The sequence below is a fragment of the Mobula birostris genome, chromosome 3, assembly GCF_030028105.1.
Source record: "Mobula birostris isolate sMobBir1 chromosome 3, sMobBir1.hap1, whole genome shotgun sequence".
NCBI lineage: Eukaryota > Metazoa > Chordata > Chondrichthyes > Myliobatiformes > Myliobatidae > Mobula > Mobula birostris.
In genome coordinates this window covers 151,580,529-151,724,707 of record NC_092372.1, presented here as the reverse complement: position 1 = coordinate 151,724,707, position 144,179 = coordinate 151,580,529, and the positions used below count along the sequence as shown (strand labels likewise).

The 144,179-nt window shown below is 40.4% G+C and overlaps 2 protein-coding genes across 5 annotated transcripts; both read left to right on the top strand.

The window, feature by feature from the left end:
* Window positions 1–955: 955 nt before the first annotated feature.
* poc1bl (POC1 centriolar protein homolog B (Chlamydomonas), like) lies at window positions 956–50,683 on the top strand. 4 transcript variants are annotated; one of them, XM_072253446.1, is made up of 12 exons: window positions 956–1,023; window positions 18,177–18,253; window positions 19,724–20,157; window positions 21,578–21,747; window positions 23,965–24,154; window positions 24,611–24,796; window positions 25,681–25,798; window positions 36,806–36,982; window positions 37,398–37,529; window positions 41,901–42,011; window positions 46,067–46,219; window positions 49,881–50,683. In XM_072253446.1, exons 3-12 carry the CDS (start codon window positions 19,781–19,783, stop codon window positions 50,007–50,009), a joined length of 1,743 nt encoding a protein of 580 aa, XP_072109547.1. In that variant the 5' UTR covers window positions 956–1,023; window positions 18,177–18,253; window positions 19,724–19,780; the 3' UTR covers window positions 50,010–50,683. The 4 variants fall into 4 exon arrangements, with proteins under 4 accessions (XP_072109547.1, XP_072109548.1, XP_072109545.1 ...); XM_072253444.1 differs by lacking the exon at window positions 956–1,023 and adding an exon at window positions 1,932–2,167; XM_072253445.1 differs by lacking the exon at window positions 956–1,023 and adding an exon at window positions 1,932–2,175.
* Window positions 50,684–85,036: 34,353 nt separating this feature from the next.
* On the top strand, window positions 85,037–141,151 carry galnt12 (UDP-N-acetyl-alpha-D-galactosamine:polypeptide N-acetylgalactosaminyltransferase 12). The gene is made up of 10 exons (XM_072253443.1): window positions 85,037–85,708; window positions 109,281–109,450; window positions 112,038–112,227; window positions 119,249–119,434; window positions 129,679–129,796; window positions 130,267–130,443; window positions 131,134–131,265; window positions 134,387–134,500; window positions 137,207–137,362; window positions 137,773–141,151. The coding sequence occupies exons 1-10, from the start codon at window positions 85,329–85,331 to the stop codon at window positions 137,911–137,913; spliced, it is 1,764 nt and encodes a 587-aa protein (XP_072109544.1). The 5' UTR covers window positions 85,037–85,328; the 3' UTR covers window positions 137,914–141,151.
* Window positions 141,152–144,179: the final 3,028 nt, after the last annotated feature.

The window sequence follows — 144,179 nt, the reverse complement described above, 5'->3', positions numbered from 1 at the left end:
ATCTCATGGGTTTTATTTTCATGGTGTTATGAAAATAATAGAGGATGGATATGAGTTGCTATGACTCCAAATGTTGTTGTTCGCTTCAATTGTTTGCATGATTTGTATTTTTTTTCCTTTCTCTTGTGCATTGGATGTTGGTCTTTAATCTTTTCTTTAATTTGGTTCTCGGGGGTTTCTTGCTTTGTGGCTGCCCGTAAGCAAACACATCTCAAGATTGTATAATTTATACATTCTGAGATAATCAATGTACTTTGAATCTTTTGAAATGTTGAACAATATGGTATGTGGTGGGAACCCAGGATGGAGAGGGTGGCTTGATCACTATTTTAGGGAAAAAATTTTTTAAATCGACCGAGTTTTTATCTTAAATAAAGTATCACTATTTTCCAGAAAAAAAACATAATGGTTCTGTAATCATTAAATTTGCTGATTCTTCTCGCATCTTTAACTCCAACCCAAATTATCTCTGATGCTGTACATAATTCATTATATTATTATATTAGTCTTTTAGAGATCTGATAATTTACTAACCTCTGTTGCAATATTTCTTTGGGTGTCAGTTCAGATCCAGTCTGCATATTCAAATAAGTTGATCACAATCTATTTTAAAGTGCATTTATATTCTTCTCAGTGGACAATAACATATGACACACACCAGTTATAATTGAGTTGCCCAGCGACTCCCTGGCGTGGGCCATGAAGAAACAGAGGGATCTGAAGTGTTGGTTTGAGTTGCCACGATACAGATTAAGAGACGGCAGTTTGTCTAAACCACTTCATGTTCATGACATGGTTCAGGAGTTTGGGGGAAATACCGGGAAAATAAAGCAGATTATAAAACGTTGCACTAATCAAAGTCTATTAACACCTGATACAAATTTAAAAGTAATTTGAGTGTCTGCGATTGAATACAGTATTCGATTCACTAAGATGATAGGATGGGGGAGGGGAACAGAGTGCTGAGATGTCCGGTTTCCATGTTGAAACAAGATAGGTACCGGGGTAATGACCACAACTGAGGTAAGCCGATTATTATTGCCTTTTGCCTGAGCTGCTCCAGAAACCTCTTCGAACCCTATATCTTCTGATGCATGTCATTCAGTGTCGGGGGTCGGAAAAAAAAACAATCTGCTGAATGAACTCATCGGGTCAGACGCTACTTGTGCAAGGAAATGGGCAATCAACGTTTCGGGGCGAGACCCTTGATTTGGACCAGACGCAGGGCCTTGATTCGAAATCTTGATAGTCCATTTCCCTCCCTAGATGCTGCCTGACCGGCTGAGTTCCTCGAGCAACTTTAGCTCCAGATTGCAGCACCTGCAGCGAAGTCAGGGATCGGGCTGCCCACCTTGTGTAATACACACAACGCTGGAGGATTTCCCCGGGTCTACGTCCACTTTCCTTCATTGATGCTGCCTGACCTGCTGAGTTCCTTTAGCGTTTTAGGTGTTGCTTCAGATTCCAGCATTTGCGGTCTCTTAAGTCTCCGCACCCGGCCAGCCCATGAAGCTTTTACAACGACAACGCTGAGTGGAGAATCACACGCCATCCTTTCTCGGGCAGATAATCCCATTCCCGCACTAAATTCCCTGCCTAACACAATCGCTGCGGGACTGATGCGCGACAATTTAAGACCAGCACTTTCGAATGACAACTCAGATGGCCAACAAACATCCTTACTCCTCACTCAGGATCATTCCTGTTAAAAAAAAACTTATAAAGGCTGTGGCAGAAAAGATGAAGGGCAAAGTTAAAGGCGAGAACATGAACCAGGGAGTTTGGCGGGAGAGGATTAGGAGATTTATTTAGTCAACAAAAAGGTGAGGATGTACAACCCCATGAAGGAGGCGATGATAACTGGGGAGCATCATGTTCGCCCGCTTCCACCAGTCGCCTGTCCCACAATGCGCTGTGCTGCTGCTCGGGCTCCGAGTGTGAGGGACAGGGACTTCCTGGCACAGACACAGTACACAACAGAACGAATCCGGAGCCTCCTATTTATGACTACTAGTTGGGTCTGGGCCGAAAGATAACGCCGTTGACAGGCAGCAAGAGCTGAGGCCACCGCCCTCCCGCTGCACTCTCCTTGCTCTGCTCCAGTCAGCCGGAGTCGCTTGGACCTTTGGCCGGAATGGGGTGGCTCGGCGCCCCGAGCGCGGCCGCGGTGAGTGAGTGAGTGAGCTGCAGCTATCATCCCCGCCCCCTTCTCTCTCTCTCTCTCTCTCTCGCGCACACACACACACACACACACACACACACACACACACACACACACACACACACACACACACACACACACACACACACACACACACACACTCTCGACCTCCCGCAACTTTCTCCCCTGCGGCAGTCACACTTTAAGAAAAGTTTGCAAGTTGCTGGAGCCCAGGCCGCGTTTGCAACACGTAGTTGACGAACCCCTTTCACGGTGGTTCGGCGCTGCTCGTTCACAGCCAGTACCCATTCCTGGCGGTTGTGGGGCCGAAGGCGTGGCAGGTTCCGCCGGCCAGCCTCTCGAAACAAGTTTGAGTTGTACTGCTCAGCCGACGACACGCGGCGAACGGGTTAACGGGCGCTTGTTGCTTCCGACTGCCTCTTTGCGCTTCTCCCGTTTATGCTTCTGGTGTTGGGGGGTCTGGACTTCGCCCTCAATAGTGTGTTTTCGGGGTTGACAGTCACACTGTAAGAGCTTGGAAAAACTACTGCCAGCAATTCGATGTCATTTTTGAGGCAGTTGTAGTTCCTCAAAGGGTAGATAATGTTTTGGTTCTGTTGCAGCAATTCCCCTGGGAAGAGTGAGGATTTGGATTTACAACTGAACATTTGTCAGCTAAATTCTGTGATTCCTGCTGGGTCCGAATTAACCGCGGCCCTCGTACGCATACGCCTATATAGTTCTACCAACTCGCTGGGAAGTTTGTTCTGCGTGTTACAGAATGAAAACGAAACGTTCTGTCCTAGGGTTTGCAGATTTCTCGATTTTTTTCAATCACAAATTAATTACAGATTCCCTAAAAGCGAATAGTTAAAGTGTTAAAGAATTGAGCTGATACTCCGGGTAATGGGTAAACATTGAATTCTACATATTATTGCAGACTCAGCGACCAGTGGAAGTTTAGAGTTAATAAACCACATTGCTGGTTTTGTGCCCTTGTTCCTTCATTGTTGGTATAAAATTGTTCATAGTCTGCCTTTTTATAATTACTTTGCGCCCATTATCAGTAAATCAACACCAAACAAGAGAAAATCTGGAGATGCTGGAAATCGAGCAACACACACAAAATTCTGGAAGAACTCAGCAGGCCAGGCAGCATCTGTGGAAAAAAAGTACAGTCGATGTTTTGTGCATCCTCACCTTAAAACCACTTTGCCCTTTAAATCGGTCTCCCCCTCCCCCCCCTTCCAATCCATGTACCTGTTCAAATGATTCTTAAACAAAAACAGGAAGTGCTAGAAACTTCAGGAAAGAGAAGTGCTGTTAATGTTCCTGGTCATGAACCCTTTCTCAGAATTGGGAAAGAGAAAAAAAATGTTAGTTTTACGTAGTAGAGTAGTCTCTTTTTTTTCCTGCAGCATTTTCAAGTTTTGTTTTTCAAGTGTTTTCTGAGGTTGGATTCTTCTTGGAGTTTGGTGTCAGAGAGCTAAGTGGTCTCAGTTCCCTAGAATTCAACATCACCTTTTAATTTGAGAGAAAGGGACCAAAGTATTTAATATTTTAAAATTTACTTAAATAATATCAGTCATTTCATTATATTAGGAATTTCATTTTGACAAGTTTGACAGTCAACTAAGTTAGTAATATTAATTTATCTGGCTGTCAAAACTATAATTTTACCTTGTTTTGTAGTTGGGCTGATTCTGCCCACTGATATAAAATGAATTATGATTGCAGGGCTTGATGGCTGCACATCCAATGCAGTGGGATTTCTGCTTACAAAGCTCTCCTGCATAGAGATCTACTGAGAAGAACTGGGATGAGTTCAGCTGCATAAATCACAGTTGGAGTATTGAGTTCAGTTTTGGACATCCTACTCTAGAAAATATGCTGTTAAGTTGAAAAGAGTACGGGGGAGATTGATGAGGATATTGCTGGGACTGAAATATAAATATATGTATGAGATTGAGCAGGTTGGGACCTTTTTCATTGTAGCATAATCTAATGGAGGTGTAAAAAAATCAAAAGCAGCATAGGCAGGGTGGATGCACACAATCTTGTAAGCTTGGGGAATCAAGAGTTGGAGAGGTTAGGTTTAAGGTGAGAGGGCAGAGATTTAATAGGAACCTGAGGGACAACTTTCTCCAAAGGGTGGTTCGTGTATGGAATGAGCTGCCAGTGGAAGTGGTTGAGGCAGCTACATTAACAATATTTCAAGGGTGTATAGATTGGGAAGGTTTCGAAGGATATGGACCAAATGCAGGCAATTGGGCCTAGCTTGGATGACCTGGACTGGTTGGACTAAATGGCTGTATGACTTTATAACACTATAACTATAAGTCAATAGTGAACATTTGTGTACCATGTTGGTCAGCAAGTTATGGGGCATTCAGGCATCTTGATTAGCATTTGAGGTCAAAGGCAGAATCAACACACAGAGACAAGTGAAAATCTGGAGATGGTGGAAATCTGAGCAACGCACACAAAATCCTGGAGGAACTCAGCAGACCAGGCAGCATCTATGGAAAAAAGGCACAGTTGACGCTTTGGGCTGAGACCCTTCGCAGGACTGGACAGAAAAAGCTGAGGAGTAGATTTGAAATGGGGGTAGGGGGGTGGGAGAGAAACACTAGGCGATAGGTGAAACTTGGAGGAGGAGGGGTGAAGCAAAGAGCGAAGAAGTTGATTGGTGAAAGAGACAAGGCCATGGAAGAAAGAGAAATGGAGGGGTGGTGAAGGAGGTACCAGAGGGAGGTGATGGGTGGGCAAGGAGATAACATGAGAGAGGGAAAAGGGGATGCGAAGTAGTGAAGGGGGGGAAGGCATTACTGAAAGTTTGAGGTATTGAGGTTCATGCCATCAGGTTGGAGGCTACCCAAACAGAAAATAAGTTTCCTCCAACCTAAGTGTGGGCTGATCATGACAGTGGAGGAGGTCATGGATGGACATATCGGAATGGGAAGTGGAATTAAAATGGGTGGCCGCTGGGAGATCATGCTTGTTCTGGCGGGCGGAGCGTAGATGCTCGGCAAAGCGGTTATAATAACACACAGTATGCTTTCACGTGTTTGGGATGTAACAAGCATGTTAGAGCCAATGAATATGTTTTGAGTCAATATCACAGATACATAATAAACCACTGTAGCAGATGGTTAGTGTTTTGTAGGGTTTGTTACACACCAATGCATGATTTTCTTTTTATTAGTTGAAGGATGAATGTTATATAGATACCTACTGAATTGAATCGTGTAGGATCTTTCCTGTTGATATGACAAGCTTATAATGTTTCAGCCAAAAGATGGTATCTCTGAGAATGTCACATTTAGTTCATGTCGCACTGTACCATCAGCTGAGAATATACAGTTGGGATCTGAAGTAAGATTTTAATCATTGGTGGCTAACTCTTGAAATAATAGTTCAACTGCTGAGTCAAACTGATTTAATCATAAATATTTAATATTTGCTTTTAATTTTTCATTAAATGCATACACTCAGTGCCCACTTTATTAGGTACCTAATAAAGTGGCCACAGAGTGCGTGTTTGTGGCCTTCTGTTGTAGCCCATCCACTTCAAGGTTCGACACGTGTGTTTGGAGATGCTGTTCTGTACACAACTGTTGAAACACATGGTTATTTGAGTTGCTGTGACCTTCCTGTCTACTTGAGTTAGTCTGGCCATTCTCCTCTGATCTGTCTCATTAAGAAGGTGTTTTTGCCCACAGAACTGCAGCTCACTGGATGATTTTTGGTTTTAGCACCATTTTCTGTAAACTCTTGAGACTGTTGTGTCAGTAGATCATCAGTTTCTGTGATGCTCAAACTACCCTGTCTTGCGCCAACAATCATTCCACGTCACTTGGATTACTTTTCTTCCCCATTCTGATGTTTCATCTGAACAACAACTGAGCTTCCTGATCATGTCTGGATGCTTTTATGCATTGAGTTTCAACCACATGATTGGTTGATTAGATGTTTGCATTAATGAGCTGGTGTACAGATGTACCTAATTGGATGGGACTGGGACTGTTAAAATTGGTTAAAATAAGGTACCGGTCTGCTCTTCGCTTCAGGGATGTGGTTGGCCAAGTCCAACATGGGAGAGCTGGGCTTGGGCTTATCCCAAAGGCTCCTCAATGGCACAAGGCAACATCAGTGCAGAAGAGACGACTGGTGGTAGAGGAGTTGAGAAGACAGGAGGAGGCAGAGTGAAATGCCAGGGCGGTCTCAATGACCAAGCAGGGCCACTGGACTAATTGGGAGAGCCTGGAAAAGAGAAAACTTAGCTGGCGTGACATCTGGGAGATGGAGTGATCTCGGCTAAGTTTTGTCATCAGAGCCACTTATGACTTCCTACCCACGCCCCAGAACCTGAACCAGTGGTGGGGAGAAGACCCCACTTGCTCTCTTTGTCAAGCACCTGGATCACTAAGGCACATTGTAACAGGATACACCACGAACCTCACCCAGGGGCGGTACACTTGGCGGCATAACCAAGTTCTCAGACAGCTGGCATCAATCTTGGAACAGAGGCGAATCACCACAAATGCTCTCCCACAAACATCAGCGGGAAATGTCCACATCACATGATTTGTACCAGCAGGCCAACCTCCAGAGCACCATACAACATCAAAAGATGTAAGCATTCTGCAGGTTGCTCAGGATTGGAAAATGGGTGTGGACTTGGGGGAAAAAAAGCTTGTGTTTCCCCCAGACATTGCGGCTACAACACTCCGGCCAGACGTGGTCCTGTGGTCCACAACAGCCAAGCTGGCATATGTTGTGGAATTGACAGTACCGTGGGAAGATGGTGTCGAAGAAGCTTATGAGAGGAAAAAGACCAAGTACTCTGAACTGGCAACTGAGGCTGCCCAGAATGGCTGGAAGACCAAGATTTTCCCTGTAGAAGTGGGATGCAGGGGATTCGTTGCTACATCTACGACCAGTCTATTGCAGAAGATGAGGGTGAAGGGTCACTCCCTCCAACAAGCAATCAAGTCCTTGTCAAATGCAGCAGAAGAAAGCAGCAATTGGATTTGGATTAAAAGGAAAGACAACAACTGGGCTGCAAGATGAAGACAGGAAGGTATGGAACTGAGGGGGGTGTATCTAGGACGCCAGGTAGCACCGTTGAGCCCTCTGGAGACAACGTGGGCTTATCAATGAAATGTCAAAGAAGGAGGGTGCCCACTTGATGACTCCGATGACGTAGCTACCCTCCCTCCTTGTCACCACTCCAAACCCACTGCCAACATCGAGAGTGCCAACTTACCACAGGGATTGAAACATCAAGTCTTAGTAGCTCGATTACTGTTGGGATTATTCAAATATGTCAACTTCTGTCAACTAATGCAGTTTTCCACACAGTTGTGTCCAGTGGTTTCTTCAAATTCTTCAGTGAATATTAATGTCAGTTGGGTGGCAGGGTGGAGATATGTCTCTACCAAAGGAAGTGTAAGGTGCTCCTTCCCTCTGCTAGCCTGCAGCTCACCCTTGGGCAAAGTGTAGCATCTGCTTAGTGCCCCCCCTCCCCCCAGGGATCAGGGTCACATGAAGCCATGGGAGCAGGTAGTGGATAGTCTGATACCAGGCGGACAGTTCCTGAAGAGTATTGATAATGGCTGGGGTCACCCGTCTTGTAAAGGTTCTGCCCAGAAGAAGGCAATGGCAAACCACTTCTGTAGAAAAAATTGCCAAGAATGGTCATGGATAGAGGAAAGAATAAGAACTACAGCGTGAAAGGGGTCTTCCCCACAGGAAGAGCAGGTTAAAGACAGATGGAAGACCATGACTACCTATGTCATACTGCACATGATGATGATGATGATACCTTTCAAACATTCCAATTTTAATGACCTGTGTAAGTTCTATTCTTGTAATGCAAAATGTTCTTGAGGAAAGTATCTTGATTTAACTGCTTACAAAAATTAATAACATGCAGGAAATTACCTCCTGGAGCAGACAGACAGAAAAGTCATCACTTGTGCTTCCATCCACACGGGTGGTGAACCAATGGCACGTGTGCCCAAGATGACACAGGCATAAAAAATTTGTTACCACCTTCAATTCTTTAAACCCCCACACATAATAAAAAGATACATAATGAATGTCTTCACTGCCAAATGAAGCAGTGAATGATTTTTTTAAATTACCTAAGAGCAGTGAGATGTTTTTACAGGAAATATGCTGGTTTGACACCTGCTAGACAGTTGTGAGAAGAGTTGATGTTGAAGAGTACATTTTGAAATCCTCCCAGACCTGATGTGCACATCACTATTTGGATAATAAATGGTTGGGCCAGTTGGTCTTGGTTTTGATCTGTTGATATTTTTCCTCCTTTCGATTGTGAGTAAACACTGGATATTCAGTCATAATAACAATAAGTACTGTTTGTAGTTTAGCACCTCTGAGTATTTTTTTCACAATAAACATCATATTAGTAAAACAATGTTATTTGTCCATGTTGGCAAAACAATGTTATTTAAATATATTTGTGAACAATTTTTAAATGGTCTTTATCCTTTTCAGTTTGTTGGGAATGTCAGATGCAAAGAAATAAAATCCTTCAAATGATGGGAGAAGCAGCAGAGCCTATCAAGGATGATAGATTGAAAGATTTGGCATGATTTAAAAAGGATAATAAAGCATTATGCAACGTATGTTCCTAAATAGTGGGGTACAGGACTTCCACCATAAAGTGGCATTGTGAAACACGGCTTTGTGATAAAAATGAACAAGAATGAAAAGAGCAGGCCAGGCAGCATCTCTTCCTACAGATGCTGCCTGGCCTGCTGCGTTCACCAGCAACTTTGATGTGTGTTGCTTGAATTTCCAGCATCTGCAGAATTCCTGTTGTTTGCGTGAAAAAAAAAAGAATGAAAAGAACACAGTTCTCAAGAAATCAGCAAAAAAAATTCAAATTTTTTGACTTACTTCATGTAGTTCCAACGTAGTTGCTGCGAGCTTTGTGGTTGCAAAGATTATTGCTTAAGGTGGAGGACCACTCAGTGATGGAGGAAATGTTAAAGAATTATGGCTAGAATGTGCTCCTTACCTTTATGATAGTTTTCTAGAAAAGGAAAAGATTATTCCACACATGAAGGATTTACAGTGAACCAAAGTAGAATATTAATGATGGAAGCAAACATAGCAGAACAACTAAAACTTTCATGTGAATTTCTTTCTATTTATCTTGATGAGATCACTGATGTTACATCATCAACTAGACACACCATTGTTCCTCGATTTTGTAAGGGTGATGAAATCTACAAAGAATTCGTTAAATTGGCAACATTAACTGATTACACCACAGGAGTAAAATAATTGTCTGATTGCCAAGTTAACCTTTCAAAAATAGTTTCCATGACAACTGATGTCACACGCAGCATGATTGGTAAACAGGCAGGTTTCGTCAATCTATTTGCAGCAATGATAATACAGGTTTCCCCTGCCATCCGAAGGTAGAGCGTTCCTATGAAACGGTTCATAAGCCGGAATGTCGTAAAGTGAAGAAGCAATTACCATTAATTTATATGTGAAAAATTTGTGAGCATTTGCAGACCCAAAAATAACCTACCAAATCATGCCAAATAACACACAAAACCTAAAATAACAGCAACATATAGTAAAAGCAGGAATGATATGATGAATACACAGCCTATGTAAAGTACAAATACTTTTCCACAATTATTGCTTCACTGTTCTCCGTAGCGAAAATCTCACACATGCGCTCTCGGCAAAACCACGGCGCAAGCGCTCTCCAGTAACCTTTAGGCTATGAAGCTGCCAAATCATACCAAATAACACGTAAAAATACACAGCCGATATAAAGTAGAAATAATGTGTGTACAGTGTGGTATCACTTACTGGAATTGGGAAGATAGCGCCGAGCACACTGATGATGGTGTGTAAGGCTGAGTCGTTGGAGGTTGGGGTGGTGCAGTGGACCCCAGCCTCTGGGTTGCCGACCGATACCGATTCACGGAGAATGCAGGGGTACAGCGGTAGCCAGGACGAACCCAGCACATCTTTAAGAAAAAAGCTGAAACAAACAAACAAGCTAATTAATTAGGTGCCGCCCAGTACGTAAATGTCGGCCCAGATCAGAGGTGACGCAATTGGCAATTGCCTCTGATCTGGGCTGACATTTACGTGCCGGGTGCACCTAATTAATTAGCTTGTTTATTTCGGCTTTTGTCTTGAAGATGTGCTGGGTGCCTCCTGGCTACCGCTGCATTCTCTGCGAATCGGAATCTGTCCGCGGCCCGGGGGTTGGGGTGGTGGGACACTGGGGTGTTGTCTGTTTCCATCAGGGAGGCAAGTCATCTTCTATGCTTGCCTTGATGTCGAAGGTCGAGGTTCATTGTTTGCTGTGACTGATGTGGAAGGCTTGAAAAGCGACAGCATGCATGACTGCTTAGCCTCGTGCATTTTTCTATCATACAGTTCTTTGTAAGCACTCAAACCATTCTGCAAATATGCCCTAAACCGATGTACCCTTTCAAAATTAAAGTCGTACTTTATCATTGCAGTGAAAATCTCACGCTGTTGCTTCACGTTCAGTTCCTGGACGACTTCACTTTCGGTCCGTTTGCTACTGCATTCGGTTTCGGTTGTTATCCTTTCCTCTTCCAATTGTATCAGCTCTTCATCTATCAGTTCTTGGTCATGAGATGCCAAAACCTCTTCAACACCATCTTCGTCAACTTCCACAAGCCGAACTCACTTTGTCCTTACTTTGTTCACCACAATCGAAACGCTTAATTATGACTAGTTTTATACTCAGTGTAACACCGTTACGAGCTCTTTCAGGCTTTTCCGATAGCTTAGAGCTCATCTTGCAAACGGCTGCTCACAGGCAGGTGTTTAAGCAATGCCGTTCCGAATCCAGGGGAGGAGCGGCTGCTCAGGGCGCGTGCTGATTGTTTTTTCGCGCGCTGCCTTTTTTTGTAACAGTGAAGACACCTTCTGTTAGCGAAAACAGGTAACTAATGTAGGTCTTTCATAACAGTGGGGTTTCGTAAAGTGAACATTCGAAAAGCGGGGGACACTTGTATTTGTTCAAAATTCCTATGGTACGTGAGATAAATTTTTTTAGAAGTTTATCAGCAATTTGGGTGCATGTTCTCAAAAAGGTTTGCCACAGCTGACCTAGGACAATGCAGTATTGCATCTAAAAGCTTAGCTAGTCGTTAAGAAAATCTATATTCTTTTCTTGGGCACCACCTTGGACTTGAGGTTAACCTGTTTCCACTTTGATTTTCCAGGTTCTGAGGTGACTAATAAGGCCATTGTGGGAGCTAGAACCACAGCTGGGGCGAACATTTAGTGTATAAAGTGGGTGCTGCTTCTACCTTCGTCATCAAGTTTCTGAGTCATAGTGAATGAGCTCGAAGTCTCAGCGCCAATCTGAGCACTCTAGTTGACTGTGAATGGTCATGAGCTAGTGATTACCACATCAGTGGGGGTGTTGCTTCTTTTAAGAGAGTTTGAGAATGTTCCTTGAACTTTTTCTCTGATCAGCTGGTAATTAATTGGAATTCAGAAGGTTAGTGCCAGACACGTGAATGATGCACCCTGTTCAACAGAGCTAAGTGTAATTCGAACTTCAGTGATTGGGATTTTGGTCTGGGAGAGGATGTTAATGTTTCAGTGGATTTCGAAGATTTTGCTTGCCTCTATTTCCTTGACATGTCCGGTGTAGTGTGCAGGAAAGCAAGGATCACTGTTGCCTTGTGTACCATGGGTTTTGTTTTATACTTCAAGGATTTAGGCTTCTTCAGCAAAACTCGCATTTCGTGCCAATGGTGGTGGTGAGGTTTAAGGTCTTAATCCTCAAACACGTTTCCATTATTGGCCAAAGGCTTCGAAGATGGTATTGAAACATTGGGTCAATATTTGACAGGAGATGCGTTGTTTCAGGGCTGTTGTTGCACTGGCATGTAGGGCAACAATGAAGGTCCTCCATCTCTGTCTGTCTGTCTTTGGTCATATACGTCGCACACAGATATAGAAGGATTTCTGATTGCTGTTTCCGTAACAGTTTTTGTTTGACCAGTCAGGGCTGTTAGCCTTGAGCTGAACACCTGAACCTGGAGGAGCAGTGGACCACTTTTAGTCTGGCCTCTGCCCTTTGACCTCTTTGGCATGGGTGACTACAAAGAGCCAAAGCAGAAAGCCCTGACTCCAGCCAACATAGCTCTTCGGGTCACTGAGACATACAAGCCTCCAAGCCCTATGACAAGATTGTGGTCCTCTTGGAGGCAGGGCTATTGAGTGAATGCTTTTATTGGATGAGTAGTTTTAATATTTCATATCAAGCTTTGATAGTGTAAGTGGTTTACTGACATTGTTGCTCTTTTGGCCCATTGTTAACATGAGATACAGCGAAGCGGCAGGAATACTAATGCTGTAACAATGTTACTTTTTTTTCAAAACAGTAGCCCTAATTTCACAATTTTGCTTCTGCATTTTTACTGAAATGGTGAAGGTGATTCGAGGGCTAGCAATATTTTAATGGATATTTGCAAAATGGGTTAGAAATTAGTTTCCCCACAATGGAAGAGCTGGCGAATTATTGGGGCAGATCTGTAAAATCCCTGAGCAACTCAAAGCTGAATGGCTTGCTAGTGTTTAAAAAAAGTTTCTGAGGGAGTTGGGATACTTAAAATGTGAAGAAAGGATAAGAGAACTGAATCCGTTTTCATTACTGAAGAAAACACTTAAGCAGGATGTGGAATTAAAAAATGTCCAGTTGACATTGAAGAAGAAAGGAGATGAAAGTAATGCATAAGGACCTTAATGGTTTTACAATGGTTGGTACAAAATTCTGTTCTCTTTCCTCTTGTTTTGGAGTCAGCTGGACTTGATGATTGTGAACTTAAGTTGATCTTCAGGATAGCATAACCTTGGCTTAGATTTCATGCTGGTCCTGGGGAGGTGCTCCACTGCTATAAGCCGTATATGCACAGTAGAGAACTTGTGAGCAATCACTACATACTATTTGAATGTGAGGAAACTCCCTTTTATCTCTTTGCTGCTTGAGTGCAGAACATCTGCTGCCTATGTCTACATCACAAGATCAATAACATTTCAGAATTACTCAGATATAATAACCAACTTTATTAATGAAAGAGCCTCTTACCTCGAAATAAAACCATCTGCTTTCTCATCTTTCGGATTTCACTGAATAGCCATGGAGAAGAATCAAGCAGTTTTATGTACATGGTTGTGCATCTTTCTGCTTTGAGCTAATGATATATTTTAAATTCTCTTGATTAGTGCTCACAGGTTGAATTTTATTGAAAAATGCAACGTAGCACGGCTAATTTTGAAGTGATTCCATTGCAAGTTGCACACTGAACTTTGAACCCCTTATCTCTGTGTGTTTCCTCTTAAGGTTACTGCAAGGTGAGGCAGAAGTATTGGGTGTTTCAGGCTGACGTTGTCACACCACACAGGACTAAACTAAACATTAACTATTCACGCCATGTTCTCTAATTTGCCATTTATAATTCTGTTTGAATAGTAGGTACTATGTAAACATTGATATGAGCAGTTCTGTAATATCTTTAGTATTAGCAGCCATTTACACACCAAAATGTACTGAGATTAACAGTAATTGGCACAAGGATTCATATTTATAAATTAGAAAATGCTAGAGACAGTCAGCAATCAGATAGTATCTGTGAGAAGAGAGACAGTTAATGTCTCAGTTTGAAGATCCTTTATGTTCTGTTCTGGTGAAAGGTCTTCAGCCTGAAATATTAATTCATTTTTCACAGATGCTGCCTGACCTGCTGAGTTTTTCCAGTACTTTCTGCTTTTAGTTCAGCTTTCCGGGGTCTGCAGTCATTTAATTTTCATCCATGTTTATATAAAGATGGCTGTAAAGAGTTGTCCTCTGCAATGATTGTTTGGCTACAACTAGAGAGCCGAAACTTGAGGACGGCATGTGAGTGTTTTTTCTTGCTAACATGATCAGGAGCCACACTGACACTGTTAACATCACCAAGCAGGTGAACCTATGGTGTCAATGGGTGCGCTGTGTCACTTGAGCCCACTGCCCTGGAACACCTGTCTGAAATGTGGCTGCCTGGAGAAATTTATCTCCAGGCTATCACGTGCCTGTTACATGTGAGAACATGAAATCCATGATCTTAACCAAGTCTCAGTGTGGATTGCCATGAAGCAAGTTTAAGTCATCACCCCAACACTTTACTCAACCCTGCCTGCTGCAGTGTTGCACCTCAGCCCCCAATAATGGGAACTAATGAACTGGACATATGTAAAGCTGTTTAACCTGGATCACCTACATCATAGTCTCTTGTGTCTCTGTGTACTGTGGCCTCTATCACCTCAATTCCAGATTCATGGTCACCTCAACTTCAGCCACTGAGGTGCAGTACAGTGACGATGCCTGCATACTCGTGTTCAGAGGCTAAGCTCTGTTCACAGAGGCACACAAGAGAATTGGCATTATGCTTAATACTGGCAAACTGATGGTTGAAAGCCAACTACACTTGTAGTACAGCAGCATGCCGTGATGAAAGTTTATGATGAAATCCTGAAAAACCTGGACAAACTTACCTTCTCAGAGAGCCATCTTTCAGTGAAGGCAGATGTTGGTGATGAAATGGGCAATGCACTGGTACCGGAAACAAACTACTCTTGGCATCCTCTGCGTGGCTGACGTCCCAGCGTTGATGTTTTGATTACACTTAGTTGGCCCTGTTGGGCAGACAACATTAATTGCTTCTTTGACACCAGACTCCCAAGACAGATACTTGGTGGTCAAGATTGGACTCATAAGCCACTTGAGAGCCCATAGATAGATCAACGGAACGAAGACCATCATCCTCAACCTCGAGGGATAGCCACAATGACGATGACGGTTAGTTCTGGCATGTAAGGAGATTGCCAGGCAGACTGAGAGAAAAAAGATATAAAGCCCTTCTATCCTCTTTGGGAGAAAGACTGTAACATCTCCATTGACTCATGGATGTTCCTGGCCCATCTCCATCAATGGAAAATCTGATAGCATTGAGAGTCTGAAGTCAATTTGCTGGGTGAACGCAGAAGACCTGCAATAACGGAAGAAAGAGTGCACCATCTGAAACTACCAACCACTCTGTCTGATCTGTGGCAAAGTTTGCAGATTCTATCAACTACCTCTAAGCTCATTAAAGTGGAAAGGAGGTAAATCTTTGTTGATCCTGGGGCTGTCCAGGAAGACATGATCAGACTATGTTTTGCTGCTGTTCTGGGACATTGTCTCTTGTTTGGCTTGGCTAAAATCTACAAGAAGTCTGGCAAGTCCTGGAGTGCTATTTGCTGACTTAAAAGCTCTGCACAAACCACTTGCTGCCAGACACGAGTGTATTCATCTGTATTTTCTTCAGATGACTGAGAACAAGCCGAGCCAGGCAAACTCCCAGAGAGAGAGAGAGGAAGAGAAGAGCTCTCAGCACAAAGCCACATCAGAATTGTTGGAAGCAGTACTCGTAGATGAAATTCATGAAGGAAAATTTATGACATGACTGCACTTAGAAAAGTTGCCTTACTGAAATGTACCTTCTGCTGTAGCCACAACTGGTGAGAGCAAAGACCATTTTCAGTGGGCGTTCAAGTGATCATGGCAAGGAACAGTTGTGTGGAGGCCACCTTACATGCGGGATAACTTTGTGGCATCTTGCAGTTGCACGAGAGTGATCATGGACATATTCATTTCAAAGAGGGAACCACATTTCTTTCTTTCCTGTTGAGCTCAACTGGTAAAGAGTGCAATCAGGCTTGTGTGGTTGTTGGTTTATCCATGGTCTATGCAGATTGTCAGTTGACTGCATGTGCAGTAGTTTGTCATTTCTTCTGTGTATGGAACCAAAAGAGTCCGGCAGATGGTTTCACAGTGATTCAGGCAGACCAGTTGTGATATAGGTCTATTCTGAGGTAATTACCTGGCCGATCAAAAGCACATTGTCTGCAGACTGATAACAATGGGAATTACTGGAAACGCTCCTCAAGGCAGGCGACACCTGTGGGGGGGGGGGGGGGTGCGGAATACAGAGCTAACATTTCAGGCTGAGGGCCTTTAATCAGTGTTTTGAGAAAGGACCTTTGGCCTGAAATATTAACTGTTTCTATGACGGAGAGCACTTGGTAAATGGACTCCTTACACATGCCAATCATTCTCACACAAGCATTGCCTTGTCATTCTGCTCTTGTTGCACAGAGTACGCGCACTTCAATGTCTACCCCGGAATATTCTCCTAATGGGTCCTAAGCCAAGCTGATGCACTCGGGTTGGCTTTATGGTACCTTTCCCGCCATACATGGTGGAATATTCCACTTAAGTAGTAATGGGGATGTGTAAGTATGCACTGTAAATATTGTTTGTATGCTGTAATTAAGGTATACATGCATGCACTTGAGCATTTTTCATTTTGTCATAATCCATGTATCTAACCGTTTCTTTTTCCAAAAATGCCAAATGCTCCTAATAATTTTGGTTTGAGCAGTTGGAGGAAGGTTACAGAAGATTATTAAGAAGGAAGGAAGTGCCTAAACAGCCCTTCTGAATATTTTCTCACAATTAACTCATTTGTGTACAATGTACCATTTCACTAGTAGTCCCACAGCTTACTTTCATTTTCACTGGGATATACTACCTTTGCAAGAATTGGCAACAGTACAAACATTTTTTTTAAAAACCTTGACGAAATAAGTATTACAAACAAAATTTCAAAATGAAATCATGCCATATTACGTACAGACAGAAATTGGTGCAATCCAATATGGGTCACATTACGATCGAGGAACGTGTTTGTAGACTGGATATTGAACTTTTTACTGTTGGACTTCGGCCACATTCCACCGAGGTACAACACTGAGTGGCACGGGAGGTCGTTCCTGCCTGTGGCCATCGAACTTGCAGCTCCTCCCATGGAGGGTCAGACACCCTGAGCCAATAGGCTAGTCCTGGACTTATTTCCATCTGGCATAGTTTGCATATTGTTGTTTGATTGTTCGTGTTTTTTGTATTGCTACATTTATGCTCTATTCTTGGTTGGTGCGGCTGTAACGAAACCAATTTCCCTCGGGATCAATAAAGTATATCTGTCTATCTATCTAAATTTACTTCCCTTAGTTTCAGTGGTGTACAATGCAGAGCCTGCAGGATGTTTTAGTCTGGGCCTCCCCAGTAAATGACGGCAAGTTGTTATACTCGCCACTTCCTTTGCCACACATAATGGCATTGACAGTCTGGTACCAAAGCTGATTCCTGATCAGCAAAGCCCTATGGAGCATATGACCTTTCTTTCTGTAATGTTTCTTTCTTTCTTGCTTCCTAGAAATGCTTTCACAGCTGATTAAAAAGATTAAAATTTAATTATGCAAAATTATTGTAATAATTGACATATTAAAACACTGAAGCAAGAGAAAACAAGTTATTAAGTACACACAAGTTAATTCAAGTTGTATGCAACTTGCATATTCAAAATATGCAAGTTATCCTTGGAGGCATTCTTCTTAATTTAAACTAATGGAGTTATTCATTCTGTGGCTCATCTACTCTGATGTAGTTTCTGAAATCAGATTTCCTGATTAAATTTTGGAGGACTTCAGGAAGCTGGTGTTTCATTGTATTTGTGTGATTTGGATCAACTGCAAAGTTACCCTGCCAAGATGTAGTGCATTACTCTTGGTGCCTGTCTTTCAGGCAACTTTCCCTGTCCTGTTATTCCTTTGTCATTTAGTTCAATGGTTATGGCATATAGTGAGTCCTGGAGTCAGATGTAGTCACCTTAATTGCTGGCAACATTTCCAAGCTTCTTTAAAATTTGCAGGCTTTGAAATTTTACCCATGGTGATTGTAAATCTGCGACTTGAACGGTATCTTTTTCCAATCTGATAAACGACCATGTACCATTGCATTTTCTCTGCCCCTCCCCCTCCCCCGCCACAGCTGTATCCATGTCTTTTAATTTTGCTGACTAATCAATTTGTGGTACTTTGTCAGATACCTGCCCACTGGACTAAGGACAATGCTGCTTCATGAAACTGATCATCATTCAATAAGCCTTTGTTTAATAGAAGGTACTTTTCCAAATTTCAATTAATTTAGCTTTAGATATTTAAAAAAAACACCACTTGCATTGAGTTGATTTTTCTGGACTTGCCAAGGTTTACTACTTTTTTAATATATACTGGTGTCAGAGACTTAACAAGCTTCCTCTTTGTACAAATATGTTTGAAATCATCTTTATAAATTTACCTTGCACAAATCTATTATCATTGGTGCTTGTGGATATATAGTTTCTTGTTGGAATACCTTAGTTTGCCTTCATTGCCAGAGTGTGTGGCATTAATGTAGCTGAAGACATGGGGAACTTTTCATGTAAAGGGAAGTCACAATACCGTAGTCCAATTGCCACTAACATTTCCTGTCTGAGAAACCCGAAGTCTGAGGAGGATGAGCTGTTTTGTTACGTAATTCTTGTTGTAATAGCACTATCCTTCGTGACTGTGCAGAAGCTGGTTCATTTTTGAAGTTAATGCTGCATCATTTTAATTCTTGTGACCTTGTGAAGCAGAACAGCATCATTTGTGGTGGTGTCGTGCTTTCCAAAATCAAATCGTAAACTGAAATGAAGGAAATTAGATTTGGAACTGGATGAAAGCTGAAGAAAGGTAATATAAAGCTGAGTTGAAAAACCGTACAATGAGGCAGGTTGGGACAAACCCAACAAAGTGATGTGGAGGCAATAAATAAGTTATGTGAGATAAATTGAGGTACAGTAGGTCAAAGTTAAAAACATTGAGTGTGCAAGCTGGTATAATGCAGAGAAAAATGAAGTAACTGATAGGAGTAATTTTATAAGGAAAAATAATTTGGAAATCAATCTATTGGGATTAAAGCATGAGAAGTTTGGAGAACAGAGGCAATGAATCAGACATAGTATGTGAGGGTGCAAATGCAAGATCATTTGAAGTGTAGCAAGCTGGTTTGACAGAATAGACAAAAACATTGGAAAAGCTGTACCTCAAGAAACGTGTAGGTGAGGATCAAGTAGAGACTGCTAATGCAACAGAGTGGAAAGCATTGCTGGGCATGGACTAAATGAAAATGTTTTAGCCAAAACAAAGAAAATTCTGTATTTAATTTGAAGATTAATATCATTTGTTGCCTTCAGTCATCGTAACTTAATTAAGCTGAAGGCAATTATATTGATAAGAATGGATCATTGTGGTCACAAGATTTTCCAAGTAGGCTAGTGATCCTTGCTGATTGCAAATATATGGCACATATATGCTACTATGAAGGGCAAGCCAGCTGCTAATTATTAAAATTGTTCTTCAACTTGATGAACATCAGCAGTGACAACAGTTTTGAAGTGAATAGGTTGCTTCATTATATCAGAATACATAAATTATGGGCATCTTCTGTATTTGGAAATTCTAAGGTTGTTAAGTATTTTGTTCAATTTTAAAGTTCCAATTCCATTTTAAAAAAAAAGACCTGTCAGGAGCCCACTAACCTGAGTTCTGTGAATGTCTCCCTTACAGAAATTCCGTCTATATTCTATACCCAGATGTCCACAAGAACAACATTATTGAAGCATCATGAAGATCTCAGTGAAACTAAAATGGTCCTGGCTAGGGAAGAGTTGTGTTCTGATCAGTTTACTGTGGATTACTTATGTTATCATTGAACTGTCAGTCTCCACTCTACTTGACTCTGCTGGACAGAGCAATAGAAAGGAAAGGGCGAATGCAGCCTATTTTAGTGACGAGCAAAGTGAGGACCTTTCACGCCCAGTGTATGAAAAACCTGCTGTTGATATGAGCAGACCCGGGGAACTGGGTAAAGCAACACATCTGAATTTGAATGCCGAAGAGAAGTTACAAGAAGAGGAGAGTATTGAGAGATATGCAATTAATGTTTATTTAAGTGACAAAATATCACTACATCGTCATATCCAGGATGACCGAATGTATGAGTAAGTTTGCATTTAAACTCGTGGCGCTGAGTGATTCACTTGCCAAAGGAAATTTTGGGATTGGTTTTAAATCTATTACATGTAGCTCTGCTGGTGTGATGTTTTCTTTGTCCTCCTACTGTGAATGGAATGCATGTTTGCAAATATGGATGGAATTGTAAAAAACACATATTGCCAATACGATTCTTCACTGACACAGAAACCAGTGGATGTGTTTTGGTTTTATCAGACTTTGTTTACTTTGGGTGCCACCTTAATTGTTTTTTTTTCCTTCTTCTTTCAAGCTGTGTATAAGTATTCAGGAGAAGAGTCACCTGTTCAATGTATCAGAAAATTGTGAAGTAAATTTATGACACTGCTTATGTAACTGTAGCACAGCAAATGAAAAGGCAAACCCTGAAAATATAACTATAACTTCAAATGCAGGAGATGTCAAATAATAGTCAACTAGCATTCAAGAGTAACAAGTTTTGAAATTTTGGACATCTACTCTATACTTTGCATGGTACATTCCTGAGGGAGAACGTTGCAAACAATGGCCTTCGCAGAGAAGAATTTTTCAGCTCCCAGTTGTCTTTGATGCTATAATAAATAAAATACTTTATGCCATCAGAACAGTTTTGTACATTTTGCCAATAAGATCTGTTTCCTTTGATTAACTGGAATAAAGAACTTGCTGCCCTTCTGAAGCACCTTCAATTACTCCAAAAGACTGAGGTTTGGTAAAATACTGAAAGGCTTTTATTCGCTGTACAATACGACCTCCACAGTGAGTGTCTGCCTCCGGACTGAGGGGGAGGGGCAAGGCGAACACCTTTATACAGGACTCTGTGGGAGAAGCCACAGGGGCAGTCAGCAGAGGGGTGTGTCCAGACAGGTAACCGAGTTACAACATATATACATGGTTTACCACACCTTATAGTAGAAATGTAAACATAAAAAGTGATGTGTTGTATATCAGAGAATGCAAGCTGGTCCCAAAATGTGTGCTGTGATTCAATCTGTTGTGCTATTGTTTATTTCTTTGTGAACACTTTGGTCTACTGAGTAATGGTGTGATGGACACCCACGTTTCATTCCGAGAATTGTAGAGTTTGATTGGAGGGATCAGCCAATTCCAGAGATTGATCAGTCCTTTTGTGTTATATCCACTGTTTCCATATCTTGGCCGTCAAAGAAGGATATCTCTGCACTCGTCCCTTCTTATTGACAGTTCAAATGTGGATTCATTAACAGTTTCATTATAGCACAGTTAATTGCTATTTACAAACTAGGAATTTTTCGACTTCTTGCAAAATATGGTAGTTTTCAAGCTGTGCCCTTGTTCAGTTGTATATTTCATAAATTAAAACTAGAAACTGAACCTCCCTTAAGAATATACACTGCTCTTGATCATCTTTATAATCTTGTTTCATTTCAGGTGCAAAGCCAAAAAATTTGATTATAGGAAGCTTCCTACGACTTCTGTAATTATTGCGTTTTATAATGAGGCTTGGTCCACTCTACTGCGCACAATTCATAGTGTACTGGAAACATCTCCTTCTGTTCTCCTGAAAGAACTCATACTGGTAGATGACTACAGCGATCGAGGTAAGGAACTTGATCATTTTTTCTATATTTTTCATAATATTTTCAAACCAAGAAATACCACCAGGAAGTATCCCATTACAGTTCAAACTGCAATTTATTGCCTCTTTGCCATTTTGAGGAACTCATTTCTATTTCTTTCAAAATATGTTTTCCTAATAAATCGTGAAATTCTACTCCATACATCAGTACTGAAGAGTTTTAGCTAGGGAGGCCTGTGCTGATGTAAATATTTACAGTAAGTGAAACAATAGCCAGCCTTGGTTAGGCCCAAAGAGACCAAGTTTTGAATGTTGTATGATGTAGAACGACTCATGATTGAAAAGTATCTGACTAGGTGAGGGTAGCTTGATATCTCCACGCCCAAGGTTCCTAATTCACTTGGTTTGGATGATATTTGCTAAAATGCCAGGATCTTTGTGTCACCGTGCCGTGGTAGCGTAGTGGTCAACGCAACGCTGTTACAGCTTGTGGCATTCTGGAGTCTAGCGTTCAATTCCGACGTCATTCTGTAAGGAGTCTCTGTACATCCTCCCCATGGAACGCATGGTTTTCTCCAGGTCCTCTGGTTTCCTCCCACAGTCCAAAGATGTACGAGGTAGGTAAATTGGTCATTGTAAGCAACACACACCAAAGTTGCTGGTGAATGCAGCAGGCCAGGCAGCATCTCTAGGAAGAGGTACAGTCGATGTTTTGGGCTGAGACCCTTCGTCAGGAGTCCTGACAAAGTGTCTTGGCCCAAAATGTCGACTGTACCTCTTCCTAGAGATGCTGCCTGGCCTGCTGCGTTCACCAGCAACTTTGATGTGTGTTGCTTGAATTTCCAGCATCTGCAGAATTCCTGTTGTTTGGTCATTGTAAATTGTCCTGTGATTAGGTTAGGCTTGTTGGGAGTTGCTGGGGCACCGTGGCTTGAAGGGGCTGACAGTCTGCTCCACGCTAAAACACTATATAAGTAAATGCTCAGGATAAGTAAGTTGACTTAAACTGTTTTATATGCTGATTAATACTTCGATTGGTAGAGTAGACCATCCAGTGTCAATGCCTTCAGGTGAGAAGGTTAAAACATTAAGTGATGGTTCCCTACAGGATGTCTCAAGGAGAAAAAGGAATGTTGTCAAGTAGGTAGGTGGTGGTGGTGGTGGAGGAATGGAATGGAGTTTTGGCGGTGGTGGAGGCATGGGGCCTTGGAGGAAAATTTCAAAATGGAAGAAACAATATTTATTTAAAAATATAATAACCAATTTGAGGGAGAACATGGTTAAAAAATTGGACGATGCATAATAATAACTCCCTCCCCCTTTTATGTGCACTCATTCTTAATTTTCAAGTTCCAAGTCCCTTATTTTGCCACCTGATGATTTTTCCCCCAAAATAATGACTCTCCATCGGACCTTGTGATTCACAGATTAGCTGTTGATATGCAAGTTTAACTAGCTATGTTACTGTAATGTTGGTGATTATTGATTCTAACCCAGCTCTCACATGCTGTGAAAATAGTATTTCCAGCATTATTAATCAGTGTGGGTGGGCATCCCAGACGTAAAGTGTAGTCTGCAGCAATGCATTAGCCTTGTTTACATGGATTATATCTCTCTTTCTGTATTTAACTATCATAAATCCCTATTCCTTTTTAAATGCATCTCTGCTATTAATCAGCAAATGTCTCAACTTTTTTTGCCACTCCGGACAAATGAAATCTGAATTCTATATTTGATTTTCAGTTGGCCATCTTGAACCCGCTACCCCATGGTTTGGAAATCCCAAACTTTCAACATCAGTCTGCTTGGGATCCCATTTCCCATGCTTCCTTTTAAACTCACTAGGATTTCGTTTCTCCACCACCACCTACCTATGTTTACTGGAAAATATTTTGTACTATGAGAATTTATTTGAAAAAATAGTGAATTAAAAATGTATTGGAATGTAAACCAAAATAACATTGAATGATCTAGAAAATCTATTAGCCCAGCATCATCGAAGTTGAGAGAATGTTGAATTATCAGAGATTCATTGATTGACTTTGATTTTGCTCATCTTTGTTAACAACAATCTGCATTGAAGTTGATAGCTTCATGCACAAATATCCCACGAGGTCATTAAATCAATGCCTCTGATTGTACATAGACAAATCACTGTATTCCTATACCCTCATATGAAATTATACTGACCTGAACAAAAAATATTCATGTTAAATTAATTAATTGTTGAATATTTTAGTTTATCTGAAGTCCCAGCTGGAGCAGTATATCAGTAATCTTGAGCGAGTGCGCCTCATTCGAACAAATAAGAGGGAGGGACTGGTGCGTGCTCGTTTGATTGGTGCTACTTTCTCTACGGGAGATGTGCTCACATTTCTGGATTGCCACTGTGAGTGTGTCACTGGCTGGTTGGAGCCATTGCTGGAGAGGTATGTTTGTGCATTCTTGCATATGTATATTGTACATTTGAGATTGTTACCTATTGATTAAGGCTGAGTGAAACACAAGCACAGTCAGCAGGAGTTACAGAAGCTTGAAGTCCCACATCACCATGTCCAGGAATAGTTACTTCCGCCATTGTGTTCTTGATTCTGCTTGCAGGATCTTAACATATGTCAGCAATGGAGAACTACAGACCACCCTTGCACCTCCATTTGTACTATGGTCTTGCTCTTTCAATGATGTATGATTTAACTTCATGTCTAATTTGTATTTTGTGTGTTGTATACCTGTATGCCAGTGATGCTCCTTGAAGGATGTTTTTCATTGTACCTGCAGCTCATAATACTTGTGCACATGACAATAAATTAGATTTGACTTGACTCACATTATAGGATTGCGTTGATGGATTTAAATCTTATTTCTGTAAATCTTTTTATTTTTAGGATTAGAGAGAATGAGACTGCAGTTATATGTCCAGTTATCGATACCATCGATTGGAACACTTTTGCATTTTACATGCAGACAGGTGAACCGATGATTGGTGGGTTTGACTGGCGCCTTACTTTCCAATGGCATGCTGTTCCTGGACGTGAAAGAAATCGAAGAAAGTCAAGAATAGACCCAATTAGGTCAGAGCTATAATATAACATTTTCTTAAAACATTTTAAATAAAAAGTGGATTGAAGCAAATGAAATATAAACTGTTTGAATTTAGAAAGTGGCAGTTTGGAGTTTTATAATACAAAAGTCAATTATAACTGGAATAAAATCGTTAACTTAAATCATTGTTAATCTGGCTTTTTTTTGGAAAAGAAATGAAGTAATTAACAACATATAATTTAAAACTGTAGATGTTGCATGTGAAATGGGATGGAAATAAAGAGCTTATTTATATCCGACTCCCAACAGCTGCCTGTGGACATTGTCATCAGTGATGCAGGGGAGCAAATGGAACTTGAGAGAACATGTTAAAGGAATGAACTTCATTTAGTATTTTATTTTGGTATAAAATCTTATGACCTGATTTAATATATGAATGCATACCCTATGATGTGTACTCTTTGTTATTGAGACATATTGGTTACTTTTCCATAGCCATTATTCACACTCCAATACGTTGTTCAACTGACGGCTGCTGCTGTTGGGTGAGATTAAATGGTGAATGTTAACAAGCTTTTTGGCTATGAGTAATGTCACTGAGCAAAGTCCATCTCCATCACCATCAGAATAGCTAGATTAGGAGCAGAGTGATGAATTTCACTCAGTGAATTTGAAATGATTTATGGTGCCCCAGATGCTGCTCTAGTTAACCTCAGCTAATTTAGCACACACTGAGTGATTCGGTCAGAGCTCTTTTGGTCTCTTGTGTTGTAGGTACAGGTGAATATTGAGTGACACTGAATTGTATAATTTCAGAATAGTTAAAATCAAAATGCTTCCTCTTCTTCTCAGCTGTTCCATTAAAAGAAAAACAAAGATAAGTATGCACTCTCTAAAAATTCACGTCTTTCAGGTCTCCAACTATGGCTGGGGGTCTGTTTGCAGTTAGTAAAAAGTACTTTGAATACCTGGGCACCTATGACACAGGAATGGAAGTATGGGGAGGTGAGAACTTAGAACTATCTTTTAGGGTAAGTATTAAGCCTTACAATTTAATTAAAGTTGTACTTATTTGATCCAACATTTACATTCTGGGCCTTTTTTTGTTACCTTAGATATAGAGGTGCACCTGAAGGTGCATTGTTGGTTTCCTGTAAGCAGCAAACTAATTACTGACAGAGTCATAGCATGCAAACTGGCCCTTACACCCACATCATCCTTGTTGACCAAGGTACTCATGAAAGTTCGTCCTGTTTGCCTGCTTTTGGCCCATAATCCCTCTAAACCTTTCTAATTACTTGCTGAATCATCTTTTAAATGATGTCATTGTACCTGTCTCAACCACTTCATTTGCGACTCATTCTATGAGTTCTTTCCTCTGTGTGAAGAAGATCACCTTCGGGTCCTTTTAAAATTTTCACCCTTTCTTCTTAAACCTATGCCCTCTAGTTTTTGATTTCCCTTCCCTGTGAAAACAATGAAGTGCATTCATTCTATCTATGCCCCAAGTGGCCTTGTACACCTCTGTAAGATCACCTCTTAGCCTCCTACGACTTGGGCAGTCTAGTCCTTGTAATATTTTTACATAAGAACATAAGAAATAGGAGCAGGAGTAGACCATCCGGCCCATCAAGCCTACCCTGCCATTCCATAAGATCATGGCTGATCTGTCCGTAAACTCACCTCCATCTACCTGCCTTTTCCCCATAACCCTTAATTCCCCTACTATGTAAAAATTTATCTAGCTGTTTCTTAAATATATTTAGTGAAGAAGTCTCAACTGCTTCCTTGGGCAGAGAATTCCACAGATTCCCCACTCTCTGGTAAAAACAGTTTCTCCTCATCTCTTTCCTAAATCTTCTCCCTTGAAACTTGAGGCAATGTCCCCTAGTCCTAGTCTCACCCACCGATGGAAACAACTTTCCTACTTCTATCTTATCTATCCCTTTCAAAATTTTGTATGTTTCTATAAGATCTCCTCTCAGTCTTCTGAATTCCAGAGAGTACAGGTTTCCCCCGCCATCGGAAGGTAGAGTGTTCCTATGAAATGGTTCGTAAGCCGGAATGTGGTAAAGTGAAGAAGCAATTACCATTTATTTATATGGGAAAATTTTGTGAGTGTTTGCAGACCCAAAAATAACCTACCAAATCATGCCAAATAACACATAAAACCTAAAATAACAGTAACATGTAGTAAAAGCACGAATGATATGATAAATACACAGCTTATATAAAGTAGAAATACTTTTCCACAATCATTGCCTGAACTGCTCTCCGTAGCGAAAATCTCACGCAAGCGCCGTTGGCAAAAACACGGCGTAAGCGCTGTCCAGTAACCTTTAAGCTATGAAGCTGCCAAATCATACCAAATAACAAGTAAAAATACACAGCCGATATAAAGTAGAAATAATGTATGTACAGTGTAGTATCACTTACCGGAATTGGGAAAGCACAGAGCACACTGATGATGGTGTGTTAGACTGAGCCGTCAGAGTTTGGGTGGTGCAGTGGCCCCTACCCTCTGGGCAGCGACCTGATACCGATCTGTGAAACATGCAGCGGTAGCCGGGAGGCGCACAGCACATCTTTAAGAAAAAAGCTGAAATAAACATGCTAATTAATTAGGTGCTGCCCGGCACGTAATTGTCGGCCCAGATCAGTGCCAATTGCATCGCCTCTGATCTGGGCCGACAATTACGTGTCGGGCGGCACCTAATTAATTAGCATGTTTATTTCGGCTTATTTCTTAAAGATGTGCTGTGTGTCTCCCGGCTACTGCTGCATTCTCCGCAAATCGGTATCTGTCTGCGGCTTGGGTGTTGGGGTGGTGGGACACTGGAGTGTCATCTCATCATCTGTTTCCATTAGAGCAGGCAGCTCATCTTCTCCTATGACTGCCTGCCTCGATGTCAAAGGTCAAGGCTCATCGTCTGCTGTGGCTGATGTGGAAGGCTTGCTTGACTGCTGAGCCTCGCGCATTTTTCTATCATACAGTTCTTTGTAAGCACTCAAACCATCCTGCAAATATCCCCTAAACTGATGTACCCTTTCAAAATTAGAGTCGTACTTGATCATTACTCATTCGGTTTCGATTGTTATCCTTTCCTCTTCCAATTGCATCAGCTTTTCATCTATCAGTTCTTGGTCATGGGATGACAAAACCTCTTCAACATCATCTTCGTCATCTTCCACAAGCCAAACTCACTTTGTCCTTACTTCGTTCACCACGATCAAAAAGCTTAATTATGTCTAGTTTTATGCTAAATGTAACACCCTTATGAGCTCTTTCAGGCTTTTCCGATACCATGGAACTCATCTTGCTAACAACTGCTCACAGGCATGAGTTTAAGCAATGCCGGCGAGAATGCAGTTCCAAATCTGGGGGAGAGCGGCTGCTCGGGGCGCGTGCTGATTTTTTTCGCACGCTGCTTTTTCCGTAATGGTGAAAACACCTTCTGTTAGCAAAAACAGGGAACTAATGTAGGTCTTTCGTAACAGTGAGGTTTCGTAAAGCGAACCTTCGAAAAGCGGGGGACACCTGTATAGTCCCAGGTGACTCAATCTCTCCTCATAGGTTAATCCTTTCATCTCTGGAATCAACCTGGTGAACCTTCTGTGCACTGCCTCCAAAGCCAGTATATCCTTCCTCAAGTATGGAGACTAGAATTGCACACAATACTCCAGGTGCGGCCTCACCAGTACCCTGTATATTTGCAGCATGACCTCCCTGCTCTTGAATTCAATCCCTCCAGCAATGAAGGCCAACATTCCGTTTGCCTTCTTAATAACCTGTTGTACCTGCTAGCCAACTTTTGGTGATTCATGAACAAGCACTCCCAAGTCCTTCTGCACAACGGCATGCTGCAATCTTTCACAATTTAAATATTAATCTGCTCTTCTATTATTCCTTCCAAAGTGGAATATCTCGCATTTACTGACGTGTATTCCATCTACCAGACCTTGGCACACTCACCTAACCTATCTATATCCCTCTGCAGACCCTCTACATCCTCTGTACAATTTTCTTTTCCACTCAGTTTAGTGTTATTGGCAAATTTTGCTACGCTACACTCAGTCCCCTCTTCCAAATCATCAACGTAAATGGTAAACAGCCGCGGGCCCAGCACCGACCCCTGCGGCACCCCACTGACCACTGACTGCCAACCAGAGAAACATACATTTATACCAACTCTCTGCCTTCTATTGGTTAACCAATCCGCTATCCATGCCAATACACTTCCTCTGACTCCATGCATCCGTATCTTATTTATAAGTCTCTTGTGTGGCACCTTATCAAACGCCTTCTGGAAATCCAAGTATACAACGTCCACCTGTTCCCCTCTATCCACTGCACTCATTATGTCCTCAAAGAACTCCAGTAAGTTTATCAAACAGGACCTGCCCTTTCTGAATCCGTGCTGCGTCTGTCTAATGGAACCACTCCTTTCTAAGTGTTTCGCTATTTCTTCCTTAATGACAGCTTCAAGCATTTTCCCGACTACAGGTGTTAAGCTAACTGGCCTATAGTTGCCTGTCTTTTGCCTGTATCCTTTTTTAAAAAGTGGCATGACATTTGCTGTCTTCCAGTCTGCCGGGACCTGCCCAGAGTCTAGAGAATTTTGATAAATGATTACCAACGCGTTTACTATAACCTCCGCCAATTTCCTCAGCACCCTGCGATGCATCCCATCAGGACCAGGGGACTTATCTACCTTCAGGCCCTCTAACTTGCTCATCACTATCTCTTTAGTGACAGTAATTTTATTGAGGCCCTCACCTCCCATTTCGTCCATAACATCCTTCTTTGGTACATTAGATGTGTCCTCCACTGTGAAGACTGACACAAAATAGTTGTTCAATGCCTCAGCCATTTCCTTATCACCCAATATCAATTTCCCTTTCTCGTCTTCCAAGGGACCTACGTTGACCTTAGCCATCCTCTTCTGCTTTATATATTTATAAAAACTTTTGCTGTTTTCACATTTTGTACTAATTTACTTTCATACTCTATCTTCCTTTTCCTTTTTTCTTGTTTAGTTGTTCTTTGTTGCCTTTTAAAGTATTTCCAATCCTCCAGTCTCCCACTACTCTTTGCGACTTTGTACATATGAGCTTTTAATTTGATACTATCTTTTATTTCCTTAGTTAGCCAAGGTTGGCTGTCCCCACACTTATTGTCCTTACTTTTGATTGGAATATACTTTTGTTGAGCACTGTGAAAAATTTCTTTGAAAGTATTCCACTGTTCCTCAACTGTCCTACCAAATATAGTAGCCTGTGCTCCCAATTCACATTAGCCAACTCCTCCTTCATCCTGTTGTAGTCTCCCTTGTTCAAGCATAATGCACTAGTTTTAGATCTAACTAGTTCATCCTCCATCTGTATAAGAAATTCAGTCATACTGTGATCACTCTTTTGAAGAGGATCCCTGACTACAAGATTGTTAATCTTACCTGTCTCATTGCACTGGACTAGATCTAATATAGCATTTTCCTTTGTAGGTTCACTGACATGCTGCACAGGAAAGCCATCACGAATGCATTCTATGAAGTCCTCCTCAAGACTTCCTTGATTCACCCAATCTATGTGGAAGTTAAAATCCCCCATGACAACTGCTGTTCCGTTCTTACAAGCCTTAGTTATTTCTTGGTTAATTGCCTCTGCTCTGCAGTGTTTTTATTTAGTGGCCTAAAGACAACTCCCACCAGTAATTTTTTCCCTTTACTATTCTTAATGTCTACCCATTCTTGTACACCTTTTCATTCTTTCCAGTTTAGTGACATTTTTCCTACAGAAATCTGTACTCAGTACTTGAAGTGAAGCCTCACCAATGTCTCATACATCTGCAACGTAACATCCCAAGTCCTATACTCAGTGCCCAGACTGATGACGGCCACCATAAGATATAGGAGCAGTATTAGGCCATATGGCTGATCGAGTCTGCTCCACCTTTCCATCACAGCTGGCTCATTGTCCCTTTCAACCCCATAATCCTGCTTTCTCCTTGTAATCTTTGACATCCTGTCTAATCAAGAACTTATCAACCTCCACTTTAAATATACCCAAAGACTTGGCCTCCACAGCTGTCTGTGGCAATCAGTTCCACAGATTCACCACCCTGTGGCTAAAGAAATTCCTCCTCATCTCTGTTCTAGATGGACATCCCTCTAATCTGAGGCTGTGCCCTCTGGTCCTAGACTCCTTCACTGCAGGAAACATCCTCTTCATATCCACCCTATCGAGGCCTTTAAATATCTGATAGGTTTCAATGAGATCTCCCTCTCCCCCCCCCCCCATTCTTCTAAACTCCAGTGAGTACAGCCTCAAAGCCATCAAATGTTCTCATAATGTTAACCCTTTCATTTCAGGAATCATTCTCATGAACCCCTCTGATAACTCCCCAATATCAGCACATCTTTTTTTAGATAAGGGGCCCAAAACTGCTCACAGTACTCCAAATGCTGTTTGACCAATACTTTAAGAAGCCTCAGCATTACTTCCTTCCTTTTGTGTTCTAGTCCTTCCGAAATGAATGCTAACGTTGCATTTGTCTTCCTTACCGCTGACTCAACCTGCAAGTTAACCCTTAGGGAATCCTGCACAAGGTCTCCCAAGTCTCTTTGCACCTCTGATTTTTGAATTTTCTCCTTCCTTAGAAAATAGCTTACACCTTTATTCCTTCTACCAAAGTGCATGACCATACACTTCTTTGCCTATTCTTCTAATGAGCCTAAATCCTCTGCGGACTTTCTGCTTTTTCAATACTACCTGCCCCTTCATCTTGTCCATAAACTTAGTCACAAGCCATTAATTCCATCATTAATCATTGACATATAGCGTGAAAAGAAGCAGAGCAGTCCTGACATCGACCCCTGTGGAGCACCACGAGTCACCGGCAGCCAATCAAAAAATGCCCCCTGTATTTCCACTCTCTGCTTCTTGCCTGTCAAGCAATCTTCTATCTATGCTAATATCTTTCCTGGGCTCCTACCTTGTTAAGCAACTTCATGTACAGCTCCTTGTCAAAGGTCTTCTGAAAGTACGAGTAAACAACATGCACTGATTTTCCTTTGTCCACCCTGTCAGTTATTTCCTCAAAGAATCCCAATGGATTTGGCAGGCAAGATGTTCCCTTCAGGAAACTGTACTGACTTTCTATTTTATCATGTGCTATCAAGTTTCTGAAACCTCATCCTTAATAATGAACTCCAATATCTTCCCAACCGCTGAAGTTAGACTAACTGTCCTAAAATTTCCTTTCTTCTGCCTCCATCATTTCTTAAAGACTGGAGTGCTATTTACAATTTTCCAGTCTTCTGGAACCATTCCAGAATCTTGGGATTCTTGAAAGGTCATCACTAAAACCTCCACAATCTTTTCAGCCACCTCTTGCAGAACACTGGGGTGTAGTTGATCTGGTCCAGGTGACATCTATCTTCAGGGTTTTCAGCTTCCCAAGCACCTTCTCCAATGAGGCTCACTTCTACCCCTTGACGCTCTCAAATTTCTGGCATAATGCTAGGGTATACCACAATGAAGACTGACTGAAAATACTGACTAAGTTTGTCTGCCTCTTCTATGTCCCCCATTACCAACTCTCCAGTGTCAATTTCTAGTACAATATTCACTCTCACCTCTCTCTTACTTTAATATTTGAAAATATTTTTTGTATCCTCTTTTATATTAGCTTACCTTCGCATTTGGTAGCTTTTCTCTGCTTATGTTTTTTTATTTGCCTTCTGTTCATTTTTAGAAGCTTCCTAATCTAATGTCCAATTGATTTTTGCTACATTGTATGTCTTTTGTTTTTATTCTATTTTTGACTCCCTTGTCAGCCACAGTTGCCTTATCCTCCCTTTAGAGTACTTCTTCATCTTTCGGATTTACGTTATCTATCCTGTGCCTTCTGAGTTGCTCTCAGAAACTCCAGCCATTGCTGTCCCGATGTCATCCTTGCTTTTATTTCCTTCAATTCAACTTTGGCCAGCTCCTCTTGTGCATGTCTCTGCAATTCCCTTTACTTCACTATAATACTGATACATCTGACTTTAGCTTCTCCTTCTCAAACTGCAGGGTGAACTCTATCATATTATGATCACTGCCTCCCTAAATGATTTCTTTACCTTAAGCTTCCCAATCAAATCTGTTCATTACAGAACACCCAATCCAGTATTGTCTTTCCTCTACTTGGTTCAAACACAAGTTTTCCTTAGAAAGCCATTTCATAGGCATTCTACAAATTCCCTCTCTTAGGAGCCAGCACCAACCTGATTTTCCAAATCTACCTGCATGTTTAAATTCCCATGATTATTGCAACATTGCCCTCTTGACATGCATTTTCTACCACCCATTGTAATTTATATTCCACGTCTTGGCTACTATTTGGAAGCCTGTATATAACTGCCATCAGGGTCTTTTTACCCTTGTAGTTTCTTAACTCTACCGACAAGGATTCTAGGTCTTCTGATCCGATATTACCTCCTTCTAAGAATTTGATTTCAATTTTTCCCAACAGTTACCTCACCCCATCTGCCTACCTGTTTGTCCTTTCAGTACAATGTGTATCCTTGGACATTAAGTTCCCAGCTGTGATCTTTTATCTGCCACTGTTCAGTGTTGTCCACAACATCATACTTTCCAATCTCTATCTTTGTTACAAGATCATCTGTCTTATTCCGTCTACTGTGTGCACTCAAGTATAACATGTTCAGACCTGTGTTTAGCATCCCTTTCGATATTGCCTCCATGTTATGCTTCAGTCCATCCCACAGACTGCAGTTTTTCCCTCATCTGTCTCTCCTTCCTCACTACACACTCCATCTGCTTACATACCAACTGCCCCATCCTCAGCCCTATCATTCTGGTTCTGATCTCCTGCCAAATTAATGTAAACCCTCCCCAAAAGCACTAGGAAACCTGCCTCCAAGGATGTTGATCCCCCTCGAGTTCAATGTAATCTATCCTTTTTTTTTTCCCCTTCCTGTTTTTTTAGCTTTCCATCTAACTTCCTATATTCTCTCTTCAGGACTTCATTTTTTTTCTTACTTATGGCGTTGGTACCCATATGTACCATAACCTCTGGCTGTTCAGCCCCTCCCTTTAGAATGCTGTGAATCTGATTCTAGAAATCCCTGACCCTCCCCAGTTCTCTGCAATCACCCCTCAACAGACAAGTCCTGACAAGCCTGTTTGGCTTTCAAAACTGGCATGCAAACTCCACAGAGAGTTGTCTCCAACTTATGCCAAATTCCTCCTTCTGCATACTGTCTGCCTATGATTCAATTAGAGTGAAATTTAAGTTTATGTAGCGCACATGAGTATATCAATATCTTGTCTTATTGATTGTTCTCATGCTGTAGAAACATAAGGCAAGGAAACAGGCCTTTAGGCCCACCTTAAATATTCTGTTCACTCATTATACCTCCATCCCATTGAGCGCTATTAGCAGATTTGCAATGCAATTATATTTCCCTACAGAATTATGTTTGCTTGTGATCCACAACTTTTGTAGATGAGTAACAATGAGGACTGAAACTTATTGCTGTTGTGTTTGACTGAAGCTTTCCGCCTTAAATGTAATTTTCCACTGCTAGTATAATGCAAATCTTTACTGTAACAATATAAAATGTCTTCAATTTGAAATGTCAACTCTGATTATCATCTCATCTGTGCGGTATAACTCTCTGACTCAGTGAAATAAATGGTATTTGCTGAATATCAGTATTTTCTGTTTTTGTCTCAAGTTCCTACCATCTGCAGTTTGTTTTATTTTTCACTGTTACGGTTTACCCTGTTGCTGTGCTGGAGCCTTCTGCTGTTATTGCCAATAACTGATCTTGTTCCATCAAAAATACTTCTTTCTTGTCCCTATGGTATCCCAACAGGATATAATACCCATGTTTCTAAGTACAGTCGGCCCTCCTTATCCGCGAGTTCCGCATGCACGAATTCAACCAACCGCGAATGGAGAAAACCCGGAAGTGCTCTTCCAGCACTTGTTGTTTGAACATGAATAGACTTTTTTTTCTTGTCATTATTCCCTAAACAATGCAGTATAACAACTATTTTACATAGCATTTACATTGTATTAGGTATTGTAAGTGATCTAGAGGTGATTTAAAGTATACGGGAAGATGTGCGTAGGTTATCGTGGATCGGGACCAAAAAAACCGGAAGTTCTCTTACTAAGTAAGTCGGAACAGGTACATCCGGAACAGAAGTTCCCAAGTTCGATCCAGTAACAGAGCGCTCCCGAGCACACTCTCCATCCGTGCCGGGTTGATGTGGAGGATCAAAAACCCAAAACCCCAAAACCCAATAATTAAACCACTGTGTTGCTTAGTAATAATTGTAGCTTTCATCAGGGCAGGGCCTTTCTCACTTTATCCTTTAAAATTTTTCCAATTGTTGACTGACTGTAGCCTAACACTTTTCCAATGACCGATGGCGTTTCACCTCTTTCTGATCACTTTATTATTTCCACTTTATTCTAAATCATGATTGTGATTAATTTTGTGAACAGAAACGCTGCGAATTCAGAGCTCCACCGCCTAATGTCCACCGCACTGAGACAGGTTAAATAAGGTCCAGGGTTCCGCTGGGTCCTAAGGTCCACCACATTTAGACGGGTTGAACAAGGGACTTGAGCATCTGTGTTTTTTGGTATCCGTGAGGGGTCCCAGAACCAATCCCTCACGGATAAGGAGGGCGGACTGTACTTTCTTAGTGATTTTGCAGTTCCTTGAACTAACTCTCTTCTGATCTCCTTGTACTTTACCCTCATAACCTGTGGGAATGGGACAGATCAGAGTGCTATATTAGGATCTTACATAATGGCCTCATTTGATGCAACAAAGATTAAATTCTATCCAGATATGTGGACGCCCTTTATTCTATCCTCCTGTGGCCTTCTGTCTTCTATTTGTGTGTGTTTTACCATTCACGCCTTTTAGTCACTTACAGTTCCACTTATTTCTGCGTCTTCCTCTGGAAGAAGTTCTTTCCCCAGCATATTACAAACTCCACGTCTATTCTTTGGCCCATTGTTTGTTGCTGCAACTGTTTCTGCAGTTTTGATCTGGTGAAACTTTAACTTCCACTCCAGATACCTTTAGATTTATTGCATGTACTTTGGACTGGCTACACCCAGATCATCAGTGAGTTATGGTATGGAGGGGATCAATATAGTTATTGATTCAGTTTTATTGTGTTATCATTTGGATCCATGTGTATGCTTCAGTTTTCCCTCTTCTCATTCTCGGCTTCCTTTCATCGCCTACCCGGATATGGTAATCTCCGAATTCTTGTATTGCTGCCATTGTAAAACTACAATCCAAGATGATCAATTATAAAGCAGGATGAAATACAATAACATACTAAGACATCAAGTAGTTATACTAGTGCAAATTCAGGGAATTTGTATTTTGCACTTTGGCATGGGGTTTTAACAAAGAGCTAGTACTTTGCTAAATTGATTTTTTAGCAAAATTAACATCACGGACTTGGCAGGATGAAGGGCCTGTTTTCTGCTCTGACTGTATAGAAGTCACAAGGAAATTCTAGACATAGAGAGAATTAAACCTTGTAACTGTTTTGAGCATCCTAGGATTCAGAGAAGTCAAGAAATTTGTGTGTTGTCCATAACTGGTTGCTTGGGTTTAACGGGGCGCTCTGATAACCAAGGCTTGATGCCTAAGCTGAGTGTTAATGGAACAGTTTTCACAACATGACGTAATTCAACTCCACCGTTTCTGGCTCTGAATTTTGGAACATCCCCGCTTGCTTAAACTTGTTTTACCCTTGGCTGCCTAGCTCAGGAATTTTCACTGAAACATTCCTTTATCCCTGACAGCTTTTTAAAAATTATATTTTAAGGCCCTAAAATGGCCTTAAGATGGTGTTATCATTTTTTAATAACTATAAATATTATCAAAAGACTGACAAGCACAATGGGTTGAATGGTCTTCATTCCATAGTTTGATTGTGAGTACCTTGCTAATGATAAATTCTGTGTTAATTTGTTTTAAATTGTTTCAAAGGTGTGGCAATGTAAAGGCTCCTTGGAAATCCATCCCTGCTCCCATGTCGGGCATGTTTTTCCAAAGCGTGCTCCATACGCACGACCAAATTTCCTCCAGAATACTGTTCGAGCAGCTGAGGTGTGGATGGATGAATACAAAGTACATTTTTATTACCGAAATCCTCCTGCAAGAAAGGTAATGAACTGTGAGGTGCCAGTATTTGTGATCACCTACTTATTTCACAATGGATCTTCATTATCTGACAAAGTGGAGTTATTCCCCACAGTGGATCATGGAGCCATTAATGATAATTGGTGCAATCGATAGGGGAACGGAGACCTATAATGAAACCAAGGTCAAGGAAACTGGAAAAACAAGTAACTAAGGCACTATAGTATTCAAAAAGGTTGTTCTATATAAGCAAAATGCCAGATAATTTGGATGGAAAATGAAGATTAAATTTCTGTTTAAATTATATTTAGTTTGTCGTTTATAGATTATCATGTCAGACTCCAGCTTTAGCACTGGATGTTTTAAAGAATGAAGCAGGATAAGTTAATCTGTATGAGATTTAGAACTGTTCGCTACAAAAGTTTTTCTTTCATTGCAGGAAAAATATGGGGATATTTCTGAAAGAAAACTCCTCCGAGATCGTTTGCAGTGCAACAGTTTCAACTGGTATTTGAAGACAGTATACCCAGAATTACATGTACCAGAGGATCGTCCCAACTGGCATGGAGCGGTAAACAGAAGCATAATTATTATTTCTCTTCAATCCATTTCTGTTGGTTAAGGCTCCTGTGTTTTAGGTGGAAGGTTTTTTAAAAGCTGTTTAGAAAAGCAAGGAGCTAGAAATAATGGTTAACTTATTCAGAGATTTGAGGACAAACTGAAAAGCCTCTTCTGCTATAAAAAGAGGATGCATTTGTGAAATGATTGAGACTTGGACCTTAAGACACAGTGCTTGAGTTGGTCCATTCAGCTCATTAAATCTACTCTGCCATTTGGTCATGGCTGATTTATTTTCTCTCTCATCCCTATTCTGCCTTACCCATGCAACCTTTAAACACACTTAGGAACAAGAACTGATCAACCTCCACTTTTAATATACTCAATGACTTAGCCTCTACAGATTCATCACCCTCTGACTTAAAAAAAAAAAAAAAAGTCCTCTTCATCTCTGTTCTAAAGGGATGGCCTTTTATTCAGAGGCGCTATCCTCTGGTCCTAGACTCATTATTGCAAAGATTCTCTCCACGTCCAACCACTCAAAGCCTTTCAATATTCAGTAAGTTTCAATGAGATTACCCCTCACTCTTTTAAAGTCCAGCGAGTACAAGCCCAGAACCATCAAATGCTCCTCATAAGTTAACCCTTACATTCCCAGGATCATTCTCATAAGCTTCCTTTGGACCCTCTCCAATGCCAAACATTGTTTCTTTGATATGGGGCTCATAACTGCTCACGATACACCAAATGGCAGACCAATGGCAGGTAAAGCCTCAGTACTACATCCTTGTTTTTATATTCTAGTCCTCTTGCAATAAGTGCTAACACTGTATTTGCCTTCCTTACTACCAACTCAACCTGCAAGATAACCTTTAAGAAATCTTGCACTAAGACTCCCAGGTCCCTTTGCACCTCAGTTTCTGAATTTTCTCCGGATTTAGACAATAATCTAAGCCTTTAACCCCTGTACCAAAGTGCATGACAATACACTTCCCTACGCTATGTTCCACCTACCACTTCTTTGCCCATTCTCCACACTTGTCTGAGCCCTTCTACAGACACCCTGCTTCCTCGACACTACCTGCCCCTCCACGTATCATCGTATTGTCAGCAAGATGATGAGAAAACCATCAATTCCATCATCCAGATCACTAACATACAACGTGAAAAGTAGCAGACCCAATTCCATACCTGTGGCACACCGCTAGTCATCAGCAGCGATTCAAAAAAGGCCCCCTTTACTCCCACTCTTCGCCTTCTGCTTGTCAGTCAATCTTCTGTCTATGCTAGTACCGTTCCTGTAATACCAGGAGCTCTTGTTTATCAGCCTCATGTATGGCACCTTGTCAACGGCCTTCTGTAAGTCCAAGTAAACAATATTCATTGACTCCCCTTTGTCGATCTTGCCTTTTACTTTCTGGAAGAATGCCACAGACTTATCAAGCTAGTTTTCCCCTTAAGGAAACTAAGCTGACTTCAGCCTATTTTGTTATGTGCCTACAAGTACCTCCGAAACCTCTTCCTTTGTAATAGACTCTAACATCTTGCCAACCACTGAAGTCAAGCTATAATTTCCTGACTTTTGCCTCCTCTCTTCTTTAAGAGTGGAGTGTCATTTGTGATTTTTTTTCAGTCATCCAGAATCTAGTGATTCTTGGAAGGTCACCACTAAAGTCTCCACAATATATTCAGCTACCTCTTTCAGAACCCTGTTGTGTTGTCCATCTGATGCAGGTGATTTAGAACTTTCAGCTTCTCCTCCTTAGTAATAGTGACTACACTCACTTCTGTCCCCTGACACTTTGAATTTCCGGTGTGTTGCAGATGCCTTCCCCAGAACTCTGATGCGAAGCACAAACACCTTTGCTTTGACCCCAGTTACTATCCCACTGGCGTCGTGTTCCAGTGATCCAATATTCACTCTCGCCTCTCTTTTACGCTTTATATATCTGAATAAACATTTGGTAATCTCTTTTATATTATCAATTAGCTTACCTTCATATATCATTGTTCCTCTCCTTATTGCTTGTTTGGTTGTCTGTTATTGTTTTTTAAAAGCTCTAGCTTCTCATTAATTTTTGCTGTATTATTATACCTTTTTGCTTTTATGCAGTATTTGATTTCCCTTGACTTGGAAGAATTATTTAATCTGCAAGTATAACAACACACAACACAGTTTCCATTGGCGCAAAACTAGAACATTCTAACATATTTTATGCTATTGTTTGTCTCCTATGAGTCACCAAATCTAATCTTACTTTCTCATTCTCTTCCCACAGTCTTTTTAATGTTCCCCCTACTATGTTAAGCTCCAGCAGGCTGCTCAGTAATGAAATATTTGAGCCCAGCTGAAGTTCTGATTCAAACTGTCTCCATAAGAAAGTATTCCTCTGTGTCCATAATGTTGCCCAACTCACTCTGTCTCAGCTCCTATGTTGCAGAAATCGTTATTAGTGACTCTAGTGTTTGCTCCCTTTATTAAGCTTATGCAGATACTGGAAATATTTAAGTCATAGAGCATAGCATCACAGAAAGAGGCCCTTCAGTCCATCTAGTCATGCTGACCTAATCTTTTGCTTAGTCCCGACATACTGCACACAGATCATATCTTTCAAACCCTCCCATTCTTGTACCTATCCAAACTTCTTTTAAATGTTACAATTGAACTTGCATGTATGACTTCCACTGGCATCCTGTTCCACACTCGCACCACCCTCTGATTGAAGAAGTTTCCTTGAAATTAATTATTAAATCTCTGATACCTTTAAAGTATTCTCGTCCTAAATATTTAAAAATACAGTTCAAATTCAGGGAATTTGTCTTCTGGGCATGTGTTTCAGTGTCTGTAACTCAGGAGTGGTGCAATTTTAGGGAAAAATATTTTCAGAGTGTGTTTGCTACAAGTATTATTCTCCCTTACAATGGGTTGATGGAGTTGTTTGACGGGCCAGATGGTCTCTTCCTGTGTCGTAAGGAGATCCGAAAATGAAATATTATTCTGTACTCAAGGTCACAGACGAGAAATCGGCTGGGTATTCATTTTCAGAATCTGAAATTTCAGAGGAACAAAGCAATTGAGTGGCATCCAATCCAATTGCATAGATTTTAAGTGCAAAGTAACATTTGATAACCACCAGTGAAGTAGAAGTGAAAATACCACAACAGTTTTATTTTTAGCATAAGGACAGGCTACTTAATTTGATCCTTTAGTGTTTACTTCAATAACGGATGGAAATATAAAACATGCCATTTTGGGAATAGATATGATGCCCTCCTTCTTCAAAAAATAGGCCTTCCTTTCCTCCACATTTGCTGCCCTCATCCACATCTCCTCCATTTCCTGTCCTCGCTCCACCTTCCCGGTAGAATTCTTGTCCTTACCTACTCCTACGTGAACCTCCGCATCCAGCACATCGTTCTCTGCAACTTGTGTCATCTTCAACCAAACACATCTTTAGCTCACCACCACTCTCTGCTTTCCACAGGATCACTCTTTCCAAGATTCACTTGTACTTTCATTCTTCCCCACTGATTTCCCTTCTGGCACTTTATTCATGCACCTGCCCATTCACCTCCTCCCTCAATACTAATGAGGGCTCCAAACAAATCTTCCAGGTGAGGCAGTACTTCATCTGTGAGTCCTTCAGGGTCAACTACTGTATCCGGCGCTCCTGGCATGGACTTCTCTACATTAGTGAGACCCGACGCAGATTGGGGGACCGCTTTTGTCGAGCACCTTCACTCCATCTGCAACAAGCAGTGTGGCCAACTATTTTAATTCCAAACTCTAATTCCACACTAACATGTCAGTCCATGGCCTCCTCTACTGCCACGTGAAAACTACTCTCAGACTGGAGGAACAACACCTCATTCTGACTAGTTAGCCTCCAATCTGATGGCAAGAGCATTGATTCTTCTGACCTCTGGTAATTTTTACCTTCCCTCCCTCCCCTTGAATTCCCCACCCTGACTCTCCTCTTACCTATTCTCTACTCCTTACCTGCCTGTCACCTCCCCCTAATGCCCCTCCTCTTTCCTTTTCTCCCATGGTGCATTCTATCCAATTGGATGCTGCCTTCTTCAGCCCTTTACCTTTTCCACCTGTCACCTCCCAGCTTCTCACTTCAATCCCCTCTCCCACTTGCCTACCTGGCTTCACCTGTCACCTTCTGGCTTGTACTCCTTCCCCTCCCTCCACCTTCTTATTCTGCCACCTTCTCCCTTTCTTTCCAGTCCCGATGAAGGGTCATAGCCCAAAATGTCAAGTGTTTATTCCCCTCCGTAGATATTTCCTGACCTGCTGAGTTCCTCCAGCATGGATTGTGTGTTGCTTACAATATCTTTCTTTATCTGACAGTTTTTAATAATGTGGCACTATTCTCAGATCCGCTCAGAAGGGGTTCGTTCTGAATGCCTGGATTACAATGCGCCAGACCATAGTCCTACAGGAGCTCACCTGTCTTTGTTTGGATGCCATGGTCAAGGAGGTAATCAGGTAGTTATTCAGATCTTGGTTCTCCCTCATAGTGCAATGAGATACACACTCAGTCATCACATTGTTAGGTAGAGGAGTGGAACCCGGTGCGGTCTGCGGCTCCTGCTGTAGCTCAGCCACTGCACGTTCATTCAGCTGTGCATTCTGAGTGGCTCTCTGCAAACCACTGTCGTAACACATGGTTACTTGAGTTACTGTCACTCTCTTGTCAGCTTGAACCGATTTGGCCATTCTCCTCTGACCTCTTTAATTAATAAGCCGTTTGCATCCCCAGAACTGCCACTCACTGGAATTATTTTTTGTACCATTCTCTGTAAATTCTAGAGACTGCTGTACGTGAAAACCCCAGTATCAACTCAAACCACTCCTTCTGGCACCAAAAATCATTCCATGGTCAAGGTCACTTAGAATACATTTCTTTCTGATGTTTGGTCTGAACTTCTTGACTGTGTCTGCATGTTTTTATGCATTGAGTTGCTGCCCACATGATTGGCTGATTAGATATTTGCATTAACGAGCTCGTGTACCTAACATAGTGGCCACTGGGTATATATTTTATAAAATGTCTTACGTGTGTTAAATGCAAAGGTTTGTGGTCTTTCACCAGTAAATATTATCATGCCCAATGTAAGACAACAATGGGTTAATTTTTATTGAAGAGGTAATATTGCCAGGTGCAGAAAATCAATAAACATCGATGTAAATTTGGGGTTCCTACTACAGGGCAAGGAATGAGGAATTGTTAATGAACTGTTGGTTATATTCAGCTTAGCTCTTTAAAAATGTCATCATCAATTACCTCGACTGCTATTTTGTATTATGAACAGACCAGTAATACGTTGTACTGAGATTTCCCTTGTAGTTATGGTTATGTACATGTGATCCCTATGAATTTAGCTGTTATTCCTGAGTAAGGTTTTGAAGGTAATTGGCACATTCAGTTTGCAAATTATTGCAAGTATTTTTTTCTATACCTCTGTCAGGTATGACACCCAGCTGCCTTTTAATATAGCACCCTCTCGGATGTTTCAATTTTGAGTTTAATTGTTATTTAAGCATGCACGTAAAGACAGGCAAATAAAACAATGCTCTTCTGGGGCTGAGGTGCAAAACACTGTACTAACAGTCATACACAGAGCAAGGCACGTGTAGCGCATATAATCATGATAGCAGTAAAAGATCTAGTCACACAAAAAAATTCGCCCAAGTGATGGCGTGCAGATTGGTGATGCATGGGATATTGTCCTGGAGCCACATTTCTGCAAGAACAAGCCTGCAGCAGTTCTTCATCATGCACTAGTGCAGCCGCAGTTAAACATAATCCAGCTTGTCTTCTACCGAGCAAACACTGGAGGGCAGCACTGATGGAAGCAGCCAGCCCCTAACCTAATCACGTCACACTACCCCTGACATCTCCACCCCTGGGTGGCTGCAACAGCTGTTCTGCGTCAAATTTAATATTCTCAGATATATTTAAAGTGCAGCTGCTGTTGTGATATAATAAATACACCAAGAATATTCTCATGGCAAGTTCCCACAGCCAGCAGTGTCAAAATGAGCAAATATTGTTTATTATTGTTGATTAAAGGAGAAATATTTGCCAGGGGATTTGTTGATAACTGCATCCAGCACATCTGCCCCCACTCTGTCTCTTCTTCAAAATGGTAACTTGGGATCTTTTATCTGAGTGGCAGATATAGCCGTACTTTAACATTCTAAGTGAAAGTGGCATGCTGACATGTCACCCGTAAGGTTTGTCTTTGAGTAGCTGAGCAGGAATGAATCCAAAACCTCATTACTTGAGTGAGGCTGCTACCAAATAAGTCGCCTCTGACATTCAAATCCAGAATTAAAGGATAAAAGCTAGAGTTTCTGATCAATTAGTTTCACCAGCTTGATATCCAGTCTACACCTGATCATAATGTGCAAAATGACATTGATAGCTTTTCAAATGAGTAGATTTTGTTTTTTTTTTGTGTGGTGATCTGAAATATAATTTGTGACTTTTTCTTCAGTGGTATCTCAAGTTTCAGTTGGCAAAGTTTCTTGTTTTGCACCTGCTGCTTGGGAGCTCCTCCTGATGACCCACCTGCAAAGTTAATTGAATTTTTATAATCACAGTGTTACACATCATTAAAAGCATGGGAGGACTAATGATTTTGCCAGTGGTTAGGTAGCTGATATTCAGTTATGAAGCATGAGGGAGTCTTGCCAACAAGAACTGTGCTTGTAATCAGATTTACCATGAAATTGGCAAGATTATTTTGTAAACTGATTTGAAAAGGGAGCAGTTCATCTGGAATATGTGCAGTCCTGGACAGGTTCATGGATGGAAAAGGTTTGGAGGGGTGTGGGTGACTAGCTCAGATAGATACCTTGGTTGGTATTAATTAACACATCTGCTTTGTGTTGTATAGAACTATGACTTGAGCATAAGTTACTCAAATGGTACATCATTGCTTGAAAATGGATGTGTTAGCAGAATTTAACTGTAAAATATTTCTTAATATGTAGTATCTCTGGAAGACGCCTCAAAATATTCCATATTAAGGAGAAAGAGAAGTTGAATATGGGTCCTCCCCCAGTTATGACAGGGTTCAGTTCCTGTGAACCGTTTGTAACCTGAATAGTTTGCTGATCCCATATGCTGTTGCTAACCAAGTTCCAACATGGCAGAAGATGCCTGCAGTCTTGTAGTAGCCAGCAAATCCATCCTGCCGGTCTTCCAATGCTCATTCATACGATTGTGTTGTAACATAATTAAAGGAAATGGAGACTAGCAACTGATGACAATATGTATTTAACACTCTAACATAATTGGGTTGAAGGCTTGGAAAAAATATTTTGAGGATCTTGCCAATATTTGAAAAGAACAAGACAAGACCACCACTTAAGGGTTTTGAGATCTTCTCCTGATCTTTATTCCTGTGATACAACTCATGATTGTCATAACCTCATGCAGTGTCCTGGGATATTACTGGAATATGGGTGTGAATGGAAGCAGAACGAAAGGAGGGGGAAATATTTTGGATTGATTTAGTATATTAAAAAAACCATTGTACCATGAACAAAGTGAAGATGCCCTAATGCACAGATATGATCTTAGACCCAATTTTACTTTTGTTTAAAACAACACAATACAAATCGTAGAAATTATAGAATATCTTGCCATTTATTATGGCAATGTTGATACAATCCATGAAAATATTTTCAATTTTCATAGTTTATTATTCTGCATAAGTATTCTTAATAGCAAGCCCTTTACATGATAGGGAAAAGGAATATGGTGTTCATGTTTCAGAGTCAACAAACTATCTTTGCATCAGCAATATAAATTTGTACGGTATCATAATAATTAAATGAAGATATTCAAGTTACAAGTCTCCTTTCTTGCTTGTGACCATTTGCAGATGTTGACTGGTTCCTTGTTTTTAAAAATTGTAAACTGAACAACAATGTGTCTTGAAATTGTCAAACCATATATGTGACTAATCTACGAGCACTGGCATTAGAGGAAGACTGAGCAGCATTTTTACCATTGTATTGACTGAATCTCAGATGTAATGCACTTATTGAGATATCAAATTATCATAAATTTTGAAAACATAATATACTTAGGTCAAATGAGGAATTTAATCAAATGTGCCAAATAATGGGTTGTTTTGATGTAATTTTAAGACATTCAAACCTGTCAGCCATACTTAATTGTATTATGTACATAATCATATTACATGTGTAATGGAGGTAAAAGCCACAATAGTGTCACCTCTTGTGATGATTCTTGGATCTCTCTTCCAGTACATTAGATTCCAAAAGATGAAGTTGTTTTTCCAGAGATGAACAGAAAATAGTGAATTAGTAGTGCATATTTTGCAATATATTAGTTGATAATAACTACTACAGAATATAACATCATTATGACTGTAAGCAACCTCAATAGAATAAATGTTTCTTTTTAATTCTGTATGTAAATTATATAACTGTAATAGAGGAGTTATTGATTTTACTACTTTCAGGTCATGTTTTACATGCACATTTTTCTTTAACAAAATCAGTATTTTGAATACACGTCCAAAAACGAAATTCGATTTAATTCTGTGACTGAACTGTGCGCGGAAGTAACTGAAGGACAGAGCACCATTGGAATGAAGTATTGTCCAGCTGATGATTCTCCTGTTCCAGAATCCATTGTATGGGAATTTAAACCTGTGAGTAATTAAGATTAACAATAAAGAAAATAGATAGAAGAATATACATCCTCTTCGCTAGATCACTCTAAACCCCTCTCACCCATTGTGTTTGGTATTCCTTTAAAGATGCACAGTAGGTTAAACTGTTAGACAGGGAAGCATGTATGTAGTCAGAATACTATGCCTTTGTTTTCTAACTTGGCTTCTAAAAGAGCTGCATGTCAGAGAGATGGGTGTTTATTTAAGATTTGTTCTGTCATGGTCTTTGTAAATTTAAAAACAAAGCTGGATCCAACATAATGCAATGGACCTAGGAATGTGGGCTTAGCCAATTTCATGCATGAGCACACATGTGGCATATATTACTTTGCCTTACAATGCAAATACACTGAATCAATTCAGTATGCCTAATGAGTCAGAGGAAAGAGTGGTCCATCAGACAGAAAATTATATGATCACTGAATTTCATGATTCTACATTATATTCAGTCTTCCAAATATCAAGATTCTCATCTTTAATATGAGCCTAGTGGGGGAAGTGTATGTTATTGGTGTTAAGCAGGCTACTTGAGCAAAATGATTATTAGTGAAAGTTATAGGAGAATGGATAAGACTTTAGCATGGTGTATTGGGAAGCTCTTTGAATATAAACTTTTTCACTACAAATTAACGTTGAGGAGACGGAAGATCATTAATGTAAAAATTATATCTGAATGCAATCTAAAATTATCAATAAAAATGATTGACGGTTATTAGTAAAGAATGATGAAGGAATATTGCTTTGGAGACTAGAAAAATTAATTGTGTGGAGAGATGTATTACGTGCTCCTCGGCTGCTTAATTTGTGTGATCTACTTTTGGGGATAGAGTCAAACCTTTTACTCCTTTGAAGTCCTCACTGATAGTATCTCCTTCCATATCTCATTTATATCTGGTTCCCTGTCTCCTTTCTAATTTTCTAAGTTCCCATTAGAAACTAATGGCCTTAAACTAAATACACAAGATTACTTATGTGAATAAGATACAGTAAATAGGTTTATTTTCTGCTATTTTTGAATTAGGAAAACTTGATTCAGGTTTGAAAACCAAAAGTAGAAAATATAAAGTTTCTTGGTATTTGCATCCCAGAAAACTATTTCCATTACTCATTTCCAACATCATTAATTTGTAAATTCTATTTATCCACCTTGCCTCTATTGCCTGCTGAATTACAATCTATCATTAAAGGAGATGAAAATTACAATACAGGGGATTCTAGTTAACTGGGGCACATTGGGGCCAGTATATTTTGGTAATTAAGCAGCTGCCCCAATTAGCCTAAGTTTCCTAGAAATAGTTAAAAAGGTATATAAAAGTCAAACTTAGTAACAAATAATACATTTAAATGAAATCCAGATCAAACTAGAACACTATCAATAGCACTACAGTACTGTGAAACTGTGAACAAACATGATAAAATCTGCAGATGATGGAAACCCAAAGCAAGCCATAAAATGCTGGAGGAACTCAGCAAACATCTATGGAAAAGAGTGACGTTTTGGGTTGAGATCCTTCATCAGGACTGAAAAGGAAGAGAAGTTAAAGTAAGATGGTGGGGAGAGGGAAGGAAGGAAGTACAAGGTGGTAGGTGATAGGTGAAACGGTGAGGAGGTGAAGTAAAGAGCTGGGAAGTTGATTGATGAAAAAGATAAGGGGCTGGAGAAGTGGGAATCTGATAGGAGAGGACAGAAGGCCATGGAAGAAAAGGAAGGGGGCGGAGCACCAGAGGGAGGTGATGGGCAGGTAAAGAGATAAGGTGGGGGAGGAAGTCTTGCTGAGCACCTTTGCTCCATCTGCCATAAAAGGTGACATCTACTAGTAGCCACACATTTCAGTTCTGCTTCCAATTCCAATTCCATCATGTCAGTCCATGGCCGCCTTTACTGCTGCAATGAGGCCACAGTTGGGTTAGAGGAGCAACACCTTATATTCCACCTGGGTAGCATCCAACCTGATGGAATAAACATCGATTTCTCAAACTTCCGGTATCGGCACCCCCCCGCCCCCCCCCCCCCCCGTCCCCACAGTCCTTCACCATTTCTGTTTCCCTCTCTCACCTTATCTGCTTACCTGCCCATCACCTCCCTCTGGTGATCCTCCCCCTTCCCTTTCTTCCATGGTCTTCTGTCCTCTCCTGTCAGCTTTCCCCTTCTCCAGCCCCTTATCCTTTTCACCAATCAACTTCCCTGCTCTTTACTTTGCCCCCTCCCCACCTCCTGGTTTCACCTATTAACTTGCATTTCTTCCTCCCCTCCCCCCACCTTCTTACTCTGATTTCTCCTCTTCCTTTCTGGTCTTGATGAAGGGTTTTGGCCTGAAAGGTCGACTGTTTACTCTTTTCCTTAGATACTGCCTGACCTCAGAAGGTGACAGATCAAGACTTGGTAATTATTGGTTAAGTGGGTCAAAAGACCTCGAACAGAGCAGCATTTTTATTTATTTGCCTTTATGCAGGGGTGCCATGGTAGTGTAGTGGTTAGCGTGATGCTATTACAGCTCAGGGCGCCGGCGTTCAATTCCGATGTCATCTGTAAGGAGTCTTGTCTGTCCTCCTGTGAATTGCGTGGGTTTTCTTTGGATCCTGTGATTTCTTCCTGCAAGCCAAAGGGGTGCCCGTTAGTAGGTTAATTGGTCATTACAAATGGCCCCGTGATTATGCTAACGGGGGTTTCTGGGCAGTGCTGCTCGAAGGCCGTAAGGGCCTATTCTGTGCTGTATCTTAATAAATAAAATCTGCTTCTAATCTTTGCCTGTCCCTCATCTATTTTTCCCCTCACCTCCTCCCCGCAATCACCTGCCTGACATATTTCACCCCCTCAGTCCACCAATCCCTTGTTCTCCTGTCCCACCACCATCTCTCCTCTCTATGCAAACCATCTCCCTTCAACCCGAAACATCGACAGTTCTCTCTCTCTCACACACACACACACACCCCACCCACCCACCGAGTTCCTCCCACAGGCTATCTCTCTAGATTCCAGACTCTGCAGTCTCTTGTGTCTCCTCTTCACTTTGTGCTAGATTTTAACAGGGATAATTTAATGGGCTAAAAGTGAAAAGGGATGGCATCTCAGTATTATATCCCTTAACAAACTTTACCAATATTAAACATTCTACCTATATAGTGTCATCCTTTTATAGCTGGTGATTCACAAAAATAGTTTAAGCAACAGGCAAGCACCGTGAAAGGCAAATTACATTTGAGGTTCAAAAATGGCTTCTGAAATTGGAACATTTTTGTTGGACTTTGGTCTTTTGATCCACAATGAAAATTTAAAGTAAAAAGTGGTATATTTGTGACTTTCTAAAAAATATTAAATGTAGAATCAGAAATTAGTGCTGAAGGAATGTATTGTAATTATCAGCATAAGCTGAAACATTCCACTCTTGCTATTTTCCTCTATCGATGGACATCTTTATATTCCTTTTCATATAGTCTCCTGTGAAAAGTAATTAGTGAACAATTTATGGATTTTTTTTGTGTGATTAAACACTCCATGTTCCAAAAAGCCACTCGGTGAGGGGGGTGGGGGTTAGAATATTTGAACTGTCCCTTCATTTTTCAGTAGATAATGCTGAGTCTGCTTTGGCATTGCTACTGCTTGTAAGTGCAGTGATTAAAGATTGTTTTCCATTTGCAGGAGGGAACAATCTTCCACCCCAAATCTAACAAATGCATTAGTGCTTATCGAACAGCCGAAGGAAGGATGGATGTTGAAATGAGACTTTGCAATTCACAAGACAGTCATCAAATCTGGCATTTTGAATAGAACCATCAGCCACAATTTTGCAGAGTAAACTCTGGTGATTCTTTAACTTTGCCTGTCAAAGTGAGATTAGTGCTGAAGTTAATATTTAACACACACAAGCTAAATGCAAATTGTATTACATCACTACTGTGCCTTACAAAGTGCATGAACGATATTCTGGTGGGGAGGTTAGGGTGGATGTAGACATTTTTCGACTTTGAATGTTAGTCATTCTGCATGTTTGGTTTTTTTTACGCCTGATTCTTGGCTTCAGTGTATGAGATTTTATTTTTTTTCCTCTCTTCCCTCGCCACTAATCAAAATGTTTTGTGAACATGAATGAGTCTATGTTGCTACGTAATTTGTAAAATCTGGCATGATTTGCTTTCTTTTAAAAAAAGGGAAAAAAAGATTGCAGGCTTCAATCAAGAGCTAATGAAACAATTTCACTGTTTCAGAATGTAAAGAGAAAATTTAGCTTGAATTTCTACTGAATTTATAAAATGTGATTTAGCACACAAGTTATGAAAATGTTAAAAAGGGTTGTGTGGTTTGATAAGCACTTACAATGCAGGAGCAAAGGGACAGAATATCTAATGCAGATTAAAAGGCATGAAATTAACTGCTGTATTAGAATTTTGTAAGAATAAATTATCATTGTTTTAAAAATGAATAAACCCTTGTGTTGATTATCAGTCCGAAGATTGAGAAACAGTGACTAATATTTTTTTAAGAAATCCAAGATATTTTTACTTGATGGTCTTGCATAAAGCTGTACATTTTCAAAATATGTTATTTGTTACTGACCAGGGTGTGAATCCAGAAAAAAATCAGTAGTTTGCATTATTTTTGTCTGCTGTTTGTTCTCAGTTGATAGTTAAATCGGTGTCACTGTGTGAACAATATTGAGATGAGCATTTGGTGCATGATGACAGATGAGAAGAGTTTGTTTATTCTTCTCATCTTCTCACATGAATATCAAGTTCATGCTTATAGTCATTTGGCTGTACATATATACAACCAAATAAGCCAATATTCCTCTGGACCACAGTGCACCCACAATACATAGTGCACATCACACACACAGCACATAATACAGGTATCACACACGCACACTATTATCACAAATAGGTTAACAAAATATAATTTGAAATGCATATGAAGTGTGCAGCACAGGTATACAGAAAACAGTACAGTAAACAGCTCACAAACAAGAGCAAATCTGCAGATGCTGGAAATCCGAGCTACACACACAAAACGCTGGAGGAACTCAGCTTGTCACAATAAAGACAACATTTTGGCCCGAAACATTGACTTTATTTTTTTCCATAGATGCTGCCTGGTCTGCTGAGTTCCTCCAGCATTTTGCGTGTGTTGCACAGTAAACAGCTCGCTGTCCTAGTGACAAGACTTTGCAGTGGCAAGATATTCATTAATCTTACAGCTTAGGGGAAGAAGCTGTTTCCCAGTCTGGCAGTCCTAGTCCTAGTACTTCTGATAAGATGGCGGCGCGCTCAGATGCAGCGGCTTCTCTAGGTACAAATAAAGGTGTAATTGTTCATTTTTTACATCCCTTTTACAATAGCATAACACTGCAGGTTATCAAGAACATTAAGTACTACATTTGTACAAGTCTACCCCTCTAGTGAGTTGCTTGATAAAGGTCGAGCTGGACTTGGTGGAGTCTGTGTTGCAGCCTGCTTCAGCCACCCAAGGAAGGAGTCAGATGCAGCGTGCGATGCAATTGATGGTCTTGGATGTTTTTGCTGTGATTTCAAGACCCTTTTGCATATTGATAATGTGGAGTACTGCAAGTTTGGTTCACTGGTTCATTGCAAGACTGACAGCAGGGGCGCTGTGTGGCCTCGTGCTGCAGGGTCGCCAGTTGCAGCCACCCATGGGAGGAGACGCTGTAGGCAGCGTGGCATTGCATCCATGCTGGGTTGGGGGCTGGCCCCTCCCATTGGTGCTGCCCTCCAGTGTTCACTCGGGGGAAGACACGCTCAATTACGCTCGTCTGCGGCTGCACTTTTTTTTAAGCATGTGATGACTGGACTGTGCGGGCTTCCTCTTGCCAACAACGTCCCATGCACCATCAATCTGCAGGATAAGACAATCGGGCACATGGGTTTTTTTTGTGTGACTGTATGTGTACTGCTATCTTGTATGTGCCGTGTGCTGGATATGACTATTGGTACTGTGTTTTGAACTTTGGCCCTGAAGGAGCACTGTTTTGTTTGCTGTATCCGTGGGTATTCATGTAATATTGAGTGACAATTGAATATGATGCTTCTGTACCTCCTCCTTGACAGTAGTAGGTCAGAGATATTGTGGGATGGATGGTAGGAATACTCAATGCTTTGAGCCCTTTGTAAATGTCACAAATACAGAGGAGGATGGAAAAGCAGATACCTATGGACTTGGGTCACTGATGTTAGAACAAGTTTGAGAGCTCAGTGACCTTCTCCAGATCCCATAACTGAGTACAGAACCATAGGGAACACCATCGTCCTGTGTGGAAAAACAACTGTTTACTCTCCTGTAATATAGAAAAAAACTACAGCACAATATAGGCCCTTAGGCCCACAATGCTGTGCCAAACATGTACTTACTTTAGAAATTCCCTAGGGCTACCCATAGCCCTCTATTCTAAGCTCCATGTACTGATCCAAGAGTCTCTTAAAAGACCTTATTGTATTCGCTTCCACCACAGTTGCCGGCAGCCCATTCCATGCACTCACCGCTCTCTGTGTAAAAAAAAAACTTGCCCCTGACATCTCCTTTGTACCTACTTCCAAGCACCTTAAAACTGAGCCCTTTCGTGTTAGCCATTTCAGCCCTGGGGAAAAAGCCTCTGACTATCCACCTGATCAATACCTCTCATCACCTTATACACCTCTATCATGTCACCTCTCATCCTCCGTTGCTCCAAAGAGAAAAGGCTGAGTTCACTCAACCTATTCTAAGAAGGCCTGCTCCCTGATCCAGGCAACATCCTTGTAAATCTCCTCTGCACCCTTTCTATAGTTTCCATGTCCTTCCTGTAGTGAGGCGACCAGAACTGAGCACAGTACTCCAAGTGGGGTCTGAGCAGGGTTCTATATAGCTGCAACATTACCTCTCAGCTCTTCAACTCAATCCCACGATTGATGAAGGCCATGCACCGTATGCCTTCGTAACCACAGAGTCAACCTGTGCAGCAGCTTTGAGTGCCCTATGGAATGGACCCCAAGATCCCTCTGAACTAATTTCACATCTGTTCTGCCATTCTTCCTTCGAGTTTCAATCTTGCTGGCCTGTTTATTATATCACTATTCAGCATCTAAAAGTCCATCAGTTCTCCCTTTGCTCATTTCAGAAGTAACAATCAAGTTAAGCTTTACACATTTGTGCTAGTTTTCCATTATTATTCCCTCAGTTTAATCCACTATTAATTTTATACTCATTATTATTCCCAGCAGTTATATCATCATCCAGCTTAAAATGGCTGGTGGGAGTTCACCGAGTTTCTCCTTGTATCATTTTAAATCAGGATGCGTTATTTCTTCAGTTTCTGTCTTCCCTTTGTTTCTGAGGAGAACTGGAAGATTGCAGGTGGATTTTCTGCAGTTTCTTCCCTTTCTTCTCTCTGGACCATATGACATTTACTTTCGTCACAGTTTTTCTTTCTTGTAGCTCCTTATTAACCTGATCAGAAACTCCACTATCTTCCTTGATACTCATACAAAGTACTTGTGTGATATCTCCATTATGTGCTCTGCTCCCCAGGGCATAATAGAGATATTATAGAAGTATCTTTGTTTTTTTTTAAATTGGCCATATACTTTTAGTGCATTTTTTCTAATTAATTGGAAGAGCATGCTTTAAAGCTCCCTCTTATTTAAGATGCTTTTTATTTACTCGTACTAATGCAGGGAACCTGAGCTTTAGGCCCCCTAGGTAAAGGTAGCCAGTCTGTGGTCAAACCACTTCTCTAAAGGCAACCCACTGTTCACAAACAGTTTTGCCTGGTAATCTCTTCATTGTAATTTACTGTGCCCAAATGCATTTTCGTGTGTGCATTGACACCGGAACCTCTATTGTTTCTTAACTCTGCCCATAAGCATCCTGTCCTTAAATCTACAACAACAGTGGTAGGGAACATGTTAAGCCTATTATGGAACATGTGACTATCAAAAGGATTACATAAGGTCAATATGAACTTATGAAAGTAAAGTAGGGTGCATTTGGATTTTCAGAAGGCTTTTGACAAAGTTGAACATAAGTGCTGAGTGTATAAAATCAAAGCACACTATTTGTGACTAGTATACTGATAGATATTTGGAACTGGTTTGCTTTGGCTACTGGGGAGAGTTTAAGCTAAATTGCTGGGGTGTGGGAACCGAACTGAAGAGACGGAGGAAGAGGCGGTTGGCTCACAAATAGAGAAAGCTTGTATACAGTGCGAGAAGGGGGTTAGGCAGGTGATGCACTCAGACCGATGGTTTGAGATGTATCTATCTTAATGCAAGGAGTATTATGAACAAAGCAGATGAGCTAAGAGTGTGGATCAGTTCTTGGAGCTATGATGTTGTGGCCATTACAGAGACTTGGATGGCTTGGTCAGGAATGGTTACTTCGTGTTTCAGGACAGGGAGGGAGGCAAAAGAGGTGGGGGCATGGCATTGTCAGTCAGAGATAATGTCACGGCTGCAGAAAGGGAGAAAGTCATGGAGAGATTGTCTACGGAGGCTCTGTGGGTGGAAGTTAGGAACAGGAAGGGGTCAATAACTCTACTGGGTGTTTTTTATAGATGACCCAATAGTAATGGACCGAGGAGCAGATAGGCAGACAGATTCTGGAAAGGTATAATAATAACGGGGTTGTCACAGTGGGAGATTTTAATTTCCCAAATATTGATTGGCATCTCCCTACAGCAAGGGGTTTAGATGGGGTGGAGTTTGTTAGGTGTGTTCAATAGACAATAGGTGCAGGAGTAGGCCATTCGGCCCTTTGAGCCAGCACTGCCATTCACTGTGATCATGGTTGATCATCCACAATCAGTATCCAGTTCCTGCCTTATCCTCATAACCTTTGATTCCGCTATCTTTAAGAGCTCTATCCATCTCTTTCTTGAAAGCATCCAGAGACTTGGCCTCCACTGCCTTCTGGGGCAGAGCATTCCTCATATCCACCACTCTCGGGGTGAAAAAGTTTTTCCTCAACTCTGTTCTAAATGGCCTACCCCTTATTCTTAAACTGTGACCTCTGGTTCTGGACTCACCCATCAGCGGGAACATGCTTCCTGCCTCCAGCGTGTCCAATCCCTTAATAATCTTACATGTTTCAATCAGATCCCCTCTCATCCTTCTAAATTCCAGTGTATTCAAGCCCAGTCACTCCAATCTTTCAACATATGACAGTCCTGCCATCCTGGGAATTAACCTTGTGAACCTACACTGCACTCGCTCAATAGCAAGAATACCCTTCCTCAAATTTGGAGACCAAAACTGCACACAATACTCCAGGTGTGGTCTCACCAGAGCCCTGTACAGCTGCAGAAGGACCTTTAGGAAGGTTTCTTGACACAATATGTAGAGAAGTCTACATGAGGAGAGGCTGTACTTGATCTGGTATTGGGAAATGAACCTGGTCAGGTGTCAGACCTCTCAGTGGGAGAGCATTTTGGAGATAGTGATCACAATTCTATCTCCTTTACCATAGCATTGGAGAGGGATAGGAACAGACAAGTTTGGAGAGTGTTTAATTGGAGTAAAGGGAAATATGAGGCTGTCAGGCAGGAACTTGGAAGCATAAATTGAGAACAGATGTTCTCAGGGAAATGTATGGAAGAAATGTGGCAAATGTTCAGGGGATATTTGCTTGGATTTCTGCAGAGGTACATTCCAATGAGATAAGAACAGGATGGTAGGGTACAGGAAACCTTGTGTACAAAGGCTGTTGTAAATTTAGTTAAAAAGAAAAGTTTACAAAAGGTTCAAAAAACTAGGTAATGATAGAAATCTATAAGATTATAAGGCTAGCAGGAAGGAGCTTAAGAATGAAATTAGGAGAGCCAGAAGGGGCCATGAGAAGGCCTTGGCGGACAGGATTAAGGAAAACCCCAAGGCGTTCTACAAATATGTGAAGAGCAAGAGGATAAGACATGAGAGAATAGGACCAATCAAATGTGACAGTGGAAACGTGTGTATGGAACTGGAGGAAACAGCAGAGGTACTTAATGAATACTTTGCTTCAGTATTCACTACAGAAAAGGATCTTGGTGATTGTAGGGATGACTTGCAGCGGACTGAAAAGCTTGAGCATGTAGATATTAAGAAAGAGGATGTGCTGGAGCTTTTGAAAAGCATCAAGTTGGATAAGTCACTGGGACCAGACAAGATGTACTCCAGGCTACTGTGGGAGGCAAGGGAGGAGATTGCTGAGCCTCTAGCGGTGATCTTTGCATCATCAATGGGGACAGAGAGATTCCAGAGGATTGGAAGGTTGTGGATATTGTTCCTTTATTCAAGAAAGGGAGTAGGGATAGCCCAGGAAATTATAGACCGATGAGTCCTACTTTAGTGGTTGGTAAGTTGATGGAGAAGATCCTGAGAGGCAGGATTTATGAACATTTGGAGAGACATAATTTGATGAGGAATAGTCAGCATTGCTTTGTCAAAGGCAGGTCATGCCTTACGAACCTGATTGAATCTTTTGAGGATGTGACTGAACACATTGATGAAGGTAGAACAATAGATGTAGTGTATATGGATTTCAGCAAGGTATTTGATAAGGTACCCCATGCAAGGCTTATTGAGAAAGTAAGGAGGCATGGGATCCAAGGGGACATTGCTTTGTGGATCCAGAACTGGCTTGCCCACATAAGGCAAAGAGTGGTTGTTGACCGGTCATATTCTGCATGGAGGTCGGTGACTAGTGGTGCGCCTCAGGGATCTGTTCTGGGACCCCTGCTCTTCATGATTTTTATAAATGACTTGGATGAGTATGTGGAGGGATGTGTTAGTAAATTTGCTGATGACACAAAGGTTGGGTGTGTGGTGGATATTATGGAGGGCTGTCAGAGGTTACAGCGGGACATTGGTAGGATGCAAAACTGGGCTGAGAAGTGGCAGATGGAGTTCAACCCAGATAAGTGTGAGATGGTTCATTTTGGTAGGTCAAATATGATGGCAGAAGATAGTATTAATGGTCAGACTCTCGGCAGTGTGGAGGATGAGAGGGATCTTGGGGTCTGAGTCCATAGCTCAAAGTTGCTGTGCAGGTTGACTCTGTGGTTAAGATGGCATATGGTGCATTGGCCTTCATCAATCATGGGATTGAGTTTAAGAGCCGGAAGATAATATTGCAGCTATATAGGACCCTGGTCAGACCCCACTTGGAGTACTGTGCTCAGTTCTGGTCGCCTCACTGGAGGAAGGATGTGGAAACCATAGAAAAGGTGCAGAGGAGATTTACAAGGATGTTGCCTGGATTGGGGAGGATGCCTTATGAGATTAGGTTGAGTGAACTCGGCCTTTTCTCCTTGGAGTGATGGAGGATGAGATGTGACCTGATAGAGGTGTATAAGATGATGAGAGACATTGATCATGTGGATAGTCAGAGGCTTTTTCCTAGGGTTGAAATGGCTAGTACGAGAGGGCACAATTTTAAGGTGCCTGGAAGAAGGTACAGAGGAGACATCAGGGCTAAGTTTTTTACGCAGAGAGTGGTGAGAGCGTGGAATGGGCTGCCGCGATGGTGGTGGAGGCAGATATGATAGGGTCTTTTAAGAGACTCCTGGACAGGTATATGGAGTGCAGAAACATAGAGGGCTATGGGTAACCCTAGGTAATTTCTAAGGTAAGGACATGTTCGGTACAGCTTTGTGGGCCGAAGGGCCTGTATTGTGCTATAGGTTTTCTATGTTCTATGAAATATATTTGGGATAGTTTTCCATGGTACAGAGCAAATGGAAAGCCCACCTGAAGTACACAAAATTATGAGTGACAAAGAAGGGGTATATAATAAGTATCCTTTTTCCCATGCAGAACTGTCTAAGACTAGAGAGCATAGGTTTAAGGTGAGGAGAAAATGTTTAGAGAGGATCTGGTGAATTTGTTTCTCATTCAGAGAGTGGTTTCAATCTGACGCATTGTCTGAGAAAGTGGTGAAGATAGGTACTCATACAACATTTAAGAAACATGTAGATCAGGTTTTCTCAACCTTTTTGCCCTGGAGGAACCCTTAAAATAAATTCCAAGTCTCAGAGAGCCCCTGCATAAAAAATTATATTTAGAGCTCACGGTATGTTAGCATGATCAGTAGGTTATAGATATAATAATCCAAAAATAATTGTCAATGATCTTTTGAGTAGAGAATTAATTTTTAGCCAACTTTTCTTGAAAAAAAGCAGATAATTAAGCTTAGCTTACCTTTCTTGAAATTACTCTTTCTTTCCCTTTCATAAATTTTAAAAACTCATAAGGCAAACAAAATAAATTTCTCAATTCGAGGTCAAACATGAGATAAGCACACATGGAATTCACCTTCAGCTGAAATAAAGACGATTTCTATTCCTGCTCTTGATGCTTGTTAAACAAGAAAAGGCTTGCTCACACATGTAAGAAGTTGGAAACTGTGCAAAATGTTCATTGGGTTCCTATGAATGGCAGGATACGCTTCTTTCATAGAAATCCAGAACTTGTCCAGGGGCAGGTCAATAAATCTAATCTTAAGTGCACAATCAGACTGCAGCTCACAAAGTTCTTCCTCTTTTCTCAAAGTTAAGTTCTCAGGCTGAGCAGAAACTGTAGAGAAAGGTTCCCTCACCCAGTCATACACATATTGAAAGGGAGGAAGAATTTTTTTCTGCAGTTCTTCCAGGTGGTTTTTATTAAGTCTTGCGACTTTCTGATATCCTTCCTCACTCTCAGGCCCAAGCAGCAGTGGAAACATTTCAAGAATTATTTTTGCAGCGTGATTTTTCCAAAGATCCAGTTTCCTTTTAAATTCAAGAATCTTGTCACTTGAAGTCAAAACACTTTCTCAGGGCTTTGCAGGGACTTGTTCAGCCGGTTCATATGATGAAAAATGTCTGTTAAGTATGCTAGTTTCTGCGGCCATTCTTCATGTTTGAGGTTCTTAGAAAAATCTGGTCTACTGTTTTCTTGAAAGTACTCCTGCAATTCACCTTTCAGCTCTAACACCCTGTTGAGAACTCTTCCTCTGCTAAACCACCAGATTTCTGTATGTAGTAGGAGACTGGTGTGCTCTTTGTCCAGGTTTTCACACAGTTCTTTTTAAACATTCTCGAGTGAACTAATCTTAAAGCTACTAAATAACTTGCTTTCTGAGTCATTTTACTGTGACTTTATTTTCAAAAGTTTTAATCTGTTTGTTTTGAGATTCCAATAGTCATTCAAAATAATCAGCACTTTTACATGTCATATGGATGTGATTTGTAGTTAAGTGTCTTTTCAATTTTGCTGGAACTATTGCTGCATTTATAAAGTTGTTTGCTACAGATTAGGCACAATGAATAGGACAACTTTGATCACCAGTCCATGTAAAACCCATTGATAAGCAGCTTTCATTACTGGCTCATTACTTTAGTCCCACTCACTGCTTTTGTTTCCAGGACCCAAAGAGGCTGGTTGACTTCTTCTGCAGCAACAGGAGGCATCGGGTCTCTGCTGCGATCCTGAGTTTTCTGTTTACGGAGGGTGGTCTGAAATTGGTGTGTGCGTGCACCTGGCTGGCGGCTCGTCACCTCAGGAAACTGCAGGGTTACCTGTAGAACGACCACCCTCCGAGATGGCATGTGCCAGAGATGCACGTTCTAGGCCAGCAGGAGGGCACACAGCTTCCAGCAGACTGCATCAGTGGTGCCGCTTTGAGGGAACTGCCTTGCTTTTACCACGGCTGTTGAGGGCATGGGGTCTAACCTCATCCAGATGGGGTGCTCCTGAGCCTGTGTCAGGGTGGTGCTCTAGCTGCGAGGGGACTGGTCCCCATACTATCATGGTGGGTGTCAAGGGGGTTCAGGGAAGTAGAGGGGTTCCGGCAGCACCACCAACTGATGGGCCAGAAGTGCTCACCAGATCCAGGCCTTGGGAAACCATGTGGGAGAGGGTCCTACACAACGTGAACTGTCTCACAGGGATGCCCACATTGCCCATCCATGACGCTCCTGTATGGGCTGCTCTTGCACACCTTTCACTTCCTTGCCTTTGTATGCTGACCAGACTTGCCTTGGTGATTTGTTTAACTATCTAGTAGTGGAGGAGGTCCCCAGTGGAAATCTCTTTATTTAGGGGTTCTTCCCCCGTAACTTGGGGACCTGGGGTGGAACGTGCAACAGATCTTCAAGCAGGTTCACTGACACACCGTCCACCTGTCCATTCTGTGGCCAGGAGGAGTTAGTGTACCATGCAGATATGGAGTGTGACAGGTTGCAGCTCGTTTGAGTATCTAAAGGGGCTGCTGCTCAGGTTCTGGTTGCACTGCAGCTCCGCGATCCTGATATTGGGCACCCAGTATGGAAGGGAGCGGGATGCAAGGAGGATCTATTGGTGGGCATGTTCCTAGGCCTGGCCAGGAAGGCCATTCACAGGTCTAGGTGGCAGCAAGTTGGGGGCTCTGCCAGGGCTGACTGCCTGCCCCCCTTCTGAGGATACGTTCGTGCCCAACTGTCCTTGGAGAGGGAGCACGCGGTCACAATGGATACAGTAGGGACTTCCGGGAGTGGTGGGTCCCCCAGGAATTCTACTGTTTTATGAACAGTAATAATCATATTTTAATTTGTGTTTACTGTCTTGTAAATACTGTACTTAATATTTGTACTTTGTGTATTTGTTGAGTAAATAAACTTTTATAGCTTTGTAAAAAAAAAGATGGACTTTTTTTGCATCTGCTGTTGCACCAGTGCAGTGAAATGACTCAGAAGATTGTAATTCTTCATCATTAACCTTATCAGGCTTGTCCGTAGGCCGCCTAGAATCATCCTCTTCCATCTCACTCCTCTTCTTCAAAAATCACCCACTAGACCATCTTTAGAATGAAAATTTCCCTCCAATTTTCTACTACACCAGTAGAGTTTGTTTGCTCCCATAAGTCCCATGTGGCGTGTAAAGGGAAGGTGGGGGAAGTAATTCGGGAGGGAGAGGCTGATGTCACAGCCCAATTTGGGCGAGTCCATTCAATGCTTGGAAAATGCACTTTACGCTCAACAGTCTACTGTCCTCCCTTCCATGCAATACAGCATTCACCAATTATCAGCCTACCGTCCTCCACTCCATGCAATACAGTGCTCACCAATTATCAATAGACTCCCCCGTCTCATGTTAAAAACTGAGAATGGACTCAAGCAAATTAACATGGTCCAACCGCGTACTGCCATATTGGGCAGAGAGACCTCTAACGAGATTGCCAATGGGGCTGCTCGATCACTGCCCACCACTGTGAGCGCTAGCACTGTGCTTTGCGTGAAGTTCAAAAACGATGTTTATTTGTTTAACTCGCGATTATCTTGTGGAACCCCCAGCGACCTCTCATAGAATCCCAGTTGAGAAACCCTGATCTAGATGAACACTTAAATTGAGAAGTCATTTAAGGCTATGGAGCAGCTGGGGGTACAAGGGATTATACTTGATGGTAAACACGTACATGATAGGCCAAAGGGCCTGTGTCTGTGCTGTGTAAGTCTGTTTCTCACTCAGAAGGAAACAGACAGTGTAGAGTAAGTAATACACCTGTAATAATGAATGCTACATTGAGATGGGCGTGGTTGAGATATTCATTAAGAGAGGTGAATTTCTTGTTTGTAATTATCTTGAGTATTTGAAATCAGGGTATGCAGCACATTTCATACATCTTGCAAATCCTTGGACATACAGACTTCAGTTTGATTAAATGGCACTGAAAGGAATGGCAACAAGATATTTCTATCTTAGTTTAAAATAGCAGATTTTAAATCTCTCATTAAATTTCAAATTGAGGAAAGGAGATGGGTTTTCATGAAAATAAGCTGGGCCACAGGGAACGAGTTCTAGGTGGAAATTGAATTGTGCCTGTCAAAACCCCACCAAGTGCCTATGATTTTGCACATGGATGATAAATTACTCTCAGCATTCTGTGCAATGTTCACTTCTTAACGAGACTTCAATCATCCTCTGGAACCACTTAAAATGGTTTAACAATTATGAATTTCTCAATTACTTTATTCTGGCAAGGGATCTGGACTCCGGATGAATTGGAATCATTGACAGTTTCGAACATCTGAATGATTTAATAAAGAAAAGCTTGTTTCATTCCATTTCTTCATCAAACTCCAAGAAATATTTTTAAAGAGAGGTTTTATGAAGCCTAACTGTAATTCCATCCGACCATACAGTTTTGCCTCCAAACATTGATCTAACTACATCTTAGTTTCCATGCACCAAAAGTAACTGGAGAATTTGATGCCCATTTCATTTAATCTCTGGTGTCCAAAATCTCACAGTTAGTCATCATTAAATGAGAGATCCTTAAGCCATATCACTCACCATAGGGTAAGAAGTTCCTTTATTACAGAAGAGAATGCTTATGATGTATTTAAAGGATCAGTGAAAGCATCATACTTCTCTTCATGACAATGCTTTCTCCCCTTTCATAAGTGCTATTAACACTCCCTTCCTTAAAATTCTACACTTGGCATCTCATCTTAAAGTTGCTGTTATGAATTTATGAAGGTTTTAGGTAGAGTTAACAAAACATGTTTTTATAGGCAGTAAAGTCAATATCCAGAGAATACAGATTTAAGAGCAACACTCTATTGTACTTACATTGTCTACAAACCAATGGCATAAAAACTCAATTTTTCAATTTAAGGTAATCCTTATCTGCTGTGTTTTATCCCATTCCTTCCTTCGGATCCAGATCAGGTCCTCCCATTCTGATTCTCTTTCCCATAGACCCTTTCAAACCCATCACCCATTTTTATTCCACCTCCCCCTCCTGTTATTTAATCACCTGCTATCCTGAGGCTTACACCGAACCATTCTCTGCCCAATATAGTACCATCTGCCCTTTATACCGTGTCTCCCTGATCCATTATTTTCCTCAGCCCCCATCTCCTGCCTTCTCCCTGTATACCTTTGTGCCTTGACCAATCAAGAATCTACCAACCTCTGCCTTAAATATTTGTAAACATTTGGCCCCCATAGCTGCCTGTGGCAACAAATTCCACAGAGTCTCCATTCTCTGGTTAATAAAATTCCTCCCCATCTCTGTTCCAAAAGAACACCCCTCTATTCTGAGGCTGTGGCCTCTGGTCCTAGACTACCTTAAGAAACCCCTTTATCAAGATCTTTCACCATTTGATAGGTCTCAATAAGGTCACCCCTCATTCTTCTGAATTCCAGTCACTACAGGCTCAGAGCCATCAGACACTCTTCATATGACAAGCTGATCAATCCTGAAATCATTTTTGTGAACCTCCTTTGAACCCTCTCCAGTGTCAGCACATTCTTTCTAAGATAAGGGGCCCAAAACTGCCCACAATACTCCAAGTGAGGCCTCACCAGTGCTTTATAAAGTCTCAACATTGCATCATTGCTTTTATAGTCTTGTCTTCTTGAAATGAATGCTAACAGAAAGATAGTCGGACAGGCAGTTTTGAGAAAGTAGAGAGGCTAAAGAGGGCTTAGATAGATAAGGAGAATAGGCAAAGAAAAAGCAGATGGAATACAGTGTTGGGAAGTGTATGGCCATGCACTTTAGTAGAAGAAATAAAAGGGTTGATTATTTTCTAAATGGAGAGAAAATTCAAAAAACTGAGGCACAAAGGGACTTGGGAATTTTTGTGCAGGATTTCCTTCAGGTTAATTTGCAGGTTGATTCTGTTGTGGTGAAGGCAAATGCAATGTTAGCATTCATTTCAAGAGGACTAGAATATAAAAGCAAGGATGTAATGTTGAGACTTTATAAAGCATTAGTGAGGCCTCACTTGGAGTATTGCGGGAAGTTTTGGGCCCCTTATCTTAGAAAGGATGTGCTGAAACTGGAGAGGGTTCACAAAAATGATTCCAGGATTGAATGGCTTGTCATATGATGAGTGTTTGATGACTCTAGGCCTGTATTCACTCGAATTCAGAAGAATGAGAGGTGACCTGATTGTATAGTGGAAGGCCTCAGTCGAGTGGATTTGGATAGCACGTTTCCTATGGTGGGGAAGTCTAAGGCCAGAGGACACAGACTCAGAATAGAGCGGCATCCTTTCAGTACAGAGGTGATGAGAAATTTCTTTAGCCAGAGAGTGGGGAATCTGTGGCATTGGAGGCCAAGTCTTTACGTACATATAAGGCAGAGGTTGATAGGTTCTTGATTGGTCAGGGCATGAAGGAATATGGGGAGAATACAGGAGATTGGGACTGAGAGGAAAATTGGATCAGCCATGATGAAATATCGGAGCAGACTCGATGGGTCAAATGGCCTAATTCTGCTCCTATATCTTTTGGTTTTATGGTCAAACACAATTGCATGATTTAAGAGGCATTTAGATGGGCACATGAACAGGCAGGGTATGGGAGAATGTGGATGATGTGCAGCCAGAAAGGTATAGTTTAAATTGGCATCATCGTTGGTAAAGAATTCATGGGCTAAATAGCCTGTTCCTGTGATTTACTATGTTCCATTTTCTAGGTTAAATCAAGAGAGTGTGATTCTGACTATTGCTGTCTGAAATATTAAACAGCTAAATGTTTCATTCTAGCTCAGAAGGATTAGAGAAGCATTCATTATGGTGGAATCAAATAACACATGGCTTGCTTATCAATGGGTACCCATTGTTACACATATTGACATCTTTTATTAAGTAAGTGCATGAGTCAACTATGGAATGTAAATATGACATCAAGAACAACTGATACCACTATACGCAACAGAGTATCCATGTTGGACTTTGGTTTATAGGTGTGACTGAGCCAGGTGTGCCATATATAACCTGATATCTACTGTTAGATTCCCAAGAAATAAACAGTCCAGCTTAGAACAGTGGTCCCCAACCTCCAGGCTGCGAAGCATGCTGTGGTACAGCGGGAGCCGGGACACACCCAGAACATCTTTAAGAAAAAAGCCGAAATAAACATGCTAGTTAATTAGGTGCCGGGTGGCACATAAATGTCAGCCCAGATCAGGGGCGTTTTCTCGGCAATCACCTCTGATCTGGGCCTACATTTATGTGCCGGGCGGCACCTAATTAATTAGCTTGTTTATTTTGTTTTTTTCTTAAATATGTGCTGGGTTCGTCCCAGCTACCACTGCACACCTGCATGCATCGCGGCCCGGAGGTCGGGAACCACTGGCTTAGAACATAAGATCATAAGAAATAGGAGCAGGAGTAGGCCAACTGGCCCATCGAGCCTGCCCCACCATTCAATAAGATCATGGCGGAGCTGTCCGTAAGCTCAGCTCCATCTGCCTGCCTTTTCCCCATAACCCTTAATTCCCCTATGTAAAAATCTATCTAACTGTTATCTTAAATATATTTAGTGAAGAAGCCTCAACTGCTTCCCTGGGCAGAGAATTCCACAGATACACCACTCTCTGGGAAAAACAGTTTCTTCTCATCTCCATCCTAAATCTTCTCCCCTGAATCTTGAAGCAATGTCCCCTAGTTCTAGTCTCACCCACCGATGGAAACAACTTTCCTACTTCCACCTTATCTATCCCTTTCAAAATTTTGTATGTTTCTATAAGATCCCCTCTCATTCTTCTGAATTCCAGAGAGTATAGTCCCAGGCGACTCAATCTCTCCTCATAGGTTAACCCCGAATCAACCTGGTGAACCTCCTCTGCACTACCTCCAAAGCCAGTATATCCTTCCTCAAGTATGGAGACCAGAATTGCACACAGTACTCCAGGTGCGGCCTCACCAGTACCCTGTATAGTTGCAGCATGTCCTCCCTGCTCTTGAATTCAATCCCTCTAGCAATGAAGGCCAACATTCTGTTTGCCTTCTTAATAACCTGTGTGCCTGCAAGCCAACATTTTGCGATTCATGAACAAGCACTCCCAATTCCCTCTGCACAACAGCATGCTGCAATCTTTCACCATTTAAATAATAATCTGCTCTTCTATTATTCCTTCCAAAGTGGAATATCTCGCATTTACCAACATTGTATTCCATCTGCCAGACCTTAGCCCACTCAATTAACCTATCTATATCCCCCTGCAGCATCTCCACATCCTCTGTACAATTTGCTTTTTCACTCAGTTAAGTGTCATCAGCAAATTTTGCTATGATACACTCAGTTCCCTCTTCCAAATCATCAATGTAAATGGTAAACAGCTGTGGGCCCAGCACCGAACCCTGCAGCACCCCACTCACCACTGACTGCCAACCAGAGAAACACCCATTTATACCAACTCTCTGCCTTCTATTGGTTAACCAATCCACTATTAATGCCAATACACTTCCTCCAACTCCATGCATCTGTACCTTATTCATAAGTCTCTTGTGCAGCACCTTATTGAATGCCTTCTGGAAATCCAAGTACATGACATCCACCTGTTCCCCTCTATCCACTGCACTCATTATGTCCTCAAAGAACTCCAGTAAGTTTGTCAAACAGGACTTGCCCTTTCTGAATCCACGCTGCATTTGTCTAATAGAACCACTCCTTTCTAAATGTTTCGTTATTTCTTCCTTAATGACAACTTCAAGCATTTTCCTGACTACAGATGTTAAGCTAACTGGCCTATAGTTGCCAATCTTTTACCAACATTTTTTTTTAAAAAGTGGCGTGACATTTGCTGTCTTCCAATCCCCCAAGACCTGGCCAAAGTTCAGAGAATTTTGGTAAATGATTACCAATGCATCTACTATAACTTCCGCCAATTCCTTCAGCACCCTGGGAAGCATCCCATCAGGACCAGGAGACTTATCTACCTTCAGGCCCTCTAGTTTGTTCATCACTATCTCTTTAGTGACAGTGATTTTATTGAGGTCCTCACCTCCCATTTCATCCATAATATCATTCTTTGGCATATTAGACGCGTCCTCCACCATGAAGACCGACACAAAATAGTCGTTCAATGCCTCAGCCATTTCCTTATCACCCAATATCAATTTCCCCTTCTCGTCTTCCAAGGGACCTACGTTGACTTTAGCCACCCTCTTCCGCTTTATATATTTATAAAAACTTTTGCTATCTGTTTTTATATTTTATGCTAATTTACTTTCATACTCTATCTTCCCTTTCCCTATTGCAGGATGTTTTATTTTTCATGTTATTTTTGAGGTAGTAGAGGGATTACAGTATCCAAAATATTTAAACAATAAAATTGTAATGTTATCCTCTTTAACAGCGTTCCCTAACAACCGGGCCGCAAAGCATGTGCTACCGGGCCACGAGGAAACAATATGATTTGGTGATATAAGTCAGCTGCACCTTTCCTCATTCCCTGTCACGCACTGTTGAGCTTGAACGCACGCGAGGTCATTATGCATGTGAGGTCACGACCCACACGTCATCCATGTCAGCGCGGGAAGGAGATCAACTCTTCAAGCTTGCAAATGATGGCGGGCTGAAAAGTATGTTTGACATAACATCTCTGCCGGCATTCTGGATCAAAGTCAAGGCTAAATATCCTGAGATAGCCACGAAAGCACTGAAAACGTTGCTTCCATTTCCAACATATCTCTGCAATGAATGCAATGAAAACTAAATTGCGGAACAGACTGGACATAAGGGACCCCCTTCAAGTATCGCTGTCTCCCATCACCCCTCAATGTTGTTGCAGAGAAACAAGCCCAGGGCTCCCACTGATTCAGCGATATTGGTGTGTTGAAATGATTTTATATGTTCATATGGGCAAAGTATGTGCTGTGTGCTTAATATCCAAACGTTACTTAAAATGTTAAGATGCTATTGACTTATAAGTGACTTATATAACGATATAACAATTACAGCACGGAAACAGGCCATCTCTGCCCTTCTAGTCCGTGCCGAACACTACTCTCACCTAGTCCCACCGACCTGGACTCAGTCCATAACCTTCCATTCCTTTCCTGTCATATACCTATCCAATTTTTCTTTAAATGATAATATCGAACCTGCCTCTACCACTTCTACTGGAAGTTCGTTCCACACTTACTTCAAGCTCCCCTGTCCTCCCCTGATAATTGACTTATCACTACATTCATGCGGGATAAATATGCGCTGTGTGTTTAATATTAAATTCATCAGATAAATCCTTTTAGAAACGAAATTGAGTGTATTAGCCACTTATCACCTATATTCCGGTTGTGATTAACAACCAACCCCCGCCCCCGAACAGAATCGCCAAAAACCATTCGTAGAAAAAAATTGGCACGTACACACATGTGCAAGTCACGCAGGCTTCATGGTCATGGTAGTCTTATCGGGGTAAACACAAATTACTTGACTGCTACTCTTGTCCGTTGGCAACTATACCATGCTGCCCCCCCCCCGCCCCCGGTCGGCCGGTCTGCAAGAATATTGTCAATAATAAACCAGTTCGCAGTGCAAAAAAGGTTGGGGACCCCTGCTCTTTAAGATATTTTTATTTGGTCTGTCACTGATCTCCCAGTCTACACCATGGGCCTTGCACTTCATTTGTTGATTGGCACTACAATTTCTCTGTTACTGTAATACTATATTCTGCGTGCTCTTTTTTCTTCCCTTTTGTACTGGATATACTTCTGTGTGGAATGATCTGTCTCAATTGCATACAAGCAAAAGCTTTTCACCGTACCTCAATACATATGACAATAATACTGCTTTTCATGCCACATGTGTATTAGAAACAGTGACTAAACCTTGTAAAATTTATTTCATCGATTTGTTCTCATTATACAAGAAAACTCCAGAGGAGATTTACCAGGACGCTGCCTGGTTTAGAGAGTATGCATTATGATCCAAGATTAAGGGAGCTAGGGGTTTACTCTCTGGAGAGAAGGAGGATGTGAGGAGACATGATAGAGGTATACAAGATATTAAGAGGAATAGATAGAGTGGACAGCCAGCACCTCTTCCCCAGGGCACCACTGCTCAGTACAACAGGACATGGCTTTAAGGTAAGGGGTGGGAAGTTCAAGGGAGTTATTAGAGGAAGGTTTTTTACTTAGAGAGTGGTTGGTGCGTGGAATGCACTGCCTGAGTCAGTGGTGGAGGCAGATACACTAGTGAAATTTGAGAGACTACTAGACAGGTATATGGAGGAATTTAAGGTGGGGGGTTATATGGAAGGCAGGGTTTAAGGCGCAACATTGTGGACTGAAGGGCCCGTACTGTGCTGTACTGTTCTATGTTCTAAATCCATTTAATATTTTGAAAAAAACATTGGTTTTGCATAAAGCAGTATCTAGATACATACTTGAACAAATACAAAACAAAGGAACAGTTTTAAAGCAGCAATAATCAGGTTCAGTCATAAGTAATAAAAATGTAATACATCTTCATTCCTTTAAGGGTGAATTCACATGAAATCCCTGCTGATCAGTAAATGCTGCACAAATACATCACTGACTGAATTCCACTTAGGACTGCAGAATTTCCTATTAATTAGACCTGATGTGCAGTCTTGATAATCCAATATTTTACAAACTTGAAGCCCAAACAAGTTAGAGGAAAACTGAAGAGGTGAATTATATGCCAGCATGAGTCATCACCTTCAAGTGAGTTCAAAAACATTTAATTTGTGTAATCTTCAAGAAACCAACATGTCATTTAATTAATGTCAAATATATCATTGAAATCCCAAGAAAGATGCAGATTTTTTTTTTCTACTTCATTGCTTCTATTACACTGCAGGGTCTATCTACAGAAAAATTTTGTATTGCCAGTACAAAACTTTAGTCATTAAAATTAACCACAGAGTATAAATATACTATTCCTTGAGGAAAATATAGTTTGCGCTGGTTTGAAATAGGTATAAGGTTATGATGAAGACACACAAATTTTCATTTTTGTGTTGGATTAATCCATTCAAAATAAAAAAAAAAGGAAAATGGGGTTATATCTGGTCATCACAATGTCTATATGAGGGAGAAGTGAGAATGACTGGAGTGCGAGGGGTCTTTGATGCTGCTGGCTGCTTTCCTGAGGCAGCGAGAAAGTAGAAAGAGTCAATGAAAGGGATACTGGCTCTGTGATTGACCAGCCGTGTTCATACACAACACTCTTAAATTTCTTGCGGTTTTGGGCAGAGTTGTTGCTATACCAGGCTGTGATGCAGCCAGATACGTTGCATCTGTGGTGTGTCTATAAAAGTTGGTGAAAGTCAACGGGGACATGCTGAATTTCTTTAGCATTCTGAGGAAGTAGAGGTGCTGGTGTGCTCTGTTGCTCGTAGTATCCACTTGGTTTGGCCAGGACAAGTTACTAAATCAGAATCAGGTTTAATATAAACAGCATCATGTTGTAAAATATGTTGTTTTGTGGCAGCGGTAGATTGTAGCACATAGTAATAAAAATATAAATTACAATAAGTATATATAAAAAATTCAATAAGTACTGGCTCTATTTACACCTAGGGGCTTGAAGCTCTCAACATCACTGATATAGACAGGGATGTATTCTGCGCTGCTTCCTGAAATCAATGACCAGCTGATTTGTTTTGCTGATGTTGAGGAAAAAATTGTCTTGATATCATGCCACTAGCTTTCTATTGCCTTCCTGTACTTCATATTGTGATTGTTTGAGATCCGGCCCACCACAGAGGTATTATTTGTGAACCTGTAGATGGAGTTAGAGCAGAATCTGGCCACACAGTTGTGAGTGTTTCAATTAATTGTGAAAATAAATATACAAAGAATGCATAAGAAAATATATTAATTATTTACTGAATAAGACCACCAGAAGTTAATTCCAGGAACCAAATGACAGTCAAAGGAAAAATGAAAGTATTTTGGAGGCAAATGGCTGCATTGGTGTATTAAGTAAAATAAACCCACTTTGCAAAGGAAAAGATCTATGTCACAGTTCAAGAGATGTTTAATGAAGCAGATGGAGTTCTACAGTTCTGTCACATCTATATGCAAATATATAACAGGCGAAGAAAATTCCATGAACCAAACTTCATTGGAGATATTTGAATCTCTGTGCCTGACAGTAAATCATTTTCAGTCAGTCTTTGACCAATTCTATTTGCTTCATGTGATATAGGAAATGGCTGAGAGCACCAGAGACAGCAAAAGCCATGGAAGCTGAAAATATCCTGGCTGCACTACTGATTCAAAGCTGGCCACACCTCTAATAAAGCTGTTCAACTAAAGCACTAACGTCCACCCAGCAACCTCCAAAATTGTTCAGATATTGTTCTGATTGTTTTAGTCCTTTAAAGTAGGGAAAAAGTCACCTGTCACCAATTACTATCATTCCATTCTACTCCTAATCACAAACAAACTGAGTGAAAGTGTTGTTGAAAATGCTAGCTAGTGGCACTTAGTCAGCAACAGCTTCTACAGTTTGGATTTTGCCAGAACCATTTGGATCCAGCTCTCTAAACATGGATCCCACAGTGGAATTTCAAAAACAGTATGAGAATGATAACCTATGATGTTAAGGCCAAACTTATATGGTATCAAGGGGCCTTAGTGAACTGGGTGTTGAACTCTGTTGGTTGAATTTATACTGAGCCTAGAGGAAGATTGGTATTGTTGAAGAAGATCAATCATTCTCAATCCTTGGACATCATTACAAGTGTCATATGGCCAATTAGCATTATGCGCTTCATAGTTGACCTTCCCTTTCTTTAAAAGACCTGATGTGTGCCCATGATTAAACAATGTTCAATTTTAGTTGAATTTCCTCCGTTAGTAAGGCAATTTGTGGCTGTAAAAGTTTCAGGCTGGGATTGATACATAGCAGGTTAAGTGACAAGTGATAGGCAATGAAGAATGACCATGAGAGCATCTAACCATTCACACTCTCCCTCCTCTTCCATTTCAACCCTATTACCATCACAGAATTTCTCCTTATCCACATCTTGGGGCACTGTCCAGAAACATAATTGGTGCAGCCTCATAAATATTGCATCAGAGGGTACATATCTTGTCGTGAATGTCTCATATCAATACCACAAAGCCTTTGGACCATCTACAAGATATGCCAAGAGCATGATGAAAATCTTTCCACTTTCTTGGAAGAGAGCAGCTTCAACTATAGCATTAAGAACAAAACCAATAATTTGATTGGCACTGTATCTACCACCCGTAACATTCACTTCCTCCATCACTGGTGTCCTGTGTGCCATTTGTAACGGTCACTTGGGAACACACTAAGATTTCTTCAACAGCATCATGCAGACATCTGAGGATTGAGAGAAGAGCTTCAGGTTCATCAGAACACCATCCTTTCCAGTTTACCATCCAAAATATATACAATCATGCTGTAAATGTATTTGTGTTTCTTCTTTTTAGCACAGCTCAAAGTAAAATTCTGGGCTTGGGTTTCATCCTATATTGATAAAGGACGGAATGGCAGAGCTAGTGGAAAATCTTGTAATTCTGCAGTTTTTCTTAAATGTGAGAATGCTGCCAGAGGATTGGAAGATTGTAGAGGATGTACAACTCAAGTTGTCTATTGAAATTCCAGGCATCAGAGAACATTTCAGGAAGGCAGTGTTATGTGTTTCACTGGAACAGGGCTGCATGAGGACATACCTGATCAAAACTTTTCCATGGACAGCTTCCAGATCATTCGGGCTGACCGGAAGTGCACTGAGAGCGGTAAGCGTAAAGGAGTTGGGTGCTTACTGTTCTGGTTAACAACAGATGGTGCAATCTGGGTCATATTACGATCGAGGAACGTGTTTGTAGAACGTGTTACTGTGGACTTCAGCCATATTCCACCAAGATACAACACTGGGCGGCACAGGAGGTCGTTCCTGCCTGTGGCCATCGAACTTGCAGCTCCTCCCGTGGAGGGTCAGACACCCTATGCCAATAGACTGGTCCTGGTCTTATTTTCCACCTGGCATAGTTTGCATTTGTTGTTTGATTGTTTGTAGTTTTTACATTGCTATATTTATGCTCTATTCTTGGTTGGTGCGCTGTAATGAAACCCAATTTCCCTCGGGATCAATAAAGTATATCTATCTATCTAAATTAAAGTAGACAAGAATTTCATTTTTCCAAGAGAATGTGGGAATTGGCCTTCATTAAAAATACAAACAGTGCCTTGAATACAGAACTTGTTAGCGTTATGTATTTGTGAAATACCACTTTCCCACTCAAATACATAATGTTACTTCCCATGCAGATACTGAGAGTAGAATTACCCCAGAAGAGATGATTGCAGTTAGTGGTGGAACTAGTCCTGCAGCTCTTGAGTAAGAACTTTAGAATGGATTTACATGGAATGTTGCAACTCACCTAATAATTTTAATATATACAGTACTCTAAAATGTGTTAAACCTCCTTGGGATAGCTGCTGTGCTCGTAATAAATATTCTTTCTCTTCCCTTGGGCAGTACCTTATATTCGACAATGACTTGCTTATACCACATTTCTGTTGTGACAAAGAGATCCTGTGTGGAATCTGAACTCCACCATAGGTGGGGTAGGTGAAAACAGATATCAAATGTGGGTGAGTCATTTTGATTGTTGAATGCCATAGAGGATAGTTGACCAAAAGGAAGAGCTTCAACAGTTTAGAATTCAAAATGGTTACTTCAAATTTAGCATTTAGAATGTTTAATTATATTAACGCAGAATATTCTTTGCTTTAGAACTGGTAGAAACAGCAGCATTGATGAGATAAGGGTGAAGGAATAACAGATGTTAGAAATTGTATTGTGGAATGTGGGAAGAGGAACCTGGTATTGTTGTGATAGCGAGGTCTTCCGTTTTGACTTGAGTAGTGAAAATTAAAGATGTCAAGTAGACCAAAACAGTCACATGGCCATCAGGAATATCCATATATGGTCAAATTCGTATCTGTTAATTGTCAATATCTCCTATCCCTGATTGTATATTAAAATCAGTGTATTCTATCAATTGAAGTGCTCAGAGAAGAACTCTCTCGCTCTGCGTTTTTGCATTCATCAAATGAAGGATTAGTATACTGACTGGTGTTTGATTGAAACCATTGGCTTAAGTAGGACCAGCAGAAGCTGTCACAAATACATGGAACATAGAGGTGGACTGTTTGACTTGTTGCATACTTCCTTTGGCTGTGTTTGGGCTCCTTTCCTAGAGTGCTCACTTAGCTTCTTCTGGATCTTCTTTTGCCTTTTGCAGTGCCAATGACTGAGGAACTTTTACAACTCAGTGAAGATGCTGCAATTTTTGAAGGAGGCAATATAAATAACCTTGAAGCATTTCCTCTGTCCTTCTAGAAATGTCTGGCTGTGACAGAATTTGGGGTAGAGTATTTGATTGTGAATATAAGGTCAGCAATTTGGAAGACATATGCCACCTACTGGAACTGATTTTTTTTACATATTTAATTTTGAGATTTGAGCATGAAGGAAAGCTCTCTTCCCCGGAGGAACGGTATGACAGAGAGCGCTTCATAAACACACTTCTTACACACACACACAAACATTGCCTTGTCATTCTGCTGAGTTCAGCTGAGTATATGCACTTCAATATCTTCCCCAGTATGTCCTCATATGGGTTGGCTTTATGGTGCCTTTCCTGCCATACAAGGTGAAATATTCTATTTCTTTAGTAATGGGGATGTGTATGTTGTTTGTATACTGTATTTAAGGTAGATACTTCTGTTTATTTTCCAATATGATTGCAACTACATTGTAGGGTGCATCATATTCTCATTCATGTGTAGTCTTAAGTTAACTTTGTAGGTAATTAAAGATGGTATGCCCTAGTGCATAAAATAGCAGGGCGGATCGCTCTCAGTGGAAGAGAGAGATCGAACTGCCAGGAGTTCATACTAGGTAAAACTAATATGGAGCTATTTATTGTGTTTTCTGGTAGATATCTTTTCGTAAATATTGGCAGGTTTGTTTTGCTAATTTTTATAAGTTCGATTTTTGGTGCACTTAATAAACACCCTTGCAGTATAATGCCGAGCAACTCCAGTCAATTATTTACTTTGGTCATAACCCACATATCTAACAAATAGACTCCCGGTCTGGCCACAGCCAAAGTGAGGAGGGTACTAGCCAGTGTAAAACCTTGCAAAGCTGCAGTGTCGGACAACATACTGAGTTGTTGCTGAAGGACTGTGCGACCCAACTACCAGAGGTCTTAATGGACATCATTAACATCTGTTTGAAACAGTTCACTGTTCTTCAAGCCATCCACCATCAAGTCCGCCCTGATCAATATCACCCAAAGTAGCAATGAAACAGGAGTAACTGGAAACACAAATTACATGAGCTGCAGAGTCCTCTAAAACGAGTTCAATCCACAAATTGCCCTGATCAAACCTCGCACAAGACCCAAGACTCCGGCAGCAGTGAGTGAGAGGGAGGGAGAGATCAAACAAATGCAGGCAGATGGTGCTGAATATCCACTTGCCCTCTGCTCACATCCTCATTGATATCAATCTTGCTCAAAACTTTAATCAGCAAGAAATGGAGTAGAGCATAGGCTCGCATCCAGTCTCCAGGCTTCCAGGCCCCACACACTGCTCCAAACCATACCAAGCTCCCTTGGAGACAGCAAAACACCAGATTGCTCAGTCAGCCCAAAAACATAACATTCAAATGTACTAAGTCACAGGTTCCAATTGCACAGTTTCGTAGTGGAATCATATTTGAAATAAGTAGTTCTGTGAACTGTCTGAAGGACATCACCATTGGTCGAGTTGCTCGCTGGCACCATCTTAGTAGATTTCAACCCTGGGAAAAATACTGGCTATCTACTCTATTAGTGCTCTCACGATGTTATAAACCCGTCAGATTTCACCTCAGCCTGCACCGCCCCAGAGAAAGCAACACAAGTTTGTCCAAACTCTCGTTACAGTATGTGTTCTAATCCAGGTAAACCTCTTCTGCATCCTCTCCAAAGCCTCGACATCTTCCCTAACATGCGACCACCAGAACTATATTAGTAAACCAAGCTGGTAGTTTTAATTTTTCATAGTGAACATTAGTAAGGCTAGTCGGTGTTTTGGGTTTTGAAATTCCAATAGGTTAAATTTAATTTCCATAGTTGCAGTGGTGGTATTTGAACTAGGTCTCCAAAATATTCGATTTCTGGATTACTAGTTTGGCAATTTAACTGATGCACCAAGCCCATATCTGTAACTATGATGATAATCAGAGCCCAGATACTGGGGATGTTAGATTTGGAGGGAATATTGATAATGTCTCACTTATACTGTCAATGGATTTGGAGGTATGTGTTTGCAGAGATAAGTTTTTCAGCAATTTTCTAATCCTTTGGGCTGCATATTGCAATTAGTCTGTATTTCTAAAGCATACAAAGCAGGAATTACTATTATGTGGTAGACTATGATCTTGGTGCTAGGGGATTTAAAGAATCAGAGTTGTACAACATTGAAACATGCCCTTCAGCCCTTCATACATGTCAACAAGTTACTTAACTGTTAGTCCCATTTTCCTGTGTTTAGCTGAAATCCTTTCTAACCATGTACAGTACCTGTTTCAAGGATTTTTAAGTATTGTAGTTATACTCACCAACACAGCTTCCTCAGGTGGGGGGGGGGGGTCACACTCCATACAGCCACCATCTACTGTATAAAAATGTTACTCCACAATTCCATTCTTTATCTTTCCTTTCTCACTTTCAACCTATGCCCTCTAACTTTAGACTCCTCAACCCTATAAAAAAAACTGCGACCTTTCACCTTATCCACACCCCTCATGATCTTAAGTACCTCTGTAAAACCAGCACTCAACCTCCTATACACTGTCGAAAACCTTCCCAGCCTGTTCAGCCTCTCCTTCTAGCCTCTATTCTTGTGAATATTTTCTGTATCCTTTCCAGCCTAATTGCATCTTTCCTATTGCTGGGCAACCAGAATTGCACAAACACTCAGAGTGTGGACTTGCCCACAACTTGTACAGTTGTAACTGACCTCGTATCCTGTGCTGAATTGTTGAATGGCGAAGGCAAGTGTGCCAAGCATGCTCTTCACCACTCTGTCTACCTGTGTCACCACCTCTAAAGAGCGCAGCACTGATCCTTCGTTGGGATGGGAATCACTGGCCCAGGCTGCCACGTGAGTTGGAAGAGCTGATGGTGCTTTTCTGTTAGTGCTGCACCACCTTCCTTGCAGGCCTCAGCTGGTATTACATCTGAAAAACAATCTTCCAAATCCATACTCTGCTCATTTTGTCTTCATTTGGTTAGCCCACCCTTGGATCCCATGCAATCTTCTTCTTCTATTTCTAGCTGTTTAGACGCATCTAGACGTGTTACAGCCCTCCGCAGGATGTATAATTAATTATAGAACTTCAAGGAACTCAAATTCTCGAATACAACCTAGTCTCACGTATAAACTGAATAATACTCTTCAATCAGATGTTGATTCTCTTGATGGCCAAACAAAGAGTTAATAGAAAACCAAAATAAATTTAAGCTGGATAGCCTCTTGAACAACATGCTTCTTTCAATTTTGTATCGATTACAGCGCAGCAAAACATGCTGGACTGTCACTGGACTACCAAGGTCACATAATCCAGTAGGATGTTTTCCTATTATCTTTAAGTAATAGTTTAACCCACAATGCCCCAACCTAAGTCTTGTAAATTTCACCATATCTCTACGACTTAAAAGGTAACAGTCTGAGACCTTTTTAACTAGTGGGTGACTAGAAAAAGAATGCCTGCCCTTTAATTCATTTTTCCAATCCTCCTGCCACTTCTTCTCCATACCTTTTTTAATCCTACTTCTCAATTCTGCTCTGCCTAGGGGAACCCTAATTTCTACTTGCCTGCTCTGTAAGGAAGACTTTGCAATGCCATCCACAATTTCATTTCCCTCCACCCCAGCATGCCCAGGTATCCATGAAAATCTAACTGCACAACCCATCTTCCCTACCCTAAACAATACTAAGAGAATCTCAATAACTATGTCAGGATAAGCTTTTGATTTATTCCCTTTTATAGACTCCAAGGCAGCAGCAGAATCCGAACAGATGATAACCCTATGTGGTTGAGAGTCTTCTATCCACAATAAGGCCCAGAGGATTGTTAATAATTCTGTTGCAAAGACAGAAACACCATCTGAAACCCAGTGACCAATCTTAACTCCAAGTTGAGACACATACATCCCAAATCCTGCCCTACTGCTCTCTGGGTCCACTGAGCCATCAGTAAAAATCTTCAGATAAGATCCCCATTTATTATTTAAATGTTCATTTGTGATTAACGCTGATGAAATTGCACTGCTTCCTTGAAGCTGAAAAAGGAGGAATACTTTATAGTCGCCAAACAATTGATACTGGAATGTACAATCATCACAGCGATATTTGATTCTGCACTTCCCGCTTCCTGGATTACAAATATTAAATATTAAAAATTAGTAAATATTAAAAATTTAAATTATAAATCATAAAGAGAAAATAGAATAATGGAAAGTGAGGTAGTGCAAAAAAACCCAGAGGCAGGTCCGGATATTTGGAGGGTACGACCCAGATCCGGGTCAGGATCCGTTCAGCAGTCTTATCACAGTCGGAAAGAAGCTGTTCCCAAATCTGGCCGTACGAGTCTTCAAGCTCCTGAGCCTTCTCCCGGAGGGAAGAGGGATGAAAAGTGTGTTGCCTGGGTGGGTTGTGTCCTTGATTATCCTGGCAGCACTGCTCCAACAGCGTGTGGTGTAAAGTGAGTCCAAGGACAGAAGATTGGTTTGTGTGATGTGCTGCGCCGTGTTCACGATCTTCTGCAGCTTCTTTCGGTCTTAGACAGGACAACTTCCATACCAGGTTGTGATGCACCCTAGAAGAATGCTTTCTACGGTGCATCTATAAAAATTAGTGAGGGTTTTAGGGGACAGGCCGAATTTCTTTAGTTTTCTCAGGAAGTAAAGGTGCTGGTGGGCCTTCTTGGCAGTGAACTCTGCTTGGTTGGACCAAGTCAGGTCATTTGTGATATTGACCCCAAGGAACTTAAAGCTTTTGACCTGTTCCACTTGCGCACCACTGATGTAAATTGGATCCTGCGGTCCGCTACTCCTTCTGAAGTCAACAACCAATTCCTTTGTCTTGCTGACGTTGAGGGATAGGTTATTGTCTTCGCACCATGCCACCAGGTTCTTAATTTCCTCTCTGTACTCAAACTCATCATTACCTGAGATACGGCCTACAATTGTTGTGTCATCAGCAAACTTATGTATTGAGTTTGATGGAATCTTGGCTATACAATCATGGGTGTACAGTGAGTACAGCAGGGGGCTGAGTACACAGACTTGTGGGGCACCGGTGCTCAGAGTGATTGTAGAGGAGAGCTTGTCCCATATTTTTACAGCCTGGGTCCTGTCTGTGAGGAAGCTGAAGATCCAGCTGCAGATCTGAGTTCCAAGGCCCAGGTTCTGGAGCTTAGGAATCAGTTTATTTGGAATGATGGTATTAAAGACAGAGCTGTAGTCAATGAAAAGGAGCCTTACATATGCGTCTTCATTCTCCAGGTGTTCTAAGGAGGAATGTAGGGCCAGAGAGATGGCATCTGCCGTTGACCTGTTGCTCCGGTAGGCGAAAAGAGGTTGACCGGTAGGCTGTGGTTGATGTGTGCCATAACCGATCTCTCGAAGCACTTCATGGCAATTGATGCCAGAGCCACAGGTCGATAGTCATTCAGGCATGCCACCTTGCTCTTCTTCAGCACTGGGAATATTGTTGCCTTCTTAAAACATGAGGGGATCTTAGACTGAAGCAAGGAGCAGTTGAAGATATCAGCAAACACTCCAGCTAGCTCGCTTGCACAGGCCCTGAGAACCCGTCCTGGGACGCCATCTGGGCCCGTTGCCATCCTTGGATTTATCTTCAGGAAGGCCCTTCTAATGTCCTCCTCAGTGATGATGAATCTCGATGCCACCAGGTCCGGTTCATCCGGAGGGAGTGGGATGCTCCTCTTCTGTTCGAATCTTGCGTAGAATACGTTAAGTTCGTCAGGAAGAGAAGCGCCATGGCTATTGATATTCCCAGCCTTTTCTTTGCGCCCAGTGATCTCATTTAGACCCTGCCATAGTCTACTGGCATCCCTCTGGTTAGCCTGGGCTTCCAACTTGGCTCGATATTGCCTCTTGGCGCCCTTAATGGCTTTCCGGAGTTCACGCCTGGATTCCGTGTAGCGACTGGTATCCCTGGACCTAAAAGCCGCAGGTCTAGCCTTTAAAAGAGACTTGATCTTATAGTTCATCCAAGGTTTCCGGTTAGGGAATACCCGGATCATCTTGCGAGACACACAGTACTCCGTGCATTTCCAAATAAAGTCCGTGACAGCTGAGGCATACTCATTGAGGTTAGCTGCCGAGTCCTTGAATACTAACCAGTCCACTGATTCAAAGCAGTCACGGAGGACCTCATCCGTTTCCTCTGTCCAACGCGACATTATTTTTGACACTGTGACCTCCCGATTCAGTTTCTGTTTGTAAGCCCGGAGGAGGAGTACGGCCTGATGGTCTGATTTTCTGAAGTGAGGTCGTGGGACGGAACACTAGGCATCCTTGACTGCTGTGTAGCAGTGGTCAAGTATATTTGGGCCTCTAGTGGGTCAGGAGACATGTTGGTATAACTTTAGGTCTACTTCTGGTTCTGGAAAGAGCCAAAAAGGGATGGGTGGCAAGCAGACTTGGTCAACTATGTCTTCCTCAGTCAGTTTGAATTTCACAGCCTAGTTATTAACCAAATCTAAAAATGGGTATCTTTTAATTTTACTTTGGTGCTCCAACTTCCCCTGCAAAAGACACTTTGGTGGACAGCTGTGATTGAATCCATTTAGTTTTACCCAATACTGTAGGCCCAACTGAATTTGTCTTAAATGCAGAGACATTTCTCCCATCTCCACACATCACGCCGGGACTGATGTTGTTCTAAAAGCTCCACAACAGAGTCTGAGTGCTTTGGACTGCACAGTGTCTAGTTTTCCAAGCACTGCCGTAGCAGCGGAACCATAAGCAATACAACCATAATCTATAACTGATCTAATCATAGCTAAATATATTAAGTACATAGTTTCCCACCCTGTTCCCCAGTCACATCCAGCAATACTTCTCATAACATTTAAAACTTTCTCACACTTTCCAATTAAGTCTTTCATCAAACCAGACACCTAAAAACATGAATACCTTGACTTTTTCTAGTGAAGAATCATATAGACACAATTCACAATCAGGAATATTTCTTCTAAAACCAAAAATCATATATTTGGAATTAGAAGCAGAAATCCTAAAACTCATTAGCGCAAACACGAGGAATTCTGCAGATGCTGTAAATTCAAGCAACACACATCAAAGTTGCTGGTGAACGCAGCAGGCCAGGCAGCATCTGTAGGAAGAGGTACAGTCGACGTTTCGGGCCAAGACTAAGGGTCTCGGCCGGAAATGTCGACTGTACCTCTTCCTATAGATGCTGCCTGGCCTGCTGCATTCACCAGCAACTTTGATGTGTGTTACCCCATTTATTATCCCAGTTTTCAACTGATCTTATAGCCTTAATATATACTTGATGTTTCTTCCTCTTTTCCAGATTGCACCATCATCTGCAAACAATGATTTGCCAAATCCTGTCCTTACCTGATCAAAGATATCATTTATCATGACATTAAAAAGAACTGGACTAATGACACTTCTCTGAGGGGTACCATTACCTATTTTAACTGACTTGGAGCTTGTTCCGCCTATTCTTACTTGAATTGTCCTTTCCTTAAGGAAATCCTTGATCCAATTAAACATTCTACCTCTAATTCTCGCATCATAGAGTTTAATTAATAACCCATCCTTCCATAGTGAGTCACATGCTCTTTCAATATCTAGAAATACACTTACCATTACTTCTATTTTGAAATGCTTTTTTAATATCATGATCTAAAAGGGCAACAGATTCCATTGTTGATCTTACAGTTCTAAAACCATTTTGATAGGCAGCAAAATGTCCCTTATTTTCCAAAAAATAAACAAGTCTGTTGGTGATCATTCGTTCTATAGTTTCACAAAGCACTGACGTTAAAGCTACAGGCCAATACGAACTAGTACTAGATGCGTCCTTACCTGGCTTTAAAACTAGAACTACCACTGCATGCTTCCATTCTACTGGTAATTTTCCTTCTTTCCACACTGAATTAAACAATGCTAGAATTTCTATTAATACAGGGTCATCTAAATGCTTAAGCAATTCATGACACAGTCCATCCCTACCAGGAGAAGTGTTTGAACCTGATTGGACAGCTTCCTGCGATTCCTGAAGGGAGAAAAACAAATTTATGGAGCTATTATCATCCAAACTCCTGTCCAATTTCCAACTTTCCTTTAACATAATTTCCTTTCTCAAATCACCTAACTCTCCAGAACTCTGTAACGCTTGGAACACTTCTACAAACATATCAGCCTTTTCCTTATTGGTTACAGCTTCAATATCTCCTTCCAGCAAAGCTGGGATAGATGGTTTCCTATATACCCCTGACATTCAGTGAATGATCGTCCATAGCTGCTTTATTGGTGTCTCAGGGCTCAGAGTTCCACAAAAGCTTCTCAAACTATCTCTCTTTGCATTTTTAATTACTCTCCTTGCTACTGCTCTTTCCTTTTTATACTCCATAACACTATCTAACACTGGGTACTTTCTTAATTTTCTGTAAGCTCTATTTCTGTTTCTTACTGCTATATCACAATTTTTTATTTCACCACAGAACTCGTGCTCGAGCCTTAAGTACATTATGTAGCGGAATAGTCAACTGAGCAACTTTATGAATTATAGAACAGAGGGATTCATTCCAATCGTCTACGGAGCCCTCACTGTTAATCTCTTCTATTATATCCACAGCTTTCTCCTGGTACTCATCCCAAAGGGCCAAAGAAAAATTATACCTAGCAGACCTCTCCTCAACTTCTACTATCAAATTTCTACCAAATCTACATAATATAGGATAGTGATCACTTCCTAGTGTGTATCTGTCCATAACATCCCATTCCCCAACCCTAGCTAAGTTTGAGGAAGTGATAGATAAGTCTAAGTGACTACAAGTATTCTTTACAATATTAAATCTTGCAGGTCTTCCGTCATTTAGCAGTACCATGTTGTATTTATCTAGAAACTCCTCTACTACCGCTCCATTACTATCTTTACTTTCACTACCCCATATAGGATTATGGGCATTGAAATCTCCAACCCAGATTACTGGGGATCTTACCTTATTCATAATTTCATCCAAATCTGATAACATCATATTACCTGGATTATAAAAGTTAATCAAAGTTATTTGACCACGAGAGCGCCAAACCTCCACAGCCACAATTTCAAGGTTAGATTTAAAATCAAGTCTTCTAAACTGGAGTCCTGTTTTTATGGAAGTTGCACACGCTCCACCAAATTTACCTGTTCTGTCAGCTCTCAAACTATCATATCCAGGGATCACAAAACCTAAATGAGGCTTTAACCATGTCTCCTGTACATAGATCAAATCAGGCTTGTCTTTAAAAGTTCCAACAAATCTTTTTAATTCTTGATCATTTACAGATAAACTTCTTGCATTCCATTGTAGTATTAAAAACATCCAAATACTAATTATTGGCCTCTTCATCCACATAAAGCTCCTCCGTACTCTCTGATCCCGACAACTGGGAAGTATTCAGTATATTCAGTATGTCATATACTCATATAATTTTTCCGGTGAAATCTGTTTTACATCAAGGAATCTACAGCAGCTCCAACAACTACTTTTATCATATCTGACCTCTTGGCTGTAGTTTTAGCCCCAACCAGTACATCAACAACAAATGCCAAAAAACTCTTTTGTCATCAACAACATGCCTGAAGGAACCATAGTTGGAGAACTCGGAATGAACTGACTCCCCATCATTCCAAACTTTTCTTTACTTATCCTTTGCTCTCTATCAACTTTCTTTACTGCTTCAGCATATGATAATTTTTCTTGGATACCAACATCACGAATCTGCTTTGCCTTACCAAAATACTCAAATCCTCTAAACGCTATGGTCCCCTCCACAGTTACTGCATTTAGGCACCGCTGCCTTACATGCTTTATTATCATGATCCTCTCCACATTTCATACATCTTCTTTTACCTCGACATGAACCAGCAACATGTCCAAATCTCTGGCAATTATAACAGCGCGTAAGGGAGGCCTAATGCATTCTCTAACTTGATAAGACATGCACCAAAGATAGACTATAGTTGGAAGAACATCACCTGCAAAAACCAGAAGAACAGGAGAATTCCAATCACCACCTTCTCTCGATTTTAATAGTTTGGCTTCAATCACTCGACCACCTTTAATATTGTCCAAAATTTCATTTTCAGTTATGCCAGACCAAATACCATACACTACCCCCTTAACTCCCTTCCTTTCTTTCAGAGTAATACACTCCACTTTCACAACCAATTTTCTCACCATTTTTGCACTGTATTATTGATCAATATCTTTCCAACAAATTTTCAGCAATCCATTAGACAAAATCTTGGCCTGGAATGCTTTACCTATTTGGTTCTCTAATGCTACTGCCTCTTTCAAAGGATTAAGGGCTCTAAATCCTCCTTCTCCTTCCTTCTGACCTTTAATTTTATACAGAACTATAAACTCCTGCAATTCACCCATTTTCCTCAATTTGTTGTCCCCCATTACTTCAGGTCTTTCACTTGATGCACCCCCTTTTTGGCTACCCTTACTTCTAGAGTATTCCACAGTCTCCCGTCCTCCCCCCTCAATCTCAACCCCCCCCCTTCCCTTTTGCAGCCATAGGCTACAAACTAACCTTTCCAAACTACTAGGCTCCTCCACGCCCAAATCCCCACCCACTCAATCAACAGCCCCAACTGTCAGTCTGGCCCAACCCCAACTCAGCCGGCAGTTCAACTCTCCCAGCACCCACCAGTCAGCCCCCCACCCAATCAAATCTTCCAGACCAATTTATCATGCGAGAAGTCGTCTAAAACCCCGCTAACACCCACGAAGATAACCCCCGTCAGACTTTCATCTCCCTGACGACGATTCAACATTCGGCCGGCTTCCGTCTTTGGCCGCGCCCACTCCTGTCTCCGGGTGACGTTGGCGGCTGGGGTTGGTTCCGGAGTTGGTAGTTGGAGTTCGCGGCGGGACATGCGAGTATAGCCGGTCGGTACTGCATCCGACTTCGGTGACGGCGAGCCCGTTGCGCCGCTGCCCACTGCAGTTCTCCCCGGATGGTGGTAGCCTGAACCCCCAGCACTTGGCTCCAGAGCACGGGGTCCGGGGCCGTTGCAGAGGGCGATGGTGCTGGGCCGGCGACGGCGCGCCAAGCCGTTCCTGCTGATCTGCTTTGGGATGGTCGTCGTGGGCTTCGTGATTCTGACCCGGAGCGGGCGGGACGACGAGAAGGAGGGGGGCGCGGAGCGCCAAGCGCCCGCTGCGGCGGCAGGAGGAGGCGGTGACTACACCGACGATGAGTACGAGCGGCTGAGGAGACCCGTTTACGAGAAGCCGCCGCTGGATGTGAACGCTTTGGGAGAACTGGGCAAAGCCGTTCGTCTGGACTTGCAGGGTGAAGAGAAGAAGAAGGAGGAAGAGACGATCAACAAGCATCAGATCAACATATATGTGAGCGACAGGATCTCTCTGCGTCGCCGGCTGCCCGAGAGGTGGAACCCGCTGTGAGTAAGGACCAGCCTGCCCAGCAACTGGAGCCCACGGTTCCTCTCCCCATCTCACCTGCAGCCCACGGTTCCTCTTCCCTTCTCACCTTAAGCCTCACCCTTCACTACAGCGTTTGTCCGATTAAAAAAAAACTGATAAGGACTCGTATAGCCAAACGGATGCCTTTGATGTAACACTTTTATGATTTTGTGATTTCTCGGTAATCCTTCATATTACATCACGTCACCTTTCCTTTCCTGATAATCCACGTAGCAGTCTGCTGTCTCTGTATGCAATCTATTTGTAATTGGCTGCTTTCCAATAATATTAAGTCACTTAGAAATAAGTTTTGTGCGTTTTTGGTACCTGCTGAGTGATAGTGGAGAAGTTGGGAAAGAAGATTTCCTAACAGTCTAAAAGCTTATCACCTGAATTAACGGATTATTCCACTGGTATTATATGCAGTGGAAATCTTACGTGGCCTTTTAGCTCTTTAATCAAATTATCTCTGCAAGGGTCATCATAATTAGCAGTAGAACTTCTTTTGGTGCATTTGAAATGCAGGATTATATTGCAAAAACTGGCCATTGTATATCAGAGAATAATGCATTCTCTTGGCAGGTGAAGATGACAAACTAGGATTAGACCATGATCACTTGCTCCTTCAAATCTGCTCCAACATTTATTAAGTTTATGGCTAACCTGATTTTAATCTTAATTGCATATTATTGTCTAAACACAGATATTTTTCACGTTGCTTAACAAATATCTATTTGCCCCTCGTTTAATAACATGCCAGGTCTGTTTTCATTGTCCTTTGGGGAGGGGGGGAGTGTTCCAAAGGAACATGGTCCTCCCAAAGACACACAGTACACTAAGGAAACAAAATTGGGTCATTATTTTTTAAAAAAATTGGTGACGCCTTTGTTTTTAAATGGTGATGTTTTCTAGATCCGCCTTTAAGCGGAATTACCCTCTCACTGCCCACCCTATCAAGTCCATTCAAGATCTTAAATTTGAAAGATGTGAGACTCCATACTCTTCTGAACAACAGTGGAAACAAACTTAGCCTGTCCATTCCAGGTGTTGGTCATAGTAAATCTTTTCCCAACCACATTAACATGTATTTTTAAATAATGACACTGATATTGTATCTGGTATTCCAGTTATGTCATTGATGCCCACTGAACATGAAGTGTGAGATTGCCACTTCAGCATTCACTTCCCTCGCAACAAACAATGATCTGTTTGCTTTCCAAATATCTGCATACTAGTCTTTAGTATTCACTTCCCTCGCAACAAACAATGATCTGTTTGCTTTCCAAATATCTGCATACTAGTCTTTAGTCAATCATGCACTAATACTCAAGGTCCTCTGCAATCTCTCAACATTTAGATAATGTACTTCCCTGCCAAAATGAGCAATTTAATTTTCCAGCATTATGCTCCATTTGCTCAATGTTTTCTCATTCATGCAGTGCATCTACATTGTATTTTTAACAGTCTGATGTAAATTGTTAAAATTGAGGAGTATTGATCTCAACAGTACGTCACTTGCTCTCTCTTGTCAATTGGAGAACTAGTGATTTCTCCAAATTCCTTTATAAAATAGGAGGCTTTCGGCCCGTTGAATCTATGCTGGTTCAGAGGGCGACCTCATTCACCCACCAATTTTCCCTGTAACTTCTTTTATTCCTATCAATTCCCCTGGATGCCACCACTTAACCACAGATGAGGGACAATTGGCAGTAGCCAATCAATTTAGCATGTTACTGGGAAGTGAGAAAACCAAGAAGAACATGCAAACTTCCTGCAGTCAGCGCTGTTGGTCAGGATTGACTCTGAATTACTGTAGTTGTGAGACAGCATCTCTGCTAGTTGTGTCTACGTTGTGGGTACTTGTAGAATCACACTCTGGTTTAATATCACTGTTATATGCTGTGATATTTGTTGTTTTGCAGCAGCAGTTCATTGTAATACATAAAAAGACTATAATAAACATATAAAAGTTAAGTAATTAGTGCAAAAAGAAATTTTTAAAGAAGTGAGGTAGTGTTCATTGATACAGTGTCCATTCAGAAATCTGATGGAGCAGGGGAAGCAACTGGAGGTGTTTGCAGGTTCCTGTACCACCTTGATGGTAGCATTGAAAAAAAAGACATGTTCTTAGTGATGGGGGGGTGGGGGCGGCATCCTTAATGATGGATGCTGTCTTTTTTTTTGAGGCATTACCTTTTGAAGGTGTCTTCGATGCTGGGGAGGTTAGAGCCAATGATAGAGTTGGCTGAGTTTACAATTTGCTGCAGCTTTTTCTGGTCCTGTGCAGTGGCCCCTCCATACCAAACGATGACGCAACCACAATGGATTGCTCTCCACAGTACACTTATAGAAATTTGCAAGAGTCTTTGGTGTTACACCATCTCCTCAAACTCCTAATGAAATATAGCTCCTGTCATGCCTTTTTTGTAATTGCATCAATATGTTGGCCAAGGATAGAACTTAAGTGATGTTGACACCCAGGAACCTGAAACTGCTGACCCCTTGATGTGGACAGGTGTATGTGTGCCCTCGACTTACCCTTCCTGAAGTTCACAATCAATTCCTTAGACACTTCATAGATGGAGCAGGTGATCAGCTGCATGCATTGTCAGGAAATTTGGGTTTAATTAGCAATTTTCTAGTACCTTAATTAATTAAAAAGTATATGTAAGAAAGTGAAAGATGACTATGTAGCAATATTGGTAAGTAAAATCAAAACAAATGTAGTTCTGTTTTATGTATATGAAAAGAAGTAAAAAGGCCTCAAAGGAAGCTTTCTATGCAGAGGGAGAAGAGATTTACGGGATTTTCACTGGGAGAACTAGGGAAAAATAGCTTAGGAGGAACATTGGACCAGAAATGTTTTCCTTGCCACAAAGGAGGTAGAAGAGGGATTTAGTTAAGGTGTTTCAATTGATTGTTTTGCTTAGAGTAGATAGGAAGGATCTGTTTCTCTTTACTAAAGAATTAAAAGGCAATGAACATTGAAGTAATTGGTTGAAGGATTACAGTGACAATCAGGATATTTTGTAGTATCCCTAGGGTCGCAAGTGCCTGAAACTTAAGTGGTAGAGATGAAATCATTTGCCACATTTTTGAAGGTGACTGGATGTATATTTGAAGACCTGTGTCCAGCAGGGTTACAGATCATCACCATTATATGCCGTGTCATATGATCCTGGTCTGTGACCCTGATTGTCCCTGCCACATTTTTCTGCAGAAGTGGTTTGCCATTGCCTTCTTCTGGGCAGTATCTTTACAAGACGGGTGACTCCAGCCATTGTCAATACTCTGGACATTGGTTGTCTGGCGTCAGTGGTCCCATAATCAGGACTTCTAATATGCACCATCTGCTCATATGACCATCCACCACCTGCTCCCATGGCTTCATGTAACCCAGATCTTGGGGGGCTGACAAGTGCTGCACCTTGACCTGCAGGCTGGCGGAGGGAAAAAGTACCTTACACCTCATTTGGGAGAGACATATCTCCACCAGGTTACAGATGCAAGGTGAAATTGGGATGTGTAGCCCCTACGGCCTTCTCTGTCATAGTAGTTTTGATTCTTTTTATGATTCAATTGATAAGATCGATTGATTATAGCTTTCCAAAAATCTTTAGATACCAAAGATTGCAAACCTGTTAATGTGATGTAAAGGGTGAGTGGGGAAAAAGGGTAAATAGGCTCATAGACATTCTGTTTTTATTAGAAACAATATTATATTCAATTACTGAGGTAAAGGCAGAACATTTGGAAACTTATAACCTGATCATATTGAGCTGTTTGGTTTCATGACTTCATGAATGGGAAATCAAGCTTGTCTGAAAAACTTATTATAATTGCTTCTTGAGTTATCAGCCAGAGTGGATAGCAGGGTACCTGCGGATGTAGAATTTGTATTTTTCAGAAGATGTTCAGAAAGGTGCTAGTTTAGAGATTGGAAAATTAATAAATTGGCATGGATAAAGAGCCTGATTTTTGGATTGTAAACTTGTAACCAGTGAGATGTTACATGGATCAGTACTCAGATTGCAGCTGTTCGCAATATTTAATAATTTGGAGGAAGGATGCAAAATGTGTGTGGGAGGTGGTGGAAAGTAAACTGAAGAGACACAGTTTACAGAGAGATCAATGAAGTGATTGTGGTGAATTAAATTTGGTAGAGTATAATGTATGTCAATGTGAAGCCTTTTTTTTAAAACTTTGGAGGGATGAATGAAAAAGCAGATTGTTATTTGAACAGAGAATGTACAGAACGCTGTGCCACAAAGGCAACTGAGGATTCCTGTTCCTCCAATAAAGGAAGCAGGTATAACAGGAAATGCTGGTAGTTTTCCTTCATCTATATACTCTCTGCCCCATCTTCCCTTTCACAAAATTGAATTTCCAAAGTTGCGAAAAAAAAAAAGAAAAACGACATTCTGTCCATATCTGACGAGTCAGTTGTGGTTTCCCTGGTGCAATTTGACTAAGTACAAATGAGACCTTAGCTAAAATAGGTGGCATTTACTCTTATTTCATTGCTTAATAATAATTCTACAGATCAAGAGCAATGTTAATTTTCATGTCTAGAAGTTGTAAATTGCTGTTGATGTACATGAAAAACATCCAGTAATGTATATAATTCTAAACCAGAAGCTCTGCATTATTTATGACAACTAATTCATCATGTGATTATTTCAGCACACTGAAATGGTTCTTTGTTGTCTTGCCTAACCTGAAATGGCGAAAGTTTGAATCATAATTCAAAGCTGATAGAGAAGTTTCCCAGTGATATTTTGTGTTAAATAAAATACACCTTGAAGAAGTTGGTGGGAGGTGAGGAGAGATAGTTGTTATTAAGAGTTAGAAACTAAACTTCGCACGCATTGTCCAAGTTGAAGTGTGACTTGATTCCTGTCATCGATATGAATGTGAAAAATATATTTTAACTTCAAGTTTATCAATCTCAAATCTATACACTCGCCTTGTATGTGAGATTTTATTTTAGTTTTGAAATTGGCAAAACTTGATTGTAAATGTCAGCTGTGAAAATGCGCTGTCATTCAATGTCTGAATTCTTAGATCAGGAATGTTGATGTTGATTAAGAGTTCGGTGTAGCATTCCACATTTTCTAATGCTGCACTTGTGTTTTCTGTATGTGGCCATCTCAGTGGATATTTTTACAGATATATTTTAGTAGAGAAAAGCTAGACCTGCGACTTGAAATAACTGCTGGTGTGCTGGACCAAGAGAATTGAATGTAGCAATGCTCCAGTGACAGCAGTGTGATATTAGCATGCATTACAAGAGATTTCAAATTTCTAGTATCTTCAGTGTTTGGATTTACAAGAAACATTTGTTGACCTTCCAGTTCTTTAGTTCAGGGTAGTTGAGGTTCGCAAACTTGCAATTTAGGCCTAGTCAATAACATGCATTTCTCGTTAATGAGGAAATTATACCTGAAGGTGCATTGTCTCATGCAGCATCTCATTATTGAGAAGATCTATTCTCACTCTGATTTTATGGTTTCTTAGGTGGCTGAGGCTAATATACAAACTGCATACATCACAAATGGGGGAGGTGATGGCTGCTGTTTTGGGTGGATTTTTATTTTATGGAAAAATCTGGTTTTACTGCTTACAGGTCCTTGAAATTTTCAATATCACCCTGAATGCTGCTTCTCTACTTTCTATGGTTCTCCTCCCTTTAGAATACCTCCTCATCTTTGGGGTGTATCTATTATGTGCCTTCCAAAAACTCCAGCCATTGCTATTCTGCCATCATCCCTTCTAGTGTCACCTTCCAATCATCTTTGCCCAGCTCCTCTCTCATGCCTTTGTAATTCCCTGTACTACAAAGTGAAACACACTGGTTTCCTTGGCTGTGTAAGTCTAGAGAAGACAACTTCCGGCCCCGCCAAACTCATGAGATTGAGGTGCGCTCGATCCCACCCCAAACCCTGGTTAGTGTGGATGCTGTGTCATTTGCTACCCTGTTACAAATTAATGCCACTAAGTAACATACAATACACTGCATACAATTAAAGGAATTATATTTGACTCCTAACTAAAGGGTTAGTAAAGAATAACAAAAAGAAAAGGGCCAACTCTAATTAAACAGTCAAATGTGCACAATTTGGAGCTCATCTTGAACTTCTCTGTCACTCATGTGCTGGACCCTCGGTCAGCATAAAAGCACACACCACCCTCCGAACATCGCTCACAAATCATATCAAACAAACGGGTCTCCTACCGGATTGTACGCTACGACCGGTTCTCCCCAGCTTCTTCTCTCCATCTCCTCTCGAACAAAAACTCCAACCTTAGTGTCCCTCACCAGAGAAACTTCCCCTTAATCCGACCATCCTAATTGGATGGTACACATTTCTCCTCTGTCTTATCTTCAACAGTAACCCAAACATAAGCTGAAAACAAGCAGCTCGCAAGAGCAGCACAAAATGAAATACATACGCATAACAGTAAAAAATATGAACCAGGGCATTACGAAAGTAGTAGTGATACATCTGACTTCAGCTGCTTTCTCTTAAACAGCAAGGTGAATTCTGTCATATTATGATCACTGTCTCCTAAGGGTTCCTTTACCTCAATCTTCCTAATCAAATCTGGCTCATTACACAACAACCAATCCAGAATTGTCTTTCCTCTAGTGGGTTCAACCAAAAGCTGCTCTGAAAAGCCATCCCATCAGCGTTCTAAAATATCCCTTTTCTGGGATCCAGCACCAATCTGATTTTTCACAATCTACCCATATTGAAATCCCTAATAACTGTCATAACATTGCTGCTTTTACATGCATTTTCTTTCTCCTGTTGTAATTTGTATGCTATATCCTGGCTACTATTCGAAAGCCTGTATATAACTCCCATCAAGGTCTTCTTACCCTTTCAGTTTCTTAACTCTACTCACAAGGATTCCACATCTTATGATCCTATGTCACCTCTTTCCAAGGGCTTGATTTCATTTTTTTTTTTTTTTTTTTTTACCAATGAAGCCACCCCCACCCTCTCTGCCCACTTGCCTGTACTTTCTATACAATGTCTTTCCTTGGATGTTAAGCTCCAAACTATGATCACCTATGACTCAGTGATGTAACCATATGTCATGCCTGTCCATCTTGCTGTACTACAAGATCATCTGCCTTATTCCTTATACTGCATGCATTCAAATTAATACCTTCAGTTATGTATTCAGCACCTTTTTCAATTTTGATTCATGTTACACTTAAACTCATCCCACTGACTGCAGTTTTGCCTTATCATCTGCCTGTCCTTCCTGTTCCTCCATGTTTGGGTAAAGTCTTAATCAGATCTGCACTGAGTAGACCTGGCAAATCATCAGGTAGTGTTGGGCAGATAATTGTTAAGTGCCACTTGATAGCAATGTCAAAAACACCTTTCATTTCTTTGCTGATCATTGGGTATGGATTTATCCTGATTTTGTGAAGTGAACATACTTTGTCAGTTTATTTCACACAGCTCAGTGCTGGTAGTGTAACTGCACTTGCATAGCTAGGCTAGAGGGACAGCTACTTCTGGGGTGCCAATTGTCAGAGCCAAAGGAAGTATGTTGTAAGCCCCCTCGCCTTTATTGTATCCGCTACTTGGTCATTTGTTGATAGCATGTAGAGTGAATGGAAATGGCTGAAAACTAGGTTTTGCAGTGGTGGGGATCCTGGGAGGAAGCTAGGACATATTGTCCACACTCAGCAATTTAGGAATAGCTTCTTCCCATCCATCATCAGATTTCTGAACCACTCATGAATCATCCTCACTATTCCTATATACTAATTTGTAATTTATAGTAATTTAATGTCTTTGCACTGGAATACTGCTGCACAACAATGCATTTCACTGTATGTATTGATGTACATTTGATAAATCTAAATCTGAATCTAAGTGATAATGAACCTGATTCTGATTTTAATGAATCAATGCTGTTTGACCCCCAGGCAAAACTACTGTCCAAAATTTGTATCTTTTTATTAATGTGGCGACACCCCAGCCATTTTGGATAATGTTACAGCCCATCAACTTGGGCCCTAACAACTGGATTACATTGAGGTTTGTGTTGAAAAGTATGCTGGTAGCTGTTCTTCTGAAATAGAGGTCAGTGTTGGTCACAGACTCTGAAAGTCAAAGGAGCTGGAACAGCCCCATCTCACTTTCTTTAGGCAGTTTTGAATATTAGCTCCATCAGTCAATCATTAGCATTCAGCAAGCAAGTAAAAGTAGATTAAAAGGTTGAAGGAATGGCTTTTGGTAGAGCTGGAACCATTGAAAATCAATGTATTAATGAATCATCAACCTGGTTGTATATTGTAATCCAATCTGTGGTTTAAACACTGTTGAACATCTTCAGTTAATAGAGTTATAGAAAAGTACAGCACAGAACAGACTTTTCAGCCCACCCAGCCTGTGCCAAATCATTTAAACTGCCGACTCCCTTGATCTACACCTGGACCATAGCCCTCCATACTCCTACCATCCATGTGCCTATCCAAACTTCCCTTAAATGTTCAAATTGAGCTCATGTGCACCACTTGTGCTGACAGCTCGTTCTACATTCTCATGACCCTCTGAGTGAAGAAGTTACCTTTCATGTTCCTCTTAAGTTTTCACCTTTCACCCTTAAATTACCTACAACTGCTGCAAGAAAAATGATGCATGCAACCTGCAATTTGCTTTGATACATTTAGGGAGCTCCCAAGTTGTACTGTACCTTCAATTCTGCAATGCATGAGTCAGCATTGGAGTTTAGAGGATAAGGCTTTGCTCTTGAAATTGTCTGAAGTTGTAAATTTAGGTTGTAAGGTAAGCTATTAATTCCTAGTTGAGGGACTGAACAGGACGAGAGGTGATCTTATTGGAAAAAAATATTGAGAATGCTTATAATAGTAATTACCACACAGCTCTTCCCCTGGAGTGTCCAGAATGGTGGGGAAGAGTGTTGGTGCTGATAGTGATAGAAGGATGAAAAACACTTGGGGTAAGGTTATTTAGCTCAGGCATAGAGAAATTTGCTCCATTCTGTGTATATGAATCTTAATAATTCTCTTCCTACGAACATGTTCATAGCCATTTAAAAAAAATTCAAGACTGAAATAAGTATTTTTTAAAATCAGGAAATAATGGGAATAGTGAGAATCTAGAACTGAGATGTGTAATTTTATTGAACGGCAGATAAAGCTTGAGGATTCTTGTGTCATGTTTTGCTTTTTGTGTTCTTAGGTTCTTAATTCTGATGCATAGTAATTCTGCAGTTTGGTGTCCTCATTTCTATTGCTCAAAGTATTTCAATAGAGCAAGATAAAAATTGGGAGTTACATATACATAAGGTAGTAGCAACAGTATCATAAAATTCTCAATGGCTTATTTTGAATTTGGAGGTTTCAGATAATTATTCTGATGAAAATTGATTCCATACGTATACACTTTGCTCTGTTGAGACTGGAGAAGCTGTTCAGCAATCGTATGTCAACAATGCACTAAAAAGACAGTTCAGCAATGTTTGACATTATTGCACTAGAGCTATCATAGAAAGTTGCAATCATCTCAGCCCCAGCACATCACTGCAGAAGTTCTGCAAGGTAATATTCTGGGCTTAGCCTCAGGCAATTGCTTTGTCATGCTGGCCTTCCATCATGAGATCTGAAGTAGGAATATTGTCTGATATGGACAGTAGAATGTTCATTTCCATTCACAACTCCTCAGCAAATGAAACAGCCCATTGGCTGCATTTAGCATGACTCAAGATAACATTTGGGCATGCACTAATCACTAGTAGGTGACCTTTATGCCACAAAAGTACCAGGCAATGGCCAACTCCAATCAGATGATGCCTAAACCCCATCAGTATAAATGTCCTGGTGTCACCACAGGCCAGAAACTCCACACAAATGACGAGCAATTCAGAGGTATCTCTCATGAGTGACTTACCTGATGCCCCCGAATTTTTCCAGCATTTGTATGGAGCCTGAGAAAGTGTGAATTTTGTTAGTACTTGGGACTCCTTTGGGTGCCTTATGAAAGATGTGCTAGCATAGGAGAGGGTCCAGAGGAACTTCACAAGAATGATTCTGGGAAAGAAAGGGTTAACACGTGAGGAGTGTTTGATGGCTTTAGGTCATTACTTGCTGGAGATGAGAAGAGTGGCGGTGGGGGGGGGATCTCATTGAAATCTTATTAAATATTGAAAGGCCGATATAGAGGGAGAGCATGTTTCCTATAGTAGGGCATGTAGGACCAGAGGGCACAGCCTCAGAAGAGAGGGATGTCTAATTAGAACAGATGAGGAGGAATTCTTTAGCAAGAGGGTGGTAAATCCGTGGAATTCATTGCCGCAGACGCCTGTAGAGGTTGATCATTGGGTATATTTAAAATGGAGGGTGATAGGTTCTTCATTAGTCAGGGTGTCAAACATCATGGGGAGAAGGGGGTTGAGAGGGATGATAAATTAGCCATGATTGAATAGCAGAGCAGACTTGATGGGCCGAACAGCCTAATTCTACTCCTATATCTTATGGTAATTAAGATATTGCACAATTATTGGTGAAGAACTAGAGGGCTAGTTCATTCAAAGCCAGATGGGCTGAATGGCTTTCTTGTGTAACATGTGCTTTTTGCTTGCTCTCTGTACAACTGGAACAATCTGGAAAGCTACATCTAAACAATAATCATTCAATGACTCCAGCTGGAAAACAAAGTATATGGTCAGTGGTAAAATAAGCAGTCCCGAGGAAGACCTGTTTTTATTTTGCAAATATGAACTCCTGCAAATGTTTTATTTAATGCTACAGTTTTGGCTTATCACCTAAGAAGTTGGCATTTCTGTACATAATCTACCTTGCAGAGCACCTTTCAAGGTCTGGGAAACTTACTTGTGGTACCTATTAATAAATATTCCCTATAATCCTTTTCAACAGTAGTACCATGCAGTTAGGAAAATTGTCTTACTCATGGTGTAGCAATAAGCATTGATAATAGGAATATACAAATGAAGTTGAATGTGGATGGTAACATTAGAAAGAGAGGTTATTCTCAAGTTTGTTTTTCGTTAACTGAACACGGATTCAGTGAATAAGGCTAGTTCCAAGTGAGAAGTTAACAGGTCAAGAAAGTGGAATATTAATGCTATATTGAGGTTGGTAAAGGTTATGAGTGTATTAGTGAGTGAGTTGAAAAGACTTGAGCTGTTGTCTTTAAAATGATTACTGTATCAAAAACATAAACTATTCTTACCTAACATATCCTTTTAATTTGATAGATACAGAAGTCGTATAGTTTCAAGTTCAATTGTTATTCAACCATACACATGAATCCAGCCAAATGAAACGGTATTCTTCTGTGATTAAGGTACCAAACACAATACCCACAGCACACAGAGTTACAATAGCAGAATAAACAGTCACAAAAATATACAACCTGAGCCCTTGAGGCCTGTAGGTTGAGGGTGCATGGGATGTTGTCCTTGTTCAGCTTGTTTTCCACTAAGCGGACACTACAGGGCAGTACCGATGATGGGGCCAGCCCCCAATTCAGTACAGATTCCAGTGTGCCCACAGAGACCTTGGTTCTCTCCCACACTGCCTCCAGCGCCTCTCTCCTGGGCAGCTTCCAATGGTGACACTGCAGCATGAGGGCCTGGTCCACGGAACAACCAAGGCACCGCCAATGAATCAGTGAACCGGACCTGCATTGTTCTACATGATCAATGTCCAACAGGGTCCATCCATCACAATAAAAACATCCAAGACAATCATTTGCAGTGTTTTTTGGATTGCCCAACTCTTCGGCCAACAATGGTCTGCAACAAGGAGCAATATTGCTTTCGATAAGCTTGCTGATGGGGTAGACCTGCAGTATTTGATATTCTTAATATCCTGCAGTGTCTTGAGATCGGAAAAAAAATGTAAAGGACAAAAGATTACACCTTTGAATGGACCCGGAGAGGCCGCTGTGACCATCTTACTGGAAACATAAAACGTATATAGGATTCTGAAAGTAGATTATGCATTCATTGCATGCATCATCTATAATATTATAATTTAGTTGATTTTTTGCGTAGTTTAGAACCATTTGGTTTACCCATATTTTTATGAAAGCCACAAAACCTGTTTTCTTTTATAGGCTGATGTATCACACATCTTTAGGGCAGTTTTCATGTCTTTGGAATAAGCTAGATTTAATGAGAAGACATGTGAATCACGTTGGCTAAGCACAATGTTGTGCTTACTGATGAATTCTCTCTATTTTGTCAGTTTTGTGGCCAACTTAACATTTTTATAGATATATCAATTTATTTTTCAAATAGAGATTTTTGAATGAAGGAATACTAGTGTCATTTAACCAATTAAAATTGTGCTTCAACTAAACCTTGCACAGCCCCATGTCTAAATGTTTTTCATCACCTGTCAACCTCGCCGATCTTTAAGTGCAGAGTGGAGGTCTGGACTCCAGATGTCCTTTGTCCCATGTCCACGTCACTGGCTTTGAGTTTAGAGGAGTGAAGGCCTGGACTCTGGATTTCCATCATTACCCAGCTATGTTACTGGACTTTGAACGTGGAGTGTAGAGCGGAGACCTGGACTCTGGTCTGACCACCAATATCTCACAACACTGTCCCTCTAAGTATTAACATGTCTCCTAACTCCCCTCTCTGTCTCCCAAAACCACCCCAAAGAACTTAATAAACAACCAAACCTGAGACATGACCTCGATGGAGACTGCAGCACGGTGCCACCTTGACTGGAACAAATAGACTAGAAGGAAGGCTTGCAAATGATTTGATTATTGAGGTTTTAGTCACTGAAACTGATTTTTGCAGCCTAATGTTTTCCATCCCCTTTCTCTGTCTGAGCCATATAATTTAAATGAATGTTTTTTAAAATTTCTAATTTGTTAGGTTGTTGTATAATGTGATTATGAACAAAAAAAAGCCAGCCAGTAAAAAACTGCCGTCATGATTGACCTTTTATTGTAATGGTCACCTAAAAGCCATGATCTGTTTGTGCTCCCACACCTGATAGCTAAAAGGTAAACTAAGCAGCAACAAAACATCTTAATTCTATTTTTCCATGGGTAGGAATAGGGAAGGGGTTGGTGACTGTTGTTGATAACATGGTATCTTTGTAAGCTCTGATCTCAAATATGTTTCAGAAGTTAATTGTGAGATTCTTTTATAATAGCTAGCTATGAGAGTTAATTTTGGAACTGTATCGCTAAAACCTGAGGCTCCTGAAAGAATCTGATTTATATAACTAAGTTGCCTTGTACTTTCCCTCATGTTGCCCAACATTATGTAGCAAGTTCATTTTGACAGACCATAACTTTGTTTTTCATGATGTATGTGATAGTAAGACAAATGCTCCATTTTTAAAAAAATTAACAAACAATGAATTTTTGACTTAAGTAATTTTACACTTCAATTTATGGTCAGCATCCTCAAAAAAGCAGTTTAGTTCAGTCGTACAGATGTGTAAGTTTTTTAATGGGCTTGTACTCTGTCCAGAAAGTGGTATACAGCGGCATGCAAAAGTTTGGGCACCCCGGTCAAAATTTCTGTTACTGTGAATAGCTAAGCGAGTAAAAGATGAACTGATTTCCAAAAGGCATAAAGTTAAAGATGACATATTTCTTTAATATTTTAAGCGAGAAAATTTTTATTTCCATCTTTTACAGTTTCAAAATAACAAAAAAGGAAAAGGACCCAAAGCAAAAGTTTGGGCACCCTGCATGGCAGTACTTAGTAACACCCCTTTTGGCAAGTATCGCAGCTTGTAAATGCTTTCTGTAGCCAGCTAAGTAAGAGTCTTTCAATTGTTTGGGGGATTTTCGCCCATTCTTCCTTGCAAAAGGCTTCTAGTTCTGTGAGATTCTTGGGCCGTCTTGCATGCGCTGCTCTTTTGAGGTCTATCCACAGATTCTCGATGATGTTTAGGTCAGGGGACTGCGAGGGCCATGGCAAAACCTTCAGCTTGCGCCTCTTGAGGTAGTCCATTGTGGATTTTGAGGTGGGTTTAGGATCATTATCCTGTTGTAGAAGCCATCCCATTTTCATCTTCGGCTTTTTTTTTTACAGACGGTGTGATGTTTGCTTACAGAATTTGTTGGTATTTAATTGAATTCATTCTTCCCTCTACCAGTAAATATTCCCCGTGCTACTGGCTGCAACACAAGCCCAAAGCATGATCGATCTACCTCCGTGCTTAACAGTTGGAGAGGTGTTCTTTTCATGAAATTCTGCACCCTTTTTTCTCCAAGCATACCTCTGCTCATTGCAGCCAAAAAGTTCTATTTTAACTTCATCAGTCCACAGGACTTGTTACCAAAATGCATCAGGCTTGTTTAGATGCTCCTTTGAACCTTTTGAATAGCACTTTGGCTGGATGATTTGGAACTAAATGGTAATTGTCAGTAGAGAATAATTCGGGTATGCGCACATATTGTCAGTAAGATAAATAAGACATAAGTTGATTGCTTCAATTGAACTCATCAAATGGGGGAAGAAATTATGTGCAATTTAATACTGAAATGAGTTAACCATTCTTGAAATAAATAAAATCAAGTTTTTCAATACAAAATAATTAGACCTGGTAATAAATAAGATTGAAGTTCTACAGTTTTTGTATAGAAATTATAGAGGGCAGTAGTACTCTTGTTAACTCTAGTGCAGTTGCTATAAGTACAGTTTTAACAAAATTCATCACAAAGATTCCCTGAATAAAGGTCCTAAACAGGTCTGGTTTATTAGATTTGCGTATGTACTATCCTGAGTTAAATAAAAAGCACTTGAGTCATACAACCTCCCATGGCTCCTTAAACATTTTGCAGTGGTGCCTATTGTAATACTGAGTTTTTCCAATGGCTGAGGAAGCAAGCAAAATTCCAAGGTCAAGAATTCAGACTGGGATACGGAATATTGAGAGGGGGTGGAGGAAAATTCATTTTGGAACTAAGAATTTACTTACATTAAAAGATAAACTGTTGGGTACATTCACACATGAGATTTGAACAGGTGTTTTGTTCCTGTTGTCCTTGGTAACAAATCTAAGATAATTTACAGTGGATTCTGATTAATTGGACCATCGGATAATTGAGGCAACTGCTTATTTGGGACAGTTCTTAAAGAACAAAATCTAAATTGAGAAAATAGCTGGGATTCCCTTTGTTTATTTGGGACACCATGCCATTTAATTGGCGCAGGTGATTGTTGCTAAACGGTTTCTAACTCCTGTCAGTCATGTGAACTTGTATGGCTGTTAGATATTGCACTGCGCTTAAAGCGATCAGTTTTCAAATAGATATTTTTGTCACTGATAGTTGGCGAGAAATAAGCAGTAAGACAATTCAGAACTGTTTTCCTCACCGCAGTTTCAAGCATTGAGGCTTGGAGATATCAGAAATGGCTGAAAATGAAAAGGAAGCTATTTCACTACTTCCAACAAGTTAGGTATTACGAGGAAATTGAAGGTATCAAAAATCATCTTCAATGTTACAAAGAAATGAAGATTCGGAGGATGCAATCATCAAAAGCGTTGTATGAAGGCAGCCCATTATTTGCACTAGATGTCAATGCTGATTTTGTTCATTTACAGTCAATCATAAGAACATGGCAGATGAATTTCTCTATGAGGAACTATACAGTTTTATAGTGCTGGAGAGGTATTGGTAGTGCTTTACTTTGTTCTGTAATTCATTTAAGTACATAATTCGTTACTCAGTTAAACAGTAGTTTGTCTTTTTTTTTATAGTTTTTAACTATTTCCGTGAAACTTGGGCTAATTGGACAGCAGCTTATTTGGGCCAAAAATGTACTGCCCCCCCCCCCCCCCCCAGTGTATCCCAATTAACCAGAATCCACTGTATTTTATCCTCTACAAGATGAGTAATGCTTTTTATAAGGTACTACTTTACAGTATAGGTGCTAATACAGGCTTTCCCCCGCCATGCAAAGGTAGAGCGTTCCTATGAAATGGTTCGTAAGCCGAAATGTCGTAAAGCGAAGAAGCAATTATCATTTATTTATATGGGGAAAAACGTGAGCGTTCGCAGACCCAAAAATAACCCACCAAATCATGCCAAATAACACATAAAACCTAAAATAACAGTAACATATAGTAAAAGCAGGAATGATATGAGAAATACACAGCCTATATAAAGTAGAAATACTTTTCCACAATCATTATTGCACTGTTCTCTGTAACAAAAATCTCACGCAAGCGCTCTCGGCAGAAAATCTCACGCAAGTGCTCTCGGCAGAAAATCTCACACAAGTGCTGTTGGCAAAAACACGGCACAAGTGCTCTCCGGTAACCTTTAAGCTATGAAGCTGCCAAATCATTCCAAATAACACGTAAAAATACACAGCCGATATAAAGTAGAAATAATGTATGTACGGTGTAGTATCACTTACCGGAATTGGTTCAGCGCCGAGCACACTGATGATGGTGAGTTAGACTGAGTCGTTGCAGGTTGGGTGGTGCAATGGCCCCCACCCTCCAGGCCGCCAACAGATACCGAACCGCGAAGCACGCAGGGGTGCAGTGGTAGCCAGGAGGCACCCAGCACATCTTTAAGAAAAAAGCCGAAGTAAACATGCTAATTAATTAGGTGCCGCCCAGCACGTAATTGACAGCCCAGATTAGTGCTGATTTCCGATTGCGTTATCTCTGATATGGGCCGACAATTACGTGTCAGGCGGCACCTAATTAATTAGCATGTTTATTTCGGCTTTTTTCTTAAAGATGTGCTGTGCGCCTCCCGGCTACCGCTGCATTCTTCATGAATCGCGGGGTGGTGGGACACTGGGGTGTCATCTCATCGTCGTCTGTTTCTATTAGAGCAGGCAGCTCATCTTCTCCTATGACTGCCTGCCTCGATGTCAAAGGTCGAGGTTCATCGTCTGCTATGGCTGATGTGGAAGGCTTGCTTGACTGCTGAGCCTCGTGCATTTTTCTATCATACAGTTCGAAGATGGTATTTCTCAAGGAGTTAATTTATATGGTGAATTTTCAAGTGTATGATAGGAGTTCTTTCTTTTAGAAAGCTGACCGAAGATGGTAGGGTAGTGTAGTCTTCCCTGCTATTTAAAGATCACTGCCAGCATCGTTAAAGGATAAAGTCTGTTACAAATATGTTGAAGAGATACATGAAGATCTTTCTAAGAGCCTACCAAATGGCACATTTTGAGCTTGTTGAATCCAACTATTTAATATTAATTGTTATTTCGTTTTGTAGTTTAACAATCAATTATCTGCTTGTATTTTATGTAGGTTTAATTCTGCTAAGAAAAAAAGCCATTCTTAAATTAACAAAGTCAGGAAGAGATATTGAAAGCAGCTTAAACTTTGAAAACAAATAGTCAATTAGCTGAGTAGCTATTCTTTCAGGTTTCATTCTGATGGGGCCTGGTGATTTAGTTGGAAATAGTTTGACAAAAAAAGTTGACTGTGTCTGTACTCTGTCTCCCAGAGTTTTATAATAGCCTATTGCAACTAAGAAGCATTTAGGCAGACACGTGAATTGAGGAATATGGACCCTGTACAGCGGCAATAAACTTAGATTGGCATTGGTTGATGCAAACATTGTTGGCTGAATGGACTATTCTTGTACTATACCATTCTGTGTTCTATGCTTCTTCAAACTATAACCTGAAAACCTTGTGAAAACTTGATGTTGCCCACCCTTGAAGTACATGTTCATTGGCCAAAGATGAGAGTTTTGCTATTGATTGTGAGGGTAGTTGGAAGAATGGAATGCAAGAGTATTTGTTTTGAAGTGTGATATCCATGGTTCATTGGGCCTTGCGATATTGGATTCTAGATCTGGTGGGAATTGGCAGGATTTATGGCTTGTGATGAACAATTGATCTCAGTCATGTCATGAAGGTGGGAGATGTTTAGTACCTGACGGATGGGAATGGTTGTAGGGAAAAGTGGCATTGGTAAGTGTGATAATTACTTGCGGTAGTTTCTGCTTTAGCCATCTTAAACCCATTGTTTTCAGTATCAGCAATTACTTGCTTGTTGTACATCAAGAAAACCACAATAGAAAAAAGGTTTAAACATTGTTGTGTAACAATATGCCTGGTAATGGAGAATTGCCAAGGAGTGGTCAAATGAAATTCATCAAAACATTTTTTAAAAAAACTGTAGATTTCTGAAATCTGAAATGAAAACAGAAAATGGAAACACTTAGCAGATCAGGCAATATCCATGAAGAAGTAAAACAAGGTTGCTATTTGACACTGAAGACCATTAATCAGATCTTTGAACTGAAGCATTAACTTCTTTTTCCATGAATGTTGTCTAAGCTGCTGAGTGCTTCAAGCACTTTCTATTCTATCACAGTCAATTTGCTGAATTGAATTGGACTGTTTGCCTTTGAAGTTAGCAGAATATGAGCTGTGTCAGATGAAAAGGTTTGGCTGTGTCTTCATGCAGCTTTAACAATTGCCAAGTGAAGTTAATTTCCGACTGCAACCAAAATGTCAGTGTACATCTGGAAGCAAAAACTAACTGCACTGATGAGTCGAGAGAAAATCCTCGATTGGGGAGGAGGGGTGGGGTTGCTGCCTTGGCATATTTTGCTTTAGCATGCTTTGGAGTGTAAAATTCAATGTTGTGCTTTAACCTAGTTTGCCAAGTTTTCAAACATCTTTTCACACAATCTTTTAACCTGCTTGCCTTAGTTTAAACTTTTTAGGAATAGAAATTTCTACCCTTAAGTTATCTCAGTATCTGCAACCTTTAAAGTAGTTTTTAATTTGGGTACAAAAAACAATGCCAATGGAGATTTGTCCATTTTCAATTTAAATGTATCTTTGGCTATAATTGCAAGTCATGTTATTGAAGCAAAATTGATGCAGAACTGGTAAATTTACATCTTCGATGCAAACACAGATGCTTCTGCTCAAAACATAATTGAGACTTTACAGTGAAAATGCCCGTGTTCCTGCTTGCTTCAGCTGCCAATTTCTCATTACCATAGGAGCAGAATTATGCAATTCAGCCCATCAAATTTGTTCCATTATTCAGTTGAGGGTGAGAGCTCATTTCACAATGGTAATTTCTCCATTCCCCTAAGACCATAAGATATAGGAGTAGGATCAGGCCACCTCAGCCTGTCCAGTCTGCTCTGTTATGAATTCTGCAGATTTGCCACTCTCCGGCTGAAGAAATATCTTGTCATCTCAGATGCAGAAAGCTGAGGAAAAAGTGTCGGGAGTGTCACTATGTAAATGTAATGTCCTTGGATACTGGGGAGTGACCTTTGCAATATGTTCCTGGATATTAAATCTACGTTAAGCAATTAAACGGGTTTGCTTGATAGCAGGCTTAGTGAATGAAAGATGGAGGTAGGTGTTGGTTAAAGGGGAGTATGAGGGACATTTGATTTTTATAACTGTAAACAAGAGGTTTTGCATAGATAGGAAGATTGTCTGCCATGATGACAGCTGAAAGAACTCCATGTGTTGCAAAGATGTTAGCTACCAAGTTTGAGTCTTGTGACGCAGAAAAGCGTGGTTAAAATCCATGCTTGCTCTGGATACTACACCTACAGATTCTTAATATATCAACTGATCTTCCATGATCTTGTTTCAAATATTTTGCAAGACACATTGAGCTGTACTTTTTAGGGTGTTATTCATGAAAATTACAGTTACATATGGTGACTAAATAACATTGCTTTTAATTGCATTATACAGAGTAATTTGGAGATTGAATCTCACAGCTTCATTTTTCCGTGAAAACTAACTTGAGAAAGCTTTTTCTTTTATGTATGTTTTACTTGTACAGTTTTATTTTGCTTTTGTTCTTTAAACCTACAAAGGATGAAACATAATATCTGCCTTATTGTCTCTAATTGGCCAGTGTAAAACTTGAAAGCATGATCTAAAAATAAGAGCAAAAGCAAAGGATGAAGTTTGTGTGGGGCTCAAGGTACGGAATGCCCTGCATGAATCTCTGTTAGTGTTAGCATTTAGTAAGTTTTCAAGGTTCATTAGCTATGCTTGTGTGTGGTGGTGGGGAATCTTAGAGAGGGAGAATTACAGTTCTGATAAATAATTCTGAGGAATGTGTAAATAGGGAGGGATGTACTTGAGAGCAGACACAGTCAATTGGATTGGATGCATTGGTTTAATTACATCAATGTGTAGGCCTGGAGTAAGGATTCTGAACTTTCAGGAAGAGTACTTACACTTGCTTTTTAATGACAGAGGAGCTAATTGGCTCGTGGTTATTATTGGCTCCTAACAGTGCAATCAATTAGTATCGTCTCTTCCATGTGTTTCCAAATAGCACAACATATTAGACTATTATTCATAGGAGCAGAATTAGGCTATTTGGCCCATCTAGTCTGCTCTGCTATTTCATCATGGCTGATTTATTATCCCTCTCAACCTCATTCTTCTGTCTTCTGCCGGTAACCTTTGACACCCTCACTAATCAAGAGCCTATCAATCTCCACTTTAAGCGTACCCAGTGTCTTGGCCTCCAGAGCCATATGTGGCAATAAATTCTACAGATTCACTACCCTCTGGCAAAAGAAATTCCTCCCTGTCTCTGTTCTAAATTCTGAGGCTGGTCCGAGACTCCCTGAGGATTGGAAACAACCTCTCCACATCCATTTTGTCTAGTCCTTTCAATGTTCAATGGGTTTCAATGAGATTACCTCCTCATTCTTCTAAACTCCCAATGAGTACAGACCCAGAGCCATGAAGTGCTCTTCATACATTAGCCCTTCCTTTCCCAAAATCATTCTTGTGAACCTCCTCTGGGCCCTCTGAAATGCCAGCACATCCTTTCTTAGATAAGATGCCCAAGACTGCTCACAATACTCCAACTACATCTGTTCAATGTCTTATAAAGCCTCAGCATTAAATCCCTGCTTTTATATTCTAGTCCTCTTGAAATGTATGTTAACCTTAATGGTCATTGTGGCTGAGTTCTGAATTGCATTAACTTGCTAGAAGAATTATTTCAAATGTTGCTAAAGATATAATAGTTAAGTTCCCTGAATTATAACTGCGACGTGGAGTAATACAAGACTATCCACACAGCGATTTACGGATCTGAGTTATTTTTAAAATGCTATTTCTGTTACAGTGATGCTAGAAGGTTTGTGAACCCTGTAGAATTTTCTCTATTTCTGCGTTAATAGTGACCTAAAATATGATCAGATCTTCACGCAAGTCCTAAAACTAGATAAAGAGAACTAGATTATTTTGAAAAATGATTCAATATTACATGTATTTGTTGGAAAAAGTATGTGAAACTTTGCTTTCAGTAACTGATGTGACCCCTTGTACAGCAATAACTTCAACCAGACCTTTCTGGTAGCTGTTGATCAGTCTTGCACGTTGGCTTGGAGAAATTTTAGGCTGTTCCTCCTAACAAAACTGCTTCAACTTTGGGATGTTGGTGGGCTTTCTTACATGAACTGCTTGCTTCAGAACTTCCACAACATTTCTATAGGGTTAAGGGCAGGACTTTGAATCGGCCATTCCAAAACACAAATTTTCTTCTTTTTAAACCGTTCTATTGTTGATTTACTCTTGTATTTTGGATCATTGTTGCATAATCCAACTTCTATTAAGCTTCAGTTGACAGACTGCTACCCTGACATTCTCCTGTAAAATGTCTTTATACAATTTTGAATTCATTGTTCCTTCAACAATTGCAAACTGTCCAGGCCCTGAGGCAGCAAAGCAGCCCCAAACCATGATGCTCCTTCCACCAGCTTCACAGTTGGAATGAGGTTTTGGTGTTGGTGTGTAGTGTCCATTTTCCTCCAAACGTAGCACTGTGCGTTTCTGCCAAAAAGTTCAACTTTGGTCATATTGTCCCAGAAGCGTCATAGAACATCCAGGTGGCCTTTTGCAAACTTGAGATGTGCAGCGATGTTTTTTTTTTTGGAGAGCAGTGGTTTCTTCCATGAACACCATTCTTGTTCAGTGCTTCTCTTATAGTGGACACATGAACAGAAAGTTTAACAAGTTCTAGAGATTTCTACAGGTCTTTCGCAGAACTCTTGGGTTCTTTTCCACCTCCTTCAGCATTACACATTGTGCTCTTGGTGTGATCTTTGCAGGATTCCCACACCTAAGGGGAGTAGCAACAGTACTGAGTTTTCTCCATTTGTAGATAATTTCTCTTGCTGTGAACTGTTAAACAGTCAGGTCTTTAGAAATGCTTTTGTAGGTTTTTCCAGCTTCAGGCATCTCTACAATTCTTATGAGGCCCTCTGAAAGTTGCTTTGATCGAGGCATGATGCACATAAAGAAGTCTTTCTTGAGTGGAGCAGGCTATTTCTGTAACCTGACTTTGTGTGTCTTTTTTTATAGGTCGGGGCACCTCTACAACCCACTCCTCCAATCTCATCTCACTGACTGGAGCACCTGACTCCAAATAGCTTTGTAGGAAGCATTACCCCAGAGATTCACTTACCTTTTCCAACAAATGCATGTAATATTGGATCATTTTCTCAATAAATAAATGAACAAGTATAATATTTTTGTGTTATTTATTTCATTTATCTAGTTTCAGGACTTGCATGAAGATCTGATCACGTTTTAGGTCATATTTATGCAGAAATAGAGAAAATTCTACAGGGTTTGCAAACTTCGTAGCACCACTGTAGGTGGCCATGCAGTTTTCAGATTGTATTGCGAAAACTCAACATATTTGAGTTTCCTTTGAAGAATGAAAACTTCCACCTCTGCTAATCTAGCTTGTCATTACAATTCCAAGGTTATACAGTTGACTTTAACTGTACTTTGTGATAGTTCCAAATTCTTGAAGTAATGAGAAATGGCTTTTCATTCCAAGGTAGTTGAATTTTTTTTTCCAAGGAATGGAATTATGGGGAATTTATGGGGAATTATGCCTTAAATGATTAAGTTCAGAGATCCTTTTATTTCAGGCAATAAATAACCTTTTGAAAGGGCAATTTTGGGAGGCCAAATGTCCTCTTGTTATGAATCTTGAAATACTGATTTTTCCTGTACTTTACAAATAAATTAAAGCTTGTTGATTAATATTAAAGTACCTGATGGACAGTGTTTGGATGCTTGTGGTTGAGGGAAGGATTACTTTTGTTGATGTGACTTTTTGGAAGAGGTAAGGAATCGTTTTGTTATATCTGAAAAGTAAATCAAGCCAAATTCTGACATTTCTGTTGCAATTGATCTTATGAGAACCTGTATGGTTGCATATCAAAGTGACACTAAGTGGAAATGATAGCTGTGTACACTTGTGATTTCCTTGAAATCACTTCTTTTGACATTTGTTTAGTTTATTATTTAATGATCATACCACAAATCACACTTTCAAAAATAATTTTTGAACCAAATAGTTCTAATGTTGTTGAACATTTGATCCTTCGTAAATTGATGGTAATTTATTTTTACTGAGCAATTTTTTCTTCAAAATAGTTGTGCATTATGTAAGAAAAATAGTTTAGATATTTGCATGTTTCAGGTTTCAGCAATGTTTTGTGCTTCTACTGCAAATATATGCACTTAACACTTATCATGTTACATCTTCAGATGTAAAGAGAAGAAATATGATTATCGAAATCTGCCAACCACTTCTGTGGTAATTGCATTTTATAATGAGGCCTGGTCAACGCTCCTGAGGACAGTTCATAGCGTTCTTGATACTTCACCTGATATTCTGTTGAAGGAGGTTATCATAGTGGATGATTACAGTGAGCGAGGTAGATATCAAATTAATGGTTCTTTTTCTTATCTAACTGTTATGTGAAGCACGTACATGCAAGACACGTATTTGATAAAAGCAACTCAGTTTTACTTTCAAACCTAGTCCAAAGTGAACGATGGCATTTGGACTTTTCTTCGCTCAATTTAATCCAAAAATATTCACATAACTGAATGCTATGTTTAGAAGTGATGTGATTCTGCTGCCATTTTGTGCGGCTGAAGATCTTCATTAGGAAGTTCACAAGTTTTAAAATTTCTTTTGAGTTGAGTTCATATTCTGTAGATATTTGTGCAGCTTCATCCATTCTTTCCAAATCTGCTGCAACCAGTTTTTCTAACAGCAAATATTTTGGTAAGCTCTAAGCTATTTTAAAACATCTGATCAGTAATTCTGGTTGATGAATTGTATAAAATCTCTTGCTTGCTGTGCTCCAATTAACTTTATGATTTAGTTTGCAGATGCCCAATTTAAAGTGTTGCCATTTTTACGATAGATCTAACTTTTCAAGAAGTATTTGTAATCTTCCTTTTTTGGGTTTATTTTATTTGAAAAGTGATTACAGCACCAATGTTCTTGCCTGCCAGTCTGTAGTTTCCAATTTGCATTGATCTCTGCCCTTTCTCCATAGCCCTTTCAAAAATGATCTATTTCCTCTTTAAATATGCTTACTGATCTAGCCTCCACAAACATCTTAACTGGAGAATTAAGATTCTAATTTGCCCTCTAAGAAGTATCTTGTACATTAATTTAAATGATTGTCTTATAATCCTGTATCTCTGTACCTTCGTCTGAAAATTTCCTACGAGATGAAACATCTCAAAATCAACCCTAAGAATCTTGGATATTTCAATAATACTGTATTCTTCAGAATTCTATAGAATATAGATCTCTAATTTATTTTAGTCATTTGTGATCCAAATGATAGTGAATCTTTTTAGCACTGTCTCTAGTACTAAAGTATTCTTTCTTGAATGAGGGTACTCCAGGCGTGTCTTCACTAGTACCCTGGTCATGTGCCCTATTTCTGAACTCCAGTTCCCTTGCAGTAAATGCCATTTGCCTTCCTCACCATTTGCTGCATCTGGCTGCTTTTTGCAAATTGTGCGTAAGAATACCTGCATTTCTGCACTTTGCTTATCTTCCCCCGTTTAGATAAGAGTCTGCCTTTAGATTCCTTTCACTGAAGTGCGTAACTTTACAGTTTCCCACATAAGCCTCTACTCATTCAGCCCATCTATATTCAATTGCAGAGTCTTGATATCCTCATTGCAATATGTCCTTTCACCTATTTTCATCAGCAAACTAAACAAGCTCAGTTTTGGGCCCCATTAACACATGGTCTTTTTGTGCTAACCGTCAGAACATAAGCTGATAATGCGAACGTGTAATTTATTTTCACAACTAGATTTACTTTTTGTCAACTCATTTTTTTATTTCCCGAAAACTCAAGTGATCTTTCAGTATGCACTCTTCAAAAATATAATCTTTTTCTAACTTTTGTTTCCTCTTTATTGTGTTTGTGCATCATCTACATGGTTGTCTGCTTTTTTTTAATACAACTCAAATTAAAGCTACACACATCCTTGCTTGGTCACTACCCAGGCTACTGCTACACCTTGTCTAATCCTGTCCATCTAAACCCCAGCCCCATGTTTTCCTTTGTTCTGACATTGGCTATCTCATTTCAGCTTTGTGCTTGTTCATACCTCCCCCCCTTTGTCATTAAATTCTCCTTGAATACTTGTTTCTTCACTGCCCCATTCAGGCTGGCCATCCAGTTCTTTCATTGTGTAGTACCCGGGGAACTTATTCTGCTTTGGAAAATCTATATGTGCAGATCCTCTCCAAGTTATGAATGCCCGAGTTGTGGACGGCCTGTACGTACAAACAGATGTTTGGAAGACTCAGCCCTTGTTCAGTGTGTGATTGAGACTGGTTGCTGACTGCTGTTTCTATGCCTACTTGCTTTCGTATTACAGCTGTTTCTGTGGTTCTACACACTTTTTGTTTTCTTTTGATTTGGGAACAGGGCCTAGCTAGTTGTGTGCAAATGTATGCAGATGTCATTGTTGAAATTGATGTTGCTGTATTACAATATTATCAAAATGTAGAGAAGACTTGACAGGAATCTGGGGCATAAAGGTAAAGTGTTTTCTTCTAAGAATGACATCCTTGTGTCCATCTTTGTTCTCAAAGAGAACTTTCTTTTGTTGCTGCAAAACTGTTGAATTGTGGTGACTGAAAGTTCCAAGCGAAACTGTCATTATATAACCATTGAAACTAAAGTAAATTGCAGAGTTTTGCACAATTAAAAGTTGATTTTTAATGGGGTTATTAGGGCACAGATTTGGGAGGTAGTGCCGATTCTAAACTGGCTGTTTTATGGAGTCCAGCCTGCCTTCCCGCTCATTGTCAGAAATTTGTGAATGGAAATTTATTTACCACAAGTTAACCTTTGTGCAATGAAATATAAGACCTTAATGGAAGAATGTTTTCAGAAAGAATTATAGTATGGTGTTAAAATTATGCAAAATAGAAAATAAAAATAGAAGTCTGTAAGCTCAACATTTTTCTTTTGACAGAGCACCTAAAAAAGCCTTTAGAAGATTATGTAGCTGGTCTCCGCAAAGTTCGATTGATACGTGCACGGAAAAGAGAAGGCTTGGTTCGTGCACGATTGCTGGGTGCATCTATAGCTTCAGGTGACGTCTTGACTTTCCTGGACTGCCACTGTGAGTGCCATGTGGGTTGGCTGGAACCATTACTAGAGAGGTAAATTGATGCCTTGTTATTGGATATCACAATGTTAATGTGGTTGTCATGCTCTTGAGGTGATAGTGATTTAGAACGGCATAGAATACAAGACAGAAATGGGCTTATTGGCTGAATCAGAGCAGGATGGCAGCAGAGTCTTCTTGGGCTTTTGTTGTGAAACTATAACCCCATTCCTTTACTTTGTGTCCCCTCTGACTTTTGTATTTGGAGGACCATTTCTGAGTTGGAGTGGATGGTATATGCTGAAGATGTCGGAGTTCCACCTGCACCATATGATGGTCCATGGGGCCTGCTGGGCATTTATGGTGATGTCAAATGCTGTAAAAAGCTTAACGTCACTTGTGTGAGCTTCTGTTTAAAGAGCCCCATGCAAGACAACTAGAGCAAATCTTAATTAGAGAATTGAAGCCAAATGACATGAGAAATAGAAGCAAATATAGAACATTCTGTTTCTTGTGTCTACTCCACTATTCAGAAAGATCTTTAATGTCACACCCACTCTTCTGGCTTAGCTCCTTGATTCCCCTAAATTCGAAGTCAACGTTGATTTTGTCATTTGCACAGGTACAGGAATGCACAAGCACAATGAAAACCTTGTAGCAGCATCACAGGCACATAGGATCATATAAACCACATTCATAAGAAAAACACAGACTAAATTCTAGTTGCACTCAACTTTTACAAGAAAGAACACATTGAGAACAAAGACATGCAATGGGATCATAGTGTTTCTAAACTATAGTGATCAGGGTTTTGCCTGTTGGTTCAAAAACAGAAAGGTTGCTGTGAAGTAGCAGGTTGTTGAACCTTGTGGTGTGGGACTTCAGGCTTCTATATCTGTTAACCAATGGTAGCTGCAAAAGCATAGCAGGACCCAGATTGAAAATTCCAAAAACCTTTGAATATGCTTCTCATTGGAGCCTCCAAACTATTCTTGTGTAGAAATTCCAGAGATTCACTGTTCCCTGGGATGGAGAAATTTCAATATGTCCTGAATGGCCAAATCTCAATTTTGATGGTGAAAATTCTGATTTGTAACACCAGCTGGGAGAAACGTGATTCTCCTATCAGTCATGCTAAGTTCCGTGGAATTTTGTATGTTTCATGAGACTATCTCTTACTGTCCGAGGGCCAGTCTGCTTCATCTTTCCTCCATAGGAAGAACTCCTCAATTTGGGAATCAGTCTGTTGAGCTGTGGTTGTATTTCCTTTATCACAACTAAATCCTTGGTTCAAGATACTGGCTATTTACATACTGTTCTAGGTGTGGTTTAATTCTATTTGATCTGATTGTATTAAAAGCTCCTTTGCTTGTACTTAAGTTCTCTCTCAACAGTGGGCAATGTTTGCCTGCTGATTTATTTGCCATATTTGGAAGTCACTTTAAGTAATTGATTTATAATGATACCCAGGCTCTTTTGAACACCAATACTTTTCAGTACCTTGCTCGTTAATAGAAAACTCCACTTTTCTATATTTACTTTCAACATGGAGATTCTTGAGTTTTCCTCAGAATATATTTATTTGCCTTGTTGTTGCCATGCACTTAGATTGACTGTACTTCCCGAAGCCTTTGCATTGTTCTCAAGCCGGCAGCCAACTGTGTACTGTCTGTAAAATGAGATATTACAGCTGTTTCTCATCAATACTATTGTTATAGACTGAATCCTGTGGTACCCCCATAATCACAGCCACCACACTGAAAAACCTATTTGTTCCTGCATTTTTATTTATTGACTAAAATGGCGGAGCAGACTTGATGGGCCGAATGACCGACTTCTGCTCCTTTGCCTTATGGACTTATTATTGGTGTGCATTAGTAAATCACCCCAACCTTAACTTTGTTTAACATCGCATCTTACTGAAGGCCATCTGGAAATCACATTCTCAAAAAATCTCTGAGATATAACATGTGATTTCTTTTATAAGCAAAAATCTGTGTTGACCCTGCCTAGTTCTACTAATAATATTCTAAATGCCTTGTTGATATTTTAAAATCTCTCCCTAGCTGGTCTAGCATTACTCTTTTGCATATGGGGTTATGTTTGTATTCCTCCAATTTGTGTAAACCATTCTGGGATTGGTAGAATTTTAAAAGTTGATAATCAATGCATTCATTATGTCTATAGTCAACATTCTCCAGACTGTGTGTGTGTGTAAGTTTTCACATCCGCCACTCCCTCACCTTTTAGTTTTATTGTCTTTCATCCAGTTTGATAGTTTGATTCCTTCTACACCTGTTTCTGCTATGGTTAATTCAGTTTAGTTCATTCAACTCGTATCTCTACAAGATGGTGCCGCGTACAGCAGCTGTGTTGCGAGCTCCCTTCCAAAGTTACAGTATACAATTCCTACAATTTTCTTGGCATTTTCTGTTCAAGTAGCTGATAGTCACATCAGATAAGATAGACTGACACATCTGAACATCGGAAAGACGGCATTTACCCACTACGTGCTGCCTTTCCTACACTGGGATCCCCTGCTTGTGCGATCCATGGGAGACTCATCTCTTACACCGCCGCTACCTCGGAAGAAATGACGGAGGCGAGGGAGAATGGCCGGTGTCCTGGTGAGGCTGAGATGGCGTGCAAATTGGCTGCTGCTCCCTAGCATACTCCTGGCTAACCTTCAGCCTCTGGACAACAAGCTGTGTGAACTAAGAGCCCGAATCTCCTACCAGTGGGAAACAAATGAATGTAACGCTTTGTGCTTCGTGGAGACCTGGCTGAAGGAGTTGATACTGGATCATGCAATCGAGCCCTCGGGGTTCTCCCTGTTCCAAGCAGACAGGTCGAAAAACCTCTCTAGGAAGAGTAAAGAAGGAGGGGTATGCTTCATGGTCAACTATGCCTGGTGCGACCCTCAGAATGTGCATGCCCGCAAATCTTTTTGTTCCCCAGACCTGGAATACCTGGAGCTGCTGTGCTGACCCTACTGGCTGCCTAGGGAGTTCACGGCTGTTACCATCACAGCGGTTCACTTTCCACCGCAGGCTGACACTGACCTGGCTCTCAAGGAACTGTACGAGACCATCAACACACTGGAGACTGCACACCCAGAGGCCGCCTTCATCATCGTCGGTGACTTTAATCGAGTGTCACTGACGAAAGTCTCTCTAAAGTTTTGTCAGCACATCCAAATGAGCACTCATGGAGATAACACACTTGACCACTACTACACTCCCTTCTGCAATGCTTACAAGGCTCTCCTTCGCCCAGCTTTTGGAAAATCAGATGACTCTTTGATCCTGCTTTTTCCAAGGTACAGGCAGAAGCTGAAACAAGAGGTAGCCATAGTTAAAACCGTCCATTGTTGGTCCGACCAATCAGTCTCCATGCTGCAGGACTGCTTCGATGATGTCGACTGGAATGTCTTCCGTGATGAGGATGTCTCCGTGTTCATGGATGGAGTCACGTGCTTCATCCGGAAATGTGTCGATGATGTTGTCCCTCAGAAGCGTTTTCCCGAACCAGAAACCCTGGATCAGTAGTTCTGTGCGAGCAGCACTTACTGCGCGGCACAGAGCTGACACTGCCAGCAATCAGTTAGAGCTCAAGAAAAGCAGCTATGATCTGCGCAAAGCTATCAAGGCTGTGAAACAACAATACAGGGACAAGATTGAGTCACGATTCACAACCGATAGCACATGTGACTTGTGGCGAGGGCTGCATACCATCGCAGACTTCAAAGCCAAACGTAGTGGTGCCACCAGCATCGCGTCCTCTCTCCCAGATGAGCTCAATCGCTTTTATGCTCGGTTCGATGTCACTAACTCTGAGCCTCTGAGGAAAGCCACCACTACAACCTGCAACCTGGTCACCTCTGAGACTGAGGTACGCAGATGTTTCCAACAAGTGGACAGTCGCAAGGCTGCGGGACCGGACGGCATCCCAGGGCGAGTACTCAGGATGTGTGTGGCACAACTGGCAGGTGTGTTTACTGACATTTTTACTCTCCTCCCAGTGTAGTGTGCCCTCCTGCTTCAAATTATCCACCATTGTCCCTGTGCCAAAAAAGACCAAGGTAACATGCCTGACCAACTGGCGTCCTGTCACACTCATCTCAATAATAAGCAAATGCTTTGAGAGGCTGTTCAAGGACCACATCCGCAGCATGCTACCACCCAAACTAGACCCCCTACAATTCACCTACCGACACAATCAATGGATATTCGATGCAATAGCCACTGCTCTACGTACTGTCCTTACACATCTGGAGAAGAGGGATGCTTATGTGAGAATGCTGTTCTTGAACTACAGTTTAGCATTCAACACCATAATTCCATCCAGGCTCAACAAGAAGCTTAGAGACCTCAGCCTTGACGCTGCTTTGTACAGTTGGATCCTGGACTTCCGGTCAGATCGTCAGCAGGTGGTAAGAGTGGGCTCCCTCACCTCCATCCCTCTGACTGCCAATACAGAAGCCCCTCAGGGCTGTGTACTAAGTCCCTACAGGGAAGAAGTCATCTCTCTGATACAGTAGTGTCAAGAAAACAACCTTTTCCTCAATGTCGCAAAAACAAAGGAGCTGGTTGTGGATTACAGGAGGAATGGAGACGGGCTAACCCCTATTGACATCAATGGATCTGGAGTTGAGAGGGTAAACAGCTTTAAGTTCCTCGGCATCCACATCACTGAGGACCTCGTGGTCTGTGTGGTGAAGAAGTTTGGTATGGGCCCTCAAATCCTAAGAACTTTCTACAGGGGCACATTTAAGAGCATCCTGACTGGCTGCATCACTGCCTGGTATAGGAACTGTACCTTCCTTAATTGCAGAACTCTGCAGAGAGTGGTGCGGACAGCCCAGTGCATCTGCAGATATGATCTTCCCATGATTCAGGACGTTTACAAAGACAGGTGTGTAAAAAGGGTCTGTAGGGTCATTGGGGACCCGAGTCACCCCATCCAAAATCTATTCCAGCTGCTACCTTCCGGGAAACGGTACCGTAGCATAAAAGCCAGGACCAACAGGCTCCAGGACTGCTTCTTCCACCAGGACATCAGAAATTAACTCACCCTGATTTGGGTGTATTTCTATGTTTCATTGACTGTTCTATTTATTATAAATTACTATGAGTGCACATTTAGATGGATCTGTAACAAAGATTTTTACTCATGTATGTGAAGGATGTAAGAAATAAAGTCAAACACGAGGAAATCTGCAGATGCTGGAATTTCAAGCAACACACATAAAAGTTGCTGGTGAATGCAGCAGACCAGGCAGCATCTCTAGGAAGAGGTACAGTCGACGTTTTGGGCCGAGACCCTTCGTCAGGACTAACTGAAAGAAGAGAGAGTAAGAGATTTGAAAGTGGGAGGGGGAGATCCAAAATGATAGGAGAAGACAGGAGGGGGAGGGATGGAGCCAAGAGCTGGACAGTTGATTGGCAAAAGGGATATGAAAGGATCCTGGGACAGGAGGCCTAGGGAGAAAGAAAGGGGGAGGGGGGGAAGCCCAGAGGATGGGCAATAACGGATGGGGTACGAGGGGGAGGTGAGGCATTAATGGAAGTTAGAGAAGTCAGTGTTCATGCCATCAGGTTGGAGGCTACTCAGACGAAATATAAGGTGTTGTTCTTCCAACCTGAGTGTAGCTTCATCTTGACAGTAGAGGAGGCCGTGGATAGACATATCAGAATGGGAATGGGACGTGAAATTAAAATGTGTGGCCACTGGGAGATCCTGCTTTCTCTGGCGGACAGAGCATAGGTGTTCAGCGAAATGGTCTCCCAGTCTGAGTCGGGTCTCGCTAATATATAGAAGGCCTCATCGGGAGCACCGGACGCAGTATATCACCCCAGCCAACTCACAAGTAAAGTGTCGCCTCACCTGGAAGGACTGTCTGGGGCCCTGAATGGTGGTAAGGGAGGAAGTGTAAGGGCAGTTGTAGCACTTGTTCCGCTTACAAGGATAAGTGCCAAGAGGGAGATCGATGGGGAGGGATGGGGGGGACGAATGGACAAGGGAGTGGCGTAGGGAGTGAGGGTGGTAAAGATGTGCTTAGTGGTGGGATCCTGTTGGAGTTGGTGGAAGTTACATGTTGGACCCGGAGGCTGGTGGGGTGGTAGGTGAGGACCAGGGGAACCCTATTCCTAGTGGGGTGGCGGGAGGATGGAGTGAGAGCAGATGTGCGTGAAATGGGAGAGATGTGTTTGAGAGCAGAGTTGATGGTGGAGGAAGGGAAGCCCCTTTCTTTAAAAAAGGAGGACATCTCCCTCGTCCTGGAATGAAAAGCCTCATCCTGAGAGCAGAAAGTCAGTTCAATTCAATATGTCATTGATCATTAGCATCTTGTTTGTCATTCTTGACAAATTCTCTACCATTTATGTTTTTGGAAAATGAATGTTTGTAAATTTAAAATTTGGTCTTTTCTGTTGACGCACTAATGTAGACGATGAAAAATAAACATCTAAAATGAAATCTAGGGTGTCTAAAACTTTCGTACTATACTGTATTATGAATGTTGTTTTAAAATGGTCTTAAGACTGAGAAAGATATTGAAAATGATGTTGCTTAAATGAGGACTGTCTGTATAACACATTGTTTTTAAAGTTGAGAGCTTTCTGATTTTTACCTTGTTAAACAACTGTTTTATGAATTTAAGTTTCTGGATACAATCATTTCATCTTTAGTTCCTTGCACTATATTTATTTTGTTACAAAACGATACCGTTTTTCTATAAATTGGTTTATGTAGGTAATGGAGCAGTTGGTGGAAAGGATGGTTTCTTCATATCTGCTTTATGCACTAATTTGCTTAATTTGCTTTTCTGGTTCAGAGCTTTCATCCCACATAATGGTCTATATTAATTATGCAATGGTTCTAAATATTAAGAAATAGTAGCAGGAGTAGATCAACTAGCACTTACAGGCTATTCTATTTAACAAAATCATGCCAAAATAACAAATTCTTCCACCTTTTAATGTTATTTGACAATACTGTAATTTAAAGCAGGAATGTTTGTGATGATTACAGACCAGTTGTGGGATATGTAATTTTGAGTTTTTTTTTCCTGTCAGAATCCATGAAGAAGAATCTGCTGTAGTATGCCCCGTGATCGATGTCATTACATGGAATACATTTGAATTTCTGGGAAATCCGGGAGAGCCTCAGATTGGTGGGTTTGACTGGAGGCTCGTTTTCACCTGGCACGTGATCCCTGATCATGAACGAAAACGAAGGCGATCTCCGATTGATGTTATCAGGTGAGTTATTGATCGCTGAAGTTAAATGATTAATTCAGTACTTATTGAGCAAGTCTAACTGTAATGTTATCAGCAAAATAAATTGAGGAAAATTTATTTTGCTATGTTCATTTAAAAGAATAAGTAGTTTCCTGTAAATTTTCAAGTGCTTTGGACAACAAATAAGGTAGGATATCAACTTGGAAACTTGACAAGACACAGTTAATTCCAACTGCAAGAGGAAGTAAACATCCAGGTTAATTGTGGTAGATTGCAAAGATTATAGTGGCACTGGGAATTTTTTTTTCTAGGTCTAAGTGGTAAGGCTGTTGTCTTCAGTTAATATATACCATCCTTCAAGACAACACTTAGTGTCCGTTTAACTTTATTTGAGCTTTTATGTAGCGGAGACCATTCAGACTAAGTTGGAGAGTTTCAGTGACAGACAAAATGGGGTTCAAATGGGGGAGTAACTTTTGGATGCAATTTTAGAAAATGTATTCCTGGCACACACGGTAGATTCTCAGACTCCAGCACAGCGAAAAATGTTTGGATGTTCAGTTAGATTTTCTACAGGATTAGTAACTTTACTCTAATATTAGCAAACTTTATCTGATTGATTATATCTTAGTTTTAGTCTTGCAGATGGTTTTCTTCAAGTAGAGCTCTTTATAAGTTGTTTTTGATTAAGATACAACATGGAAATAGGCCCTTTGCTCTAATTTATCCATGTTGTGCAAGCTACCTATTCAAGCTAATCTGTTTGGCTCACATCCTACTAAACCTTTTCTATTCATGTACCTGTCCAAACCTGTTAAATGTAATTGTAGCAACACACATCAATGTTGCTGGTGAACGCAGCAGGCCAAGCAGCATCTGTAGGAAGAGGTGCAGTCGACGTTTCAGGCCGAGACCCTTCGTCAGGACTAACTGAAGGAAGAGTGAGTAAGGGATTTGAAAGTTGGAGGGGGAGGGGGAGATCCAAAATGATAGGAGAAGACAGGACGGGGAGGAATGGAGCTAAGAGCTGGACAGGTGATTGGCAAAAGGGGATACGAGAGGATCATGGGACAGGAGGTCTGGGAAGAAAGACAAGGGGGGGGGACCCAGAGGATGGGCAAGAGGTATATTCAGAGGGACAGAGGGAGAAAAAGGAGAGAGAGAAAGAATGTGTGCATAAAAATAAGTAACAGATGGGGTACGAGGGGGAGGTGGGGCCTAGCGGAAGTTAGAGAAGTCGATGTTCATGCCATCAGGTTGGAGGCTACCCAGACGGAATATAAGGTGTTGTTCCTCCAACCTGAGTGTGGCTTCATCTTTACAGTAGAGGAGGCCGTGGATAGACATGTCAGAATGGGAATGGGATGTGGAATTAAAATGTGTGGCCACTGAGAGATCCTGCTTTCTCTGGCGGACAGAGCGTAGATGTTCAGCAAAGCGGTCTCCCAGTCTGCGTTGGGTCTCGCCAATATATAAAAGGCCACATCGGGAGCACCGGACGCAGTATATCACCCCAGCCGACTCACAGGTGAAGTGTTGCCTCACCTGGAAGGACTGTTTGGGGCCCTGAATGGTGGTAAGGGAGGAAGTGTAAGGGCATGTGTAGCACTTGTTCCGCTTACACGGATAAGTGCCAGGAGGGAGATCAGTGGGGAGGGATGGGGGGGACGAATGGATAAGGGAGTTGTGTAGGGAGCGATCCCTGCGGAATGCAGAGAAAGGGGGGGAGGGAAAGATGTGCTTAGTGGTGGGATCCCGTTGGAGATGGCGGAAGTTACGGAGAATAATATGTTGGACCCGGAGGCTGGTGGGGTGGTAGGTGAGGACCAGGGGAACCCTATTCCTAGTGGGGTGGTGGGAGGATGGAGTGAGAGCAGATGTACGTGAAATGGGGGAGATGCGTTTAAGAGCAGAGTTGATAGTGGAGGAAGGGAAGCCCCTTTCTTTAAAAAATGAAGACATCTCCCTCGTCCTAGAATGAAAAGCCTCATCCTGAGAGCAGATGCGGCGGAGACGGAGGAATTGCGAGAAGGGGATGGCGTTTTTGCAAGAGACAGGGTGAGAAGAGGAATAACATCGACTTCTCTAACTTCCGCTAGGCCCCACCTCCCCCTCGTACCCCATCTGTTACTTATTTTTATGCACACATTCTTTCTCTCACTCTCCTTTTTCTCCCTCTGTCCCTCTGAATATACCTCTTGCCCATCCTCTGGGTCCCCCCCCCCCCTTGTCTTTCTTCCCGGACCTCCTGTCCCATGATCCTCTCGTATCCCCTTTTGCCAATCACCTGTCCAGCTCTTGGCTCCATCCCTCCCCCTCCTGTCTTCTCCTATCATTTTGGATCTCCCCCTCCCCCTCCAACTTTCAAATCCCTTACTCACTCTTCCTTCAGTTAGTCCTGACGAAGGGTCTCGGCCTGAAACGTCGACTGCACCTCTTCTTACAGATGCTGCCTGGCCTGCTGCGTTCACCAGCAACTTTGATGTGTGTTGCTTGAATTTCCAGCATCTGCAGAATTCCTGTTGTTTGTGTTTATATGTAATTGTACCTGCCTTTGACAGCTCACTTCATCTACCTACCATCCTCTGTGTGCAAAAAAAAAACACATCCCTCAGGTTTCCCCTCTTTCAATACTCACCACAAAACACTGCAAAACAGAGCCAAATAGAAATTTTATAAGCTAATTATGATACAGTATACATAGCATACTGAAGAAATGGAAGATTTCATTAATTAGGTAATATCTTCTCTTATGAGCCTTATGGCCTTAACTACAGGGTTTGGGATGTCACGTCAGGTTGGCGAGAATTCTGGTCACCATGCTATTGTGGCTCTTCCAGTAAGGTGGTGGTGTGCTCAGATGCAGTGGCCACTCTGGGTCCAAGCAGAGGGGTAATTGTTTGTTCTTGATGTCATTTTTATGATGGCAAGATACTGCTGGATACTAAGAACATCAAGTACTGCAAAACTTATCCCATTAGTAAGTTGCTCAATTGTGATGGAGCTGGACTAACTGTGTGCCATTGTGTTGTTGCACAATGTTGTCGTGCCAAGCCAGTGCATGGTGTGAGTGATTGTCTTGGACATCTTTATTGTGATCGCAAGACCCTGTTGGACATTGGTGTTGTAGAATTCTAAGTCTGGTTTGTTGGCAAGACTGACAGCAGGGGAACTGTGTTGCCTCAGTTGTGGCGAGGATTAGGCCCTCATGCCGTGGGGTTGCTGTAATGGGCTGGGTTGATCAAACTCTTAACAAATAAACCACACAACATATGATGTAGCAAATCAAAATAAATTCCATAACAATTTCAGGGCTCTCAATTCTTAGTCACCACTTGATTATGGCTGTTGTTAGGGGAGGTCTGAATTCTGACTCGATCATGAAATCACCCCTGGGTCCCAGGTACCGTTTGTGATTTCTGATCTGGGCGAAGTCCAACGAAACCAGGAAGGGCAGTTCAAGCAACACACATCAAAGTTGCTGGTGAACGCAGCAGGCCAGGCAGCATCTGTAGGAAGAGGTACAGTCGATGTTTCAATATATTTAGAAACTTTACAAGGCAGAGAGACCCATAAACAGAAACTCTGATCTTTTGTTCTCATGCCATTAACTCAGCTTAGTTTCTTTCATTCAAACAACATGTTTTCATTAATAGTGTTCAGTGTACCCTTGTAAGTCAATTGGACACTTTAATGGTTATTCCTCGTCCATCGGTCCACCAATGTTTTGGGTATAACTTTCCTTTAGACTTACAAAGGGACTTAAAAATAACATAAGTGATGAGCCCAAATCCAAAATAGAATCCGTTAAGCCACCTTTTATGACACTAAGCAAGAATCCGTCAACCTTCCTCTCAAAGTGACCAACAGAGGTTTAGTCATTAACAGGGTCCTCATGTTAATGGTGCCTGAGACTCAGAAAGAATCCAGCCACAGACATTAACAGACCTACAGTGTTTATCTTGTATAAACACTTCACAAACATTGACCACTAACAGACATACAGACTCTACATGGTAAGGGTTCAGAAAGAGTTCGATTATCATTTTGAACAGTTCAGACATTCATCCAATAGTTTTAAAATCAGAATCAGGTTTATTATCACCGGCATGTGATGTGAAATTTATTAACTTAGCAGCAGTAGTTCAATGTAATACGTAATCTAGCAGAGAGAGAGAGGAAAAAAATAAAACAAAACATAATAAATAAACAAGTGAATCAATTAAGTATGTTGAATAGATTAAAAAATGCGCAAAAACAGAAACGCTGTATATTAAAAAAAAGTGAGGTAGTGTCCAAAGTTTTAATGTCCATTTAGGAATTGGATGGCAGAGGGGAAGAAGCTGTTCCTGAATTGCTGAGTGTGTGCCTTCAGGCTTCTGTATCTCCTACCTGATGGTAACAGTGAGAAAAGGGCATGCCCTGGGTGCTGGAGGTCCTTAATAATGGACGCTGCCTTTCTGAGACACCGTTCCCTAAAGATGTCCTGGGTACTTTGTAGGCTAGTGCCCAAGATGGAGCTGACTAGATTTACAACCTTCTGCAGCTTCTTTCAGTCCTGTGTAGTAGCTCCTCCATACCAGGCAGTGATGCAGCCTGTCAGAATGGTCTCCATGGTACAACTATAGAAGTTTTTAAGTGTATTTGTTGACATGCCAAATCTCTTCAAACTCCTAGTGAAGTATAGCTGCTGACTTGCTTTCTTTATGACTATATTGATACGTTGGGACCAGGTTAGATCAGATCCTGACACCAAGAAACTTGAAGCTGCTCACTCTCTACACTTCTGATCCCTCTATGAGGATTGGTATGTGTTCCTTTACCTTACCCTTCCTGAAGTCCACAGTCAGCTCTCCTGTCTTACTCATGTTGAGTGCCAGGTTGTTGCTGCGGCACCATTCCACTAGTTGTCGTATCTCACTCCTGTACGCCCTCTCATCACCACCTGAGATTCTACCAACAATGGTTGTATCGTCAGCAAATTTGTAGGTAGTATTTGAGCTGTGCCTAGACACACAGTTATATGTATACAGAGAGTAGAGCAGTGAGCTAAGCACACCCCCCTGAGGTGCGCCAGTGTTGATCATCAGCGAGGAGGAGATGGAAGGATTTGGAGGATTTGAAGAGGTTACTAGGAAAGCTGACGAGGGTAAAGCGGTGGATGTTGTCTGTATGGACTTCAGTAAGGCCTTTGACAAGGTTCCACACGGAAGGCTGGTTAGGAAGGTTTAGTCGTTAGGTATTAATATTGAAGTAGTAACATGGATTCAGCAGTGGCTGGATGGGAGACGCCAAAGAGTAGTGGTAGATAACTGTTTGTCAGATTGGAAGTCGGTGACTAGTGGTGTGCCTCAGGGATCTGTACTGGGTCTAATGTTGTTTGTCATCTACATTAATGATCTGGATGATGGGGTGGTAAATTGGATGAGTAAGTATGCAGATGATACTAAGATAGGTGGAGTTGTGGATAATGAAGTAGGTTTTCAAAGCTTGCAGAGAGATTTAGGCCAGTTAGAAGAGTGGGCTGAAAGATGGCAGATGGAGTTTAATGCTGATAAATGTGAGGTGCTTCATTTTGGGAGGACTAATCAAAATAGGACATACATGGTAAATGGTAGGGCACTGAAGGATGCAGTAGAACAGAGGGATCTAGGAATAATGGTGCATAGTTCCCTGAAGGTGGAATCTCATGTGGATAGGGTGGAGAAGAAAGCTTTTGGTATGCTGGCCTTTATAAATCAGAGCATTGAGTATAGGAGTTGGGATGTAATGTTGAAATTGTACAAGGCATTGGTGAGGCCAAATTTGGAGTGTTGTGTACAGTTTTGGTCACCGAATTATAGGAAAGATGTCAACAAAATAGAGGGAGTACAGAGAAGATTTACTTGAATGTTCCCTGGATTTCATTACCTGAGTTACAGAGAAAGGTTGAACAAGTTGGGTCTTTATTCTCTGAAACGTAGAAGGTTGAGGGGGGACTTGATAGGGGTTTTTGTGTTGGGCACGTGGCTAAGTGGTCAAGGCATTCGTCTAGTTACCTCAAGGTTGCTAGTTGGAGCCTCAGCTGTGGCTGCGTGTTTGTTTCCTTGAGCAAGGCACTTAATCACACATTGCTCTAGTCTGTGCGAGGAGTGGTGCCCCACACAGACTTCCAATCTGCACTTTGTAAGGCATGAAAATGCCCAACGCAGGCCTCTCATGGTCTGAGTCGACGTTCCCTCCCTCCCTGATAGAGGTATTTAAAATTATAAGGGGGATAGATAGAGTTGACGTGGATAGGCTTTTTCTATTGAGAGTGGGGGAGATTCAAACAAGAGGACATGAGTTGAGAGTTAAAGGGCAAAGTTTAGGGGCAATATGAGGGGGAACTTCTTTACTCAGAGAGTGGTAACTGTGTGGAACGAGCTTCCAGCAGAAGTGGTTGAGACAGGTTCAATGTTGTAGTTTAAAGTTAAATTGGACAGCTATATGGACAGGAAAGGAATGGAGGGTTATGGGCTGAGTGCAGGTCGGTGGGACTAGGTGAGAGTAAGAGTTCGGCATGGACTAGAAGGGCCGAGATGGCCTGTTTCCGTGCTGTAATGGTTATATGGTTAAATGATATGTTATCACCAATCCGCACAGACTGTGGTCTTCTGCTTAGGGAGTCGAGGATCCAATTGCAGAGAGAGGTACAGAGTTTCAGGCTCTGCAGCTTCTCAATCAGGATTGTAGGAATGATGGTATTAAATGCTGAGCTATAGTCGATGAACAGTATCCTGACATAAGTGTTCGTGTTGTCTAGGTGGTCTAAAGCCATGTGGAGAGCCATTGAGATTGTGTCTGCTGTTGACCTATTGTGGTGATAGGCAAATTGCAATGGGTCCAGGTCCTTGCTGAGGCAGGAGTTCAGTCCAGTTGTAACCAACCTTTCAAAACATTTCATCACTGTAGTTGTGAGTGCTACTGGGTGATAGTCATTAAGGCAGCCCACATTATTCTTCTTAGGCACTGGTCTAATTGTTGCCTTTTTGAAGCAAGTGGGAACTTCTGCCCGTGGCAGTGAAAGGTTGAAAATTAAATATAACACAGTCATCTATTGCTGTTGCCCGGGAAGGAGACGCCTGAGGTAATGTGGATGAGAGCAGAGGCATAGGCCTCTGTGAGCATGCTGGAATCCCTACTGGGTAGGGGTCTGGCCTCTTGTGTTGGTGCTGCCCTCTGCTGTTTGCTTGGTGGAAGAACAAGCTGGACCAGGACAACTTGCTGTCAGTCTACCGGCCATGTCACTCAGAGACTAAGGGTATGTTATTTTTTGTTCTCAGCAGAAAAACATACAGTTGCTATCGTAAAGATATGTGCAGTGTGCTCTGTACTGTGGCAATGTGTTATGCACATTGGCCCTGGAGGAATGCTGGTTTGTTTGGGTATATTCGTGTTTGGTTAAATTATAATTAAATTTGAACTATCAAAAAGATGTGATTAATTGAGATCTTTGGGGGGGATAGAGAGAGGGAATTCTCACGGATATTGTCCAGACTGGAAGGCTTAAATTATAAGGAAAGACTATATGTTGCAACTGGAAAGAATGTGAAGAGGTGATCTTATAGAAGCTTATAAAATCATGAGGGGCATAGATAAGTTGAATGGTTGGTCTTTTTTCTAGGGCAGGAGGTGGCATACTTCTTTTGGTATTTCCTGATTTCCCTTTCAGGCACTTGTGCTGTTGCTGTTTTTTTTTAAACAGGAAAACTTTTTTTTGTGGCCTCTTGTGAGATTTCCAATTTTATCCACTTATTTATTTTAATATTTCTATCATTTGACTTCCCTTGGGGGAGGCAGGGGACAGGACCCCTCCTGGGTCTGTAGGTCAGTCCCATAATGGCTCTCTGTTTTACTGAGCTTCTTGGCCGTGTGGTTTCCAACAATCTTGAGCCATTGCCATCATAGCAGTTTTGCATGGTGTGTGGACTTTGGGCAATGCATGGAGATTCTGTCCACAGGCCAACTGATGGCCTTGTGATAAATTGTTCTGTCAAAGGGGTTTTCATTATTTCCAAATATTTCGGAAAACCAGAAAATGATTAATTAAAAAAGTACTACTAAAAATTTCATTAAAGTATTTAACAGGAGTAAATTAACTAAAATTTATGTTGATTTAAATAATATGAATTACTTAGTATATTAATGAGGCATAGTGTTAATCCACTCAAATTCTGGGGACCAAACATCGGACCGCTGTTTTTCTTTTAGAGTGGAGCGTGCAAGGGTGCATTAAAGAGCATGCTGGCATTGCCCATGGTTCTATATGGATCGAATGCTCACTTATCAATGTGAGCCCTCCCATTGTGTTCAATCTTAATAAGTTAGACTCGTCTTAATAGAAAATGAACTGTATACTGTTGTGTATACAGCATTAAAATCAAATCCATATCAAATTATGTGATGTATGTGTGCATACATTTGTGCAGACAATTAATATTCTGAATTGTAATGCTATCCCAGCAACTTTTTTGAATTTGATAATGGTGAAGAAAATGAGATTTGCACACAATAGTTCATGGTCTTCACATAAAAAGGACATCCACCAAGCAGCCTGTAACAAGAATGGCTAACGTTTAAAATCACTTCTAAAGTTAATACATTCTGTTTTTTCACTGGTATTTATGCATTATCAATGTGTTTATTTGCACTTTTTAAAATTAATTTTTCAATACTTGCAACAATGTTGAAAACTAGTTACATTTCCTTTAGACAAAATATGATGTGATTCCTATATGTGTATTTGTTTGCAGTTGTTTATATTTAGCTGTTTTTATTTAGAATATTTTGAATAGAAATACAGTGGAGCATTTTCTGTTGCAAAATAAAACGTAGCTTATCAATATTAAAAAATTGCCTTTTTATACAAATTGGGTTAAGGAATGGTACAAGCCAGAAGGATAGTTGAAGGTCTTCATAGAATTCTCTTACAGAAGTTAAAGCTAACTGTTTTATTTGGTTATTATTTGGGCTAGAATTTGTGGTATTGTAATTTATTCTTATAAAATGAGAAGTAATCTTTAATATTTATTGAAATAACATTTAATTTAAAGATAAAATAATCTCTTGTAATGCATTCACATAGCATTTGTCATTAGAAGTTAATGGATATAAAGCATTGTGACACAGTTTAAAACTATATGCCTCACTGGATTTTAGGCTAAACACACTTCCCACAATATGTTTATAGCTCTGCAGGTTATACATCTCCAGTGCTCTGTGCTGCTTGTTAACAATTTTTAATCTATTTAAGGAAAATTACTTGCTTTATTCAGACAGGTCCCTGTAGTTTTTTATTGAACTTTAAGTTTGTCCTTCAAAACTAAAAATTTTTAGGAAAAACTAATCACTATTTAATAACTTTGGAAAAAGTTGACTAAAGTTTCCTGTATTTTGTATCCATTTAAAAATATGGTGATCCAGGTGTTCTCTAGCTAAGGTTTAACATAATTTTAACAAATCATGTTTACTTTTTTTTCAATTTTATCCCTCTTGGAATGAACCCAAACAATTGTTTACTTTTTATCTACCTGATCTGTATCCAATTTATAGTTATGCTTCTGTTTCTATCCCAGAGTCTTTTACTATATTTTGCCTTTGGATTCTAACATTCTCATTTTTGTGCAATGCTTTAATCCTCACAGTGGTCCGTGTCAAATTTAATTTGGAACTTACTGACCATTCTGACTTCATCTGCCTCTACCTACAAAAATATCCCAATATTGGTTGCAACCACACAATTTAGTAACACCCACAAATTATACTAAAAAGCTCTGTATGTTAGTAGTCACAGCACTGATTTGTAGGACTCACTTGCTACATGCTCTATCTGAATAATTACCATTCAAGCTATTTTTTGCTTTTGGTGTTGCAGCCAACTTCGTGTCCATTTTGCTACACATCCCTTGACTTTGCATACACCAAGATCCATACAGTTATTATGGTACCATATGATATTAACATTGCATAAAATCATACTAACTTCACTCAGTGTGAATATATTTGCTCTTGCTTAAATATGATGTAAAATGAAGTTAATATTTTAAAATATTCAAGTATTACATTATAATCAACTTATTCTATTATTTGAAGGACTGGAATTTATGACCTTGCTCAACCAAAGTAATGATAAATATTAAAAAGATCAACATGGTTAATATCTGTAGTTATTGGTACCTTGATTTTACTAATCATTAAAAATTATTTTAATAGGATAAAAATAATTATCCTATTTGTTTCAAAAGGTCTCCAACCATGGCAGGCGGGCTGTTTGCTGTCAGTAAAAAGTACTTTGAGTATCTGGGCACATATGATACTGGGATGGAGGTCTGGGGAGGAGAGAACCTGGAGTTTTCCTTCAGGGTGAGACTTAATTTTTAATTTGATGTTGAATGTCTAATTGAAGGTTTTTTTTCCCGCTTGGTGATTCTTTGCATGAAAGATTTGGGTAGTCTTGGCGTAGTTTCTTGGAAGAAAAGCCTCTTGCAAGATAATACTTTGACAACTCTCATGTTATGAATTTTATTTGCTTGTACTGTGTCGTATCAGGTAATAGGAAAAAAAATTTTGTTTAGATTCATCACAAAAGTTGAAGGCCAAAACTGATGTTTATTTTACAAGTATGTTTTATGTAAAGTAAATGGAACAAGATTTCTGTAAATTCATTTTCACGCATACTTTAATTTATTTACTGTAACTGATGTTTCACTTCCTGATAAAACAGCCAAGGTGTTTTGAAAAAGTCCAAAATAGTGAAACATACTAGATTTAAGGCACTGAAGTATAATGATTATTCAGTGCTCTTAAAATAACTCAAGTTCTTTCTTTCCCAGATTTGGCAGTGCGGGGGTTCCTTAGAGATACATCCTTGTTCTCATGTGGGTCATGTTTTCCCTAAGCAAGCGCCTTACTCCAGGAGCAAAGCCCTGGCAAACAGTGTACGTGCTGCTGAGGTCTGGATGGATGAGTATAAAGCACTGTACTATCACAGGAATCCACACGCCCGTTTGGTGAGTGATAGTCATCAGTAGCATTTCAATGGGGAATTTTAAAAATTGAAGCTTTATACCATTGTTTGTTTAGTGAATTGCTCTCTGATTCCGGATGTTTATTTAATCTTTAAAGTGCAGAAACTAGAAACAACACCTGCCATTGCAAAGGAAACGTTTGTTTTACTAAACTGTACTTTGATGAAGGTTTAATTTACAACACACCAGTTCCATATCAAAAACATAAATGCAACTTTTTGAACAACTACATAAAAGTTGAAAACTGAAAAAGGAGATTTAACCAGACTCTTTCTAAAGGGGCTGAGACATCTTTTTTCATACATCTTCACTTGAACTTAAGGCACTCAGAATGAGGTGATTATTACTTGCAATTTTGTCTTGCATGTAATTTTTAGGTGCTCTAACAAAACTGAAACTTCTCAGTGTTAATTTTGCAATGGTCGCAGTTTGTTTCCCAGTTTTTTATTGTATATATTTTTGAATTATACTTCCAATAGTTCAGACCAGTTGTTTTGGACAGACTTGTTCCAAATTTTTGTTAAATTTCTATTGTGTCCTGGATTATTTCCTTGTGCATTATGTAATCTGAGAAAACTACTTAAAGTTGTAGAACAAGGGAGTTTAGTTTAAGTGAAGACTCTTAAAGTTTGATATGGTTTTAGATTTTTTTCAATCATCATTTGTTTACAGGAGCCATATGGTGATATAACAGAGAGAAGAACACTAAGAGAGAAACTACAGTGTAAAAGCTTCAAATGGTTTTTGGAGAACATTTATCCTGATATACATGTACCTGAAGATCGTCCAGGTTTCTTTGGAATGGTAAATATACTGTGCTGTATTTAGCCTAACTCCATCACTAAATGTGAGGTAGTTTTCACCATCTGCTGTTGTCTGAATCTAAAACCCTCATGTAACTTTTGCAATGAAACTCTAAGTGATGGACTAGCCTAGGCATTTGATGGAGTGTGTGTTATTAACATTAACACAGACTATTATGCTCGGCCCAAGCAAATGTCTTGGTGTACACCATTTAGTGCTGAGTGATGACAAAAAAAAAGCTAAGCTCTCTAAATTCAGCTAACCACCAATGTTTTGATGGATTGTTATTGAAAATTATTGTTAATTTTCGTGATGTTGCTCATTTTAACAGCACAGTCCATCTCCCAAAATAACCTCATTGCCTTTAAGGAAGTAATTATTGCTCTTTGATTTGTTTGGTTAAAATTAATTGCAAAAAAAACCTGCAATCATCATCATTTTTTTTTCTCAAGGTCATTATATATTTATCTAAAGAAAGCACTTGTGTTATAATCCTATAGTTTGCATTATAATGTTAACCCATCAAGACTTGTACAAACAAGAATTTGGTCACAGTGGATGAGCAGTACTAGCAAGGCGTCACTTCCGATACTTTCCTGAAGAAGATAAGGGTCCACTGACTCAAATCTTTTTGATAATCATCCTGTATTGAGTTTTCTGCAATTAACTTTGTATGTATGATGGCCTCTCCAGATTTTTTAATATTAGTAGATCATCTTCCATATTTTCTTTGATAAGTTGGATAGGTCTACTGCAGTTACTTAATATGTCCTGTCCTGACAGTTTGCATTAATTTCTCATGTTCTGCTGTTATTGTTTCCTTTTAGGAAAGATGTTGTGATAGAGAGAGGTGCATTTCCTGTTGAGATTTGTAGGAAAATAGGCCATTGGTTAGCTGGCTATTTCATCATATTGGCAAAAAATATCAATATTATAAAAAAACAGCTTATATCCTGAAGAGGTAATTTTCAAACATCACACTATTTGGATTGTTGCTTTCAAATTGCCTCTTAAATTAGAACGAGATTAGAAAAGCTGAAAGAAGATACGAGGGTACTTTGGCAAGTAAGGTGAAAATAAATCCAAAGGGTTTCTACAGTTATATTAATAGCAAAAGGCTAGTGAGGAATAAAATTGGTTCCTTAGAGAATCAGAGTGGACAGCTATGTCTGGAGCCAAAAGAGATGGGGGAGATTTTGAACAATTTCTTCGGTATTCACTAAGGAGAAGGATATTGAATGGTGTAAGGTAAGGGAAACAGGTAGGGAAGTTATGGAAACTATGATGATTAAAGAAGAGGAAGTACTGGTGCTTTTAAGGAATATAAAAGTGGATAAGTCTCTAGGTCCTGACAGGATATTCCCTAGGACCTTGAGGGAGGTTAGTGTGGAAATAGCAGGGGCTCTGACAGAAATATTTCAAATGTCATTAGAAACGGGGATGGTTCCAGAGGATTGGCGTATTGCTGATGTTGTTCCATTGTTTAAAAAGGGTTCTAAGAGTAAACCTAACAGTTATCAGCCTGTGAGTTTGATGTCAGTGGTGGGCAAATTGATGGAACGTATTCTTAGAGATGATATATATAATTATCTGGATAGACAGGGTCTGATTAGGAACAGTCAGCATGGATTTGTGCATGGAAGGTCATGTTTGACAAATCTTACTGAATTTTTTGAAAAGGTTACTAGGAAAGTTGATGAGGGTAAAGCGGTGGATGTTGTCTATATGGACTGCAGGAAGGCCTTTGACAAGGTTCCACAGGGAAGGTTAGTGAGGAAGGTTCAATCGTTAGGTATTAATATTGAAGTAGTAAAATGGATTCAGCAGTGGCTGGATGGGAGCCGCCAAAGAGTAGTGGTGGATAACTATTTGTCAGACTGGAAGCCAGTGACTAGTGGTGTGCCTCAGGGATCTGTACTGGGTCCAATGTTGTTTGTCATATACATTAAATATCTGGATGATGGGGTGGTAAATTGGATGAGTAAGTATGCAGATGATACTAAGATAGGTGGAGTTGTGGATAATGAAGTAGGTTTTCAAAGCTTGCAAAAAGATTTAGGCCAGTTAGAAGAGTGGACTGAAAGATGGCAGATGGAGTTTAATGCTGATAAATGTGAGGTGCTTCATTTTGGGAGGACTAATCAAAATAGGACATACATGGTAAATGGTAGGGCATTGAAGAATGCAGTAGAACAGAGGGATCTAGGAATAATGGTGCATAATTCCCTGAAGGTGGAATCTCATGTGGATAGGGTGGAGAAGAAAGCTTTTGGTACGCTGGCCTTTATTAATCAGAGCATTAAGTATAGGAGTTGGGATGTAATGTTGAAATTGTATAAGGCATTGGTGAGGCCAAATTTGGAGTATTGTGTACAGTTTTGGTCACCGAATTATAGGAAAGATGTCAACAAAATAGAGAGAGTACAGAGAAGATTTACTAGAATGTTACCTGGGTTTCATCACCTAAGTTACAGAGAAAGGTTGAAGAAGTTAGGTCTTTATTCTTTGGAGCGTAGAAGGTTGAGGGGGGACTTGATAGAGGAATTTAAAATTATGAGGGGGATAGATAGAGTTGACGTGGATAGGCTTTTTCCATTGAGAGTGGGGGAGATTCAAACAAGAGGACATGAGTTGAGAGTTAAAGGGCAAAAGTTTAGGGGTAACATGAGGGGGAACTTCTTTACTCAGAGAGTGGTAGCTGTGTGGAACGAGCTTCCAGCAGAAGTGGTTGAGGCAGGTTCAATATTGTCATTTAAAGTTAAATTGGATAGCTATATGGACAGGAAAGGAATGGAGGGTTATGGGCCGAGTACAGGTCGGTGGGACTAGGTGAGAGTAAGCGTTTGGCACGGACTAGAAGGGCCGAGATGGCCTGTTTCCATGCTTTAATTGTTATGTGGTTAAAGTTGAATTATCTCTGTTAAAATTTAATGAAGCCCTATCCCAGTATTTTTGCCTTTGGATTGTAAAATCACAAGTCCCTAACGTCAGAGATGCTATTAAGCATCAACAAAGAACATTGTAAAACAAAGATTTTTTTTCAGCTTCTAAAGTAGGATGCTAAATTTTAGATTTCTGTCCATGGCAGTATAATCTAATTTCCATATTGTGTGTTCTTCAGCTGAAGAACAAAGGGATGTCTCAGTACTGCTTTGATTACAATCCACCAAATGAACACAATGTTGCAGGAGAAAAAGTCATTCTGTACCAATGTCATGGAATGGGGCAAAATCAGGTATGTGAACTGGGACAAAGTTTTTGACCTGAATTATTAACTGTTTCTCTTCTCACAAATCTGGCCTGAGTTAAGTGAGTTTTTCCAGTACTTTCTATTACTAAATGTGAAAACATGTTTATTTAGTGGATATGTGGATGGATGTGATTAATGCTCTCCTGCTGGTGTTTAATATATTGGCATTGTACTGCTCTCAAAGTTCAAAATAAATGATCAAATTACATGTATGTCATCATATACTACCCTGAGATTCATTTTTCCATGCGCATACTCAGCAAATCTATACAATAGTAATTATAACAGAATCAATGAAAGATCAATCAGAATGCAGTAGACAACGAACTGCAAATGCAAATAGAAAAAAAAATAAATAACGAGAACATGAGATAATGTCCTTAAAGTGAGATCATTAGTTGTGAGAACATCTCAGTGATGGGCAAGTGAGTGTACTATCATTACAAGTGTATAAACCTCCAGTGCAAGTTCTGTGGTTTGGACGTGATGTTATTGAGAGTCCTATCATCTGTTCATATTTACTAGGTGTGAGGACTACTGAATGTTGGATAGCTTGGAAGTTTTGAAATATTTAACTTCTTCAGCTTTTTTTTGGTGGATTCCTGGGATGATGCAAAGAGCTGGGTCATGAAGGGACTGCAAAGAATGAAGATTTTCATTTAGTTAACTAGGAAGCCAGACAGGGGATATCAGATCTTGTGACAGGGAAGCAAAATGGAGCTGGATAAAACTAGAGAGCAAGGTTTGGTGTCTGAGGATGGAAGCTTAGAAGGCAGTTGGAAAAATGTTAATTTGTACCTTTTGGGAAGAATAGGATTTTTTTTTGAATTATGAGAAACTTATACATACTGGTGAAGAATGAACTTGGTGTATTGCTTCATGAATTGCAGGAATTAAAATCCAGTTACAGTTTGCAATTAAGTAGGCAAGTTGTATATTGATCTCTATTTCAAAGAGGTTGAAGTAAAATAAAAAATAATATTTTAAAATGCAAACAACAATGATGTCAATGATGGCATGAACATTGACTTCTCTGACTTCCACCTTTGCCCCACCTCCCCCTCATACCCCATCAGTTATTTATTTTTATACACACATTCTTTCTCTCACTCTCCTTTTTCTCCCTCTGTCCCTCTGACTATACCCCTTGCCCATCCTCTGGGACCCCCTCTCCCTTGTCTTTCTCCCCGGGCCCCCTGTCCCATGATCCTCTCATATCCCTTTGCCAATCACCTGTCCAGCTCTTGGCTCCATCCCTCCCCCTCCTGTCTTCTCCTATCATTTTGGATCTCCCCTTCCCCTCCCACTTTCAAATCTCTTACTAACTCTTCCTTCAGTTAATCCTGACGAAGGGTCTCGGCCTGAAACTTCGACTGCGCCTCTTCCTAGAGATGCTGCCTGGCCTGCTGCATTCACCAGCAACTTTGATGTGTGTTGCTTAAAAAGTAATATTGCTGAGATTGTACAGGCATTGAAACCACATTTGAAATACTGTACAGTTTAAGCATGTGTTTCAAAGGAAGAATTTTATTGATTTGGAATCAATGTAGTGAAGGTATGCCAGGTTAAATCTGGGGATGATGGGTCAGCTAGTGAAGTAGAAATGAGGAAGCTAACCTGTATTTCAGTTTAGGAGGACAAGTGCTGTCATTGACACAGGTAAGATTCAGAAAAGCATTCAGACTAGATTGAGGGTCTTTACCTGAAACGTCAACTGTCCATTTCCTTCCACTGATACTGACTAACGTGCTTTAATTTATATATTAACTTTTTATGTGATATTTTCAAAAACCTTTTAGAAGTCAAATGCATCAAAGTCACTGATTGTCCCTTATCTATCTTTCTAGTCCCTTTATCAATGTTGCTTGTTACACCTTAAAAAAAACTTCCTGTGCATTTGTTAAATTTAATTTCCCTTTCATAAACTCATGTTGACTTTGTCCAATCCTTTTAATGTTTTCCAGCTGTTCTGTGATTACATCTTGCAAGTCAGTAATTTGCTATTTGTTTTTCCCTTGAGTGCTATTTATTTCTTCTCATATAAATGACAGAATTGCATGTCTTTTGCCAATTTTGCTCCTACCATCTTTGCCTTAAAGAAATGGTGCAATTTGTCTGGAATATCTGACTGCTTTCAACATAAAAAGAGGTTGCATCAGGTTAAAATTATTTACTTGTCCATTGCAATTAAATCTTTTATGCATCAGAATCTCACTTCTAATTGTGTTCAGTAATTTTTCAGATAATAGTTTGTGGTTTTTGACTATTCTAAGACATTTCAGGCAGGTACACAGATTATATTGCTTGTGCTTGCATGGTAATACAGCATGATTTGTCTGTTCTGGTGTTAAAAGTCTTATCGGTAAATTCAAATGGCAGTAAAATCAATTAGATTCTTGGCACTCAGTTGTTTTACTTTGAGTGACATTTCCTTTCACTGATTACATAATTATTTAAAATGTCTTTTCCAGTTAATTTAACATGCAAAAATGAGAACACTTGCATTTTTTTCTTTTGGTTTCTAATGTCTTGTCATAGTCATTGGTAGGGAATGCACTATTTTATTGGAGAACCTCTACCTCGAACAATCATTGAAAGAAGTTTACAATCCTTCATAGTGTCATCCAAGTACTATGACAGTGGTCCTTTTGTTGTCACAATAAAGCTAAGTCACTTTTTTTTATATTCTAGTTTTTTGAATATTCATCACATAATGAAATCCGTTATAACACTCGGCAGCCCGAGGCCTGCATTGCAGTGGATGCTGGCAATGACTACCTGACAACGTACCTTTGCCGAGAGAATAACCAGCCTGTACCTGAAAACCAGCAATTCATTTTTAAGGAGGTAAAGCTCATCTTAAATTACGATTAATTTACTTGTTTGTAAATAGAAATTTAAAGATGCTTCCATGTTATTCATAATATATCTTCAAAGTTGTAATTATTCATGCCTTGTTTTTTAGTTTTCCAACTTGTCACTTTCATTAAATGATAGTTATCTATATAAAATATGCCAAATAATCTGAGTAAGTATCAGATGTGGTTGATAAAAGACGTCCCATACATAAACTGTTATCCAGGATATTGTTTTGTACAATAGAAACAGAAAACCATACCCCAAACAAATGTAATCATGAAATCAGAAATATTGCTTTAGAGCACTTGTAGGGTAAGCTGTGATTGCAAAATAGTATTCTGTCTGAACTATTTAAATTAATTCCTGATCTTGGTTATCTTTTGTTTTTATATCTTCAGGATGGTTCAATCTACCACGTCCAGTCAAAGAAATGTATAGAGGCTGTAGTCAATGCATTCAATAATGATCGTCCAGGGCCATTACTGCGCCCATGTTCAGATAGTGATTACCAGAAATGGCTCTTTCAAGAAAGAAAATGATCTCTATATGTTTACATCCATTAGTAGCCAGATAAACAGGAATCCATTGACTTCATAGGTTCGAAAAGCAGCCATGACCAAAAAGTAACAGAGTTTTCTTGTGGAAAAATGGGATCTTAATTTTTTTGGACATTGCCTTTAGAGTATTTAGTATGGAATTTTAATATTTCAGTAATATTATGGCATCTTTGTATCAATTTTTTCATTGAAATCTTTATATTTAGTAATAATGACTCAAATTTATATTAAAAAAAGACCCTTAACTTTATAAAGGATAATTTTTAAGTGCGAACTTGTGTAATTGGTAAGAAATTTAACTGCAAGTATTTGTGTTGAACTTAAATGATGAAGGACCTCTGAGATTTAGTCACTCCTCTGAAGGGCTTTAATGAAATAAGGATTGGAAATGAAATTTGGACTTCATTCCTGTTGTTACTGCTTGTGATCTGCGATATCATAGTTACAAGAAAGGACACAAAATTGCCAACCTAATTCACGTAGAGTATGAGCAGAGACCTTCTCTTTCACCAAGGGTGAAGATAAGGAAAGAGTAAGAAACTTGGGTGGTTTTCTTGTAACTGCAGTTTTGATCTTATCTTTGTTCAATGCACTTTAGACAATAATATTTTTTTCTATAGATCTCAAATTCTTTCAGTTCTTTAATCTTGCCTCTCTTTACTCCAGTGTGTTATTAAAAGTGACACTGCAAACAGGTTTAAGCTAACGAGGTGGCATATATTGGAAGTTCTTGTAAGACATATTTAAAAGTTTGACTTAAAGCATTAAAAATATCTTGGGAATATAAATAGGAAACACAAGGAGAGAAAAATATTTCCAAATAGTGCTGGCTGTTTTTATTTCTGACTGTGGGAAATGGTTTGCCTTTCATGTGAATAAACAAAAAGTGAGGTTATGCACTTGATGTACATTTTGTCCCAAGAAGCATTTTGTCTGGTTTTGTAGACTTAGTGAGATTTCCATTTTTGTTTTGGTACAATTTTGTTTTTGTGGTTAGTGCAAGTATCAGAGATGGATGATCTCACAATCTCTTTATGTTGAAACTGAATTGGAAGGTTAAAGCTGGCCTGGATGTTGACAAATAGCACCTTGGGAGTCATTGATCTTCAGCTGAACAGAAACGCGAGGCTTTGATTTAATGCCTTCTCTGAAAAGTACATAAATATTAGTGTAGATTTCATAGATTTCATGTCCTGTCCTAGGATGAACTTGAAATCTGACTCAAAGGCAAGAGAACTGCCATTGAAACAAACAAACACTCCTGCATGCATAGACCTTGGCAACTGTCCAATTCTTTCATATTTTTTGAACCTGTTTTGGAATATAGGACCCAAACTGAATTAGGTTGAGACTCTGGCATAGTTTGTTCAGCTGCTGCCTTAGCTCCATGGACCAGGGTTCAATCCTGCGTAGAGTTTGCACATTCTCTTTGTGACTGCATTAATTTCTTCTAGGTTTTCCACTTTTCTCCCACATCCTCAAAAGTGTCCTGTTTGGAACTGTAAAATGCTTCTGGTATATAGATGAGAGGTAGATTTTGGAGTAGTTTTTACGAAGAGTAAAACTGACTAGTGTTTGATTAGGGTAAATGCTGTATACTGGTTGGTATGGTCTGAAGGGTTATTTCTGTGTTGTATCTCTCTAACTTGGGTTTACCCAACTTGGGGTCCATGGACCCTTTGTTTAATGGTATTGGTTCATGGCATAAAAAAGTTTAGGAACCCCTGCTCAAACTCTTTGGGTTGTTAAGTTGGGACGTAGGTAATCATTATAATGAAATCTTGCTTGCCTATACATTGCTAAATTTTGGTGTACCTATTTGCCTTTGACTTGGAATTGACCGTATAAAAACACTGGAGTAAAATTTTGGCAAGATTATGACGAACTCAAATTATATATTTTTAAATGATTCTGTTCCAAGTTGTGGATAACACAAATGATTTGTCCTGATGAGCTTTTCTTTCTGAAATGCTTCAAAAGACTTGAACTTAAGTTTGAAGCTAAGTTCACATTGGGTTAAATTGTTTTTACATTCTCTTTTGCTGGCTCATTCCAGTCAATATAGCTGTGATATCATATGCTGCAGATGAACAACAAATGTACCATGGCTCATTTGAATACTGAAGTCTTTTATTTTGATATGAGATTTGAAAGAGCTCTATTTTTGCACTCTAATTGGAAAATGTGATTAACTTTATTGCAGCATTTGGTCTAGTTTCTTTTACAACAAATGGCCAAAAACTATATAAATTCACAAGTGCTGTATATGCATACATGGTCACTAAACTGTGACAATTCTACAGAGCAGAGCTGAGCTAGATGGATTTCCTGATCTATATATTTGATATGATGCTAACTGAATCCTGAATATGGGGAATATAATTTTAAATAGTTTCAGACAGCAAATTACTGGAAATGTAAGGGCTTTAACTTATAAAAATACAGTGATCTCTTGGGGCTTCCATAATGTGTAATATTTTGTCTAGAACTATTTTTATTGAGGGAACGTATTTAAATCTTCATGTTCCTGCAGTGTGTTGACTATGCAAGCATTTTTTTTAGGGATTGTGAAGTTGAAGTCATTTTAAATCAAATTAATTGCTGCTGCTTGGCAGCCATGTTGGTTTTTGAATTGCACCTGATAGTGTTTGAGATATGACTGTTTAAGAAAAAATTACCTTGGATATGAATTCAGATGCAAAAGGATTTCCTCTCTCAAATAATGGGGGTTGTTTTTGATTAAGAAACTAATTTTCTAATCTACCTTTTTGTAAGATTTTTGCTGTTCTCCAGCATCTTTCTTGAATCTCAACTAAGTGACTGCATAGCCTGGTGGTTGAATTGTATAGTTGCCCACAAATGCTGTAACATCAATTCAGTGCGATAATATTTTTTTGTTTTTCACTTGCTAGCTTGCTGGCAGGCTAACAATAAATGTAAAATGCTGCTCAGAAAAAATGGAATTAATGGTAAATTTTTAAAGGGTTTCCAGTAAATTGTGAGAAAAATCATGTGTTGGTGAGAATCAAAAGAACACTGTACTGTTGAATTATTTTTTTTCCCCAATAAGGTGTCGCTTGCACTTTACAAAATCCAATACTCCTGAATCTGTCCTTGTGATGCTTTTGAGTATGTTGGTTGGGCTCTTTTTTTGGAAATTAATGTATTAAACTTGTACAACAATCCCCTGAATGTTTCTTAAAGCAATAAAATTGTTGCAGGGAATTGTGTGAAACTTTCAAAGTTGTGAGATCTGTTAATTATCAGGTCATGTGTAATCATGGATATGCTCTGGTGAACCCATCTTTGTCAACTGCAGCTGAAATATACTCTAGGCAAGTTTGCATTAGGAGGCTATAGATTTGGGGTAATCACACTAGCCAGACTCAAGGTAATGTAGTCCAAGTATCAGCAGAAAAATTGCAACCAATAGTTTGGCAAAGAACCTGGGCTTGTTTTGCTTAGAAAAGACTTCTAGCAATTCCCAAAGCAGATAATCTATTTTGGGTGCTCTCTCAGGGTGAATTTGCGGGGCAAGGTAAATGTTCGAGCATGTCCTCAAACCTCAGTGAGGCAAAATGCCTCTTGATATGGAAATCCCCAAACATGACTAGTCAGTGGAGAAGAAGCATTCAGAATAGCACTAAAAACCTTGCATCAATGTGTCTTATCTGGAGTATACAGAAGTCTTGTGTAAATGTGGAAGGAGGACACAACCTCACAGCCAAACCACTTGCCTATACTTTTAGACACCACCTGCCCCATTCATAATGAAGGCTGTTGGCCCTACAGTGATCTCAATAGTTACTTCAATCCACAGAACCATAGTGGAACCAAATTATCTTTGATTTTAAGGGATTGCTGAAGAAGGAAGAGAAGTAATTGTCAGTATTTCACTTCCTTTCTGGTAAGAGGAAATGAGATGAAGGAGCAATTCCAACATCAGCAATTGAAGTCCTGCCTATGAATTTAATGTTTCCATGATGAAAAAACTGCTTGGGGAGTGTGCATTTTGGTATGGAGTTGCAGGTTATTCCTCTTCATGTGTATTGGGTGGCATTTTTGCCAAATTCCTCAGCATGTCTGTTTTTTTTTTCCTTTCTTTTTCAATCTTTTTATCAGTTTCATAAAGATATAAACATGACATAGTAGTTATTGGGAATACATTGTTATAATTAACATGAGTGATTATAAAGCCAAATAATACTTAAATGATAAAACTCCCAATCATATAGGATACCAATGAATAATATAGAACAAAGAAAAATATCTAAACAAAAATCATGAAAAATGAAAAAAAAAATAACCCCCCCCCCCCAAAAAAAACTAATCTAAACAGAATTAATCAACTAAACTAAAAAAAAGACCTGGGCTGTTTTAACATAATAAAAAATGGGAGAAAAGAAAACCTTAAGTGTCGACGACTCCGTTCCTCTCAACCAACATTACAGAGAAGTAAAATAAGTTTGGAAATAGTCAAATTACACCATATGAAAATGCTGAATAAATAGCCTCCAAGTCTTTTCGAATTTAATGGAAGGGTCATAAACAACACTTCTAATTTTTCCCAAATTTAAACATAACATAATTTGTGAAAACCAATGAAATATGGTAGGATTAATCTCTTTCCTATTCGGCAAAATGGATCTTCTAGCCTTTAAAGTAAGAAATACAATCATCCAATGAGCTGAAGAGGTTAAATGATTTAATTCTATCATTGGTAACCCAAAAATAGCAGTAATTGGGTGAGGTTGTAAGTATATTCAAAACTGTTGAAATAATATCAAAAATATCTTTCCAATATTTTTTCAACAAAGGACATGATCAAAACATGTGAGTTGAAGAAGCTATCTCGGAGTGACATCTATCACATACAGGATTTATATAACAGTAATAACAAGGTAATTTATCTTTGGACATATGAGCCCTGTGCACTACTTTAAACTGTATCAATGCATGTTTAGCACATATAGAAGATGAATTAACTAATTGAAGAATTTTTTCCCATTTTGCAATCGGTACAGTAATCTTAAGTTCCCTTTCCCAATAAGTTTTAATTTTATTAGGTACATCAGGACATAAATTTGTAATTATATTATAAATAATTGCTACAACACCTTTCTGAGAGAGATTTAAATCTAAATTTTTTTCCAAAATATCCATTGGATATAAGTGTGGAAAATTAGGAGAAACAGTAATTAAAAAGTTTCTAACCTGTAGGTATCTAAAAAAAGTGAGATCTAGGTAAATTATATTTATTAGATAGTTGATCAAAGGACATAAAACAATTATCCAAAAATAAATCACAAAATCGTACTATACCTTTGATTTTCCAATCTAAATAAGTTTGATCCATATTGGAAGGTTGAAAAAAGAAATTAGGTATAATAGGACTTGCTAAAATAAATTAGTTCAACCCAAAAAATTTTGGAAATTGGAACCATATACGTAAAGTATGCTTAACTATTGGATTATTCATTTGTTTATACAGTTTAGAAAGAATGAAAGGAAGCTAAGTCCCTAAAACTGAACCCAGTGAAAACCCTTGTAATGAATTACATTCAAGATTTACCCAATGTGGACTTGAAATTGCATCCAAGTCTTGTAACCAAAATTTTAAGTATAGAGTATTAATTGCCTAATAATATAATCTAAAATTCGGGAGTGCTAACCCTACCCCCCACACCTTTTTTTTAGATTTCTGTAAATGCCTTTTACCTAGCCTAGGGTTTTTGTTCTGCCATACATATGAAGAAATTTTTGAGTCAACATATCAAAAAAAAGATTTTGGAATAAAAATTGGAGCCAATTGAAATACATATAGAAATTTAGGCAAAATAATCATCTTAATAGCATTGACCCAACCAATCAAAGACAAAGACATTGGTGACCATTTAGTAAATAAAAGTTTAATCTGATCGATTAAAGGTAAAAAATTAGCTTTAAATAAATCTTTATACTTTCTTGTGATTATAATCCCTAAACATATAAAAGAGTCAGTAACCAATTTAAATGGTAAACATCCATAAATAGGAACCTGCTTATTTAGGGGAAATAATTCACTCTTATTAAGGTTTAATTTGTAACCAGAAAAATTACTAAATTGAGCCAACAAAGCTAAAATAACAGGAATTGATTTCTCCGGATTAGAGATATATAATAACAAATCATCTGCATATAGTGATAATTTATGTATTTCATTTCTGCAGGTAACACCAAAAATGTTGGGCGAATCACAGATAGCAATT

Bases quoted from the DNA above. Each gene is read 5' to 3' on its own strand.
- poc1bl (XM_072253446.1), top strand. From the start codon at position 19,781: ATGAAGATCTCAGTGAAACTAAAATGGTCCTGGCTAGGGAAGAGTTGT. The intron at 24,797-25,680 runs GTCAGAGCTATA...CACGTCTTTCAG, and splicing joins TCAAGAATAGACCCAATTAG to GTCTCCAACTATGGCTGGGG. The intron at 36,983-37,397 runs GTAATGAACTGT...CTTTCATTGCAG, and splicing joins GAAATCCTCCTGCAAGAAAG to GAAAAATATGGGGATATTTC.
- galnt12 (XM_072253443.1), top strand. From the start codon at position 85,329: ATGGTGCTGGGCCGGCGACGGCGCGCCAAGCCGTTCCTGCTGATCTGC. The intron at 119,435-129,678 runs GTGAGTTATTGA...TTGTTTCAAAAG, and splicing joins TCTCCGATTGATGTTATCAG to GTCTCCAACCATGGCAGGCG. The intron at 130,444-131,133 runs GTGAGTGATAGT...ATTTGTTTACAG, and splicing joins GGAATCCACACGCCCGTTTG to GAGCCATATGGTGATATAAC.